We start from the raw sequence: 144,179 nt of genomic DNA on the forward strand, positions 1-144,179 counted from the left end.
AATGGAGATCGGCAAAAATTGTCTCTTCCACCTGGTGTGAATGGAATTCCCACAACCCAATGTGTGTGGAATGAATATACATAGACATCGTCATTTATGCACGTGGGCCCATATTTATTTATTTATTATTATTAAAACTTTTATACCGCCCTTCCAAAAGGCTCTGGGCGGTTTACATTAAAACAACATTAAAATCAATTAATTAAAACAAAAATTATAAAACAGCATAAAACAATAATTAACAATTAAAAACACCATAAAACAACAATTAAATAATCAGAACAATTTAAAAACAAGTTTTAAAAAGCTGAGAAAGCTTGGCTGAAGAGATGTGTTTTCAGAAGTTTTTAAAAAGTTGCCAGAGATGGGGAGGCTCGTATCCCAGCAGCACCTCACATCTATTCTCTCAGCAATCCTTTACAACCATCTGGTAAGTTTCCCAATAGCAGCTATGGGGGAGTGTGGCATCAGGGGTAGTCAACCCTTTCCTCCATGCCATTTTCTCACCACCACCCCCGCAAAAGCAGCTGGTAGTCCTCATGCTGGCGATTTGTAGTAGTGGTGTGCACGGAACCGGTCCGGGGCCATAGAAAAGGCCTCCGGACCGGTCTGGAATTCCGGCGGTCCGGCAGAGCGGGTGAATGTGTCTTTGGGGGGGGGTAGTACTTACACACACACCCCCGCCGCTCTTCCCCCTCCGGCGCTGGTGTTTCTAAAAACGTTCTTGGGGTGGCAGAGTTCCTCCCTGCCGCCCCTGCCCCCGTCGTTGTCTGAAAAGCGTAAAACTAGAAAGAGCTGGCGGCGCACATGTGCCCTTCGTGGCGCGCGCACTCGTCTTCGCCGCTGGTAAGCGCGCGTGCCACATGATGTATGTGGCACGCGCATGCCAGCGGCAAAGACAAGAACGCACCGCGAAGGGTGCATGCGCACCACCAGCTCTTCGTAGTTTAAGGCTTACAGAGACAACGACAGGGGCAGGGGCGGCAGGGAGGAACTCTGCCGCCTCAAGAACGTTTTTTTAAAAACACCAGCGCTGGAGGGGGAAGAGCGGCGGGGGGGTAAGTACTACCCCCCCTTAAAGACACACTCCCCCCAGTGCTGGACCATGCTTCTGTGGTTCCGTGCACATCCCTAATTTGTAGCTTGGTCCTAAGCTACTTAGTGCTTCAAGTAGGAGAAACCAGCAAGTGGGATGGCTTTGTTTCAAACTAGGCCAGACACATTTTAATCTTTTCAGCAGATGAAAACATAAACACTTTGCGTGATAAAACCACAAAACTACAGTAGCTCTTCAAGCACACAGAAACAAAACATATCATGCATAAATAGGCATGGCAGCAAAAGGTGTATGCATTCTAGCCATCATTTGTGCCCAGAAAGCCCAAGGTTTAGCTCAGAGTCAGTTAGACAAAATGTGGACATTCTTACTTTGCACAATTTATTCAGACCCAGACAGCAGTAGCTGATGATGCAGACAGCAGAACTGGACAAACAGTGAGGCACTGGAGAATACAGATTTGGCAATCATGAGGAAGATGAAAGAACCGGCTAGAGCTCGAATTATGGAGGGAAAGGTAGGGGTCCCTTAATGGAATCTACAAGCAAGGCCGGTTTCAGGTGTTGCGATTGCTGAGCAGCTGTCAAGAGCCCTCAGAGAGGCCACTGTTGATCCCTGAGATCACATCCATGCCTATGGGCTTTGTGTGGTTGTGGTAGTGTTGTGAGCCAAGCGTGATTTGTACACTAGATATGCTCTGGAGCTCGCATAAGAAATTAGGCTTGTTTCACCAGAGTCACAAAGTGACCAGTTCTTTATACAGTGACTATGTATGTTCTGGGCTCAAAGGTAGAAAGAAGACCAAATACTCTCACATAATTCAATGGGCTTTATTGAGTATACAAGATTGTCAGAGCAACGGCATCAATCTAACGCAGCAAGAAACAGAAGTAATCAATTATAGCTACTAGTAATAACAAAGCAGTGTTCTCAACTATCATGTGTGTGTGTATGCATGCACGGGTCAGTATTAAATCTTTCTAAAACCTAACACATATCAGAGATTGACGGAAAGAGGAAGGTAGGTAAGGCGAGTCAGGAGTTAGTGGAGGGAGGGGAGCGGGGAGCGAGGCTGTAGAAGCAGCATAATTACCAGATCCTGGCATGGAACAGCAAGTGTGCATAGCTTGGGAGCGGAGTTCAGGCAGGCGTCAGGCATTCATGCTGGATATTGCTCTGATCTCTAGCCCCGTGGTAGGATCACCAGTAATTTCTTCTCTAGGAAGAACTTTTGCTTCAGCCTCACGGTTTTAGCAACAAGTTCAGGAATGAGCAGCTCTGCTTTGTTGGACAAAGCTTACTGACTGGCCATGTCTGAGGTGGCTTCTCAAACCACCAAGAGTGGTGAAGGCCATATTTTTAGTTTTGTGATAGTTGATTTCCAGGCAGTCCTCCCTGCAGTGCAGCATCAGGGCCCTCAGTGCTCTTCTAAGGCCAATGGGGGTCCTTGAGAGGATGGCTGCATCATCCGCATATAACAGGATGGCAATGTGTCTCCCAGTGAGCTTTGGAGGGTGGAAATCTGGTTTGCTGAGCTGGCCCACCATAAAGTAGAAATTGAAGAGGAGTGGGGCCAAAATGCATCCTTGTTTGACGCCCTTCTGAATTGTAACAGCTCTTGTGAGGTGGCCTTGGGGTCTACATCTGATGTGTAGGTGTGAAGAAGGTATAGCAGGCGCCGGTCAATGGAGGAGGCTTCCAACTTCTCCCATAATTTGACACGTGAGATGGAATCGAATGCTGCTTTGAGATCATCTTGCCTGTCTCATATGATAGTTTAGTTCACTCAGAGTTCAGACATCAATTGATTTCTTAATAAAGTAGAATCAGACACACGCCTTGATTTAACATAATTTTGGATTGATAACTCTGGGTCCAATGTGGTAACCAGGGTGGCCACAACAGTAGAGTGACTGCCTCAGTCAACAAAGTTGCTTCATTGCTGCCTCCTTTCTCTCAAGCTAGGCCCCACTATGAGCCTGGGGACAGGGCCCCCGAGGTAGGAGGGGGCCCATGGAGGGAAGTTTGCTGAGGGGGCTTCCATCCCCTGACTCCCCCCATTTTTGTTCAAGCCATGGCTCCTATGTAACTAAGAGGCCTGGCTCAAAAGGTAAGGGGGCCAGGTCCCCTCTGCCCACCCACTGCAATTCAAGCTCTGAACCAGCACTCATCACCAACTCTGGTTTCAAAGATTTCACAGACATTATCTGAATACACACACATTCACAAACATGTTCAATACCATTGCATTTCCCCCCAAAAAAATTGGCAGGAGGGCCAAAAATAGGCAAAAGACAGAGTAGCCATCACTACTCCTGTTCTGCAGGTTGCTCTAGGCTGCCTATTCTTGCTCAGTGGTCAGGCTCACCTAATTCACAGTCACCACTAGTTGCTCATGCATCATTACCTTGCCAGATAGGAAGATGTAGTCAGCACAACATCTTCCCACATATCGAATAGTGGAATGGGCGATTCTTGATATAGGACATTCTCGTTCTAAAAACTCTCAGTTAATATAGTAGATGTATTATAGTGACAAATGCTGACATTTGTCCAATGGTGACAAATATAATTATTTGTTAGGTGACATGGAACCAGTTCGGAAGCCCTTTTACGTGCGCATGTGCAACGGACACTTCCGGTCCATGACATACCGGGGCGGAAAGGAGGTATACTGCCACCCCACGGGACCAATTTTAATGACAGCGCCGGTGGGGGAAATGAGCGGGAGTGAGAGAACCCTCCACGGTCCTTAAAGCTATCTCCCCTCCTTCGAACCAGCAGTCACCAGTTCAGTGCACACCACTAGTGACAAATGGTCTCAATTAGTCACTAAGCCATTGGTTTGTATTTGTATTTCTCTGGATTCCAGAAACACACACATGCACACACAACCAAGATCAGATAGGATGGGGCAGAACACAGCATCATTCACTGGCCATATTAAAAGAGACAACCTACAGTACATAGACATGCATGTGATCTTCCAGACAGTGTACATTTGTCACTTCATCTGCCTTCCTCAAATTGCCTTGGAATTATGAAGGGGTTAAATGTAAACAAACAAAAGAGCTATCACATGAAAACACCGTCCCTAATTCTCCAAAATTCACCAACACCCTTTGTTAATGCGTAGGCAGCACAGCGCATACATTCCTCTGGGGTAAACCCAACCAGGGCAGCCCCAACTGTGTTTATTCCATGGTCTCTGGCCAGCTTCTTGATAGAGGCTTCTATAATCTGAGGTGATACATAGTAGTACGTTTTCCCAAGAATGCAGTATGAAACGTATTCTGACCCTTCATATGTAGCCAAGGGGTTGCCGGGATCATCAAAGCTTTCCACGTTACATGCTATTTCAATTTGCCCGTTGTGTCGGAAAGCCATGGACTGCACACCTTTCAAGCCACCTGCGCTACTTCCCCGGATGGAACGGGCTATCTTCTTTGCTGTACCCAAGTCTTGAGTATCTACTGTCACGTTGCAATTCATCACATATGGACTGGCTCCAACACCTCCAAGAAATAGAAAAGAAAACAACCATCAGGGTGAGCAGAGATTACGTACATCACATTGACATGTTCTAGCATCTGCTTTTCAGAGCTTTAAGAGCAGTTTCTAGTCTGGCAATGGACTTTGACAAAACCCCTGTTGAAATGAGAACCTGAGTGGTGTTCTAGCCATACTAGCTGGTTCTGTGAAACCTGAGTCCACATTCTACCTCTGGCATAGACTCACTGTCTAGCTTGAGGACATTTATCTGTGAGCTTCACCCTCTCATCTCTAAAACTGGAGTAACTGTACCTGTTTCATAGGGCTGATTGGCAGAAGAGCAAAAGAAAGTTGTAATGCACTCCACCAGTTCAAAAGTGCTATACAAATTTTGAGCCAGTGATGATCATAAGTAGGGATGTGTTCGGAACCAGTTCTGTTGACCAGCATTCGAGGCAGTTCGGAGGGGGGCAGGTTGCTTTAAATGTCAGGGAAGGCGCTGTCTACCTGTCAGCTCCCGCCCTGCCGCTTTCCCCCCACCGGCGCTCTCCAGGAATGTGGGCATGCTGGGCTGGCCGGCCATGAGCATGGCGACACTGCTGGGGCTGCAAGCAGGAACGCTGCAGCCCAGCGCACCCACGTTTCTGGAGAGCACTGTCGGAGGAAAAGCAGTGGGGCATGGGCTGACAAGTAGGCAGTGCCTTCCCTGCCATTTAGAGGAAATCCTGCCCCCACCCCACCCTCCCGGGAGTGCACGGACCAGCTCCGTGCACATCCCTAATCATCAGCTCATTTTTCATCTTGTTTTGCTTGCTCACTCACATTCTGGGAACGTGCTGCCTGACCGCTGTGTGCAGGTTAAGCACACTGAAGCCCTCTGAAATCACGGAGAAAAATATGCCACTGCTGCCATTCTGCCCAAAGGCCCAGTGGTCGAGCACCTGCTCTGTATGCAGAAGGTCTCAGGTTCAAACCGGGGAAAGACCTCAAGGCTGTTCTCAGGTGCAGGCAAAAGCAGGCTAACGAAGCCAAGCCCAGTCTTGCCTGCGTGTGAGAACCATCGGGATTGGGCAAACCCGCCCCCCTCGTCAACAGGGTGAAGGGAGCTGGCACTCCCTTAGACCCGTTTTCTTGATTGTCTGCCAGCCCCGGCTGTGGGGCTCCTGGCTGGTGTCAGGGGAATCCCTATAATGCACCACACACTCGCATGGTCCATTCTGGGAGTTCCAGGGGTGGGGCAATGCATCCCGGCACCCCAACCCTCCGCACTGCCGGAGAAGGCAGCAACAATCATTGTCTGCAGCGAGGTAAGCTTTTCAAGGCTTCCTCCCCATTCTCCCTCGAGCCCGTTCTCATGGCGGAGAGGATATGGAAATTCTGCTCTGTGAGTGTGTGTTGGCCTAAGAGTCTGGCCTAAGAGTCATTGGCCTAAGAGTCTGACTTGATATAAGGCAGTCTCCACCAATGGCCTGACTTGATATAAGGCAGCTTCACGTGCTCATATGGCCAACTGTTGTGTTTATTCACAGATGCACACACACTCACAGAGCAGAATTTCCATATCCTCTCCATCTGCTCCCCTTGAAACTTGAGGCAACACACCAGAACATTGAAGAGCTGCTTTCAGGGCTGTGTAGTGAAAAGCCACACTATGCATATGCCTAAAAGGACTCTTGGGGTCATATTAAGCACTCCAAACCCCATAACATCAGATCAATCAGCAATTATCCATGATTTGATTGTGGGTGAGGGTGCTGATCTGGTATGCATTATGGAGACCTGGTTGGGGGAGGCTAGTGGCCCGGTCTTTTCCCAGCTTCTCTCCACATTCATGAGAGAATGTGGGCCAGGAGATGGAGTGGCTGTGGTCTATAAGAATGCTATTCCCTTATGAGGATCTCTGTCAGAGCACCTGCCTATATTGAGTGTGGGTCCTTAAGTCTTGAGACTAGAGATGGATTGGGACTTCTGTTGGCTTATTGATCAGCCCGCTGCCCAACAGCCTCCCTAACTAAGCTGACGGATTTGGTTGCGGAATTGGTGTTGGAATCTCCCAGGCTAACGGTGGTGGGCAACTTCAATGTTCACTTAGGGACTGAGTTGTTAGGGGTAGAGATGTGCCGGTTCCGTGCACATACCTAGTTAGGAAAAGCTCAGGAGTTAATAGCAGCCATGACAGCTATGTGCTTTCCCCAAATGAACTCAGGGCCAACACATGTTGCTGGTCACATGCCCAATTTAGTCTTTTGCTCTGATCAGGGAAGTGTTCCATGAATGGGGATTCCTATGGTTTCCCCTTTGTCATGGATGGACCACCATATGGTTAAGGTTCAATTCACAGCTACCAACCACCTTTGTAGGGGTGAAGGGCCTATTAGGATGGTCCGCCCAAGAAAGCTATTGGATCCAACAGATAAGGTTGGCTCTGCCACCGATTCTGTTCATACCCTGGTAGAGATTTGGAATAACTAACTCACTAGGGCAGTAGACAGAATCGCTCCTACGCATCCCCGCCAACCCACTTCTAAATTAGCTTCATAGTATACTGAAGAACTATGGGAGCTGCAGCAGCAAGGTAGATTACTGGAGTGCTAACAGAGAAGAACCCAACTTGAATCTGACAGATTACAACACATTGCACAACTGAAGGAGTATGCTTTTGCAATATGTGCAGCAAAGAAGTAGTTCTTTGTTGCACATATTGTGTTCACCAGCTCATGGCCAGTGGAATTGTCTAGGGTGGTGAGAGGGCTAACATAGGCCCAAATTTGTATCTGGAAACTTCAGCTAGCTGCTGTAATGCTCTTAGTGAGTTTTTCATGGACAAAATATCTTGTATTGGGCCCCCGGCCCCGCCCCCAGCTGACCTGGATACCATGATTGGGGCTGTCTTTTGTTGAGGCATCCAACAACTCCTTTTGTATGGTTAAATTGGATCAGTTTCAGTTTGTGACTCCTGAGGACATGAACAAGCTGTTCTCTTGACCCTTGCCCAACTCAGCTTATACTATCTAGTAGGGAGACAATTGGAGAAAGTCTGGTTGAGATTATAAATGCTTCTCTGAGGGAAGAGAGGATGCCTCCTTGTCTCAAGGAGGCAAATATTAGACTTCTTTTAAAGAAGCCAACATTGGATCCCCCAGAGTTATATGGGCCAATCTCCAACCTCCTGTGGTTGGCCAAGGTGACTGAGAGGGTGGTGGCCTTTCAGCTCCTGAGAGTCTTGGATGAAACAGATTATCTAGACCCATTTCAAATTTGCTTTCGGGTAGGCTGTGCCTGAGGCTGAAACTGCCTTGGTTGGCCTGATGTATGATCTCCAACTGCAAACTGACAGTGGGAGTGTGACACTGAGTCCCATTGGATCTCTTGGTGGCTTTTGATACCATCAATCATGGTATCCTTCTGAACCATCTGAGGGGTTTGGGTGTAGGAGGCACTGTTTTACATTGGTTCCATTCATATCTCTCAGATAGATTTCAGATGGTGCTGCTTGGAGACTATTGCTCATCAAAGTGAGAACTTTTATATGGTGTCCCTTAGGACTCCATTTTGTCGCCAATGCTTTTTAATATCAACATAAAACTGTTGGAGGAGATCATCCAGGGGATATGGTGTAGGGTGCTATCTACACTGATGACACCCAAATCTATTTCTCTGTGTCAACATCATCCAGAAATAAGAACTTCCCTAAATGCCTGCCTGCAGGCAGCAGTGGGCTAGATAAGGGATAACAAGCTGAGGCTGAATCCAAATAAGACAGAGGTGCTCATTGCAGGAAACCGTAATTGAGGAGCTGGGATAATCTGCCTGTTCTAGATGGGGTTACACTCCCCCAGAAGGATGAGGTACTGGGAGTATTTCTTGATCGAAACCTCTCTCTGATACCTCAAGTGGAGGCAGTGGCAAGGAGTGCTTTTTATCAGCTCTGGCTGAAACACCAACTGCACCCTTTCCTGGAAAAAAGTGACCTTAAAGCAGTGGTGCACAGTGGTGTACACCTCCAGGCTTGACTACAGTCATGTGCTCTACATTGGGCTGCCTTTATATGCAGTCCAGCAACTGCAATTGGTGCAGAATGCTGTTGCCAGGTTGGTCTCCGGGATGTCCCAAAGAGACCATATTACTTCTGAAAGGACTACACTGTTTGTCAATAGATTTCTGGGCAAAACATAAAGTGCTGGTTGTTACCTATAAAGCCCTTAATGGCTTGGGCCCGGGATATTTAAAAGAATGCCTGTTTGTTATGAACCCTGACACCTATTCAGGAGGTTTATCTGAGGGTGCCACCAGTTCGCTTGGTCTTCTCTGTAGTTGTCCCAGGGCTGTGGAACACACTCCCTGTTGAGAATTAGAGCTGCTCCATCGCTGATGGCTTTTAGCAAACAACTGAAGACTCATCGCTGCAGCAAGGCTTTTGGTTGAATTCTTTGCTTTAATTTGAATTTTATATATGTTTTAATGTTGTTTTTATTTTTTGTAAACTGCCTTGAGACAACTGTAATAGGTGATCTATAAATGTATTCAATAAATAAATAATAAACATCCAAGAAGATAATAAACAGTACACCTGCATGAATTTCATTCTATACTTACAGGTACATGTCAGGTAAACCCAAGAACAATGCTATCGACATGAATGTGGGGCTTATTTTGTCCTGTCCCTGTGTTTGACACAATGTGTGAAGAACTGTACCTGTGCACAGATCTATAATTGTGTACACTATACACTTGTGTACGAGTGCTGAGCATGTGTGAACAGGGCTAGAGAGGTATCCCAGCGGTGTTCTAAGAGGGCATCCCAGTCATAAGGGCTCTGAAGCAGGGTCGCAGTCCAAAAGTAGATTTCAGATTGAATGCTAACCTACTTTAGAGGAAAGACAAGCCAATCGGTGATAAGTCTACCTATAACCCAGAATTACAACACTGTTCCCATTAGCTCATGGCTTATCCATAAGACAACAGCATTTTTCATACAAGCTTCCTGTTCATGCAAGGTGAGAGAAATAGAGGAAGGGACCCACTTTGGAATAAATAACCATTATTTGTTTATTTTATTTATTACACTTCTATGCTGCCCAAAACTTGCGTCTCTGGGCATTACAAGTTGAACTACTTATTATAGGCCATGGAAAAGTGCAAAAGCATAATATTTCTCTGAGGCCTTTGCCTTGTTTTCCCCTTGAAATTCTGACTCATTATGATGCAGACCCTGGGAAGAACCAGTGACCTTTATAGCAAACAGAAAATAATGCAAACCCTCAAGGCCAGATTGCTGAGGTAGAGGAAAAATAAAAACAAATGCACTAATTAACATCTGGTGTGTGTTCTTTTTCCCCCTTCCCACAGCACTGGCAGTAATGACTGTGAAGTATACTATTAAAGTCTGGTTTAAGATTCTTGTGGCAGGATGACGTCTGAAGCAAGAGGAATTTTAAAAATGGATTCAGTCAACACAGTGGTGAAAAGCCTATTAGAAATATATAAAGCAGCAATCACTGAAGGAAAACATAGGACGTTTCTTCTTCCCAGTTTTATTCACATATCATTATTGCTCTTAAGCTGGATCCAATAAGCATTATCATCTCAATAAAATCAAAGGTGCCCAAAGTAGTTTTATTATATAAAAGCACACAAAGGGCTTTATGTTATGCAGAAATTAATTCACCCGCACTTTTGCTCCTATTATCTTGCCTTGTCAGGCAAGGCATGAGGTTTCCATCACTGAATGAAGAACTGTTCATTACCTACACAACATCTCTTGGATTCCCCCACCTGCTTTTTTCTGAGCTGCCCCTATCCAGCCACAGTGTAGGCAGCATCTCTCCAGTGGCTGATACTGGTGTTTCTTTAAACTGAGAGTCTTTTTGGGACAGGGAACCAGTGGTCCCTCTAATTTTTTTCATCTCTTTGCGGAATGAGTTGTTCTGGGCAGCAGTATCAAGGCAGTGTGTGCATTCAGTATCAAGGCAGTGCATTCAGAATGCACTGATTCAACCTGAGCAGGATCTAAAATGAACTGAGCAGACATCCAAAAACTTGTGAGCGTGCACACGTATGGACACCTTAGAGGGAACAGTGCTGGGCACCCTTTTCTCGTTCCTTTTGCTATGTAAACTGTTTTGGGAAATTTTCTGCTGAAAAGAAACATTGGTAGACTTTCTGTGAAGGGTTCTTTTTCTGGGTATGGGGAGGGCATCCTAACGTGACGAGTTATCAAGCTCTGCATGCTCCGAGACAGGACCAATCAAATTTCAGGTCTGTTATGCCTATCCAGGCAACTGTCACTCATCCCCAGTCCCAGGACTGTAAAGCATAGAAAACACAGAGAGCCAGGAGAGAGAAAATATATAGGCCACAAGGGATCAAATTGAACAGAAAAAACAAGTTACAGCAAAGAAAACTATAACCCTGGGAGTCACCCCACCTCCCTGAAATATCTGTCCTCAAACATTTGCGGGAGGGCTGGATGCCCTCCCCATACCCAGAAAAAGAACCCTTCATGGTAAGTCTACCAATGTTTCTTTTTCCTTGGTATGGGGAGGGCATCCTAACGTGACGGGATGTACCAAAGCAATCCCAAGGGCGGGAGCGGATGATTAGACAACCAGTTGCAATCCCATCCTTCCTATGCCTCTTGGGCAGCGTGAAAGGCCGTTATCTTATAATGTCTAATGAAAAGAGACACTGATGCCCAAGTCGCTGCCTTGCAAATTTCTTCTAAGGGGGCGCGAGCTGAAAAGGCCGCAGAAGTACTGGCACTTCGAGTGGAATGGGCAGTAATGTCATGAGGAACAGGTAGATGAAGGGACTCATAAGCCAACGTTATGGCAACTCTGATCCATCGACCCAGGGCAACCTCGGACACCTTGGCCCATAGGGAAGAGGGCTGAAAAGAAACAAAAAGGGAATCCGTCTTTCTAAAGGCTTTGGATCTTTTAATATACAATCTAAGTGGCCTACGCACATCTAGAGTATGCCATGCACGCTCCTTTGGGTGAGCAGGATTAGGACAGAAGGAAGGTAATACTAAATCTTGACTCCTATGAAAAATGGAATTAACCTTGGGTAAGAAGGCGGGATCCAACTTCAAAACGACACACTCCTTTTGAAAAATGCATAGCTCATCGCGCACAGAGAGGGCGGCTAATTCAGAAACCCTTCGAGCCGAAGTGATAGCCACAAGGAACAATACTTTAGAGGACAAAATTCTCAAAGGAGCTGAACGAAGAGGCTCGAACAGAGTCTTACTAAGAGCATTTAAAACTAAATTCAAATCCCAGGAGGGAAACCTATGTACGGGAGGTGGAACCAAGTTGCTCGCCCCCCTTAGTAAATGTCTAATATGAGGGTGCAAGGAAGATGAACCAGACACCGCTAAGTCCAACACTGAGGACAAGGCTGAAGTTTGTCTCCTCAATGTGCTGGGACGTAGACCTTTCTCAAGCCCTGCTTGAAGAAACCCCAGGACCTCTGCAACCCCCGCCAAAGACGGAACAAAGTCCTGCTTCCGTCCCCAGGAACAAAAAGCTGACCAGGTAACCTGATAAGTGTGCGAAGTGGATGACCCTCTCGAGGTTATGATAGTGTCTTGCACCTGACGGGAATATCCCTTGGATTCTAGGATAGTGCTCTCAACCTCCATGCATGAAGGTGCAGCCAGACCAGATCTGGATGACAGAGAGGCCCTTGAGACAGCAGGTCTCTCCTTAGAGGGAGAGACCACGGTGGTTGGACTGACAGACTCAGGAGGTCGGAAAACCAGGGTCTTCGTGGCCAATAAGGAGTTATCAAAACGACTTCTACTTCTTCTAATAGGAACTTCCTTAGAAAGGAGCTCAGGATTGGAGTTGGGGAAAATGCGTAAAGTAATCCCACGACCAGGGAGATGTGAGAGCATCAACTTCTTCCGCATGAGGAGATAGGTATCTTGCGAAAAACCTTGGCAGTATCGCGTTTCCCTGTGACGCGAATAGGTCTAGCTGTGGACGACCCCATCTGCGAACAATTTCCTCGAAGACTGCCGGATGTAGGGCCCACTCTGCTGGATCCACCGTTTGGCGGCTCAGCCAATCCGCTTGTAGATTCTCCATGCTGCTCAGATGCTCCACCATCACGGAGCGCAGGTGAATTTCCGCCCATGCGAATAGTAAGTCGGATTCCCGCATGAGGAGCCTTGACCTTGTGCCACCCTGGTGATTGACGTGAGCCTTGGTGGTCACATTGTCCGTCCTTATCAGAACATGTCTCCCTATCAACAGATCACGGAACTACAGCCTTTAACTCTAGCCAGTTGATATTGTTCTTCAAATCTCTCTGATCCCACAATCCTTGCGCATGAGGTGCAAGACAGTGGGCCCCCCAACCAGAGAGGCTGGCGTCCGTTGTCACCATGATCTTCTGGGGAGTTTCCAGGAGTATTCCCTTCCCTATCGCCGGTGACAGCCACCAAAGGAGAGAATTCCTGACCTTCCGTGGTAAGCGAAGTTTTATCTGCCTCTTTGCCATAATGGCTTCCTGATGAGGAAGCAAGAACCATTGTAGTGGTCTCGAATGCCACCTAGCCCAGGGCGTGCATTCTAGGCAGGCGATCATCGAGCCCATGAGTTGAGCCAGAGACATGAGAGAACCCCGTTTCCTGGCCAACCATGGCCTGATGTGTTCGGCAATCTTCTGTTGTCGATCCGTTGGGAGAGAAACTGTGCTTGATCTCGTGTCGAAAATGACTCCCAGATGCTAGAGTACACAAGATGGGTTGAGATAGCTCTTGGTACGGTTGATGACAAACCCGTGATCCTCTAGTATCTGGACGGCCAGGGCTGTGTCATTGGAGGCTTGATAGTAGGACAGAGATCTCACGAGCAGGTTGTCCAGATATGGGTAAACATGAATCCCCCATAGGTACATGTGAGCTATCACCGCCACCATGAGTCTGGTGAATACCCGAGGAGCTGAGGACAACCCGAAGGGTAGAGCCCTGTACTGGAATTGTCTCTGATTATAAGCAAACCGATTAGCGGGAGGCAGGATGAATCGGTACATGTAAGTACGCCTCTGAAAGGTCTATCGATGACAAGTAATTGCCCGGGTGTACGGCTGCCTTTATTGTCCTTAAAGACTCCATTCGAAACATGCATTTTCACACGAACAGATTCAATCTTTTCAAATCCAGAATCGCACACCAGGAGTCGTCCTTTTTTGGCACCAAAAAGAGAAGAGAAAAGAAGCCTGCACATAATTCCGTCAACGGAACTGGTTCTATCGCTTGGATGTCTAATAAGTGTTGGATGCTTTGGTCCATCAACAGTCTCTTGGACCTCACCTTGGAGACAGGTATTAAGAAAAGAAAATCGGGAGGAGTAGCCATAAGGTCTATAGCATAACCGTGCTTTACTGTTCTCAACACCCACTGATCCATGGTGCTGTGCATCCAGGCTTCTGCAAATTCCAAAAGCCTGCCCCCGACCGGTATCGCATCACTGCTTACACTTTTGTGCGATGGCATAACCTCCAGCACGTGCTCTATCTGATCCTCTGCCTCTGTTATCCCAAGGCTGACGCCAATTAGCCCGGAAGGAAGATCCACGATCATCTGTTCCTCTGTAGCTGTCTCTAAACCCTGCACTGGCAGGACTATTGAAGGTTCTAAAGGAATGAAAGGAATTCTGAAAGGTGTTAGTTCCCCTGAAATTCCTCCTTGGGTCACCACGCCCCACCGGCATGGCTTTCTTTTTATGCGTTGTGTCCACTAAAATAGGATCTAAGGATTCGCCAAATAACTTCCTCCCCAGAAAGGGAGTAGCCACCAAGGTGGACTTGGACTTGGCATCTGTCCGCCAATTCTTTAACCACAAACCTCTGCGGACTGCCACGCCAGCTGCCATGGCACGAGAAGCATACTGTATGCAGTCCAGACCAGAGTCTGCCATAAGGGCAGACGCTCTGGCTAACTTATTCAAACCCTGGCGGAGTTTTAGATTTTCTGGTGGTACCAGTTTAACAAGCTCCTTAGTCCACAAAATGGAGGCTCTGGTGAAAATATAATTAGTGGCAGCTGCCCTTATGATGGTAGCAGATGCTTCATGAGTCTTAAGTAGCAGATGATCTGCTTACTTTTCCTCTGGTGTTTTGAGAAAGTCATCTCCCTCCTTGTTCACCAGAGCACCAGTGACCAGCTGGGCCACAGGTCCATCCACCACGGGAACTGCCAAAAGAGCCATTATATCAGGGGGTAAGGGATACAATTTTCTTGGGAAAGATACGGCAGGTTTAGTGGGCCCCGGTACACTCCACTCTGCAAACATAACATCTTTAAATAATTATGGAAAGGGTGAAGTGGCTGCTGAAATAGAGGTAGATGGAAAAACTTCTTGATCCAAGCCAGAGACTGTAGGTGTGCCAGTCTCCTGTGAGACATCCTTGATGGCCCTTTTGGCCTTGGCTAGTAACACTTCAAAATCAGTTGCAGAGAAAAGGCAAGTGGTATTAGGTTTTTCGATGGGAGCCTGTTTGTCTGAAAGCTCCCCCTCCTCCTTTTCAGACTCTGAAGTCTGTGTATCATCAGAGAGGATCGCTGGATGTGGTAACACAGCCTGAGAACGCACCAGATTTCCCAGCGCTTCCTGGACAATCTGGGTTCCCTGTGATGTAATAATGGGAACAGTTGATTGAGTCTGCAAAGGAGCGGAGGAAATGTCAGTGACAACACGTTTAGGAGCCCTAGGTCCCTCCTCAGATGAAGAAGAAGGATAATGAACGTGCTTCCTCTTACTACATCTCCTTCTAGTGGGCTCTAATAAACTGAAGTGCTCTGCTAGTGGAACAGCCTGTCTAGCCAGGCTTGAGTCTGGCGAGGAAGAGTAGGAAGGACACCTCAACCTACGGGGGGGGCACATCTTGCAGAGACGGCGCCTGAATACTGGAAGGCAGCAAGAGGGGACCCATAGATCCAGAGGCCAAACCCAATTGGGAAGGAAATGCAGCTATTGCGTCTGAACCCGGCTGCCCTGAACTAACCATAAGGGGAGATACCACTTGCAGACAATGCCTCTTAACGAATTCCCCCAACCAGAGTAACTCACCCTCTGACAGTTGGTGATCACCTGGGAGGGGAGGCATATCGGGGTACACTTTCAAACCAGCCCGCTCGGTTGCAGCGGCAGGCATTGCAACAGCAGCAGGCATCAACGGACCCTGAGGAGGGTCAAGGGCATTCAGCGCTGCAGGCACACTTAACAGACCCTGAGGAGGGTCAAGAGCAGCATGTGCCATCGGCACGATGATCGGACCCTGAGGAGGGTCAAAAACGGAAGGTGCCGTAGGAGCGGTAATCGGACCCTGTGGGGGGTCATTAGTTGTTAAGGAACCTTGTGGAGGTTCAAAAATTATCGCCATGTGCCCAGGTTCTCCGTCATTCCTTGTGGAGATGGTGGAGTTAGACCTCGACAGGAGAGCTAAAATGGCCGCCGCGCTCTCAGCTGATAGATCGGGCGGAAGAGCGGAGGGTTGCTGCACCCTAGCTTCTTCCAGTTGCAGCCTTCCGCTCAATGGCGTGCTGTCAGGGGATTGTTTTGGCTTTGGCTTTTTCTTTTTTAACAAGCTCTTATCCTTCAAATGCTTTGTTTTCTTTTCGGATTTTCTGGGCGGCGGGACAAGCAAGGCAGAAGCCTCCTGGCTAACTATATCTTCCCTTTCAACCCCATTTATAATGGCCACTTGTTTTAAGCTCGCTGTTCCTTCGAATGAGGGAACAATCGCGGCATCCGTGAAGGGGCCCTCTGAAAGGGAACCCTTCAGCCTATCCCCCATATGGGCAGCCTCCATCTCCAGATGGCACTCACCTCTATTAGCGGAAATTATCAGGTAAATTCCGATGGAAATAAATAAAAAGTCTAAATGAACTAAAAAACGCAGTTGACAACTCCCTTCCCACCCTGGCACACAGAAGAAAGGAAGGGAGAAGAACTGGCCTGACAGTAGATTGACAGGTAGATAAAGTAGGTAAAGGCTGTGAATAATTCTTCACAGCGAGAATCAAGCTCTGTCTGCGGAGCGAGACAGGACTGGAACTGGGAATGAGTGACAGCTGCCTGGATAGGCATAACAGACCTGAAATTTGATTGGTCCTGTCTCGTAGCATGCAGAGCTTGATAACCTGTCACGTTAGGATGCCCTCCCCATACCAAGGAAAAAGCAGCTTATAAATATTATTAATATCAATAATAATTTATCCAGCCCTGTTTAATGATACTGTGTATAGATCTGGGTTTTTAAAAAGTGGATCCAATGAATTGTATCCTACACGTTCACTCAGAGGTGCTCCATGGATACAAGCTCATTCCATGGGTGACTTAGGAAATAGCACATCAGGCCATTGCTCAGTACAGTCAAGAGACTGATCAACAGCAATTTCAGAGGGATATTTCCCAGCCCTATCTGGAGATGTCAGATTGAACCAGGGACCTTCTGCATTCCAAGCAGATGCTCTTCCACTGAGCGACAGTCCTTCCATTCAGGAAGGAGAGATGCTCTCATGCAAAGCGCCCTCCCTCAAGAGAAAGAGAGACATGGAGTAACTCCAAGCAAAACATTAGAATACAACCTGATGTACTGAAGCAAAATCCAGGGTAAGATAAATCCACTTCAATCCCACTGAATTCAGTAGGAGTTAATTTTTTAAAAAAGGAAACAGAGTGAGTGGTGCCTAAGTGTTCCATTGCAGTAGGCCACATGGTGGCCAACTTTGAACTCTCCACATGGCAGCTGCAGCTACCCAGAGTCAGGTGATTTGGCAGTTATCTTCAACATGACCATTTTAAGACTATGAATGCCCATAAGCTCACAATACAGACAATTTGCTTATAGGCCAAGGAGCTTAATCCAAAAGACATTCCTCTAGCCACTACAAAAATTGTGGGAATGCCCCTTCCTTGCTTCTGTTTGGTAATGCTAGACCTGAAAGAGCATTTTTGCACAGGGACTTAAGACATGGGAAACTTGCAACATCTTACAAGAGATAATCATGTATAGGTTTATTTTTAAAAACAGTTTATATGAGAAGACAAACATTTCCATCAACCAAGATGGAAAGTTCAGGAGCTACCTGAATGGATACAACACAAAGATAACTTATTCTGGGAGAAAGTCGTTGACCTATAAAGGTCTACACCAGCTAAGTTCTGCCAGCAAGGAGGGCCAAAGAAGTCAATACACATATGGCACAATTGCACCAGTGTGCCTGATTTCTCTGATGTAAATTGCACGTTCAAGAGTGGCAAACTGGATTAGGGGGAAGGAGACCCTTTGTTTCCACTGGAGTCCCAATCTGAATCACAACCCCCTAGCTGCTATTTGCCCCAGAAGAAAAACTTGCAGTTATGCCAATAAAAGCTTTTTCCTCTGGGTAAGAGCAGCTGCTGGAGTGGTGGGATAGGATTCAGATCAGGACCTCAGTGGGGACCCCTCAAAACCCATCTCCCCCTGCTTTGGTCCCAAGTCCCGCTCACCATGTTCTTTATATTAGAAAAATCAAGCATGCAGGTCCAGATCATGCAACTGGTGCATTGTCTAGTTTGGTTCTCCTGTCAATCTCCTGCTTTCATTTTCAAAATCTGCCCATTTTCCACTGCTGCATGGCACTCCCTCTCTCATCACCCCATGGTGCCATCCAGGGGCAACCCTGTTATGAGGTAAGGTGTCACCTCAGGTGGCAGATTTTGGGGGGACCAACAGGGTAGTCCCCCATCCCCACCGGCTGCCACTGGAGCAACTCCTTGAGACCAGTCTGAGCCGTGCAAGCTTATTACCCTTCCTCCCTTTCCTCCCTCTGTTGGCTCTTCTACAATCCACACTTAGGTTCTAAGCTCTGTGGGAAGCAAACATCCTTTTGCTAAATTACTCTGTGAAGCATGCTATACACAAATGATGCTGTTTCAATCATGAACACTAAGAATGAACTGAGGATGTTTCAGACCTGTCAGGCCATATCTTGAGGTAGGTGCAGATCCCACATCAGCGACAACTCTGGCCGCACTGAGAACTCTACGGTTAAACCAGTTCAGCTGCTTTCTCCTTTGAACAAGACTCTGTCTGTTTGGGAGGTCAGCTTGCCCAAAAAGAAATATGCTGCATCCAGGAACACAAAGACTCAGGTGCTCTGCTATATCTGAAGAAGGCGAGAAACAGAAGGAAAATACAACAATGAGAAATATAACAGGAAGTACTAAAAACTGTCATGATGATGGGAGGGATCATGGCTGCAAAGCATTTGGCCTGCTAAAACAGAAGCTTTACTACTCCTTCTGGGGTATCATACTTTTTGACACCCCAGGTTTAACATGTCAGTTCAGGAAGTCGCTATTTTTCAGCAGGGCTGCAAATATCAGTGCAACACAGATTGTAAAAGCATATTCTGATTTATCAGGAAAGCTGCTTGCTTTGCAGGACAGATTTATAAAATAGTGGTAATACACTAGAAACATGAAGTGGTTGAGAGGGGATTCTTAAATACAATTGAGTGCTGTGAATATTTGTAATTTTCTGCTCCAGAGGTTGAAAACACATGCTTGTTACTGTGGAGAAGATTTGATAACATCATTATTTCAATATTGGGGGGGGGAGGAGTGACAACTGGTTGCACAAGTTGATGCACAATTAACACAAGTGCAATTGTGTGATAATCATTCTGATCTCTATTATATTGCCTAGAGAGATGTCTGTCTGTCTGCCTAGAGATATGTGAATGAGGGATAAAATGCACAACTAAACTTATTGCAGATACCAATATGCATGCACTGTGCAACAATAATTTGGAACTGCATTGCAAACACTGCATATCCCCTTTTCTGATGAAGAGTTCTGAACATGTGATATCAGGCATGTAAGAAAGATCCTCTGAATAAAAGCAACAGGTTTCACTCATTTCTACCCAGAGCCATCATATTCAAAGCAGTAAGCAGGCTTGGCTTAAACCAGGGGTTCATAACCTGAGGTCCATGGTGTTAGTCCAGGTGGTCAGCAGAAAGTCTTTGTTGCACTGAATTTGCTTCCCAGTGAGCTAGAATACAGTTCTTGAAAATAACTATTCTGAGTACATTTCTTCTTTCATTTTTACTGCAGCCTTGTAAAAAAATATTTAGATATTATATATAATGGGTTGAGGGCCCATGGGTGATACTTGAGAATCGGGGGGGAGTGTCTGTAGGGTTAAGAACCTGTGGCATAGAAAGTTCTTATGCATGAGGCAAAGACCCATCTGTAACCCACTCCAATTTGTTGTCTTCTGCCTCTGCCCGCAGAGATAGTGGCCCACTTCCTCACAGATTTACTGCAATCCTCTCCCCTGTCAATCATAATGACAGGCATTTTGCGTCTGACTGGTATGAGGAACCACTGTGTTAAACTGAAATGGAGCTTTTCGGAGTCTGCTTACTTCGAGCCACTGTTCCACACTCTTGCACACCAACATTTGACAACGGGTAAATGGGCACCAAGTCGACAGCACCGAGGCAAGGATGGATTCCAACATGTGCAGCCATATCAATGGACTGGAAAGCCTCTGTGCAGGCAGAAATGACACCATCTGCTAACAAAAGAGAGAGAAAATCCAAATATGTATTGCAAACTAAATGTGAAAGGGGAAGACAGAGCATAGTCCCTCTTGTTCAAAATACAATAATGGGAAATGTTAATTAAGGAAAACACAAAGAAAAGATGAAGCATAATATATATTCAGCCTCTCCTAGCAACAGTGAAAATGTGGCTCCCTTTCTTACTTACACTAAACATTAACTTTTGGAGAAATTTCAAGGTCTCAACAGTCTTACAAATATATCCACCTGGAGAAGGAGATATGAGTATATGCTACAAACATACTTTAAAAGCTTATAAAAAGCTGGCCCACTTGTTATTCTGCTTGCTTTGCTAGTGAATCCAACTCTATAAAGGTTTGTTTTTACTGAAGCACAACAATGCTAATATTTGCAGCCACTTGACATCCTCCCGTTAACTTTGCCTGGCAAACCTGCTTTTGACTAACATCACAAACAGCCCTACAGAATGTTCCTGGGGGAGGAGGACGACAAAAAGATGCCTTTATTTGATTCCCCCATGAAAAAGGATTTCAAAAGCAGGATTTCAAAAGTGCGTTTGTCCATTGTGATAACAGTGCTTGGTATACTAGAATTAAAGGAAAGCTCTTGAGAAGAGAATGACTGTTTAAGGACATAAAAATCTACATAAATGCATCCTGCATAAATTTGGCCAAATACATACTTTTCTTCAACTTTAATTCTGACTCATGGCTGTGAGTACATTTGAGATATTAATTTTGTTTCCTAAAAGAGCTCTGTAACTGTACCCTTCTCAAAAATACCAACCAACGTTAATTTGCAAGAGATCTGTTATAGATAGGACTGGTTCAAACAAAATCGTGGCACCTGAGGTTGCAACTGACCTGGAGGCATTCACTCCCCCTCATCCCCGTGTAAGCCTCTACTTGTGTTGTAGATTTTTGATATGCCAAGCTTGGTCATGTCATCCAAACTCACCAGTCTCAGCATATCCTACCCTACTTCCTTCAGGGAAACGGACATCTGGACAATTCCTAGGGTAATGGAATGAGGCATATTACCATGTCAGGAATGGAATCAGAATTTTTGGACATCATTTCTGATTCTGTTAATGATGTATTTGCATTTCCCAGACATTGAGGCAAGTCTCATGATCATTGAGACTCACCCAGAGCGGGTTTGAAGCAGATAAAACAACACAACATTATGAGGCTCTCCACACCAGCAGTGTGGAGAGCATTACCAGGCTTTGCGGGGAGAGCGGGCTTAGCCCACTCTCCCTGCAGACGAGCAAGGAGCTGTCCTTGGGTGGCCGGATCGGCTGCCCACACGACTACCAGCTCCGTCACGGAGCCGGTAGGAGCGGTGGGGATCAAGGGCCACTTGGTCACCATCCTGGAAGTCCCAGGATGCCCCACATGAGTGTGTGGGGCATTCTGGAGAGACCCTCAAGGCCAAGAGGTTGCTTGTAGCCTCCCGGTCAGGGGTCTACACGTGTGTCGCTGCGGTGTGGAGCCGCAGCTGCACACAGTTGCCAAAACAGGGTTAGTGGAGCCCTCGCTCTGCTAACCTCATTTGGAGGGGACCTTAAGCGGGCTAACTGCTGGGAGACACGAGGCTCCCAGCAGTTTCCATGACTGCAGGAAAACAGGCTAAGCTCCCTTAGCCCGCTTTCCTGCTGTCGTGAGAATAGTCTCTGTAACTTCTGTTTTTGATACTCAATGCAATGCCTATTCAGACCCTGAATTAATAAATCAGCAGTTTTTTGAGTTTTCCTCTAGTCTGTATAGTAGTAACAAATCTAATACTGATGCAGATAGCATATTACAAAAGGTGCATCTTCCACATTCAACACAAGATCAAGTCAATATTTTAGCTGCACCTCTTTCTCAAGAGGAAATAATGACCACAATTAAATCTATGGAATCCAGCAGGACGGACAGATTTCGTGGAGTTTTACAAGAAATATATCTGTTTCCTGGCTCCAATTTTACTGGAGGTCTACAGTGATGCTTTTTAAAATAAGCGCCTCCCTCCTTCTTTTAATGAAGCTTATTTAACTGTTCTCCTTAAGCCCAGTAAAGACTCTGGGTTATGCACTAACTATAAACCTATCTCCTTGTTAAACATGGATGCTAAGATTTTGACAGCCATGTTGACACACAGGGGGCAGACTGTGCTTCCTACTGTTATTCATCCTGTTCAAGGCAGATTTATATCTGGCCATCAATGATCAGCTAATGTTAGATTGTTGATTGATGTAATATCTCTGTCCTCAGAGAAGCAAGACCCAGCCACTATAATTTATTAAGATGCGGAAAAGGCATTTGATATGGTCCATCTGGGGTTCCTGAAATATGTTTAGGCTAGAACGGGGCACACATTAGGGATGTCCTCTATCTCCTCTTCTTTTCAACATGGTGTCAGAACCCCTGGCTTGTGCTATTAGAGACCTGGAAAAAATAAAAGGTATTACACTAGGTGGGACTGAGCACAAACTGATTTTATATACAGACAATATTTTACATTTTATTGATAAACCAGAGGTCTCAATTCCCAATCTTATTTCTTTGGTTTAAAGGTTTGGTAAAGTTATTCCAGTTATTCCATAAATTGGGGTAAATCAGAGTTGATACCTTTAGGCTCTGCAGATCTACCTGCTGACTGTAGGGTATGTGGTTTCAGGTGGTGTCCAGAGTCTTTTGTCTATTTAGGTATAGTAGTCTCTAAGAAACTTTCTCAATTAGTAAATTTAAATTTTTTCAAGTTTTTGGTTCAAATGAAAAAAAGACTTAGATCATTGGACTACAATTCTGGGTATCTAGGTTAAAATAAGTGTGGTTAAGATGAATCTAACACCAAGGGGTGTGTGTGTGTGTGTGTGTGTGTGTGTGTGTGTGTGTGTGTGTGTGTAGAGAGAGAGAGAGTGTTAGTTCTTCCACGTCTTATACCTTCATCCTATTTTAAGCAAATTTATAAATTAGTCAATGAATTCTTTTGGCAAGAACACCCACCCAGATTTTCATTTCATAAACTTCAACTATCTATTGAAGAAGGCGGATTTAATTTTCCGCATTTTGGGGCTTATTATTGGGCATTTATTTTATCTTCAGTATTAAGTTGGAACAATGAGCCACAAGTCTTGGCCACACCTTGGGCACAGCTCGAGAGTTATTATTTGACCCCACTGAAATCTTGGCAGGTGCTCATTATTTGTTTGTGGAGCTGGGTCAGTGGTCTAAAGCCATAAATGGTGGTTTAATTGGTGGTTAAAGCCGCAAGGCATATATGGAGAACCATGGGCTCCAGACATGGTTTTGATCTTTTCAAGCATGAAAAGCTTACGTTGTAGGTGAATTCTGGTTTGAAGATTGCTTGTAAGTCTTTTTATTGGGCTAACTGGAACTCCCACAACATCATTACATTAGATCAATTAATATCTTCTGAAACTGTTTATAAACCTTTTGACACTTTGAAAGCTGAGTTTGATATACCTCCAAATGCTAGCTGGCAGTTTATTGAACAAAAGCATTTATTGTAATGACTCTTTGGTCCTGATGCAATTGCAGTTTCTGGAATTCCATCTTTATTATTAGACTTGGAACATTTATTAGATGCATCTAAGCCTGTAACCTTGTTTTATCAGAAACCTAAAGATATCAATATGATTTTTATCAATTATATCTGAGATCTTTGGAATAATGACCATGAATACACTATTTTATTAAATCAATGGCAGGTCACTTTGAAGGCAATGAAATGTGCCTTCTGCGATCTCAAAATGTGGCTAATACAGCAGAAACTTTTACTAGTTTTTACAGAAAGTGTTAGGTTTTAGAGGTATAATCTGCATGAGTTATCGCACCATATTGGCCTGAAATTCATAAGGCAGTTAATATGACATTGCAGTTATCATTGCCTGTTAAGGACATTTATGTTTTGTTGGGGTATATCCCCAGCATATGAAATTTAGCAATACATCAAGAACTGTGGATTCTTTGTGCTTGGGGTGTTACCAAAAGGATTATAATACAACAGTGGAAAGACAAATTTACTCCTGAATTGCAACTTTGGATTGTTGAAATGTATTCCCTATCAGCATTTGAACTGGGGGGGCGGGTTTGCATCAGCAAGGTAAAGAAGAGGAATTCTCAGTGATCTGGTCAAACTTTAATGAATTGTTTATGCTTTGAAATACAAGACATATATCCTTGATGAAGGTTGTTCCTCCCATCCCCTCCACCCCATGTCAGTTGTATCTTATAATGAGTAAGTTGTGCTTAAAAGGGATTTAAATTTTTTTATTTCTCTCCCACCCGCCCGTCAGTTATATTCACATGTATTACTATTCTCCTTGATAAGAAAAAAAAATTAAATAAACTAAAAACATGTATTGGAAAACAAAAAGTAACCAAACCAGAAATCCTAAGGAGTACCTCTCTCACATGTTTAGCTTCCTCCGTTTCATCTGCTAGAGAAAACAGGAGCTTTTTGGGTCTGTGAGCCATTAAAGACCTTATTTAACTAGCAGCATGTCACATGGTCAGGCAGCCGTGTCCCATGTGAACCACCTCATGCTTTAAGATCTTCTGGCAAGGACATGCTCCAGGAGCCTTCTCTGATATCAGACTCACATCCACTGAGATGCCTTTTGAGTGTGGCATCTCTTTTTCATTTCAGAAAGTAAGATGATCTTTAGGAAGCAATCCAAGGATTCTAATGATCTTTGGGAAGATTTCCCGTATCAAGAGGGGTTAACTTCCTGCTGATTCTCTGCTCTTCACAGAACTGATTTAATGACAGTGGTTGACATGATGCGCAGCATACCATGGGCAGTTCTGCACTGCCTAACTTCTGTGGGTGTCTAAAACAATGCTGGCACTATTGCACAAGCATGCTCTTGTGCTAATACATAAAATTCTGCAATGGTGCTTGCGCAACACTGCAGCCATTGCTAAAAATGGCATAGTGTCACACAAGCATGATTGCTCAATTTTATATATTAGCAGAAGTGGGCTCTCGTGCAGTAGCTCTGCCCTTATTTTATTTTTCCGCAGCAGCACAAGTTGTGCAAAACTGCCCATGGGACGCTGCACATCATAGCAGCCAGTGAGTTTTAATGATTCAGTTAGTCTTTAGGTTTTGATCTGGGCAAGTTTTATTCTTGTAATATGTTTGACTGTTGTGAGCTGCCTTGCATATCTACATGGCTAAAAGGCAGAATAAAAATGGAAGGAAGGAATGTAGCTATTCACACACGTAGGCAAAACTGGGCTAAGGAAGCCCAACCCGGTTTTGCCTGCTTGTGTGCACTGCCGGGATTGGGCCCAATCCCAGCGGCACCTTGACAAACCCTCCTAGGTAGCCACTAGGCAAGGGCTCTCCTCACCCCATTTCTGTGATCGTCTGCCAGCTGTGGTTGCTTGCAGACAGTGGGGATCCCAGCCAGCTCCAGGGAGCGGGGGGTTTCCCATAATGCACCACACACTCATGCAGTGCATTATGGGCACTTTGGGGGGAGGGGCGGTGTAGGGTGACACGGCCGGCACCCCAAGCTACTGGCAGCACCAGTCATCGTCTGGGAGGGTGCTCGGCCTCTCTGGATTGTCTGTGGCAAGGTCAGCTTTTTAAGGCTTCTTCCCCGCTAATCCTCTTGCCAAGGAATGAATGAACAAACAGCAAGCAAATGAGGACCATCAACAGTTTGAGGGCTAACAGGTGCAGCGGTGCCCAACCCCACAGTGATAGATGTTCTTAACTGTAAACCTGTCTCCCATCCCATCCATGGATTAATCTGTAATCCATTTCCTTTCATCAGCAGATTAAACCCTCTCATTCTTTTTTAGTATATCAAAATATGTGCTTGTTAGTTGTATTGGAAAAGGAAAGCCAAGGAAAGAGTGTTTGTTTCTAACACTTCTGATTTCAGAGTTATTCAAAAAGCTAAAAAATGTAGCACGTGTCTCAAAATACAAGTTGCAGATGTGAGAAAACTAACATGTATCAGAATATTTGCTATACATATATTAAAATGGCCTTACCAAGCTTGTCAACCGGAGCTGCTATTGTTATGACAGACCTGTTATAGTCATAGTCTGAAAATACATTAAGCACGGTTATTTGCGGATGCTCCTGACCTATAGGGAGAAAAATGGAACGATCTGAAGAGGTCAAATGCCAAATAAGGGCTGCCAATTCATTTCCCCCCCCTTATACTTTTTATTCAATTTTCCAAACACAAAAGGACAAACACAAATGATACAAGCACTCACAAACACACACAATAAAGACTTCCATCTCATCATTGGAACAAGTGTTGTTAACAATAACCGGATCTTGCCTATAGATTAAACATTCTCTCCCCAATAGTTCATATAGAAAACAGCTTTGGGGTGTTTTTGAAGCATTTGTTGTTAGCCCTCAAAAGCCTGACAAAAATCCATTTTGTGATGTATTTTTAAATAGACAAGAAGAGGGTCCCATTCTTTTTTAAAATCTTCAAATTTATTTCTTAATAGTGATGTTAAGAAACCCCTGCTAACTGGGCAAAGAGGCACCTTTTAGTGTGGTGATTCTCTTTATTTAGCAGGGGGAGAGTAACTGGACCTATCCACCCCCAGCCCCAGCACAGTACTTCCAGTGACTGTTGCTGGTGTGTGTCTTATGTTTCTTTTTAGAATGTGAGCCCTTTGGGGACAGGGAGCCATCTTATTTGTTTGTTATTTCTCTTTGTAAACCGCCCTGAGCCATTTTTGGAAGGGCGGTATAGAAATCAAATTAATACTACTACTAATAATAATAATGATTATGTTAATTTTGCCATTTCTGCCAATTCTAGTACTTTAAGAATCCATTCCTCTTTATACGGGCATTGACTGTCTTTCCATTTGCGCACAAATATCAGTCTTGCTGCCGCTGTTAAGTACATGAAGAGGGTCCAATATTTCCTCGGGAGAGCAATGTTATCAATAGCTAATAGTATTGATTCTGGACTCTTGGGAAAAGTCATTTTGAATACTTTTTTAAGCTCGTTATATATTAAGTCCCAATAACCTCTCGATTTATTGCATGTCCACCATAAATGTAAATAGGAACCCTCTTCTTTCTTACATTTCCAACATTTATTTGACATATTCTTGTAGATTATGGCCAGCTTTTGGGGTGTAAGATGCCATCTGTACATCATTTTCAAAATATTTTCCTTTAAATTAGAGCAAGCAGTAAATTTTATATCTTTTACCCAAAGTTTTCCCCATTTTTCCAAATCAATGTTATAACCAAGGTCCTGGGCCCATTTAATCATTGAGGTTTTTACTACCTCCGTTCTTGTGTCTTCCAATAGTAATAGGCCATACATCCTGGATATGAGTTTTTCTTCCTTTTCGCACAACTGTAGTTCAAATTCTGACTTTAGTAGGTTGAAACCCTTTTTACAGTCTTGCTTAAATAAAGCATTGATTTGATGGTATTGGAACCAAGAGATATTCCAATCCTGCATATGTTCTAACTTTTTAAGTTCGTATTTTACACCTTGAGGGACGAGCAATTGTCGATACGTGGGCCAAGATTGTTGCATATTTTTCTGTTTTCTAGATATAACTTCCAATGGAGATACCCAAAGTGGGATTTTTGCTTCTAACAAAAATTTGTTTTTCGTCCATACCATATATAGACTTTTTCTAACATAATGATTTAAAAATTCTTTATTTACTTTTACCTTGTCATAAAATAAATATGCATGCCACCCAAATCTTAAATCAAATCCTTCCAAATCCAACAATCTTGGATTTTTTAATGTAATCCATTCTTTTATCCAGGTTAGGCATATCGCTTCGAAATATAACTTAAAAATTGGTAGTGTGAATCCTCCTCTCTTCCTATCATCTGTTAGGTTTTTAAAGTTTATCCTTGGTCTTTTTGCTTTGCCAGACAAAATTCCTTACATCTTTGTGCCATTGGACGAAAATTGACATTGAATTTATTATTGGTACTGTCTGGAAGAGATATAACATTTTAGGAAGAACATTCATTTTAATAATGGCAATTTTTCCACTTAATGATAAATTCAGTCTATTCCATCTGCTCAAGTCCGTCTTTATTTCTTTCCAAGTTTTGATATAATTATTTTGAAACAATAATGCATTGTTTGTGGTAAGCGTCACTCCTAAATAATTTACCTTTTTTCCCACTTTAAAACTGGATCTCAGAGCAAATCTTTCAATGTCTTCTTTGTTCATGTTTTTAGTTAATACCTTTGTCTTGTCTTTATTTATATAGAACCCTGCCAGGTTCCCATATGATTCTAATATCTCCAATAGTGTATCAATTGATTCTAAAGGATCTTGTAAAAATAACACTATATCATCTGCAAAGGCTCTTAATTTATATCTTTGTGTCCCTATTGTCAATCCTTGTATTTTAGTCTCTTCCCTTATCATCCTACACATAATTTCCAAAACCAATATAAACAATAATGGGGATAGGGGACAGCCTTGTCTAGTACCTTTTTGAATACTAAAATAATCTGTAAGTTCTCCATTAACCTTAATATTTGCAGGACTGCCAATTCATATTAAATACATGTTCCATTCTAAAAAATTACATGCTGATTTAGAAAAACACCAAACAGTCTGGCAGAACACAACTTACTGGTTGCACTCGTAGTGCACATCTACACTAAAGTGTGCTGTCAAGTCGATTTCGACTCCTGGCACTCACAGAGCCCTGTGTTTTGACTGTTTTAGCATCGTTTACAAATGTTTTAAAATTTTAAATTGTAATGTTTCAATTTTTACTATGCCATTTATTTTGTTTTAACTACTGTTTTAAGTTTTTTTGTTGTCATTTATTTTAACTAATGTTTTAGCTTTTTGTTTGTTGTAAACTGCCAAGAGACGTGAGTTTTGGGCGGTACTGAAGTGTGTTAAATAAACAAACAATAAATGGCTCCACTCTCAGAAGCTGTTTTCCCATATCTTCAAACCTGGTATAGTTAAGCCTTGTAGGCAACACCTAACATTCAGAAGACCTCCACTATAACATTCATTTCACTCACACAGTGTACAGCAATTTGGTACTGTTCAGTTTCAGGAATTTATTCTATCTTTGTTGTTGTTGTTAGAAATTGCTACTTAGCTACTTGCAGATCTATGGCCTTGTCTTGCGTTAGGGCTCATACAAACTGCATTCCAAAATGCTTTCAAAATCAATAGGCTGCAATTTGGTATGACTTCAGAAAAACATGGCACAAAACTGCTGACCAAAATACAGCTATCATAAAAACTCAGAGCTGGAAGGAACTCAGTGTATCATAATCATTTAGTCTCATCTCCTGCCCCAAGGCAGGACAATACCCACATCAGCTTCAATGGATAGTTTAATGGGGAAGAGAGCTGGTCTTGTGGTAGCAAGCATGACTTGTCCCCTTAAGCTAAGCAGGATCTGCCCTGGCTGCATACGAAAGGGAGACTAGAAGTGTGAGTGATGTAAGATATTCCCCTTAGGGGATGGAGCTGCTCTGGGGAGAGCATCTAGGCTTCAAGTTCCTTCCCTGGCATCTCCAAGATAGGGCTGAGAGGGCTTCCTGCCTGCAACCTTGGAGAAGCTGCTGCCAGTCTGTGAAGACAATATTGAGCAAGATGGACGTATGGTCTGACTCGGTATATGGCAGCTTCCTATGTTCCTATGTTCCTAAAATCTTCATGATCTTTAGCTTAAATATTTTGTTGGATGAGAATGGAATGCCTCCACTGTGCAGACCTGACAGACATTTTCCTGATCAGAGCTTCATTTGGGTCAGAGCTCACCCAGAATCTGTTTCTAGTATCAGGGCTGACAACAAAAATACCTGATGTATTAATACATAGAAATGTCTCTGAGCATGTACAGAATGCCATTCTCTTACCAATTCACCACAGGTTTCCCCACTTTAGAATTAAAGAGCAGAATTTCCAGGGCAGACTGAGACACCATGGTTTTAGAAGCTGACATATGTACAGCTGTGGGAGTCCAGGGGTTGGGCAAGAGGGATCACTCCCCCCCCCCCGGATTGAGCCAATTCCCACTGAATTCAGTGGAGGTATTCCCAGGAAGGGAGGTACAGGATTGCTGGCTTTGAGCCCCCACCCCCCACACATATCTTCAAACCTAGTGTAAATGAAGCACTGTAGACAGGCCCTGTTTGAGCCCTGGCACTACTCTTTTTAGAAATCAAGCACTGTCTTGAATTTATTGCTGTTTAGATTGGTAAAACTCAAGGTGACATACATGGGGGGCGGGTATGATCTGGCCTAATGATTTCTATAGGATTCTGTTAAACAAATGCTTAAGGTCCCAGTCCTATGCACACTTAGGAGTTAAGTATCATTGGGAACTAAAGAAGAATGCTTATTTCAAAGCAAACGTGTATTGTATTGAATTGAACTGAACTTTGGCGGGACTGAACCTGCTCTGAGAAGTCTAACTCAGTTCTTACCATTATCCTGACAAAGAGCAGCTTTTGCTACTTTCTCGACAACGTCCCTTTTTCTTCCTTCTGAAATATTTAGCAAGCAAGCGGCCAAACGCACCCCTATTCTGGGGGAAGCCATTTTCATTCCTGAAAGAAAAATTCCATGGGTTTGTTTGTTGGTGCAAGAACACACAGGATACAAATATTTTAAACAAATAAGCAAAAGATAGGAGAGACTGCCTTTTCAGGGTGGTTGTTCCACAGTATATAGAACCACTCTTGAAGATTTGTGGGAACCATGGAAGGAGGATTAATTTCCAGAAACAATGCAAAGACATTCCATGAGGGAATATTTTGTTTTTACATTTATATCCCGCTCTACCTCGAAGGAGCCCAAAGCAGTTTTATGTTTTAAAACATATTGTCACCTTTGCCCTGCATCAAATCTTCAGTACAGGGAAGAAAACAGACCGTTAGGGGCTTTTAAAAGTGATTCTATCTTATTTGAAGGAAATATATTGAACTGGCATCCTTCAGTATATACATTGAGTGCATACCCAGTGCTGGGAAGAAGAGCTTCCTTGTGGATCCTGGAACTAAAGGTGTCTAGAAGGGCACTGCATCCTCAAATCCAACAAGGGCAAACGAGCAGCTGCCTAACTGACGCCCCCTAAAGCGTAAGCCAACAAGAAGTTTGTTCACCTGTGTGCTTTATTCACCAGGAGCAAAGGCGCCTGCCTGGCTTTGCGTAACAGCTCCCAGCCGGATGCCGATCAGATGGGCAGAATGACACCAACTTTGCCAAATGGGGAGTCCAGACCAGTCGACACTTGTAGCGACTGCAGCCCCTGGCTGCTGCTGAGCGTTCTGTCTCCGCCCCCTCCGCCCTCGCTTGTGTTTTGCTCGTCGCCTCTTCCGGGAAACTGAAGTCAGGGCCATTTTTACGGTATGGTTGGCGGGGAATGAGCGCGACGTTTGTCCGGGGCAGTCATGGGCTCGGGGATTTATTTTGCGCGGCAGTTTGAGCGACGCTTTGGAGTCTTCCCTGGGAAAGCTTGTGAGCACGCTCGAAAAGAGTTCGGAGAGAGGGTCGCTCAGCGGGCAACTATCCGCCCCGCCCCGGGGAAACATTTGTGGCTTTCTGCTGGAAACTGGCATTCTAGCAATGTGGTGGGGTTGCCCATCTTAGTTACCAAGGGAATGGTAAGGTCGCAAGAAGAAGTAATAGTGGGGGACTTTCAACTCTCTGTTGAGACAAACTCGGTTAAGCATCCAAACCCCAACAATTTCTTGGCGTTTCTTAATGACGACTTGCTCGTTCAGAAGACAAAGAAATAAGGGGATTTGACTTGAGCCCAGACAAGTAGGGAAGAACTGGTCGCTGAGATTAAATTAGAGTGGTGCGGGAAGGAAACTTGGGGGTGGGGGGAAGTAACCATGTCTTGCTGTCATTCATGATCTCATAGAAAGCTGAAGGTTGGGGTAGTCAAGCAAGTACCTTCGATTTCAGAAAAACTGGTTTTAATGTGCGCAGAAAATCGCTATTGGCTAGATTAGGGTTGTCAACATTTCATTGCCAGAATGAAGGACACAGGTTTGTGGGGGCTGGCTGGGCTGGGAGGTGTGTGAAGTGGTAATCAGGAGCCTGAGTATCATCGACCTATATGTAATTGAATTATATGCTATTGAACAAATGAGGGTCAAATGCTGCCCCTATAGGGACCAGCATTTCATCCCTGAAGTGAGGGACATCCTGTGTGATGAGGGACAGTTGGCAACCCTAGGCTAGATGAGCTAATGGGGTAAGGATCTTAAGATGGGTGGGCATTCCTGAAGGCTCAGTCACAAACCCCAATGAGAAAGAAAAATGAGAGGTTTTTTTTGTTTTTTAAGTCCAATTGGCTGCACAAAAAGGATGGTGATTAGCAGAAAATTTAAAAAAGGACATCTGTGAGAAACTGAAGGAACTTTGCCCTTCCTTTAGAACAAATACACAGACTTGTAGGGACAATGTCAGGAAAGCTAAAGCTCGACAGGAGATGGCAAGGGATGCCAAAAGCAACAAAAAGGGCTTTTTCAGGGATGTTCAAGCGAAGAGGAAGGAAATGGCAGGGACACTAGCCAGTAAAGATGGTAAAATGTTAATGGATGACAAAAAGAAGGGGGCACTGCTCAACCTCTATTTTCCCTCCATATTCAAAAAGGGGAATGGTGTGCAACCAGTGTGGTCTAGTGGTTAGAGTGTCAGACTAGGACCAGGGAGGTCTGCATTCAAATCCCCATTCAGCCATGAAGCTCACTGGGTGACAGAGGTGCTCTTACTCCCGGACCTTGGGGCCCCATTCTGTGGCCTCCAAGGTCCAGGGGGACCTCCTGCCGCCAGCCCACCTCTCACCTGCCCTATGGCTGTCCCGCAGCGCCGAACTGTGGCCCCCAAAACGTCCATAATTCTAGCCGCCATGTGCGCAGCTGCTGGTGGGTGGGGAGTGTGGGGGGTGAGCTGAGCATGCTTCCCTCACCCCCATGGTGGTGGTGGTGGGTGGAGCGGGAGCGGCCGCTGGGCCTGACTGTTTGGCCCAGTGGCCCTTGAAAACTGCAAGGCACTCCAGCGCACCTGTGCAGTTAGAACAGAGTGTTGCAAGCCCGTGACATCAGGACTGGCAACTCTCTGTTTCAACTGCACAGGCACGTTGGAGCGCCTTGCAGTTCTCAAGGGCCACTGGGCCAAACAGTCAGGCCCAGCGGCCACTCCCGCTCCACCCACCACTGCCGCCGCCACCATGGGGGTGAGGGAGGCCTGCTCGGCTCACCCTGCGCACACCCCAGCCGCACACATGGAGGCTAGAATTATGGAAGTTTTTGGCGCCGTGGTTTGGCGCAGCAGGGCAGCAGCAGCAAGCTTCTGGGGAGGCCATCCACAGAAGGCCTTTGAAAAATGCAGGGCCCCCCCCTTTAACAAAAAAAAAAAGTTTCAACTTTTTAAAAACTCACGGAGGCGGATGGTCTCCGTAGCCCTTCAGGACCAGGCACCAAAATTACCTAGGTGCACCCCTACTGGGTGACTTTGAGCCAGGCACTTATATCTCAGCCTCACCAATCTCACAGGGTTGTTGTGAGAATAAAAGATAGCCATGAACATTGCCCTGAGCTTCTTAGAGGGATATTAAATGTAAAAGTAAAGTAAAACCTAATGAGAGCAGTGTGTGTGTGAGAGGGTGGGGACGGGGGCAGAACTGCAGTTCAAAGTTGATAAGGAGCTGATCAAGAAACCTCTTATCTATCTTAAATTTTCAAGTTTTCAAAACCAGATGCATTGCATGTTAGGATAGTAAAAGGACTTGCAAATCTCTATCTATCAACTTGGAGAAGTCCTGGGAAATGTGTGAGATGCTGCAAGCCTAAGGTGACCACCTCATTGAGGAGCTGGCCTTGGAGGAAGGTGCAGAGTAGAGGAGAGATCCAGAGGCAGCAGCAACCAGAGCAAACTTTTGCTTGCAGCCGGGACCAATGTGAAGCAAGCGGCTCACTTCTGTACACACCAAAAGATGGGCTGAAAACTCCCAGTCTCAAGTCAGCCTTGCTTTTTTGCTCCCTCCCTCTCCTGCAGCACATTTTTCTTATTTGGAGATGATTTAAAGTGTACCTCTAGAAAACTTGAAAAAGTAGCACAAACACAAGTGTTGCAAACAAACAAAAAAACGTTAAAGTTCTCCAACTGTACTTCCTAAATCAGTCTCACTATAAATGTCAGAAAGAAAAAAATTCTGGCTTATGCTATGATTAAATTCCTAATGGTTAAATTTTTAATAGCCAGATGGTAAAAGACATATGATATATTAATGATTCAAGTTAGAATGTGTAGCACCATCTTGTGGTGATCAGAGTTGATTCTCTGTTTAGACATTCCATTAGAGAGAGAGAGAGAGAGAGAGAGAGTGTGTGTGTGTGTGTGTGTGTGTGTGTGTGTGTGTATGTGTATGTGTATGTGTGTGTGTGTAAATAAAACTGTGATGCTGGATAAGGATGGATTTGCCAATCAATTCCCTTGCACCAGCAGAACAAAATGTTGCCTCTATGCTGAAGGAACAAGGGGCAAAAATGTTGTGGGTGTGTTAGGAGAGGAACGGAGCTTGGGAGGAATCCTATACTTGCTTACAGGATGGTCATACCCTCTCATAACAGTGTAATGCTATGTCTGGAAAAGAGGTGACATAGGCAAAGACACCACAGGTAAGCCAGGGGAGGACTGATTTTGGAGAGGAAGCTCATGCCTCAAGGCAGGTCTTCCAACGTCTCTCATCTCTCCCTCCCAAGAACATCAAGGTGAGCAGAGCACTCCAACACCCTGGTCACGGTGCATCTTCTCTTCTCCTATGGCCCTTGCAATATGGTGAAACATTATCTTGGCTTAACAGCTCACCTAACTGCATATGTGTGGTAGCAATCTCTTACGAACAGGACATAGAATGAATCTGCTGTTGGTTGCTTGAAGGAAGGTCCAGTTGGCCAGAGATCCCAAATGCAGGTATGTTCCCAGGGCCAGCTCCAAGTTTGAGGAGGTCCTTGGCAAGGTGACCTGCTGGTAGTGGACACAAGTTTATTTTAATGTCAGGGAGCCCAGAGCAGCAACAGCAGCATTCCAGTGGCTGCTACAACGCGACATAGGACAAAAACACGGTAGGCAGCAGGTGACAGCTAGAACACTGCTGCTGCTCCACCTAGAATGACGGAAACCCATGTAAGAGGAGGGGATGGGGAGGGGAGTCAACTCAGGCTGCAGATGTTGGCTATGGGCTGGACACAGTTCTCCCCAGAAGACCAGAACAGGCATCAGCACTAGGTCGGCCTTGGCCAGTGGGCCCTTGGCAAGCTGCCCAAAGATATCTTATGGTGATGCCAGCCTTGTGTGCTCCCCATTATGCTCTGGGGAAGGCACAGCCGCCCTTCACTGACGAACATCAAGCGCTCCACTTCACTCATTACTAGTATGAGGGAGACGTTCATTGTATTCCTCACAGGCTCAGACTCATGGAAGCCACATGGAAGAAGAAGAAACAGTAGCTAGAGACAGAGTTCCCAAGTGACTCTCTTTATTGAAAGGGTGGTAAATATTGTTTTAATGTCAACATTGTCTCCCTCCCACACCACAGGCATCCCCAAATGCAGACATCGGTGGGACACCAGGGCTGATGGGCGCCCAGCAGTAAAGTGGGAAGCCAAGCTCCTCTGTTTGCCATGCAGCTTCCAAGGAACGGGCCCTGCAAGACTAAAAAGGAAGCAACTCCTGTTCCTCTGTAATGTTGTCAGAACTTACTCTGTTGCTGATCTTGTTCAATAAAAGCAGTGATTGAGCCCTTCTCTGTCCTGGTGGTTAGCAGAATGGGAACCACCCCCTGGTTACACATGCCTTCATGACAGGGGCTACCCAGTGGGAGAAGGTTCTTCACCACAACACCCAATCAAGATAGCAGTCTGTCTGTATCTTGCCCTTAGCTTTGCTTCTAGAGCATCAGCAAGGGTGATAGGGCAGAATCCGATGGGTCAATGTCCTCCTGACTCCCCTCTCTCAATTACTGTTGGTGTGATAAACCAAGCACTGCTGCTGTCATGCCATGGAATCAGGTAGGGTGTGTGTGTGTGTGTGTGTGTGTAGATTGATAATAAGGTTGGCTAAGGAAACAGACATCAGACAATGGCAATCATCCAAATGTAAATGAAGGAGTTGTGGCTGAATGAAATAATAATGGGTGGGCAAAATGAAAGGCAGGAATGAGTAAACAATTACCAACATGAGGCTATTGGTCTGTGTGCCGGACACTTTGACTGGCTGCACTCTCTGGGGCAGTGTTCTTCATTGTAAGGCTTGAGGGCCAATGGTGGCCCCCATCAACCCTAAATGCATCATCCCCCTCATTGTTTACTGGGTCTGTGTGAAGTTTCCACTTCTCTGCACAGTCCCACTGGCACCATGTGGAGGTGGCCATCCTCACCATACTATGCTGCACTTTGTCCCGTGCCAGGGAGCTCCTTTAAGGGAAATGAAACCTTCTTGAGCCCCTGAATCCTCTTGGAAGGCATACACAGAGTGCTGGGTAGCTGTTCCCAGCACGTTCCTCACAGAGCTCTTAAGAGCATGGGCATCCACCTGACTTGGGGGGGGGGGGGCGGCGTCTGGGGAAAGCCTGCAATCCTATACTCACTTATCTGGGAGTATGCCTCATTGCATTCAATGAGACTGGCTCAATCCAGTGATGGCATCTGACCCCCTTTGCCCCCACCCCCCATGCTTAAGAGAAGGCTTTCTCTCTTAAAGGGCCCTCCAAGCACTGAGAAAAGCACAATGCTGTGTGGAGGGCAGCACAGTGGGAAATGGCTCTCACATTGAAGGTTTTTGGCCCAAGTGGCCCCTGCTTGAAAAACAGTGAAGATCATTACTCTGGGGCATAACAATAAAATAAAAATATAATATAATCCACAACTTTTTGTTAGTCACCCCATAACAAATTGTTCTCTGGACAGCTCACAATAACACCTTCCTGGATCTTGCTCTTGGGAGCCCATAGCAAAGTATCAACCCTCGCACCTCTCGTATGCTATATCTATGCTGGTTCAGCAGGTGACAGCTCCATCTTCAGTGCCAGCCTCTATTATTTTATTTTATTTTATTGTTAAATTTATTTACCGCCTTTCATTAAAACAATCCCAAGGCGGTTTACAGCAAAATTTAAAAACAAGATGGTAAAAAAGACACAATTAAAATATTAAGTGAAAAATATTAAACAAATCTGATTAAAAATTTAAAACAAAAGCATAAAAGCAATACAGAGTACAAAGAGCAGCAGCAGAGAATCAAATAAATGCCTGGGCAAAAAGCCAAGATTTTACACTCTTTCTAAAAGCTGTGATGGAGACCGAGGAGCGAATAGCCACCGGGAGAGCATTCCAGACTCTAGGGGCAACAACAGAGAAGGCCCTGGTCCCACGTGCACGACAACTGAGCCTCACTCATTGTCAGCACCCGGAGCAGAGCCCCCTCAGATGACCTCGTCAAGTAGGCAGTAACCCTTGGGAGCAGGCGGTCCCTCAGGTATCCCATGCCCAAACCATTAAGGGCTTTAAAGGTCAAAGCCAGCACCTTGAATTGGACCCAGAAACAAGCTGGTAGCCAGTGCAGCTCTTTCAAAATGGGTGTGATGTGCTCCCACCGGGCAGCTCTGGATAAAACCCTAGCTGCCGCATTGTGCACTAGCTGCAGTTTCTGAATATTCTTCAAGGGCAGCCCCACGTAGAGCGCGTTACAGTAATCCAGCTGTGATGTGACTAAGGCATGGGTAACTGGCCAGATCTGCCTTCTCGAGAAAGGGTCATAGCTGGCGCACTAGCCGAAGCCGTGCAAAGGCACCCCTGGCCACCGCCTCCACCTGAGCTTCCAAAAGCAGAGCCGGGTCCAGTAGTACCCCCAAGCTGTGTACTTGCTCCTTCAAGGGGAATGCAACCCCATCCAGAACCGGTAAAATCTCCTCATCCCGATTGGCTCTCCTACTGACCAACAGTACCTCCATCTTATCCGAATTCAATTTCAGTTTGTTAGCCCACATCCAACCCATCACGGCCTCCAGCCCCTGATTCAGCCTCCCTAGGATCAGATAACAAGGAGAGATAGAGCTGAGTGTCATCCGCATATTGCTGACAACTCAGTCCAAGTCCCCGGATGACCTCTCCCAGCGGCTTCATGTAAATGTTAAACAGCATGGGAGACAAGACCGATCCCTGCGGGACCCCACAGGGCCGAGCAGTAGTCCCCCAGCACCACCTTCTGGACCCTCCCCTCAAGAAAGAACTGGAACCACTGCAACGCAGTACTTCCAACTCCCATACTCAAGAGGCAGCCCAGAAGGATACCATGGTCAATGGTATTGAATGTCGCTGAGCGGTCCAGCAGAACCAACAGGGACACACTCCCCCTGTCTAGTTCCCGGCGTAGGTCATCCACTAGAGCGACCAAGGCAGTCTCAGTCCTATACCCGGGGCAGAAGCCGGATTGAAAAGGGTCCAGATAATCCGTATCATCCAAGACCCTCTGGAGCTGGGATGCCACCACACGCTCTATCACCTTGCCCAAAAAGGGAAGGTTAGAGACCGGTCTATAGTTGTCCAGGTTGGAGGAATCAAGGGAGGGCTTTTTTAATAATGGTCTTATCATCGCCTGCTTGAGGCACGATGGCATCCTGCCCTCCCTTAATGAGGCATTAATAATCACCTCCAACCATCTACCTGTCCCCTCCCTGGCAGCTTTTATTAGCCATGAAGGACACGGGTCAAGAGCACACGATGTCACCTACACACTGCCCAGGATCTTGTCCACATCCTAAGGCTGCACCAACTGAAAAAAATCCAACACAATAGGACCAGATGGTACCAGAGGCACGTCTGCCGAAACTGCCAAAACTCTGGAGTCCAAATCAGCATGGATGCGAGCGACTTTATCCGCAAAGTGACACGCAAACTGATCACAGTGGGCTGTGGATGATTCCTCCCCCATTACCTGGGGGGATGTGTGTAGCAATGTCTTAGCTCCACGAAACAGCTCCACAGGTCTGCACTGAGCAGATGCAATGGAGGAGGAGAAAAGGCATTTCTTTGCCACCCCCATGGAGTAGTCCCTAAAATGGGCTCTAGCCCGTGTTTGGTCGGATTCGTCATGACTCTTCCTCCAGCGTTGTTCCAGCCATCACCCAAGTTGTTTCATCGCCCTAAGCTCCAAGGAAAACCAAGGAGCCGAACGGGCTCCACCAAGTCAGAGAGGGCATTTAGGAGCAACCGTGTCAACAGCCCACGGTCAATGGCTCCTTGGTGTTCCCTTCTCTGTATGAGCAGGGAAGGGAGGGAGAGAAGGAGGGAGGGGTGAGATATGGGCCAGGCCCCATAACTACAAAGACACCACATATCTGATTATCCTGTCAGCTGCTATGGCTGTGTGATTAAGGTCTAGAGTGGGAGGCCTAGGCTCTACTCCCACTACCTTTCCCATCCAAAATGATTGTTGCTAGCACCCAAAAGTAGGCTCTTCCTTATGGAGGCCATATTTACACTTCCCAGTGGTGGTGTTCAGACCTCCACCTCCTGCTTTTCATGGCATTGCTCTTTCCCACTGAGCTACTAGTACCAATGGAGGGTGCTGTTGCCTGTGCTCTGCCTTTTGTCATGCCTATTGTTCCTGATCCACGTGCCCACCACATGTCTCTTTTATAAAAGCCTTTGTTTCTGTCACACAGACACCAATATAAATATATTATGTGCCCTGTTCTAAATATGGCATGTGTGGACTCTTCCATTAGGGTTCAACCTAAAGGGTTCCATTAGGGTAATTAGGTATAAGCCATATTTAACCTTTGTTTTTAAGGGTGTTGTCTTAAATTCAGAATCGTCTTCTATCTGGGTAAATACAATAATTCCTGGACCATGGAAAGGTTTGATTGAAGAGGCACTGTGGACTCCTCCTAGAAGCATGCTGATGTGTGTGATGGGTAGGGATGTGCACGAAGCGGTTCAGTGGTCCTTTCTGGACCGCCGGGCTGATTTGGCGTTCTGGAGTTTGAGCTGGTTTGGCTGCAGGGGGTGGAGTGTGTGTGTGTGTGTGTGTGTGTGTGTGTGTCCTTTAAGGAGCAGGGAGGGTGCTCTTTCCCCTGCTGGCGCTGTCTCCAAAACTGCTGGTGCAGGGCAGCAGTGTACCTCTTTGCCGCCCCGGTCAGTCTCAGACAGGAAGTGGTCAGTGCATGTCATGAGTGCCCACCAGCCATTTCCGGTCTGACGCTGACCGGGACGGCAAGGAGGTATGCTGCCGCCCTGCACCAGAGGTTTTGGAGACAGTGCTGGCGGGGGAAGTGTGTGTGTGTGGGGAGGGGCGGTGAGCATCCTCTTTGCTCCTTAAAGGTAACTCCCCAGCCGCCAAACCAGCCCAAACTCCGAACTCTGGACTGAACCCTGGACCGGTCCAGTGGTCCAGAAAGGAACACCAAACTGGTTCGTGCACATCCCCATCCATAGTAGCTCACACACATCAGCATGCTTCCGGAAGGAGTCCACAGTGTCTCTTCCATCAACCCTTTCCATGGTCCAGGAATTATTGCATTTATCCAAATAGACTATTCTGAATTTAAGCGGACACCCTTTAAAATAAAGGTTAACTACAGTTTATACCTCTTTACCCTAATGGAACTCCCTAATTTCTAACATTTAAAAAAAAGGCTTGGGGAAAACCTAGCCTTGGATTTAGATAAATACAGTAGAAGGTTTTTGGGCAGAACTCATAGGTGGTAGGTGGTAGTAAGCACAACTTGACCCTTTAGCTAAGCAGGGTCTGCCCTGGTTGCATATGAATGGGAGACTTGCTGTGTGAGCACTGTAAGATATTCCTAAGGGGATGAAGCCACTCCAGGAAGAGCAGAAGGTTCCAAGTTCCCTCCCTGGCATCTCCAAGATAGGGCTGAGGGAAATTCATGCCTGGAACCTTGGAGAAGCCGCTGCCAGTCTGTGTAGACAATACTGAGCTAGATGGACCTATGGTCTGACTATGTTCCTATGTCCAAGAGAAGTATTCAAATTCTGCTGTGTTACTAAAGAGTCCTCACATGACATATTTAGAACAGGGCATAGAATACATTTATATTTGTGTGACAGAAACAAAGTCTTTCAATCTCCAGACAGAAACATTTCATAACAGTCATCTTAAATGAAGCAACTGGTCATACTTGCTGATGCCAACGTTATTAAAAAGTGATTTCCCATGTACCTTTCCTTTCCTGGACCCCAGGGAAGGCTATGTTTTAATTAACATGTTCTCACTACAGAAGGCCCATTCACACATTATGCTCAACACTTGTACAATGAGAGTACAGTGTACAAAGGTACAGAACTGTACAAAGGTACAGTCATTCACATGTTATGCTGAACACAGGTACAGAAGTATGCTTCTTATCTGTACCATGTATTTGAATGGCCTGTATCCAGGTTCCCTTTATAAATGAACACAACTACAATTATTCACATAAACACATGTATGAATGTACACATATCTGTACACTCGTACAGCAGCATAAAGTCTGTATTGGGCTCTAGATCTACTCGTATATTCATGCCTGTGAACTGCACTGTATTGAATTTAAATGAATGCAGAGCGCAGAGGGCGCATGCGCTCAGAGACTTCTTCGAATCCCTCCCCTCCTCTCCGTCTCTTTGAGCTTCCCGCCATCCCTTTCACAACCAACCAATGGGAAGCAATCGCAAAATCCAGCGGTAGGAGAAGCCATCGCCTCCAACCCACCTTCACGTCCAGCCACGCCCCTCCTGGAAGAGTTCCACCCTCTCGGCACGCGCGCCTGCGCACTGTAAAGTGGGCCGCTTCAGAAGCGTGGGCGGGGCTGAGGCCGGGCTCGTTGGTTGGCTTGTTTGTTGTGGCTCCGGGTGCCGCTGGAGGGGCCGTGCAGTGCACACGCGAGAGGGGGGGGCGGCAGCAGCAGCACACGAGCAGAGCCTCCATGAGCAGGCGCTGTCCACCTGTCGCCTCCGTCTTGAGGGGACTCCTCGGCTCTGCTTTCCTCTGCCTGGCGCGCAATATGAGCCTGCGCGGAGCTTCGGCCCCCTGCCCTGCAGGGCCCTCGGGTGGCGGCGCTGGCAGCGGCGGTGGTACCTTCCTCGGCGCCGCCGCCGCCTCGTCCTGCTCCTCCTCCTCCTCCGCTCCCCGGCTGAGCCTGCCGTGGCTGCGGCTGCCGGGGGTGCCGGGGGCCGAGCCCTCCCAAGCCAATGACGTGCTGCTGCTCCTGCCCGCCTCTGGCCCGCTGCTGCTGGGGCCGCCTCAGCATCACGTCGTCTATTTCCCGGGCGACGTGCAGGTAAGGACGCGGGGAGGGCGGCTTTCTTCCTCAGGGGCCGGGAATAGCAGCTGCCTGGTGCTGCCGTCCTTTGCAAGCTTCCTCGGGAGTCGTCCGGCCCCTTTGCACTCGGGGCAAACGCCTAGGAGCGGGTCGGGCTCGGCTGCAGGGTCCCCGCGGACCTTCCCGGCGAAGGTCGCCGTTCTGTGCTGCTCACGTGTGTCTTGGGAGTCAGGTCCTTTGAGGCCCGTTGGGCTTGCTTCGGAGTAAACGGGTTGGATCCGGCTGCGACTTAAACGCCTTTCTAAGGAAGGAGAATTGAGTTTGCTTTCGTAGGCGACTGCTTGCTTTATTGGATGGTCGGGTGAGAGGCGTAAGTCGGAGAAATAGGTTAATAGCCTGTTCGTCTCCCCACCTTTATTTCTGAACAAGAGACTTTTGCTAGTACTATGGTATTTCGGTAATACCTCCTTGGGGGAAGCCAAGCATAAAAATAAATCAGGAGTGCTCTAGAATAAATAATCTATTTAAATCGTAATCGACCCAGTATAACTTTTGGAATAAATTATTTTTTACTACTACTTTGCTTCATATATTCACCAAAATTGATCCTCCTTAGGATAAGGTCTCTAATGGCGTGCCTGGGGATGTTAAATCTTCACATTGAGGCTTTGGGGTGGGGGGGCTTGCTTTTCAATTCATATTTATGTCTATAACCTCCGCTCCCCAAACATAGACTGTTGGCATATAGATCTTGTGGATAAATATTGTAAAGGAGGTGTGTATACACAACCCTTGTAGAAATGCTGAGTCAGACCAAGTTTCCTCCCTAGCTTATCCAAGATAGAACAAGATTTTTTTTAATAGGACAAGATTTTTTTATTGAACCAACACACTACCAAAGCATACAGTATGCCACCAAAGCACAGTTATATAAAAAGTGGTTGTTTGTACATCATATATCTACAAAGATTTACAAACAAGGATTTGGTAACCTACAGGGTTATAAAGTATATGCACGCTGTACTGTAACTTGGGGCGGGGGGGGGGGGGAGATTACAAGGCACATCAGGTAATGGAGGGGAGGGGTTTATGTCCAACGTCCATTTCCACAATTTGTTCCATTGCTGTTTAGAAGAGATACACTTGTCTTTTTGCATATAACCATACAAACTTTTCCAGAAGAAATTTATGGTCTCATCTACATGAACCTCTTGGTCACGTCTTCCCTCCCTATTCCTATGCAGGAGCATTGCATAAATGACATACAGGTTTACTAACCTGATTACGAGAAGGGGAACGTTCCAATTCTCTAGTATAAGGGCACCTGTTCTGTCCCATTTCCTTGAAGGTTTCTTTATGGGACCTCAAAAAAAGGTTCTATCGCTCAAACCCGGTTAGTTCTTCCCAAGTCTGTTTTTCCAAATCTGGCTACTCTAACAACTTGCTTACTCCCTGCCACACTCTTTTGGCTACCACACACTTTTAAGAAATGTGAGTGGGTTTTCCTGAATGTCTTGCCTAGCTCACTAGCTTTCTGTTTGCAGGTGATTTTAGGACACTCTTGCTTGTCCTCTGGGAGCCATGGCTTAGCCGCGTTAAGCAGCAGTACTTGGTGGTATAAACGCCACCTCATTTCCCATAAATGAAAAGGGACCTTTTTCTCTTTAAAGAGAGTGATCGGGTTGCAACAAGTACTGTGAAGTGTGGTGTTTGTAGCGTTTATGTTCTAAATCAGGTTTTAAAAAACCCACTTCTAGAATCTCTCCATAAATTGTTTTCCTTAGCTGCTTAACTGAAGAGGATCCTTTAAATAGATCTAGTTCAACCTTCCATTTTTTAAAATGTGAATAACAAATCTCTCAAGTAGTCCGGGTGGTCTCTTTTCTATACTTGTGTGATATTACCATTGAAAGAACTTTCCCCCACCACACTATGCCCCATGCTGACTTTCGCCAACGCAGAGTGAAAAGCGAAACCCAGGTTTTTTTGCAGGAGGTTGGACACAAAAATTCACAAAAATCCAGTTTCCAAAATTGTAGGACATGAATTCAGTTACAAAATAGGGTTGCAGAGCAGGTAGAGCTAGGCCTCCCCGCTCAACCGCCTTAAATGCTACCGCATGGGCCAAAGGAAAGGACTCCGTGTGCCATACTAGACGGAAGACCTGGCTTTCAACTCTCCAAAGGAGATCGAGCGGAGGAGGGTAGACTACCGCCAGGTTGTGCACCGGAGGTATCGGGTAAATCCGGATGTAAACCGCTTTCTGGTACATGGCAAGGCTCCATTTTTTCCACATGGTGATTTTAAGCATTACTTTTTCTTCTCAATCTGTCCAATTTCCCCCTCTCGTTTTTTTCCTTAATTCCGTATTCAATACCCAAAATATTTACTGTATCTACCCACTTCAGTTTGGACTCTGGGGCCCTTTTGCTTTTACATTCAGAGATGGGTAGGCACAAGAGTTGCTGGCGTTCAGGGTCCATTTTAACAAATACACTTTCGTCAGCATTTAATTCTGAGCCTGAGATCTTGCCATATTCCCAGAAGAGGTCCAGTATAACAGAGATTTCATTTTCATCCGATAACAGTAATGTAACATCATCGGCATGAGCTACAAATTTTACCCTAAACTCAGAATACAGTTCTTAGTGGACAGGTGGTTCAGCCATCCTATCACCCTCCTCTTCCCTCCTGGGAAGATCTCGCAGGGCAGAGGGATAGAGACCGAGAGTCCTCGCAAACGGGGTTCTCTCTGAATCCTGATCAGGATCGGATCCAGGGCAAAAACATAAAGTAATGGGCTCAGTGGGCATCCTTGGCGGACACCTGAATGCAAAGTGATCGGGTCACCCCGCCATCCATTAATTTGCGGTGTCACCTTTGCATTCGTCTAGAGCAGCTGTATCCAGGTAACAAAGAGGGGTGGTATACCTTTAGCTTTCAACAATATCCACAGGTAATTGTGGTTCACTTTGTCAAAGGCCTTAACTTGATCTAATAAGAGGAGGTGACCTTTCTAACTATCATTCTGTATAGAGTAAAAAAGTTATCTCAGCAGACACAATGAGTCTGTCATCTTTCTTCCCAAGATGGCGCTTGTAAGCAAGCTGTGGACCAATTTAGGGGCCACTTTCGCCAATCTATTATTTAGGATTTTGGCAAAGATTCTGTAATCGATATTTGTGAGGGTTATCGGCCTCCAATTTTGTGGTAAAGTGGTGTCGCCTTTCTTGGGGGGGGGGTTAAGAGGCCGTCCCCAAATGACTTATTTAAATGCCCATTGTCTAGGACAAAATTAAATAATTTTGCCAAGACTGGTAGTAGTTGGTTTGCGTAAACCTTATAGAAACACCATGTCAGACCATCAGGCCCAGGGGCCGATGTGTTCTTTCCTACTGAGATAACCGCTCTGACCGCGTCTATCGTTACAGGATGGGTCAAAGAGCCCTTTTCCTCTTCAGTGAGGGAATAGCCGAGACCATATTCATTCAGACTGCAGAACCTATCTAGATAAGATTGAATGTCCTTTACAGAAATATCTTTCAATGCATACAAGTTTGTATAAAACTGGGCCATCATCTTTAACATATCGTGGGGATCGGCCTTTAGTGGGCTACTTCCATCCAATCGCAGGCCTTGGAATGTCAAACTAGATACATGCATTTTGTCCTTTGCCCACTCCTCCTTTTCAACTACAGACCCTTTGAAGCGATACAACTTATTTTCCAAACGCCTGTGCCGCAGCTCATTTTGAAATGTCCTGATTGTCTCTTTGTAGTGGCGCCGTGATTCCACGTTGAAGGGTTCTCCCCTGTTCATCTTATTGATGATCCTCAGAAGTTGGGTGATCGCTTTCTGATAATTTTTGACCCCTATCTTATATGTCTGGCTGGTCACTGCCCTAGTACGGCAGCCCACCCTCTTTTTAAATGTCTCCCAGGCTCCCAAAAGTTCATCTTCTGCCTCTAATAGCCGAGGGATCTGTCGCTTCAGTTCTGATAAAAGGGCACCTTTGAGATATTCATCACTTAAAATTTTAGGGTGTAATTGCCACAAAGGTTTACCATGTGGAATAACCTCAGAGGGATTACAAATAAATCCCACAGCCGCATGGTCTGACCATGGGGTAAGTACTACTTTACACCTGTAGACTTCAAAAGAAGGGGGAGCCCAGAGCCTGGCTAGCTGATCTCGGGTGGTAATATGTAAATTTGACTCCAGATTTAAACTTATGTCTGTACTGTGATTTAAAAATCTCTTCGTGGTGGATTGGGAAAAAATAAAAATCATTATATACCCCTTATCATCTAAACCCAGAGTCTCACTCAGAAAACGCTGGAGAGCTTTTTCCTCACTTGTTAGAGAGGGATTTGAGGGGGAGACTGGGAGGCCACCCGAAAAGGCTTTCCTGTCGCTCAACTGGGCTCTGTTATTAAAATCCCCCGCAATCAGGAGGTGGCGCTTGGTGTTACATATATCTTTCAATTTAGCCCAAAGAGCCTTCCTAGGGTGTGATTGTACCAGGGCGTATATGGCGCAGAGTCTGAAGGCTCGGTCAAATCTCTGAGTGGCTGCCAAGCTTGGGTCACCCCGACAGTAAAATCTACATACATTAGTCTGCCCTGATCAATTTCCAATACCCTTTCGATTTTGAGATCAGGTCTGTCTTTAAACAATATCGCTACCCCCACATTGCCGCTCCCATCGTAGGACCAGAAGGATGGGTCCACTGTCCATTGCTGTTGCGCTGAAAAGCGGTGGCTCTCATTCTCAAAATGGGTCTCTTGAAGGACATAGATGTGATAGTTCCACTTTGTTAAAAAGTGTAGGATGTCTTGCTATCTTAGCTGGAAAGAGGGAGCTAAAATTCTAACCCATTGCTTTCTTTGAGTAATAGGGTTGGGATATCTTGAAAGGGGTAAGCTGACAAAAGTTTCATCTACTGTTATGGTGATACTTATTTAATGCATGTGTTTAACTCTTTTAAAAAGCTCTAATAATATAAGAAAAAAATCTGTTCATTATTTTAAGTGTACAAAGGATTGCAGCCTTGGTTGTCTCACCCCCACCCCTGCCCGCTGCAAACTGAAAAGCCTGAACTTCTTGATTATAATTCCTAACACACTTTCCCTTTTAGATAAAATCAGCATATTCTACTTCATGCTGTTCAAACTTGTTCTTCAGTTTCAGTTCGAGTATGTACCATGTTAGTTCTGCAATACAGCTTGCAAGCCATCAGTACTAACCACTTCTTTTAATTGCAAAAAAATTGTGGGAAACCTTATGCACTGCTAACAAATGTGTAATCATATTACATTTTTGTTAGCAGCAAACAAGCTTTCCCACCATAGTTGTGCAATTCAAAAAAAGGGGGTCAGTGCTTATGGCTTGTACCACAACACTTTACCCTAACATCGTATATATGTTTTCTTGTTTCAGAACTATCGTGAAGTTATGGTTTGCCATGCAGAAAATGTCCAGTGGGAACGCTGGTGCTTAGAAAACGTTGCTGCTCTTCTAGGTCGTCGTTTCCCAGGCAGTTATATTTGGGTTATAAAATGTTCCCGTATGCATTTGCACAAATTCAGCTGCTATGACAATTTTGTGGCAAGCAACATGTTTGGAGCACCTGAACACAGTCCTGATTTTGGAGCCTTTAAACACCTGCATGCGTTATTAGTTAATGCATTTAAGCTTGCCCAAAACATCCTGCTGCCTCAGAAGAGCACACATGAATTTGGCAAGGATGAAAAGGCAATACCTTGTAAATCAACTGCTGTCCCTACAACCAATGGATGTCCAGCAGCAGAAAAAGAACAAGATTGTGAACATTTCACCAATTGTTCCAAGAACTTCCTTGAGCCTTCTGTTAGTGGAGTGTCATTCACTTTAATAGGGTTCAGTAAAGGATGCGTTGTCTTGAACCAATTACTGTATGAACTTAAAGAGGCAAAAAAGGATAAGGATATAAATGCCTTCATAAAAAACATAAAAGCAATTCACTGGCTGGATGGTGGCCATTCTGGAGGGAGCAATACTTGGGTGACCTGCCCTGATGTGCTGAAATACTTCTCACAGACTGGGATTGCAGTCAGTGCTCACGTTACACCATACCAGGTATATGATACAATGAGGTCATGGATTGGAAAAGAGCACAAGAGATTTGTACAAATTCTTGAGGAGTTGGGTGTAACTGTAAATAGCCAGCTTCATTTTGCCAATGAAGCACCTTCCTTAGATAATCACTTCAGAGTTCATGAAGTATTCTGACACTGTGATTGTAAGAAAATACTGTATTAACTGCAAGAGCACACCTTAAGAGTCTGAGGTGCTTTCTTCTAAGTCCTGAAAGGGGGAAGTACAATAATATGTGCTAATGTTAATTTTTTAATGAAAGCCCTACCTTGTCTTTCTTTGGCAATTGAAGATCCACAAGAAAACTACAATTTAAAGAGAAGTACTTTTGTTCTGATCAAGGCTGTATCTCCCGAGGAAAAGCAACGACTGCATCTGAAAATATTTCTCTTAGCATCAGAGGGAGAGTTTATTTGCTATTTGCTTTACTTGTGTAGATTTCTGTAGGAAAAACTTTCAAATCAAGGCGCTAAAAAAGATTGCATTCTAAAATGCCTGTAATGACTCAAGACACTCTAGGTGTAGAATATTTCTGAAAGATCTATTCCTGTTGTTTGGAAGTCTTTACTCAATAACCATGGGCTAGAAACACCTGTTGCAATTAACAACACTTGGGGTTTTAACACTGTGGCATAGCACAAGCAATGCAGTAAGTTGGTTATACTGATAAGTCTTCCGTACAATTGAAATACAAATGACACTTTCCTCGGGAATGAGGAGCATGACTATTAGACTCCTGCATTGAAGGTGCCCTGCATTTTCTGATCATTGGTGAACATCTAGTGAATGGCTTTGGAGACTTAAGAATATTAAGCATCAGTTCGTCTTTAAGTGACCAAGAATGTATGATCTTACTCCCGATTCAACATTCCCTATTAATATTAAAGCTTGACTCAACTCTAAATACATTTTTGAATGTTTGTATCTTGAGACTGGTAAAACTGCTTGTGGCAAGCTAGCTTTTGCTGAAAACCAAGCCACAGATATACTGGATGCTAATATAGCTTATGGCAAGTCTTAGCAAAATGTTAGTTGCACAAGTGTTTGGAAAAGGTTATAACATAAATTCCATTTGCTAATCTAGAAAATAGCCTCTACTGAGAATGCAAAACTATTACAGTGTAAACCACCTTGAAATCTATGTGGTTAACAAAGAGCTATTACTAAAGCTAGTATTCAGTAATAACTGACTGAAGAGTAACTTTGATATACTGTCTGGAACTCTGTGAAAAATACTTTGAAATACTTCTAATGGACTAGAATTTATACAAAATCCTTCTCTTCCCATCCCCTCACACTGTCAGAAAATCATTTGTGTGGAAAATAACTGGTAACAAGTATGTAGATAGGAGATTCACTACTTTTGAGCATGAATAAACTACAAGTACTATAGTATTTGGTTAGAATACTTTTGAGAGTAAACGAATTTAAGACTTTGAAGAGAACATGCAATTAAACCCTTATCCATCCAAGATACTGTTGCCCTAATCCAGTAGTTCCTTCCTGGCATTCTGAATTCACACAGTTCAGAGGTGCATGTGAAGCGATGTGCACATGAAAGTAAACCAGGGAGCCAGTTCACGGACACCAAGGGCCAAACTACATGCTATATTAAGCATGTACTCTGGCACATGCTTGCCTGCTAAAATCTGTTGAGAAGAGGATATCTAGGAGGAGAGGATATCTAGGAGAAGAGGATATCCATGGCAGCAGAAAAGGATTGAAACTTCCTCTCATCGCACCCCTGCTGTGGCCCTAAATGTGTACCTGGGAGGCTCTAAGTATGCCTCCCAGGTACACCCACAGCTCTGAGTTGGGTTGCTTTTTGTATAGCCAAGACACCAATGTGCATTCTAGGATGTGGAGCATACTTTGTAGTTGCACATTCCATTTGGTGGTTCCTGTAGCACCTTGACTCTCATGGGAGAGATGGGCAGGATTCTTGCACTTCACTTTGTGGAGCTCACTTTTTAAACAAGTCATCCCTTTTGTTTGTGATGGTTTCATTATCAACCTTGTGACCAAAATATCCAAACTCTAGCAGTCAATCCCAGTATCCATTTGAAAGAAGTTGAACATTGATCAGACGACTGGATGAGATTTCTATTGTCTTTCGAGTTCTTAAGAAGAACTACTTCAGAGGATAAGGATGGTAAGTTAGTTTTCCATAGCACAGTGTGTTCAGCACAGCACATAGCAGCTGCTGCTGGCCTTTGAAAGTTTTGTGACCCTGCCATTCTGAATGAGCACTTTAGGGTTTTTTCATAGGTGTTGATGTATTTTGAAATGGTTTCTTATAAGATCTGTCTTGTCCATTGTGGAGGTAGCCTAGCTGCTGTTTGGTTTCTTAAGATAACTGGAGGACTCTTGGACTGTGCTTCTCTTCATTACAATGTTCGAGGGAAACATGCAGACAGTGTAAAATGGAAAATAGCTGTTAACAGTAGATAAATACTATGAATGTAAAAATGTTGAAAGGTTTTTAAACTTCTGATATTTTGCCACATTGGTAAAGTAGTATTTTGTACAAGTCCCACAAATGTAATGTTACATTTCAAAATCATTTAATACAGACATCTGCTTATAGTCTGTGTTTCAAATCTAAAAAATAAATCTTAACCATGAAATACATTACTAGCCTTCCTGTCTGATATAACCATATAAATTATTGCTTTTCAAATCAGCAAAAGTTAAGCAGATATTTCTAGTGCAGCATTAAGCATGGTGGAAATGTCACAGCAATTGATCCCACAGCAAGTGTGGGATCTAAAATGTACCATCAGAGTTCCATAATACAAGATTGAAGATCCCTGCTATGTTTAAAGGGGAAATATACTAATTTATGTGCTGACCTTGGAATACTATTCCCCACCCCAGGCAAGAAACTAATGGATATAAAGATTGCTTGTTTTCCATTTGTTTTGTTACCCACTCATGTGATAGGGTATGATTTTCTCTTAATTGCTGCTGATAAAAGAAGCAGCTTGCTGAATAAGCTCACCACTGTGTTGCAAGACCTAGTTTTCTCCTAACAACCCCCCCCCCACCCCTGGGCTTTTCTTTTCTTTTTTACTCTGGCAGCAGTGTGCATTCCCCATCAGATAAGTTCACAGCTCTTGACAAGCTTCATTCTTATGGACTTCACTGGAAGGCTGAAGAAAGTAGCAGTGAAATTCTGTAGCTAAGTTTTGTTTCTAGAATGCAATAAATTTACCATGGACAACTTAACAACAAAGAACAAGCTTTGCAGTAGGAATGTGTCGATGTTGCCCTGGCTGGATTTACAAACAACATGGCACCTCGGGTTTGTGTGAAGTGCTGCAGCCCCAAGAGTGTGCACCTCCCCTACTTCTGGTGTAGATTGTGATATACTGAGATTGGTTGTGTTGTACAAACTCCTCAATCTTGGCATATTGGAACCTCCCCCGGAAGAAGGAGCAGCATGTGTGAACCTGAGATGCCATGTTGTGTGTGTCTCAACACTACTGAATACTGAAGCATATTCAAGGGGCCTGTTGAAATTAGTCTACCTTGCCTAGGTAGATGAGTAACTTCTCAAGGGCAATGTTAAACTGTTTAACACTTCCCCATTGCATATTAGACTATGCTTTCAACTCTGTAGATTGTTTTACAGACTCTGAAGTTAAGCATTCAACATATATTCCTACACAATTGTTCATGGAGAGAGGTTAAGACTCTAAAACAGCAAGGAGGAGGTTTTAAGGGGCTGTTCTACACCTCCCACTAGTACTTTTGAGAGAAAGGTGAAACCAAATCCAAAGAGTTTTTCCAGGAGCATGATCATTTCTAGAGCAATTCTTACGCTTCCATAACTTGCCTGTTCTCACGTGTTGTGAACCTGTGTTTGCAAAAAAGTACTCGTGGCTAGTGTTCTGGATCCAGCCCAGTATGGTTATGATATTTCTGTATTCTCACTGTACAAAATCATTTTATACACAATCTGTGTATAAAATATTCCAGAATGCAGGACTGGACTGGAAGTTTATGAACAGCACTTTGTTTTATCAGGAGGGAGCAATAATGTTTGTGTCCACAAATCTGAGAAGATTGGACATGCTTTTTAATGATAGTTATTGCTATAGGTTTTTTCTTGGATACGTAAAACCATTCTCCGCCCATAGAAGTCTCTGTATTCCTCAGGCAGCTCTTCCAGTGTTTTCAAAGCCCTGTCCAAGATCTGTACTGCTCTTGAGGCTGCAGCAAGATCTTTGTTTCCATAAGTGTCTGTTTTATCATAGCATTCAGAAGGAAGGTGTCTCCAAAACACATTCACTCCAATTCCAAACTCCAGCGAAGTTACATTATGGAACCACAAAGCTGTAAGCCAGGAGGGAAAGATTGAAAAACTATGAACCCAATACTGTGTTCATTATCCACAATACTGCTGCGAGCTGTACCAAATCCAGAAGGTGGCTTAGCATTTTTGTTTTAAGCGAATGGCAATTCTTCTGCAAGAACATTTCAGGTTGGCAGAATGATTCCTACAGCCACCTTCAGTACTAGGGATGTGCACGAACCGCAGTTCGAGTACTTTTGGGGTAGGGGGACCGAGAACTTTAAGGATCGCTCTGAGCTATTTTTAGAAGGGCGGTATATAAATCAAATAAATAGGAGAGCAGGTCCTTTGCTCTCTGCCACCCCATGCAGTTTTCTGTTGGGGCAGCGCACATCCCTAGAAGCCCCATGCGTCAGCACAAACATGGCGGTCATACATGTACAGGTGCCATTTGCATGGCCACATCACGCTGACCACGCAAATGGCACCTGTGTATGCAGATGCTGCATGAGACAGTGGAGAACAGGTAAGGACCTGCTCTTTTTCTTAAAGTTCCTGGTGCCCAAAAGGTGCTCCAACTGTGGTTCATGCACATCCCTATTCAGTACTTATGTACATGTTACCCTTGGGGACATATTCCTGGTACCAAAAAGGGCTTTTGGAGGGAGGGGAGAAAAGCAAAAGCTGCTTCCCCTTCCCCTGGGCTGCAGAACAAGGCTGCAATACAGCTAGGCTCCAGCTGTTCTGCAAAGACAAAGCCCTTCTTCCGCCCTTCTAGCACTATGGGAGAGAAACACTTTTAAAACTTTTAAATAAAAAAAACCTGAGATGTTGAGTTTGTAATAGCCCAATCCGGCCATGTAGGATAAATCATGTAGGATAAATCAATCACATACACCATGTAGGATAAATCAATCACATACACAACAAATCCAGGGTTACTGTTTATCTTGCACTGTTGTGTTACAGGCCAAGGCAGAAGGCTGCATCATATTGGTGGATTGTAGGAGACCGCAGCCCAGTTATTACATCCACGTTTGAGTCAATGTTTTGTGTACTAAGTCAAACTGAAAAACCTCTGTTGACCAGATCAGATAAGAACTAGAGAGATCTAGGCCGAGCCTGTCGGGGCGGCAGCATACCTCCCTGCTGCCCCCGTGCCGTTTACCAGATGTACTCAGAAGTAGGAACGGCGACTGTGTGAGTTGCTTGCACGCACATCACACATGTCGCACGCATCCACTCAACTTGCACCCGCATGACGCGTGCAATCGCTGTTCCTACTTCCAGGTACATCTAGTAAACAGCACGGGGGGCTGCCACCCCGATAGGCTCTTAAGGACTTGCGCAGGGGGGGTGGGGTGTAAAGTGCACTCCCCCCCGCCCTTAAAGCTGCCACCCCCACTGTCGAACTGTGGCAGGAGTTCAAACTGGTTCGGAGGCCCATAAAAGGGCCTCCGAACCGGTTCATGCACATCCCTACTCAAGGCAACATTTTTTGCCCCCAGCCTATATTAAAAAAATAATCACCTTTTTCCAGGCCTGGTTTAGCAGTGTTGGCATTAATTTTATCTGGCTAGGACTTCTACCTAGTGTTATCCCAGCCAACCAGGGCTATAGTGAGCATACTGTCATCATGGTTCAACACAGCTAGCCACATTTGGCTACGCAGTGTCACAGAGCAATGTTTTTTGCATCAGGCACTCGGGCAATCTCCAGCAATCATACCACTTATTGTCTTTGCTCTGCATGGGCAAAGATTATTTATATACTGCTTTTCAACAAAGAAACCCTCAAAGCAGTTTCCGTATTTTTTAAAAAATAGTAGAACGACAATAGTTCCCTATCCCTAAAGAGCACACAACGTAGACACCAGCAATAGCTAAGGGAAGGACATTGTGCTGGGATTGAATAAGGCCAGTTGCTCTCTCCTGCTAAATATAAAAGAATCACCTCTTTGAAAAGTGCCTCTCTCTCCAGTTAACAGTTATCCTGAGATATTTCCCAAGATTTCTTTTCTCCAGAGAAAGGACATCTTCTTAGGAGCAAGGAATCCTTCCTCCAGAGGAAGAATGTCTTATCCTCTAAGGATGGTTGCCTAACACCCATCCACATTATCCTTCCCCACTTCCTGGAGGTGATGGGACAGTTTTGGCTGTACTAATAGAGTAATCCAAGCAAGAAAGGAAGAGAAAGGTGGGATGTCTTCTTACCTGGAATGAACAAGATATCTCCTGCTTCCAGATGGCATTGGTAACGTCTGGCTTTGGCAAAGAGAGGATATTTCTTCAAGTCTGGCTGATCCACATCTAGCACCTCTGACTTTGTGCCTAATGGAGATTTTGGCAAACAATGGACATTACTGCTTCTATTCAGTATTACAGTCAGCTATGCCAATGCAATAGTCTCGGCCTAATACACTGTTTGTATTCAGGCCTCCCACTGAGAGCAGATGGGAAGGAGAGGGAGCCTGTGTACGTGTGTAATTTTTTGTGTGTGTGTGCGTGTGCGTGTGTGTGCGTGTGCGTGCGCTGATGACAGCCCCTCTGAGCTCTGGACTGCCAACAGTAGTTTCATCCATATTGGCTGTGACTCTGGTTGGTATTTTCAGCTATCCACTATTACAAAATCAAATTCAACCGTGGTGCAATTTAAATGTAGTGTCCATCAGGATGAGTGTACATTCTTTTTTTAAGCTGCAGTCCTAGAAATCTTAATGCAAGCTTTCACTGATCCCAGTCCTAACACAACACCAGGTTCTCATCCAAGACTGTGTTAGGTTTCTCCAGTCAGTGTATGCGCATCACCACTTCTCTGCAACGCTCTGCCCCAGGGCTGCTGTGGATTCGTCAGCAGGCCCAAGGCTGTTCAGAAGCAGCAGGTGTGCAAGGAGAGCTACTGCAGTTTTGCTTATTCGCCCACTGCTGCTTCTCAACAGCGTCGGGGCTGCTTATGAGTCCGCAGCAGCTCGAGGGCAAAGATTTACAGAGATGTAAGTCAACATTTCCATTTTCTGAACAGCAATCTGCTACTCGAAGTCACTATTGTCTGGTCTCTAGCACTTTGTACACCTCACTAATGAATTGTCAGCTCTGGCTAATTGTCACAGTGTGGGAAAGCAGTGTTTCAAAAAAGAGAGAGAAAGCATGTAAAACAAGCGTAAGCAAGTATAAGGTTATGCACACTGGGGCAAAAAAACCCCAACTTCACTTATACACTGATGGGCTCTGAGCTGCCCGTGACTGACCAGGAGAGGGATCTTGGAGTCGTGGTGGACAACTCATTGAAAGTGTTGATTCAGCGTGCGGCAGCTGTGAAAAAGGCCAATTCCATGCTAGGGATCATTAGGAAGGGGATTGAAAATAAAAATGCTTATATTATAATGCCCTTATAAAAAAATCTATGGTGTGGCCACATCTGGAGTACTGTGTGCAGTTCTGGTCACCATATCTTAAGAAAGACATTGTAGCACTGGAAAAGGTGTAGAATTGGGCAACCAGGATGATCATGGGCCTGGAGCACCTTCCTTATGAGGCTAGACTACAGCATCTGGAGTTTTTTAATTTGGAAAAGAGGTGACTACAGGGAGACATGGTAGAGGTTTGTAAAATTATGCATGGAGTAGAGAGAGTGAATAGAGAGACTTCTCCCTCTCTCACAACACCAGAGCTCAACCCATGAAACTGAAGGCCAGGAAATGCAGGAACAAAAGGAAGTGCTTGTTCACACAGCACATAATTAATCTAGGAAATTCTCTGCCATGGGATGTGGTGATGGCCACCAGCTTGGATGGCTTTAAGAGGGGCTTAGACAAATTCATAGAGGACAGGTCTAGCTACTAGTCTAGTAGCTATAAGCTATCTCCAGCCTCAGAGGCCTCTGAATACCAGTTGCAGGGGAGCAACAGCAAGAGAGAGGGCAGGCCTTCACCTCTTGCCCGTGGGCTTCTCAAAGGAATCTGGTGGGCCACTCTGTGAAACAGGAAGCTGGACTAGATGGGCTTTGGGCCTGATCCAGCAGGGTCGTTCTTTTCTAGAGAATGCTAAGTAGTGACTCACAAGGTGTGGAGTTGTTTAGAAAGGGAGACCTATGTTCAAAGGAGTAGGTGGTCAACGAGCCATCACACACTTACAGCATAAGGAGAGGAGGATTAAATGCTCAGGAGCAAGGCCATTTAGGATGATGCAATGTCATACTGTAGTGATCAAATGTAATATAGAACAGTTTGCACCACAAGTGTGGGCTCACGATGCTCTATTAGCTATGTTAATCTGCAAAATAGAAGAAATCCAGTTCTAAGTAAGTTTCACTGAAACAGAACTCTCTCTCTTTTATGTGAATTCAGTCTCAGAGGACTCAATGAGTCCCCTATTTATATTGGGTTTCTAAAAGCAGACTCTTTAGTGCTGGAAATGTACACAGAAACATTCAATTCTGAACAACATGGCAGACACATACCCGATAAATACAAATAAGGTGCATCACGAGGACTAAACAGCACAACTTGCTTTTTGCCTGTCACCTGGATTAAGAAGTTATCCATTACCTACAAATATGAAAGTGATAAGTATACTTTAGCACGTGACCAGATAAATGTTAGAACAAAAATCATGATGGGATTTGAGAAGTTTTCTTCCTAAAGACTGTCCTGGCCTCTTTTGTCTGCTAGGGCCTTTGGATCAGGCAGGGAAACACAGAGTGGGAAGGGACAGAGAAGAAGCAAGCAGGCAAGCAGAAAGACTTTGGCCAAAGGCATGCAGCACCACCATCCCCCTCCACATGGTGCATTATTTGTCTAACTGGCTTTAACCCAGGCAGGGGCACACAGAGGGGGAGTGCAAGGCAGGCTGGAAGGCCAGTGCTACAGTATACTTCCTTTCAAGAAGAAAAGCTAGCTAGGTCAGGACATTCACATAGACCGCCCCCACCCCCACCAAATACCACCCCAAACCAAGTTAATGCCAAGAAACAGCAGGAGAACAGAAGACTGGAGGACAAGTGCATTTGCCAACCAAGAACAGAGATTGCCAACACAATGCCATCCCATGAGCAGGGAAACCGAGGACAGTAGGAGAAAGCTGCCCACACCCCTTTACCCACCTCTCTACCTGTCTAGCTCCCTTCCTATCCCATCCCCTGGCCACATACCACCAACTGCTTGCCACAACTCTCCCACTTACTCCAAAACCTTCCCACACAACACTGCTGGGCAATGCCTAGGCGAGGGGAAACACACCCACCCACCCCTTGCATCCTTTGCCATCAAGCTCCCTTTCCCCTATCCTTTCCCCTTCCTGTCAGCCAGAGCTGCTGCTCTCCGCAAGCCTTACCCTGCCGAAAGACCCCTTCCTAACCAGCTCACATTCTTCCCTGCAGCTCTACTTGCCCCTCAACGCCAGCCCTCCCCCCAACAACTGCTGCAGCCAGAGCCTCACTGTGGGTGGCATCCCCGGATTGTGTGGAGGGGAGATGAATGCAACTTCACAGAGGTCCTGACTTCCGTATGGGGCAACATGATGGGCAGCATTCCATTGTGGTAAAGGACCCCCTGGGGCTGCCAGGCAACTTCAGAGGCAGCCCCGATGGTGTAGCAACGAGGCTGCTGTGGAGAGACATATTCAGAGCTTCCAGGCAGCAGTGAGGCACTCCTTCCGCTCTTTCCCACTGAAGGAGTGCCACGCTGCTGCCCAGAAGTCCTTTTTACGTCTCTCGGCAGCAGCCTAGTCGCATATGTTGTGGTTGGTTTCACAGCCACAATCCATCCCTGCAGGGGTGGTGGACCTATTAGGATGGTCCCCTCAAAAAGGCTGCTGGATCCTGTAGGATTCCCCAAAGCCTCGGAGGATTCCAATGTTGGTGCTGCCAGTAATTCTGTTGATGCCCTGGTGGGAACCTGGAATAGGGAACTCACCAGGGTGGTAGACGATTGCTCCTAGGGGAAGCAATCCATTGAGGTCAGTCACCTACCCTTCTGACCTGCTTCAAAAATGGCCCCTTGGTATACAGAGGAGTTGTGGGGGCTGAAGCAGCAGGGTAGGCAACTGGAACGTAAGTGGAGGAGAACTGGGCTCGAATTTGACAGGACACAGCATAGGACCCATTTGAAGGCTTATGCGGCAGCAGAAAAATATTTCTTGGTCTGCACGCATTGTGTTTGCATGTTTGCGTTCAACAGAGCTATCTCAGGTTGTGAGGAGTTTAATTTCCGCTCCTTCTGTCTTAAATCAGTCCCCAGAAACACTGTTCTGCTGTGATGCTTTTAATGGGTTCTTTGCAGACAAAACCTCCTGTATTCGGACCAACTTGGACTCCACTATTTCTGCAAAGTCTATGAAGGGGGTGTCCAGCAATTCCTCTTGCAGTATTAAGATTGGATCAGTTTCAATCTATGATGCCTGAGGATATAGACAAGCTTCTTGGGGTAGTGCGGCCTACCACTTGTTCTCTGTATCCTTGCTCAACTTGGCTGCTTCTATCTAGCAGGGAGATTGTTGGAGATGGCCTAGTTAATATCATTAACGCATCACTGAGGGAGGGTAGGATGCCTCCTTGTTTGAAGGAGGCAATGGTTAGACCGCTTCTTAAGAAGCCCTCCCTAGATCCCTCAGGATCTATAGTTAGTTATAGGTCAGTCTCCAATCTCCCATGGTTGGGCAAGGTGATTGAGAGAGTGGTGGCTAACCTGCTCCAAGCAGTTTTGGAGGAAACTGATTATCTAGACCCATTTCATACAGGCTTTAGAGCTGGCTATGGGGTTGAGATAACCTTAGTCGTTCTCTTTACCGGGGAATCGACAGAGGGAGTGTGACTCAGTTGGTTCTTTTGGATCTCTCAGCGGCATTGTGTACCACCAACCTTAGTATCCTTCTGGATCACCTGGGGGAGTTGGGGATAGGGGCACTCCTTTGCAGTGGTTCCACTCCTATCTCTCGGGTAGATTCAAGATGGTGGAGCTTGGTGACAGTTGCTCCTCAAAACAGGAGCTGTTAAATGGAGTCCCCAAGGGCTCCATTCTGTCACCAATGCTTTTTATATCTACATGAAAACGCTGGGTGAGGTAATCAGATGTGGTGCTGGGTATTATCAGTATGCTGATGACACCCAAATGTACTTCTCCTTGTCATCCTCATAATCAGGAAATGGCATTCATTCCCTAAATGCCTGCCTATAGGCAGTAATGGGCTGGATGAGGGACAGCAAACGGAAACTAAATCCAAGCAAGACGAAGGCGCTCATTGTAGGGGCTCGGAATTTGAGGGATGAGTTAGATCTTCCTGTGCTGGACGGGGTTACACGCCCCCCCGGAAGGAACAGGTAGACAGTTTGGGGGAACTCCTGGACCCAGGCCTCACCCTAGGTTGAGGCTATGGCCAGGAGTGGTTTCTACTAGCTTTGGCTGATTCAACAGCTGAGTCCATTCCTTGAAGAGGATGACCTCAAAACAGTGGTGCATCAGCTGGTAACCTCCTCTGGTAACCTGCATGACTATCGCAATGCCCTCTATGTGGGGCTGCCTCTGTACATAGTTTGGAAACTTCAGTTAGTTCAAAATTTGGCAGCCAGATTGGTCTCTGGGGTAACCCAGAGAGACCATATTATGCCTGTTTTAAAACAGTTGCACTGGCTGCCGATATGTTTCTGGGCAAAATACAAAGTGCTGGTTATTACCTTTACATCCATGAATGGATTAGGTCTGGATTAGTTTAGAGAGTGCCGCCTTCTGTGTGATCCCACTGCATGTTAAGGTCATCTGAGGAGGTCCGTCTCCAGTTACCACTGGTAAGTCTGGTGGCGACTCAGAGGCGGGCCTTCTCTGTAGCTGTTCCTGGGCTGTGGAATGCACTCCCAGCAGAAATCCGTGATTTGAATTCTTTATTGGCCTTCAGGAGAGCCCACAAAACCTATTCGTTTAGCCTGACCTTCGAGGGTTTTTAAACGGTTTTAAATGTTTTAATTGTTAATGGTTTTATGTTGTTTTTAAATTGTTCTGTAATGATTGTTTTTAAAAGGTTTTTGTGGGTTTTATTTTTATTGTTGTGTACTTCCTAGAGCTGTTTGGATGGGGCTATATATAAATGAAATACATACATACATACATGCATGCAGACATACATTGCCTCTGAAGTTGCACAGCAGCCCTGGCAGATCCTTTACCTCAACAGAACATTCGCCATCATATCAGCCAATGATCTTTGCAATGACTTGCCACATGTCACAAGGAAGAAACACTGTTTGAAACTGCAGACCAGAGTGCCTTCCTGTGAACAGATTCAGAGCAATTTGGGGTGCTAAACTGGAGCACCAACAAGCCAATGGATCTGCTTCTCATTAAGCACCCTCAGCCTTTGCTTGAGGCAGATTACTTGTGTGCTTGCAAGTAATTTTTGCGCTGCTCTTTGTGTGTGGACTTTAAATGCACCAAGAGCATGGAAGGAGAGTCCTGAAACCTCTGAAGGGGCCAAATGCAATAAAAAGAAGGTAAGGCAGAACCTTTGGTATGGGTGTAGCAGAGTTCACACAATGCCAGTTTACATTAATCATAGTTGTTGCTACTCCACGCTGCAAGCATAAAGGGAATAGGGAAAGACTGAACACTCAAGCAGTGGTGATTGGCAAGCCAGCCCCTTCAACCAACTCCAGCCATTGGCCTCTTGGCCCTGAAAGTTGCTGAGCTGTGTGCAGAACAGATGTCACAAGCTACCATATATGGAGGAGACCTTCTAAAGGATCAAGTAAGCCCCAGGGACTAAGTCTTAAACTCCTAGCCTAACAGTAATACTTCTGGCCAAAGCTTGAGGGGAAACAACCTCTGCCCACACAGTGTATGATGAGCTTAGCATCATCCTGAATTAACTAATACTTAGAGACCTATTGCCTACATCATAATGTGTCCAAAGCTGTAGTCCTGCTGAGCTTATGCGGAAGACGGTGGAGAAGAATTGCTCCTTTTCAAAGTATTCTGGAATCCAGATATCATCTGCCAGCACAGGAAACTGCTTTCTGAGATCTGCAATCTCCTGAAACAAGAGGGCACCATATTTAAATTAAGTTCTATATTGTGCCAGATCTTTTGGGAGAGGGAAGAGTGAAGGAAACATTAGCACGCTACACACCAACCTCTTTCTCCAGTGGCTGCTAAGAATTAAAAAAAGGAGCAGACCCATCAGTGGGGATAGTCCTCCCAACCCAAACTACAAAACCTTGGGCCATTTGGCTGCTTATCTAGTTCCTACCAACTCCACTTGAAGCCACTAACTTCACTGGAAGTGTCAGTTGGCACTGGCAGCCAACAAGGTATTTTGGTAAGCCAAGAAAAATCAAGGTCAAGGCACAAAACCTGTTCGTAGTCTACATCTAGAGGGCTCAAATAAGACTAAGTACAAGGTGTCAGTCAAGGATAGTTGGGACATAGAAAGGAACACAGTAACATGCAGGAGAGCAAAGCAGGGCACAGAACCTGCCCAACCAATGGGGCTTTTGCAAAAACTGCCTGGAAATATCCCAGTGTTTCTCCAAAGTCATTGGAGTCAGGAAGGCTTATGGTGGGGAGAGTCTTCTTGCATTACGTCTAGCTGAGAGTCCCCCATCTCAGGAAAGAACACTATCATTATCCCTTCCAAACTACTGAAGAGGATCCAGCCAATGCTTCCCTCTCAACAGAACTGGGCTGCCCTGTTTCCTTCATATTAAATTCATGTTTTCAAAACCTGGAAGCTCAGGGCCATATTCAAACGATGCACATTTAGGATAGCAAAGAAACAGACTGGCACTCTTAAAAGGTCTCAGAAGAGGCCTTACATGAAGGTGATTACACAAAGTTGCTCACCTTTCGTGGGTCTTCTCCCAGTGATCGCAAATAGTACTTTTCATCCTTAAACACACAAAAAAGTCATTGTTCACTACAAACACAGAGATCCTATTTAATAAGGGGATTTCATACAGGTTTGCTGGTATTTTAAAAATATTATATCAACATAAGGAAAGCCCAGAAGTAAGTGACAGAAGACTGTTTATTCATTTAGATTTATTTTCCACTCAGTCCTGAAGTCTGGGGACAGATATTGAAAGCAGTGGGGTGGGGTCCAAACAAAACTACACGTCAGAATAAAATCCAGCCAAGTTCACTGATGTAGCTCAATGGTAGAGCATCTGCATTGCTTATAGAAGGTCCCAGGTTCAGATCCTGCCATCTCCAGGTAGGACTGGGAAAGACTCCTGCCTGAAACCTTGGAGAGCCGCTGCCAGTCAGTGTAGATGGATCAATGATCTGACTCAGTAAAAAGCAGCTTCCTATGAAGTTTCTTCACACTTTCCTGACTTGAGCCTCAAAGACCACCAGCTGAAACCTGCTATTTCAAAAAGTATCTTGAGCTGACTTACAATCTATCTACACTGTTAGATGATAGGGTGTGTTAAACAGAGGTGCAATTTGCTATGCAACTGTTCCTTGTTACAAGCCAACTGATTAAACCATTAATCTACTGCAGCATCTCAATATAGGCTGTGTAGACTTTTAGGAGAGATAATGGTTTTTCTTAGCTAATCAACAAGTATCATTTGGCAAACCAACTTATTGGACCATTTCAGACAAAACAACAAAACATGGCTCTGATTCTGGTTTGGTATTTAACTGTGGTCTGTTATCTATTGCAAGCAAAAGTTTTCGGTCTCCTCCCCTCATAGATAAAGGAAGGAAGGAAGAAGGGGAGGGGAAACATATGTGCCCAAAGCTTGCTGTGGTGCATTTCCATCATAACAGTTTGGGCTGCCACTGAAGAATGAAGGTCCTCTGCAAGCAGAGTCTTAAGGATTCCCTCCCACTTCCCAAGGATCTGGACTTCCAAGGTGTCTGAACCAAACCATAGGACCTCTATTCTAAGCCAGCCTTCCACATCTAGATCCAAATTTAAAGGGCCATACGACTAGTTCCATGCGCTAGAGGGCTTTGTGTTTTTCAAACAGCAGCCCCTCAAAGGCAGTTTCTAACATGTCTTGGCGTTCTACTGTTCAAAGAAATGTCAGAAATGTCACCATTTCTGGTGGATAAATAGCTAACATAACTTTTTGGATCTCAGAGACTGAAATGCTTTGGAGACTGAAATGTTCCTGAAACCATGCCGGAATGTAAATGCTGCTCAGAAACACAAAGAAAAAAGATACCACATAAGTCTATCTTAGTAAAATCTTACTTATGGTTGTCAATTATACCACGGACATAAATGGTAAATCTCCTGTGATGGCTGTTGTTCTGCCAAGATATATGCCTAACGAAGGTTAGTGCTCGGTCAGAGGGGAAGATAGGGGAAAGGTATATCTTGAGTGGTATCTCCACAAAAGGATGGCAAAAACTTGACAAAAGAGAAGCTCAATGGTCATGTGAGCCTCATGACCCACCTATTCTATAAGCCTCTTCCAGTGGCCTCAGAGCTGACTGCAGGGAGTGGGGAGATGTCTGTATCCTTTCCCACTATCTTCCCCTCTGACCGAGCACTAACCTTTGGTGCTTTTTCGCTGAACTCTCTGCCGTCAGCCCAGTTCTCCTGCTTGATTATCACCCTCCCCCAACAGACCTGGCAATCCTTGCAGTCTTGTCAGGAAGGAGGAATTATTCTGTGCTGATAATTCCTCCTCTCATGAGACAGCCTGCCCCAGAAACTCCCACAAGAAGCAGCCTTGTCACTTTGCCAATGGAGATGCTAGCAAAACTGCTCCCCACCAGGTCTCTTGCCAGCAGTTCAACTACTGCCAGCTCTTGCTCTGCTTCCAGATTGTTGGGGTGACTCCAGATCCTGCATAGGCAACGTGAGCATGGACACCCGATCTTGTGGGGCCACCCAGTCCCCAACAGTCCCCATGCCAGCAAAGCCCTATAAGGTTGCAATCCTATGCATACCTGTTGGGGATATGCCCTATTGAGCCCATTGAGATTAACTTTAGAGTAAAAGTAAAGTGTGCCATCGAGTGGGTGTCGACTCCTGGCAACCACAGAGCCCTGTGGTTTTCTTTGGTAGAATACAGGAGGGGTTTACCATTGCCTCCTCCCGTGCAGTATGAGATGATGCCTTTCAGCATCTTCCTATATTGCTGCTGCCCGATACAGGTACCAGCGGGGATTCGAACCGGCAACCTCTGGCTTGCTAATCAAGTCATTTCCCCACTGTGCCATTAGGTGGCAACTTCAGAGTACACATGCATAAAAACTTGCTGCACATTTATCTATCTATCTATCTACCTATTTATCTATCATATTTTTATACCGCCTGATATGTATATCTCTAGGCGGTATACAATATTTACCACCAAACAATATTTACAATATTTAGAAGTCACAAATTAAAATAAATGACAATAAGAACAATAGAATAAAATTATTAAAACAAGTTTTTAAGTTTATTAAACTTATTAAAATTATTTTTAATTAAAAGCCTGAGAGAACAGGAGGGACTTTAGGTTCTTCCTGAAAACAAACAGAGAAGGAGATGCTCTTATTTCAGCAGAAAGCTTATTCCAAAGCCCTGGGGCAGCCACAGAAAAAGCCCAGTCCTGGGTCACCACCAAACAAGCCAGTGGCAACCGTAACCAGAGAGGAGAGAGGAGAGCTGTAGCATGCATAACTTGTCCCCTTAGCTAAGCAGGGTCTGCCCTGGTTGCATTGGAAAGGGAGACTAGAGGTGTGAGCACTGTAAGATATTCCCCTCAAGGGATGGAGCCACTCTGGGAAGAGCATCTAGGCTCCAAGTTCCCTCCCTGGCTTCTCCAAGATCGGACTGAGAGAGATTCCTGCCTGCAACCTTGGAGAAGCCGCTGCCAGTCTGTGAAGACAATACTGAGCTAGATAGACCAATGGTCTGACTCAGTATATGGCAGCTTCCTATGTTCCTATGTTGAACCGGACCTCTCCAGAAGATTGTAGCAGGCAGCAGGGATTATGACAAAAGAGGCGCTCTCTCAAATAGCCTAGACCCAAGCCATTAAGGGCTTTATAGGTAATAACCAGCACTTTGTATTTCACCCAGCAACATATTGGCAGTCAGTGCAATTCTTTTAGAACCGGTGTTATGTGGTCCCTTCGTGTTGTCCCAGAGACCAGTCTGACTGCCGCATTCTGTACCAATTGTAGTTTCCGGACTACGTACAAAGACAGCCCCACATAGAGCACATTACAGTAGTCAAGCCTGGAGGTTACCAGCATATGTCCCACTGTTTTAAGGTCATTCACCTCTAGAAATGGACATAGCTGACATATCAACCGAAGCTGATAAAAAACGCTCCTGGTCACCGCCTCCATCTGAGAAACCCAGGAGAGCTTTGGGTCCAGGAGAACTCCCAAGCTACATACCTGATCTTTCAGGGGGAGTGTAACCCCATCCAGAACAGGCAGATCTAAACCATCTTGCGGGTCCTGTCCCCGCACAGTCAGTACCTCCGTCTTATTTGGATTCAACTTCAGTTTGTTAGCTAAGCCCTGGTTGCAACTGAATGGGAGACTAGAAGTGTGAGCAGAGCAAGATATTCCCCTCAGGGGATGGAACCGCTCTGGGAAGAGCAGAAGGTTCCAAGTTCCCTCCCTGGCTTCTCCAAGATAGGGCTGAGAGAGATTCCCGCCTGCAACCTTGGAGCAGCCGCTGCCAGCCTGGGTAGACAATACTGAGCTAAATGGACCAATGGTCCTACTCAGTATATGGCAGCTTCCTATGTTCCTCTTCCTCATCCAGCCCATTACTGCCTCCAGGCAGGCACTTAGGGGGGTCATGCCATTTCCTGATGAAGTTGGTATGGAAAAATAGATCTGGGTGTCATCAGCATATTGATAGCATCCCAGACCAAACTTCCTGACGATCTCTCCCGGCGGTTTCATGTAGACGTTAAAAAGCATTGGAGACAGTATGGAGCCTTGTGGGACTCCACACTTGAGTTGTCGCTTAGCGGAACAACAGTCTCCAAGTGACACAATCTGGAATCTGCCAGAGAGGTAGGAGCAGAACCACTGTAAGACAGTGTCACCCAGTCCCACCTCCCCCAAGAGGTTTAGAAGGATATCATGATTGATGGAATCAAAAGTCGCAGAGAGATCCAAAAGGACCAGCAGAGTCACATTCCCTCTGTTGAACGTCGGCCTGATGGATGATCTCCATCATCCATCAGGCTGACCAAGGCAGTCTCGACCCCATAGCCCACACGAAAGCCAGTTTGAAATTGGTCTAGATGATCAATATAATTTTATTTATTTATTTAGCGCAAAACTCAAGTTCATCCAAAACTGCTTGGACCTGAGAGGCCACCTTGCCCAATCATTTATCTTGTGCTTAGTGTTTTATAGGTTAATCTTTTGAATTGCAGTTTACATTTGTTTTCCCTTGAAAAAAGAACCACTTTCAATATAATCACAGTATTAGTAACTAAAATTATACAGTTACCTCTGCAATAAAGTATTCTGTATGTTTGGCTTCAGCTGCTCTCCTTACAAATACATCAAAAGGCAAAGTTCTGAAATAAAGACATTAAATACATAAGTTTTTATTTTTTAATGTCAGTGGGAAGCATTCAGATCTTTGGCACAGTGGCACATCATTTGTGGAAACACCTTCCGTTCACAGAAGGATCTTCTGCCAATAGCACAGCCTTCCACCAAAAGTCTGGATCCTACCTAATTTGTTTGATACAGAAGAGGATATTTAATACTTAGAAGGCACTGCAAAAAAAAAAATCATTCCAGACAACTTACTTCAGCACAATAAAATGACAGTTAAGTAAAAGTCTTTGGATTTAATCCTTTTAAGCCCACAATCCTAAACACAATTACTAGGAAGGAAATCCCATTGATATCAATGGGACTTACTTGCAAGTAAACATGCTTAGGACCAGAAACTTAACTGGTCTAACAAATATATTAACTCATTATTTAGTTATATTTTAAGAGTTAAAATTTCACAGAACCAGCATTTTTATGATCCTTTTCTTTATCATTTATGTTCTAAATCTCTCACCAACATTATGTTTCTTAAAACTGGTGAGAAAGAGCATCACACTGCACCACATGGGATGTACTTCCCAGTACACTCACACATAAAATAATTACAAGAAACCCAGCATAAGAAATCTGTGATTTTATTTTGTGTGTGTGGCTTTATACAGAAAATGCTTTTGTGCTCCCTTGATGTAAGTCAGTCAAGTGTGAGCAAAAGTACATTATGTATATCCACTGGTGTTCAAATTCATCAGTGACTGGCTTGTGAAGAAAGGAGCTGTAGAAGACAGTTTAAGAATGCGATGGACATGTGAGAAAAGACAATTAGATGACCTGAATTTTGCTGGAGACATCATCCTGCTTGGTTCAGTGGAAAATATGGCACAGTCACAACAAAATAAATAGGTTTGTGCATCCAGAGATGGGAAGAGATGCAACAATTAGGTTTTGGAAAAGAGTTCCAGCTAATTCAAGAAACACTGCAAGTATCACAATGTCACCAAACCCAATGCCAAAAAACTGATTTTAATAAACATGGATTTTTTAGTTAACTAGGACTGCCTCAGATCAGTATACTGCCTCAAATCAAGAAACTGGTGAGAAAACTGTTAGGAGCAATTAATTCTAAAACAAGAGATTAGTGGAATGAACTCCACGAACAGTAGTTAAAACAGTTTAAACAGACAGTAGTCAAGAGACTGTCACAAGACCTAGCCTTGCTGTGGGGGAAGAAATACGTACTGTTCATCCCTCTTTAATATAATAAAGCTAGCTAGTGTAGTATTCCTGCTCTAGGGAGTGTGTGTGCATGCGTGCACACACAAAATTTCCCCCAGAATTAAAATATTTTCATAAAAGAGGGACAAGGGTTTGAAAATGGGAGGGGGGGCATTTCTGTAAGGACATTGCTTTGCTGGTGTATTTGCCATATGCACTTGCATTTTTTTAGGGGGGAGGCTCCCCTCAAAGACTAGGAGTAAAACTAACTATACTAGAACAGGAGGCGGCAGTGAAATGGACTAGATTCCCTACTGCAAATAATGGGCTAACCTCCAGTGTTGATTTTTTTAAGGGGTTCGGTGCTAGATTGGTATGAGGGATGGGGTAAGATGAACAGCCTCTTAAACACTAACACCCAGCACAAAACAAATAGAGCATGATAAGAGAGTGTGCCTACCTAGAAATTAGAAGTTATTTTCTTCTGTAAATAACTTAGGAACTTTTTAAATAATTGGTATATAAGTAATAATAAGATTTGCTGAATATGAGGGCCAGCAGCTGAGTAAAGAGTTGGCAAGTGCTAAAATTCTAATCACTGTTTAATTAGGACAGTAATGGTATAACTAAAGTGATTTAATATTTGCATCAGGAAATACATTTCTGAGAATTAGCTGTACTTTTTAATAGCAATAGCAATAGCAATAGCACTTACATTTATATACCGCTCTATAGCCGAAGCTCTCTAAGCGGTTTACAATGATTTAGCATATTGCCCCCAACATTCTGGGTACTCATTTTACCGACCTCGGAAGGATGGAAGGCTGAGTCAACCTTGAGCCCCTGGTCAGGATTGAACTTGTAACCTTCTGGTTACAGGGCGGCAGTTTTACCACTGCGCCACCAGGGGCTAATGAAAAATTAATAACCAGAATACACTTACACCAACAGAAACTGATCAAATAAGGACATAATTTTACTTATTTTGTATTGCCCCATCTCTCTCTCTCTCTCTCTCTCTCTCTCTCTCTCTCTCTCTCTCACTACGGCGATGAGTGCCACGCGGGAGCTGCCTGGAGCACAGAGCCACACGGGTGCCAAGCCCAGTCAGAGGCGGCGACACCACTGCTGCTGCTCCAGCTGGGCAGGGGTGGCGCCGGAACTCCATTTGGGAGCTGCTCCAGCTCTGCGAGGAGGAGGAGGAGAAGCAGGAGCAGAGGAATCTGGGACTCAGGTGAGTAGGTTTCTGGGGTGAGGGGGCTGTGGTGGGGGGCAAGGAGAGCAATACAGTATTAGCATGCAGATGCTCTGTACCGGTCAAGCTAGTTTAATTAGAATTTTCTTGTGTTCCCATATACTGGATTTTAAATGCATACACCACAATAACCAAGGGAACTTCAAAGAGCTGCCACTATATTATACTAAACCAGGCTTGTACAATTTGTGGCCCATCAAGCTGCATATAGCTCACCAACTATGTAGATTATTCAGTACTTAAACAATCTCCCCTTTTTTGCAGTTGCCAAATGTCAGAAAGGTTTGTTTTTGCTTCGTTCAGCAAAAACAGAAGGTTTATTGAGTTCCTCATGGGCCACCATACTGAACATCCTGTGCTAAGCTGAAGAGAAGAGTTCACAGAAGAGTGACTGCAGTATGCAAAATGGAATGTTAGCTTTTTCGGAAGGAAGAAAATGTAAAACTTCTAGGGGAAAGCAAGACAGCACAGGAAATTTTGGTCCCCATTTCTAAATTAAGGGAAAAGCACTAATATTGTATAATAGTATAAAAACATTATAAAGTATCTAAAAATTAACAATATAGCTAAAACAGAATAAGGCTTGGAATGGAATACCTATATACAAAGTTCTTACTGAGGAAGTCCATCTGTGGCACAGTCGAAACATGAACCTTCACTTCTTTATTTCCTGCTGCTTGACTGAGATAATCCACGGTCCATTTGGTTGTGCAAGGGCCCAAGTCTATTCCTTTCAGCACTACTGGCTCTCTCTGAGAAGAGGAGGGAAAGTATTACTGTAATCATCTTGCCATTTTACTACCTTCTTCCATCACTGTACCCTTTGTTATGATAAATCCAAGAATAAACTGATGCAATATTACTTATCAATGGGTCGGTGGAAATAACTGTTTCCAAAGCAGGTACCCTCATCGTAAGATACTGTATTACGATTGTACTACATTAGTTTATTAGTATCATGTAGTACTATTAGGAATTTATCAACCTTCTATCATTCTTGTTAACAGCACCCCTGTGACATACATAATTATTATCCCCATCCCATTAGCAAAGAAACTGAGGCCAATACTGACCAGCCTGCACCATTTGGTGAATTCATGGCAGAGTTAACGGAGTTTTAGTCTAGATCGCCTATGTCCAAATTAATACTGTCTTCTAAACTAATACTGTCTACTGAATCTTAGATTTATATGTCTGGAGCAATGTCTGGAGCAAGCAAAAGTGCAGGAGGTGATAAGCAGGGTTTCCAACTGTCAGGGGTTTTGATAGAATTAACTCAACATTTCTTGAGTTAAACTGGTATACTTGGATTCAATCTGGTGCTCCCAATGCAGACAAAATCCTAACTGGATCTGGACACAAGGATCAGATAACAATGATTTTGAAAGAGTTGTACTGATTATCAAATAGTTTTAGGGCACTGTTCAAGGTGTGGGTTTCAAGAGACCTTTTATAGTGCAATCCTGTGCATATTTACCCAGGACAAAGCTCCACTGTGTTCAACAGGACTTATTCCTAGGTGTGTAGGATTTGAGCCTTTAAGACTCACACCGTCTAGGTCCTGTTTATCTAGAGCAGGACTGCACAACTTCAGCCCTCCTGCAGATGTTGGGCTACAACTCCCATCATCTGTAGGGGTCCATTCCCTGCTGGGGGGGCAAAGTCCTCTCCCATACACTGATTACATCAAAGAATCTTCTTTTCCAGGTGCCTCTGCCATCTGGGGTGTGGCAGGTTTCTTCAAGATCTCTTCTCCCTAGTTGTGCATCTGTTATGGAACTGGGGGTGCACTTCCTCCTCAAGGGGGAGCATCCTTTCACTTTCTTCCTGGTTTTCAGAAGGCACCTTCTCTTGTAGAGAAGCTATGTCTAACAAAAGAAATGGATTAACTGGGAGAACTGATTTTTAAAATATATTCTGTGTGCATACAGCCCTGTGACACCCCTCAAACAAGAGGCAGCCCATTATGTTCTATGAAGTGTTCACGTTCTGCATGAATGTTCTGGCAATTTAGGCACACAAGAAGAAGCTGCCTTATAGAGTCAGATGACCCATCTAGCTCACTACTACTGACTGGCAGCAACTCTCCAAAGTTTGAGGCAGGAGTCTTTCCCAGCCCTACCTGGAGATGGCAGGGTCTGAACCTGGGATCTTCTGCATGCAAAGTAGATATTCAACCGAGTTCCAGCTCCACCCCCTAAACTCTGGTTACAAGTGACCGTAGGAAATGAGGGACAAATCTTCTTCAATATCCACGGCGCAGGCTTTACCTACCAAAGGGTAGATGTTTTGCAGGAAGCGCTCTCGAGTGACTCCAGTGTGCTGAGATAAGGGGATGACTGGCTGCTTCTCCATACTAAGCATGCAGCTCGGTCTCACTCCCCAGTATACTATTGCCTCCGATGTGTCCCTCTCTCATTTCTTCCTCCCGGAAACCAAGGCACACACCCAGCAAAAGGGCCGCCTGTCTGGAGGCGAACAGACAGACACGCGCGCGCATACACAAAAGTGGGATAAACGGGTGGGGGCATAAGGCGCTCTGACTGTGCTGCACTCACATCAACAAACACAACCCTCTTGCCCTGATGCCACAGCACGGACATAAAACCGACGGATCAGGGACAGATGATGAAAGCAACCCGTTTCTTTCACGACTTGGGTCGTGATAAGTCGCCTATGCAAAGCAATCGCACCCGTGTTGGGTTTCCCGCTGGGCTCAGGCTCCAGAGGAGTACGCGTCCATCTGGGTGAAAGGTTGGCTTCCTTTTGCGGCTTTCCCCCAAACATTCCCGTGCTACTGAAACTGTTTGTAACAACAAGAAATCGGCACAGAGTCCGGGCAAACGCAATAATGCCCCCACTCCACTCTCCCCCTTGCTGGTGAGCTCACCCACCACCGACTCAACCTACTCCTAAAAGCGCAAGGAGGCTGGGGAAGCTACAACCCCTTCTTAGCCATTCAGGAGGAACCCTCCAGGCAACTCCACTCTATTTCCACCGGAGCTTCTTTTGCTGCCGGTACAGAATAATTTCCATCCGTTTTTCTTACTCTGGGCAACTGAGCAAGCTCACATGCAGTGGAGCATGCTCAGTATGATCAAAGGAAGCGGTTTTCTGCCCACACCACCTGTAAGATTTTCTTCCCTTCTTCAAAACAGGAAAACAAAAGCCAAATTCGGCAGGAAAGCGACAGATTTTGTTGCATGTATTATTTTGCAGTGAAATAGCTCTGAAATACAAAGAGGGAAGGACTACAATGGTGTTTATTAAAACAAATTTGAGTGCTGTGAAATGCCTAGAAAGCTGGCGAGAAAAGAGCATGCTTTGTATCTCCATTTGTAGCCAGTGCCCTTACCCTAAAGATAAATCTGTCGGAATATTTTACTGTTTTTATCTTGCACGGCACGATTTTGAATTCCAAGCTGCTTGTAAAATATATGTTATTTGCAGTTGTTTTGAATTCCAAGCTGCATAGACATAAGGAGACATTTTCCCTTCTGATTTCAATAATGTAATCTGATATTACAGTATTGATTTTTTTAAAAAAATAACAATAATTTATTGATTTGAAATTGTATTATTGAGTTTCTGTTGTCATCAGCAGAGCAGCATCCTTTTTATATGCTGCTAGATGTTTGTTTGAAGGATTCCTTTGACCTGACCACAAGCTTGTATGTGCTTAAGTTCACAGTTAACTCTAGAGCTAGTTACCTTCACAGTTGGTGAAGAGACTTGCCTACTCCACCAGTTTGCAAGTGACTGTCTGTGAGCCTAGCAAAACTATTGGGAAACAGCTTTGTCTGTTAGAGAATTGGTTAGAAAGAACAACTGGAAATTTTTAGTCTGGCAGAAACTTGGGCTCAGTTTATAAACATAGCAATTTATAGCAGCTCAACCATGGGTTGGGGGAAAATCTGCCCCACCCCAGCAGAATATTGCTAGTATGGAGGCCAAAACAAAACACAAAAGAACCCAAGTGTATATATCGAATGTATGGAAATATATTATTTTAAAATAGATTACCTGTAACATACTCATACCACCAGAAACTATATGAAATGATTTCAAGAATAAAACAGTATAAACAGAATGTTAAAAGTAGGAATATGTACATTCCACGGTTCCAACAATAACTAGTCCATATCTAGGACATATTCATATATCCTGGTATCAGTCCATTCCAGAGAAAATATAATTGTGCATTCCCCTTGTAAGCTCAGGAATAGAAGTCAGAATGCAAAATTAACTGTTCTCTTGATTAATTGCCAGAAATATTTCAGCCTAAAAGGTCTTCAGTGGCACTGCTCTAAAGTACAAACTATGTTGGTAATAATTCCATTTCATTCACAAAATCACTTTAAATATATGCATCCATAAGAACAGCCCTGTTTCAACATCCTGTTTCACACAGTGGCCCATCAGATGCCTCTGAGAAGCTCACAGGCAAGAGGTGAGGGCATGCCCTCTCTCTTGCTGTTGCTCCCCTGCAACTGGTATTTACAGGCATCTTGCCTCTGAGGATAGAGGTGGCTTATATAGCCACTAGACTAGTAGCCATTGATAGACCTATCCTCCATGACTTTGTCTAAGCTCCTTTTAAAGCCACCCAAGCTAATAGCCATCACCACATCCCATAGCAGATAATTCCATTATTTGATTTTTATACCACCCTTCCTAAAGTGGCTCAGAGTGTTTTAAAATATTTCCTTTTGTTGGTCCTAAATTTTCTGGCTAAATGTTTTAGGGGATGACTCCTGGTTCTAGTATTGTGAGAGGAGGAGAAAAAATTCACTCTCTCCACTCCATGCATAATTTTATACACCTCTATCATGTCTCCCCATAGTTGCCTCTTTTCCAAACTAAAAAGCCCCAGATGCTATAGACTTGCCTCCAGGCCCCTGATCATCTTGATTGCCCTCCTTTGCACCTTTTCCAGTTCTACAATGTCCTGCTTAAGATACGGTGACCAGCACTGTACACAGTACTCCAAACGTGACCACACTATAGATTTGTATAAGGGCATTATAATGTTAGCATTTTGTATTTTCAATTCCCTTCCTAATGATCCCTAGCATGGAATTGGCCTTTTTCACAGCTGCAGCACACTGAGTCAACACTTTGAATGAGCTGTCCACCACAACCCCAAGATCCCTTTCCTGGTCTGTCACTGACAACTCAGACCCCATCAGTATGGACTTGATGGCACACTTTACGTTTGAGGGATATACAAAACACACATCAAAGAAACAGAAAGTCTAGCGCCAAGTCTGACTAAACAAACTTTCCCCTAGATTAAACTTCCTGAAGCCATAGTCCTGGCTTCCTTTGTCTTGAACTCACCAAATCCTGGATGAGAATTCAAGCTTCCTACCCTCCTGGCTTTCCATGACCAGCAGAGACATTTTCCCACAACCAGTTCTCATGGCCACATGTCCTCCTCTCTGCACTCCCTGCCAGTTTCTTCTAACAAAGAACTCTTCCTCCCAACAGCGCTCTAGGTCCCACCCACCTGGTGTGTTGATTGGCTGAGCTCTGGAGTTCACCAGCCTATCAGTCAGGACAGGGTTCACTTCCGGTTAACTTTTTAGGAGAGGGGTGGCTGATCACTACGAGTTCACACACAGTTATGCAACCAATAATCAACCTACAATTAAAAAAATATGCCAACAAATAAGTAACAAGGTCAAACAGTAAAACAAAACAAAACAAAACTACTATACAGTATGAATAAACCAATTCACATCCTCATTCAAACCACTAGGCACCTCACTTTTGAAGGTATGAATCCAGAACAACACATTAGATATTAGCAAAGCCATATTCATGTCACCCCATTAGATTTTCGTTGGAATGGACTAAAACCAAGATATCTGAATATGTCCTAGGCATGGACTAGTTATTGGTGGACCTGTGAAATGTACATATTCCTACTTATAGAAAGGTCCCAGGTGTGATGGGAAGAGGACCACAGGCTCCTTGATCCTGTGAGACCCTGAGCCTTCCCTCCATCGGGGATTAGCTCTCATGAATGTGATAAGGGGATGCCAAAGAGGAAACCTGAAAGCATGGCATGCTGGGCTTCCATTCAAGCCCCAAGGAGAACCTCCAATGGCCAGGTAGATTTGAAATAGACTCTTCAGATCTTGGGTCTGGTTTGCCTTTCTGAAAGTCCAGGTGAAGGAGACTGGATGGCTGCCTGAAAAGGACAGGGAAGTGCTCGCTCGGGGCTCTCTGTAGCCCAGGCATGGGCGGGGGGAGTTTGCTTGGGGCTCTTCCGGAGCCCAAGCCACGCCCCCCCTGCAGACTTCAGCAGCCCCTACCATTAGCAGCCCCAGGTTCTTTGAACCTGTTTGCACAATGGTAGCTCCACCCCTGGTGGATATCTTGCTCTTTTCATCATCAGCTCTTGTAGATGTGAGTGTACCTGCTTTTGTGCAATTATTCAGTTATTATTCAATTATCTAGAGAAGTACTCATTGCTGCATTGGACATTTGCATTTGCTTGTGTGAAAGTCAAAGGAATTACAGCTTAATCCTTGAGTGAATGAATGAATCCAGCTTGATCAAGTTTAGATGTGAATGGAAGACTTTTCAGAGGAACTAGAAAAGCATTCATAAATGGAATCCTGTCATCCCAGGGGCCATACCTCGAAATATAGGTCAATAATAAAATATGCTTTATAATCTTGATATAATTGCTGGAGATCAGGATCACTCACCCACATCAAAGCAAGTATAATTTATTTTGCCTTTATTTACTGATCATTAGCTTCTGTAAATGCTAATACTGACCTACCTCACAGGGTTGTTGTAAGGGCTGGATAATATGGATACAGAATTTTGAGAATGCTAAGAAGAATCAAGGATGCTTGCAACACTTGTTCTTTTCACCACATTTAGCAATGAAAAGGCTTACTGGAAAAATCATTGGCAGAAATTGGATTATTACGCCCTAATAGAGAATTAGGAGATGTTTTCTGACAGCATTTTTTTTTAAACTGGAAAAATTTGACACCAGATAAAATACACTTAGCAATGCCTGTTAGTGAAGAAAGACCTGTTGTCATATGATTCTGCATTACGATAACTTCTCCTTAGAAAATAGCAGAGTCCTAATGGTTTGCCAGCTCAAATGCCACTGACTCTCCTGCCTAGGCATTTATATGAGCACCACTGTGGTTGTTAGCTAAACTTGAGCTATGATGGTTAAGTGGCTCTTCCCATGTTCTGTAAGTATATACCCCATGGACAGTTCGACCCACACCAGGTAATGGCCAAGAATTAAGGGCATTCTATAAAGTTATGGTAGGAAAGCAAGTAAGCTGCAGTCATTACCCTCCCGTTGCTACTATTTTATAATAAACTCAAAAGTGCCAATAATGGGCACATTTTTAAGGCAATATATCGTGCATTTCATAGTGCGTTTGTTAATAGTATAGCAGAAGGTGATGAGTTGTGTTAGCTGAAAATTATATACACCAAATAGTGTATAACATGAGCAGCTGTGCTCTCACAAGTGGGGCTGTTCACAAATCAAACTTTTTTTAGTTATTAATCATTTCCCTTTGAAATTTATTTCAATTATTCAAATAAAATTTCATATCTTCAATATCTGATCCCTTATGAGGATCTGAAGGAATTATAAGAGAGCTTACAATGTAATAAACAAAAGCTACTGATAGAAATTGGGGCTATTTTTCATATTTGAATTTTGTTTCCTATAAGAATACCACACTAGAGCTAAACTGGTATCAACAAATTAAGAAGTGTGCCACTGTATCACCCTTTGCTATTAAAATTAGTCTTGATCAATTAACATTTACTATTGTTTTAATTTTCCAGTGAAACTAATTTAGAGTATGGGAGCCTATTTGTAATCCTTCAGACCAATATTTATTATTCTTGTCATTCAGAAGCCATTGCCTACCAACTGAGGGACCAAGTTCAGGAAAAGTAATCAGGAAAGAGTAATCATGCTGGTCACTGACCGAAATAAAGAGATTTGACTGGAAAGAGTAAAGTCATTGATAGGGTTAACTAAACTGACAACTAGAAATGGATGGAAGAAGGATGCTACTCAAGGTGAAACTTCACAGCACTGGAGCTTGCTAGCAACTGAGAGTCCTCCGTTAAGCAAGTGAATACATAAAAAACCAAACAAACCTAAACCTCATAGTAGCTTGAGTTGTAACTCCTACTCTGTGTTTACAAACGTTCTGCTATGGTGCATATCATTTCTGGATTGATAGCTGAAGGAAAGGTCTTCTAAGTATTAAAAAAAAAATCCTACCTTTACAAATATAGGAGGTCCTTCTTATTCTAGCTTACTCTTCTTTCTTTGCACTTCTCTTTTGTAGACATTAGGTGGGAGTATTTTTCTATAGCTGGAACATTTGGTTACTCCCGATGAAGGACTGTCTTATGCTAGTCACTAAGGCTGACTATTCCAATAGGTTATTCTTCCTGCATGACAGAATACTGTACTCCTCTAGTGGAATCCAGTGTAACACTTTCTACCTGGAGAAGTTCTAACAACTCTAAAAGAGACAATTAAGACATCATGCTGCATGTTCTGTACTGTGAAAAAGATCTTACTCTAAGCCAAATTATTTGCCAATAAAAGTTAAAATTTGCTCTGTAAAAAATATGTTGCTAACTGAGCATATTTTCCTGTATTTACTTATTTGGCATTGTTTGTCCTGCTTCCACCAGTCATGAGGCAGGGCACAATGCCCCACCCTCTAATCATTGGAAGCCCTTCTCCCCCAACTCAAGGCACTTTCAAGTCAATCCTTGCAGTCATAAGGACTAGAAATATTTTTTTAAAAACCTAAGGTCCCTTTCAGACATAATGCAGAACCGTGGGTCCAATGTACCCACGGTTCCATGCCCCTCCCTGCATTATCTGGCCCACATTTGGGAGAGCTGCCTCTCTGCAATCAGCGAGACTTCAGAGAGGTGGGGGAGCTGGCTGTGCGGGCTTCCTTCTTGATAGAAAGACAGCCTGCACAGCCAATTGGGCCAGAGTGAGGGAGGAGCTTCCTCCCTCAACTCTGGATTTCCGTGGGACCAAAACTGCGGTGCCAGCATTCAGTTGTAACGCTAGCGCCACAAAAATGGAGTTTGTGGTGGCAAACCTCCACTCTGACTGAAGGTTCAGAGTGTAGTTTGGGAAGGGAAACCATGGATCCCTTTCTGCACAAATTCCATTTCCCCAAATTCAGATGTGTGAAGGGACCTCTGGTTTCCTGTTATGTCTGAATTCTACCAAAGTGAGATTACATACACACACACACACCCCTACCTATATCTCATTTTTACATGGGGCTTCTCAAGGAACTGACCAGGTCCATACCCACTTTACCTTCAACAATAACTAGCATTGTGTAACCTTAGAGTCCCAGACCATTTACTGGATCCAATCCAGTGTTTACCACACTTGTAGTGGAAGCACAGAAAACACAAAGCAGCCTTGATTATAAAGCTCTGCCATAGGGCTAAATATGACTGGCAGAACATAACAGGAAGCCTGTCAACAGATAGTATTTCCAATCGCCTTGAATGGTGCAACTTTTGTTTAATAACTACACGGAAGAGAGGATTGTGCTACTTCTCCTATAAGCGTCATGGTGATGGAAGAATAACCATAACCGATTTCCCCAGAATTGTAACTAAAAGATGACAGAAAGCCCCATTTGGGCTAGAAGCTGGCAACCCTATTTGCAGTTTCCAGATAGAGATGCTTTGTGTTAATGCTGCCGTCATCCTGAGCTTGTGCAGCCTGATGCATCTATAATTGTCACTCAAAAGAAACCTACTGCCACGCACTGCTGCTTCTCTGGACCCTGGACCCACACAGCAGAGAGTAGTTGACATTTCCACACTGGCACAGCACTTGCATGGAGGAGCTGAAAAAAAACAGGTGAGTCAGGAAAAAACAGGTGTCAAGGTTTTAATAGCATTTCCCTGCCACATTATGTAAAGTTGTGCTGTCAAGTCGGTGTCGACTCCTGGTGGCCACAGAGCCCACAGAGTGGTTTATCTTTGGTAGAATACAGGAGGAGTTTGTCATTGCCATCTCCCACGCAGTATGAGATGATGCCTTTCAGCACCTTCCTATATCACTGCTGCCTGATGTAGGTGTTTCCCATAGTCTGGGAAACATACCAGTGGGGATTCAAACGAGCAGCCTCTCGCTCCCTAGACAAGTTACTTCCCCTCTGCGCCATTAAGTGGCTTGCCACATTATGTAGCGCCCTGCAAACACCCTTTCACAAACAAATAGTGCTTTTAAGAGTATGGCTGATAAATGGGAGAGAGACACCGTTTCTTCTAAGGCGTGTGCATGTGCGCACAGTGTTCTAGGTTTGCCAGAGGTTGCCAGATTTGGCTTATTTTAAGCCAAATTCTGGGTTATGGACCATTTGACCCACGGGTAGACCCACGAGTATACCCCTTAGGTTCTGAGCCGCCGCCGCCTGCTCAGTTAATTTTAGATCCCGCTCAGGTTGAAATAGGAAGGCCCCACTCTGAATGCATGTGTGCACACAGTCTGCTGCCCAGAACAAAACTCATTCCGCACAGAGATGAAAGAAATTAGAGGGACCAAGAGTCTGGAGAGAGAGTCTGCTACTGAACTCCAATGTAAATGCAGCTCCACCCCCACCTCCCCCAGCAGGCTTTTGCAGGTTAAGATATGGGCTTTTTGTGTGTTAAGGACTATTTGATCCATGTCACACAGTTTCCCCATCAGGCTATGGATATTGCCAAGCATGGAGGAGGACAATCAGATGGTTATGGTACTGCATGAAGTGCCAAAAGGATTTATTTATTTATTTATTTATATTCATCACATTTATATACCACCCAAACTTTCGTCTCTGGGCGGTTAACATTAAACAATTAAAACACATATAAAAAGTTAAAACAATTCAACAATGTAAAATCAATCACAAAATTAAAACCAACAAATTTTAAAAGGCTGAGAAAGCTTGCTTTAAAAGATGGGTTTTTAGATTTTTTAAAAAATTGCCAGAGATGGGGAGAATCGTCTCTTAGTGCAGAGTGCATTCCACAATCTCGGGGCAGCAACCGAAAAGGCCCATCTCTGTGTAGCCATCAGACGAGTTGGCGGTAACTGGAGATGGACCTCCTCAGATGAACTCAATGGGCAGTGGGGCTCATAGTGAAGAAGATGCTCTCTTAGATACCCAGGGCCTAAGTCATTTAGGGCTTTATAAGTTATAACTAGCACTTTGTATTTTGCCCGGAAACCTATTGGCAGCCAGTGTAACTCCATCAGCAAAGGAGTAATGTGGTCTCTCCGAGATGACCCAGAGACCAACCTGGCTGCCGCATTCTGAACCAACTGAAGTTTCCAGACTATGTACAAAGGCAACCCCACATAGAGCGCATTACAAAAGTCAAGTCTGGAGGTCACCAACAGATGAACCACTGTTTCAAGGTCATTGATCTTGAGAAATGGACGCAGCTGGCGTATCAGCCAAAGCTGATAGAAAGCACCCCTAGCCACTGCCTCAACCTGAGAAACTAGGGAGAGGTGTGGATCCAGAAGTATTCCCAGACTGCGAACGTGTTCCTTTTGGGGAAGTGTGACCCCATCTAGAATAGGTAGATCAAAATCGTCTCTGGAGTTCTGACCTCGCACAATAAGTACCTCCGTCTTATCTGGATTCAGCTTCAGTTTATTCTCCCTCATCCAGCCCATTACCACTTCCAGGCAGGCATTTAGGGAGGATATGCCAGCTTCTGAAGAAGTTGACATGGAGCAGTAGATCTGGGTGTCATCAGCATACTGGTAACACCCAGCTCCAGTTGGCTTTTCAGCAGATCGAAGCATCCAGCTCAGCTAATCATCAGGCAGGGGTGGGGGCCAGGGTGAGGATGAGACTGAATGAAGTTGAACCTGACCGAGGAAGTTGAAGGAAGGCTGACACCTGATGCTGGCTGCATCTTGCATGGTGTGGTGGTTGATTAACAACAAGCTGTGCAAACGGTGGGGCATGGATCTCTTCTTGTTTGGGACACACACCCTATAGAGTTTGCACCAGTATTACCACTCAGTCAGAACTGCTAGTTAACCTGGGTATAAAATCCTTGTCTAACCAGATCCCACAAAGGGAACATGTTCACCCTGAGGTGCATTCGGCTTACTTGTTTTTTAAAGTGGCATAGCTTGCATGCTTCTCACCAGCGCTAGGTCACACTAAAAAAACAAGCAAACCAAGCTGTCTTCAAAGTTAATGTGTGAACTATGCAATTCAGTGGGAGAGAAGGTTGTTCTCCCCCAGCACGATGTTCTCCCTCCCTCACTGGTAATAGGCTGCGTGAGGGAAAAAGTGGTGCCCTTCAACAGCCCACAACCACCACAGTACAACGGAGGTTGTGAGGTTAGCTGTCGTCGTCCCCACTTTGGGACCCAGGAAGGAAACATTCTGCTTCCAGAACTCAAAAACCTTAATGTGTGGTCAAAGACATAAATGAATAATCTTACTTTGCAAAATATGATACCTTATGATTACATCAGAGCTCATTATTTCCTCCCGTCCTAATCCAGCCACACACCACTTTAAATTTGGAAGCAAATCACCCCCTCTGACTGTCTGCTGGGCTACACATGCAGCAGCATGTGACAATCGATCGCTAAGGTGGCAGAATGGACTGTACCACTTTTGACTGCAGGTGAGGGATGCCACATATAAAAGTTCCTTTGAATAAAAATGCCCTGCATGTGGAAAGCCAGAACATCAGAAAAAATGTTCCCCTTGCTATGCTTTGTTGTTTTTTACATGCAGGGAATTTTTTAGGCTAGGGAACATGAAAAAGTGGCATCTCTCACCTGCAGTCTGAATGGTACTGTCCATTCTCCTTGAGAAATCTTACTCATTCTGCTGCACATGTAAATCTAATAGCAACTGTACTGGATCAAGAACTTAGGGAGTGCATTCTTCTGACAGTTTCTGCCCTCACTGCTCAAGCAATCACTTTTGCCTGAAGGACTCAGCTTCTGCCTCTCTAAGTAGCCTTTCTATTCCCTTCATTCATTTCTACTAGAGAAACTGTTTTATAGCAGCTTCCCTTGTAATCCAAAGCAATCTTATATTTGTTTAACTAAGATTTTATTCCAGAAAAAACTCCATTTTCTCCTTCTCCTTTCCCTCCCTTTTCTTTCTGACTCCACCCCCACTTGAGGAGGAGAGCTGGTCTTGTGGTAGCAAGCATGACTTGTCCTCTTAGCTAAGCAGGGTCCACCCTGGGTACATATGAATGGGAGACTAGAAGTGTGAGCACTGGAAGATATTCCCCTCAGGGGATGGAGCCGCTCTGGGAAGAGCAGAAGGTTCCAAGTTCCTTCCCTGGAGGCATCTCCAAGTTAGGGTTGAGAGAGTCTCCTGCCTGCAGCCTTGGAGAAGCGGCTGCCAGTCTGTGTAGACCAGTGTTTCTCAAACTTTTTGGAGTCAAGGACCGCTAAATTCTTCGTGCAGAGTTTCAAGGACCGCTACATTCTTCATGCGCAGTTTCCCGGACCAGCAGTTAGTAAAGGGGTTTCAAGTCTGTCTATCTATCTATCTGACTTCTATACTGCCCAAAACTTGCATCTCTGGGCAGTTTAGAATGAAAATAATATAAGCATTAAAATAATTAAATTTGGAATCTTTTGCAAACATGGAATATTAGGGGTTCTTAACCTTGGGTCCCTCAGTTAAACTCCCATAACCCCCAACAACAATGGCATTTGGCCATTATGGCTGGGGATTATGGGAGTAGAAGTCCACCAACGTCTGGGTACCCAAGGTTGAGAACCCCTGAATCTAAAAGCCTGGGTGAACAAATTTGTCTCCAGTATGTCTTCAGTATGTGCGGGGTGGTGGTGGAGGTGCTTCTGATTACTCAGTGGAGAGGGGATGTTGGGCCATTAGAAAAATTCAAAAGCTACATGGGGCCAATGAAAACAACATACAAGCAAGCCCCACTGATGCAAGAGGGAAACAGCGTTCCCTCTCAAGGCGCCTCGACCACAACAGGCAGCTGGGTTTCAATCAACCAACCTTTGGCTGCAAACAATGAGCATGCAAGAACCAGCAGCCCTTCAAGTGGCGCCCACTGCCATACCTTTTCCTCCATGCCCCTGCACCGCATACAGTTTGAAGCTGTAAAGATAGGGAATAAGATAGCTGTAGGAAGATCTCAGCAGCACGTGGAGGCAAGGCACAAGAAGGGTCTCACGCCTCCGTGATACTCTTCCTCTTCCGTGCCATGTGCAAAATTGAGGAAGTGAGTGCCTTGATTTCAGTTGGGGGGGGTTGACTCCCAGTCAGGGACCGGCACTCAACCCTTTGGGGACCGGCAGTGGTCCAGGGACCGGTGGTTGAGAAACACTGGTGTAGACAATAGATCTTACTCAGACCAATGCTAGATAGACCAATGGTCTGATGCAGTATTTGGCAGCTTCCTATGTTCCTACACCCTCTACAGGATCCCCACAGGAACAAACTTCTAATCAACAGAACAAAAAGGCCTGCTGGACAGAAGACAACAGAAATGTAAATAGGATCTGCCGTGGTTGTGGCTGGCTCCCACACTGTTGCTCCATCTCTTGTGGTTTTAGGACTTACTAATATTATTTCCTTCTTTAAACAAATTTTTCATTCACAATAGCATGTCTGTTTCAACAATTTGCTTTCCTGTTTCTTTATGTGAGGCACTCTGTGTAATTGTTTTTACAGCCTGAGTCTGCTCTGAATACTTTGCTTAGCTGTTGTCAAGGTATTTCTCAAGCACACATACACACACCTACACTGTGTTCACCAGTTACACTCAAGCACAGCCTTTTAATACAACCTGGTCTTACACATCCCCCGTTAATATCTATATTGCTATTACATCCATTTCAAGCTCAGTGCACTCAGTTGATCATGACTTGCTCCTAACATGTCAGGCACTGATTTACTCTATGATAATTTGCCATGTGTCATAACTCTAATGGATCATCTTGAGATTTATTAAGCTATATCTATACAGATTGCTTGTTGTTGGAGCTACAGATTAAGATTAGGTACAAATGCATAGTTCCAAATGGTTGTCGACACCCTGTCTTATAAAGTGTTCATTGATTAATGCTTTGATTAGCAGCTTGCTATGTCACCAGAAACCCCTGTGTTTTCAACAAATCTGCAGGCCTGCAGTGTTTTGAAGAGTGATACCTCCTAAGATCCATCAGGGCACTGAAGAGTCTGGGACATTTCCTGCTTTGTGTGCAGAATAGGGGTGTGCATGAACGGTTCAGCGCTAAACTGGTTCGCCTCGAACTGGGTCTGTTCGGAGGCTCAATCGCGGAGCAAACCAGGGTGGTTCAGTCCGCAATCGAACAGAACCCAGCCCGGTTTGATACTGAACAGGCGGGGTGTGGTATGGCAAGTGAAGTAGTGAAAGGGTCTGCTTACGTGCCCAGCATGTTGCCCATACCGCCGCCCCCTGCCCCCCCCCCCCGCGTAGCCCATAGCGAAAGCAGACTGCTTGGTAAAGGAGAGAGAAGTGTGCGCGTTTTCGCTATGGGCTGGGGGTGGGCAAGCAGTGGCACAGGTAGCATGCTTGGCAGGTATGCGGACCCCTTCACTACCTCTCTCACCGCCACCCCAACCCCTTCTGGAGCCAGGGTCCCCCACCCCATACTTGAATCCTCACCGGATCAGATTCTCCTTTACAGGTATTAGCTGCCAAACCACCAAACCGGTTTGGTCAAATGGACCAGGCTGGCCAGTTGGAACTAGTTTGATAGCATGTGGTTCATCTTGAATTCTATTCAAATTCAAGCGAAACCGCGATTTTTGGTTCATGCACACCCCAGTGCACAATGAGAAGTCAAGACATAATTCAAACTTTAATGTTTAAAAGACATTGCTTTGTGGGTTCATTTTTTACACACATTTTCTTGTTATAAAACTCTCTAGCATGTTTCAAGAATACCCCCTTTAGCAGTGTGCAGCTTGACCTACTATGGGTTTACTCTGGAGTAAGTCCCACTATGTTCAATGGGATTTACTTTCCCAATAAGTGTACACAGGATTGCAGTCATAGGCTGTAATCCTCAGCATACTTATTAGGGAGTAAGTCTCATTGAACTCAGGAAGACTTACTTCTGAGTAAATGTGCTTAGGATCAGGCCATGAGTCTTGTTAAAGCTCATCCTAGACTGATTCCTACCAAAAACACAGATACTCTTTGCTTCCTCTTTTTATCCAGTATCCTCCTATCCATTTGGATTTTTGAATGGGTCACACCTCAGTGAACATACAGTAAGCAACATTTAAGTATATTACAGACCTCTACAGTCATTCATCATGAGCCTGAGTAAAGCAACGGAGTTTCTATAATAACAGCATTTGGAAAGAAAGAGCTGCCCGAGTCTGCTATAATTGATACATTGCAACGTATTTGGCCCATTGTACCTCTCATCTGCCAGGGCTCAAGAAGGGTGTGTGTGGTAAGTCTGAAATATACAAAATGAATGAGTTACCAAGGCAGCTAAAAGGGCTATGCAATTTGTTCTCTGGCAGGCTTTTGTGTGATGCTCAGCTTCAGTAGTGACTCTGGTTGTGAAATGGCAGTTCAGACTCCAGAGTCCCTTTGAGAACTGGTCCAATTCTGAGGAATGGTAATGGCCACTAGTGGGGAAAGTAAGAACTTATCTAGAATTATATGGCGGTGGGGGCGAGGGGGATAGTGATTGTGATTAATATCAGCAATATTTCCATTACTTGTAAAAAGGTTCCTGCTTCACTCTCTGACATCTCGAATTAAAAAGGTCACAAGAGCCAGGACTGGGAAAGAGAACAATGAAACAATAGCTAATGCCACTTTGATGAGGTTTAGAGTGTTTTCTGGTTGCAACAATGAATCAAGAACAGCAACAATAATTTGGGATGACAGGGGGGAGGGGGAAGCTGAGAAGGGGGAGGGGGAGAATGCTTCTAAAAAAGGTATAATTTTAAAAAAAAGGAGCTAATACACTAGGAAGAGTGCCGACTCAGGGTTCCCAGACCCTGATTGTGCCAAATATGCCTTTCCTGCCACAAATGCACCCCCTCACTCAGGGTCACTACATCTTCCTCAGCCCCGTGTTCCACAGAAAACCTGCTGATGCCCCACCCCACCCCAATGAGCTGCCAAATGCATAAGGAGACTTATCAGGATAACCAACAGAGGTGGGAACAGTCCAGTAAGTAATTCAGAGTAATTCAAAGAGCATGAGTGGAATGAGAATTTGCACGGAGGCTACAGAGTAATAGGGAAGTGTATTGGGGGAAGGCACAGATGAGGCTGAGGAGGAGCAAAGAAGTGAGCTGGAGGCTGTGGAGGGGAGCCCAATGCTGGCTAAAAGAGACAGCCCTGCAGGGTGGCAAGAGGAACTGGGTGATTGTTGAACCCTCTCCCTTTTATACCGAGGCCTCATGGGAAGAGAAAAGCCTTGACAAGCACAGTTGTGAAAAACCATCCATAGCAATTGTAAATAGGTAAAAGTGGGTTCGAATTTGAACCGGTATGAATTCAGACTGGGTCGGTTTGATGGTTCAAATTCAAACCAAACCAGCCATCAGGTTCGAGCTGCAGGTTCGAATTCGACAAACTGGGGGGGGGGGTTCAATTTGAACCGGTTCAAACAGGTTCAAACCAGTTTGAACCAGTTAAAACAGATTCAAACCAGTTTGAACCTCCAAAAGTGGGTGGGGTGGTATCTGGCACCCATGGGTACCTACCACCCAAACCCCAAAGCAATCGGACGCTCGTACAATTTTTTAATGAATTTTTGAAATTTATTTTTATTTTTCCCCCATAGGGTATAATGGGACTCGAACCAACCCATTATTCTCTATTGTGAAGCACCCATGGGTGCCAACAACCACCCAAACCCCGAAGCAACCAGACACTCCTATGACCGTTTATGAATATTGGAAATATTTTTAATTATTTTTCTCATAGGGTATAATGGGACCTGAACCAGCCCATTATCCCCTATTGTGGAGCACCTAGGGGCACCAACCTAGAGTGGATGATAGGCACCCAGGGGTACCTACCACCCACAAAACCTCAAGGCAATCAGACACTCCTCCAATTATTGGTGAATTTTAAAATAATTTTTTTATTCCTCATAGGGAATAATGAGGATTGATGCAAATGTATAGCTTCATGTTGGGCGGGGGAGGGTAGGGGTGGCCTAGAGCAGAGTGTGGTGGATGGTAGTTCCCAAGGGGGGCAAGGAAGCTACCAGAATTATTTGAAAGGAATTAGGCAAAGGGCTGATTTTTAAATGATTTTTGAAGTTTACTTTTCTTTAAGGTTAGCAAATGAGAGTGGATTCATGGTTTGTCATTGAAAATCTCATATGCTACCAGAGAATCTACACAAGTCATAGGAGTGTCCAATTGCTTCGGGGTTTGGGTGGTTGTTGGCACCCATGGGTGCTTCACAATAGGGAATAATGGGCTGGTTCGAGTCCCATTATACCCTTTGGGGGGGAATAAAAATAAATTTCAAAAATTCATTAAAAAATCGTACCGGTGTCCGATTGCTTTGGGGTTTGGGTGGTAGGAACCCATGGGTGCCAAATACCTCAGAAACAACAAAACCCAGTACCCCATGGGTTAGCAACCCATGGGGGTGGTTGGCACCCTCTGTGCACTACACCACCACTCACTCTGGGCCACCCCAGCACCCCCCAAGTGCAGTTTTGGGGCTGCTGAACCCTCCATTCTTCCCTATGGAGAAAAACCTTAAAGACACTTGTGGGGTGCTGGAGAAAGAATTGGTGAGCAGGCAGGCAAGAGAGACAGCGGCCGCCTGAGTAAAGATTATTTCTGTGGAAAAGGCATTGTCCGTGTTAAAAAAAGAAACATAACTGAATATTTGCCCATGAGGAAGAGGGGTTACCTCAAAACTGGCTCAGAACCCGGGTGCCTGTTGGCATTGGCACTTCCATTGATTGCTTTCTGCTATTTCACTTGAGGACACTTGCACCGGTGAAGTGAACATTTCGACACAATACATTGAGATCTGTATTTGAAGATATCCATCTTTCTAGTATGTGATGAATCTTCAGAGTTCCTCTACAGTGGTTTACACCAGCAAGCTTAGACACTGGTAGACATTATTCTTAGCAGTAACTTCATTTGCCATTTCCTGATGCATGCCCATTGTTTATTGTTTATTTTCACTTATGGTTTATCGTTACCTTTTATAGTGTTGTGATCTTTTCACAATTTAGTTTTTGATTTATGCATTAAAATGTTTTAGTTCATATTATGTTCTTTGGCATCTTCAGGGGAGGCAATTTTTTCATCAATAGTTCTAATATGTTCTTTTTAGAGAGTCCTACAGATTTACTACATAGGTAGTTGTATTCTTCAGGCTTTTCACCATTAGCCTGATACGGGGGATTTCTTTGTTCCAGATTCCAGATGGTGTCACTTGGAGACTGTTGTTCTGCAAATCAAGAATTACTTTATGGAGTTCCACAAGGAATGCAGCTGGAGTATCAGCCAAAGCTGATAAAAGGCACTTCTGGCCACTGCCTCAATCTGGGACACCAGGGAAAATCTTGGAACCAGAAGCACCCCAAAACTGTGTACCTGTTCCTTCCAGGGAAGTGTAACCCCATCCAGAACAGGCAGATCGAACTCATCTCCCGGGTTTCGACCCCACACAATGAGTACCTCCATCTTATCTGGATTCAGTCTGTTTGTTATCCCTCATCCAGCCAATCACTGCCTCCAGACAGGCATTTAGAGAGGTTATGCCCTCTCCCAATGATGTTGACATGGAGAAATAGGTTTGGGTATCGTCAGCATACTGATAGCACCCTGCATCAAATCTCCTGATGAGCTCTCCCCGTGGTTTCATGTAGATGTTAAACAACATCAGAGACAATATGGAGCTCTGAGGGACACTATACAAAAGTTCAGATTTTGAAGAACAATGGTCTCCAAGAGACACCATCTGGAACCTGCCCAAGAGGTAGAAGCGGAACCACTGCAAAGCAGTGCCTCCCACCCCCAATCCCCTCAGACACTCCAGAAGGATACTATGGTCAATAGTATTGAAAGCCACCAACAGGTCCAAAAGGACCAACAGAGTCACACTTCCTCTGTCAATTCCCAATTGGAGATCATCCATCAGGTCAACCAAGGCAGTCTCCACCCCATGGCCCACCCAAAAAACAGTCTGAAACGGGTCTAGATAATCAGTTTCATCCAAGACTGCCTGGAGTTGGGAGGCTACCACACTCTCAATTACCTTGCCCAACCACGGAATGTTGGAGACAGGCCTATAGTTGCTTAACTCTGAGAGATCCAATGCAGGCTTCTTCAAAAGAGGTCTAATAATTGTCTCCTTAAGGCAAGGAGGCATCCTGCCCTCCCTCAGAGAAGCATTTATAATCTCTACCAGGCCTTCTACAATAACCCCCCTGCCAAGTAGTATAAGCCATGTTGGGCAAGGGTTAAGAGAACAGTTGGTAGGCTGCACCGTTTCAAGCAGCTCATCTACATCCTCAGGAGTCACAAACTGGAACTGATCCAACCTAACCACACAAGAGGAATCGCTGGACTCCTCCACTTCAGACACTGAAGTAGTTGCCCCCAGACTTTGGAATGCTCTCCCAGTGAGTCCCTGCTCCCCAGCTTCTATCACAGTTTTTAGAAAGCAAGTAAAATCTTGGCTTTTTACCCAGGCTTTTAAATGCTTTGTTTGCTGCTGCTTTGTATCTTATGGTTATATTGTACACATTTTTTAAACGTCTTATTAGTGTATTTTTATCTTTTATTTTAATTCTTATTGTGTAGATTTAATGGTTTTATATTGTTGAATGTTTTGTAAACCACCTTGAGATTATTTTAATGAAAAGCAGTATAGAAATTTTAAAACCAACCAACCAACCAACCAATAAATAAATAATACATCTTAACATAGAAGGTCTCTTTCTATATAGACATATAATTAAACTATTGTTGTGCATAAAGTAAATAATGTTTTTAAATGCACAATACACTTAATTTGAAATAAATTAAAATGCATTTCTTACTGTTTAATGTGATTCAGCATAATTCACTGGTATGCTTCAATTGTGTCTCTGTGTTATGTCTAGCAGTAGTTTACAATCCTCTCTAATAAAACGCTTGGTGTCCGTCCGTGGACGGACACCAAGCGTGCGTTCGTGCCTGGCCTGTTCTGGGCATGCCCAGAACAGGGCAAGGGAGGCACGAACGGCAGGACCTGGCGGCCATGTTGGGGCCGGGAGAAGGAGAAGTGGCCGCCGCCTACGCCAGGAGGAGAGTGCGGGAGAGGCGGCGGCGCAGCCGTGGCCACGGCCAGAGGTGGCGGTGGCCGCGACGGGGCAACTGGCGGTGGGAGTGCGGGTGAGGCGGCGGTGGGGCCAGAAGCGGCCGCCGCAAATAAAGGAGAGAGGCGCCGGGGGAAGAGGCGGCGGGGAAGCTGGCCGAGGTGGTGGCGGAGCCGCCGCCGAGGCCTGGCGCCGCCAGTAAAGCCGGGCGGGGGGGAACCTTGGGGCCCGATCCCACCATTCCCGTCCCCCCGCCAAATTACTAAGGGCCAAATTGGCCCTGAAAAATGCCGCCGCCGAACCACCCTCCCAGCTGCCCGATCCCACAATTTGTACAGGAAAGAGGAGCTCGCTAGCAGAGCTCCTCTTTCTGCAAAGGCTCTTCTCAAACTGGCGCTTTGAGCGGAAAGGGCGTCCTTTCCGCTCAAAGCGCCAGTTTGAGAAGAGCCTTTGCAGAAAGAGGAGCTCTGCTGGCGAGCTCCTCTTTCCTGTACAAATGGTGGGATCGGGCAGCTGGGAGGTTCGGTGGCGGGGGCCGAAAGCATTACTAGCGCCCGTTTTTCACCAGCTAAAATTCACTTGTTTTAAAATAAAATAAAATAAATGCCCACCTAGTTTAAGCTTTGTTCCTGGACAAGCAGAATTCTGAGACACTCCCACTAATAAAGTCCATCCCTGCATACAGATGTGGAGAAACCCGAGTATCTCCCCCTCCCCAGGGGCGTATCTATGGTGGGGCAGGCAGGGCACGTGCCCCGGTGCCACTTGAAGGCGGTGCCATTTTTTTAAATTAAAAAAATTTAAAAATGGCCACCAAAAACAAAATGGCCACCATGCATGCTCAAATGGCCACTGTGAGTCCCTAGGCCATGCCAGGCCTCGCAGAGGCCATCTGAGCATGCATGGAGGCCATTTTGTTTTCAGCCATTTTTTTTTACATTTTTTTAATGGCTGCGGCACATGCTCAAATGGTCCCTGCGAGGCCCTAGAGGCCAGAGGGGAACCTTTGCAGACCCCATCATGGCCTTTAGGAAGCCCCTCGAAGGGGCTACCGGTGAATTGTTTTTTTAAAAAAATTAATATAATATAAGTCACTGTACACATATTCAGATTGGCACTATGTACAGAGAATCAGGGCTTGTGAATACTGAGCTGAAGCTTATGAACTAGGATTGTATTCATTTGCTCTTACTTTGCTTCTTGTGATAAGTGAGATAAATATGATGTCTTAATAATATGGCTATTAATGGTGAGTTTGTCTTTGAATCAGTGTGAAATCCTTAGTTTTAAGGCCCATTGGGAGTTTCTTGCTCTCTTTCTCTCATTTTAACTGTCTTTCTGAAAGACTAGAATATATTCCAAGCAGTGACGCAGTTTACTCTGCATATCCTTTAATTATTTTCAGAGTATCTGGGAAAAGTCAAATTCTCCATTTATTTTTAAAACTTATGTAATAGTGATGCTACAGTGCATAGTAGAGAATTAGATAGGCACTTCTGTTTAGTTTTCCAAGTATACCTCCACATAGTGTTTGGGTATTTCATGAGCTCCAGCATACTGAAATTTGTAGTTTTCCAGCATTTTTTGGTCTGGCTATGTCCACTGCCATATAGTTTTTGAAATATTAAAAGATTAACAAGCTTGACTTGTATTTTTGAGCTGATATTATGGTAAAGGTATCTGAAAGATGGGTGTCAGATGTTTGGACAGGGGGCGCAGTTTTCAAGAGCCACTGGGCTGAATAGACAAGCCCAGCGGTCACTTCGGACAACACCGGGGGAGCAGGTAGGCAAGTCTTGCTAAGCTCACTCCCCAGCTGCCACTCCTCGCTTAAATTATACAAAACAAACACACCGGAGGTACGCTGTGGCAAGGCGGGCACAGCTGGTTGCAGGAGGCCCCCCCCCCGACTATTTGGAGTCTGTCCCTGGAGGCCATGGACCAGGGCCCCAATGTCCGGGGGTAAGAGCGCCTCTGCCCCCCCCCTAACAACCAGACAATCCTCAAGGAAAAACATTCTGAGCAAAAAACACTCTGAGCAAAGTGACTTTCAACAGCAACTGAGTGCTTCCGTATTTCTATGTGACACCTTTTTGCTTCCTGATACAATAATATACTGGAGAGTAATTGCAGAGTTGTTGGTGGCGGCAGCAGCCAGAGGGGCAGGAAGTGAGGGATACATACCAGCTGACAGAATGTCAACAAAACATTAAGCAAAAGCACTTCCAACAACAACATATGGTTTAACTATAGTGGCAGAAATAATAGCTGTAAGGAGGCAATCGCTAGAATGCCTAAAAATGTAAGAGTAGCATCTTTAGCGGGATTCATCCATCCCCTGTAGGGCCATGAGCTACCATGGTGGGTCTTTTGAGAGGACAGAGAGGAGGTCCCTTTGTCCAATGTTCATTTTAATGCGCAGTACATCAAACTATATGCAGCAGAAACTAAGATTTTGTACAGTTGGGCTTACTGAGTTTAATAAGGATGTGGGTTGTTTCCTAAGAAGAAACAGAGGGGGCAGGGACAATTGTTTGCTTTCCATTGTCATAACCTTATACAAAAAGTACATTACAGCCTTCTGTTGCGCCCTCTCATTCTTTGTGGGCCATCTTCATTTTTTGTGCTTCCCCTCTTTCTTTGTCCTTCTTATTTCCCCTCCCTCCCACTCGGTCACTTTCGATTCATTTGCCTTTTTCCTTCTGTAAGCAAATTCTGAAGGAAGGGGATGCTTGTGGGTAGGGGTGGACTGCATGTCCCCAGCATCTGGGATTCTGCCTGTGCACCTGGAGGTTCTCTATAGTCATCATGACTAATAGCCACAGAGGGATCTCTCCTCCTCCATGAATGTTTCTAACCCCCTTTCAAGCCCATCTAAGCCAGTGGTCATCACCGCATCTAGAGGTGGTGAGTTCCACAAGTTAATTGGCTTTCTTTTTGTGTATTCTGAATAGAGATGGGTGTCAGTGCTGAATGTGATTTAGAGGAATTTCCTAGCTAAAGGACTTCAGCAAGTGATTAGGTGGAAATCTAATCTAAGTGATTAGGTGGGAAATTAGCTGGGGACATGCAATGGATGTGGCATTTGCCTTTGCCCTCTTACATGTTACAGAGGACTCATGCAAGGCTCATTATAAACTTTGTGTCCAACTGCACAAGCAGCGGCTGCAGCCCACCCCTATCCACAAGCATCCCCTTCCTTCAGAATTTGTTAACAGAAGGGGAAAGTCAAATGAATAGAAAGTGACATGTGGGGAGCAGGGAGGTCAGGACTGGGATGACTCGCCCCTGGTGCTCTGACACTTTGAGCTGCACCCCCAAGACAGTGTTTGGATTCAAACCAGAGCCAGCATGACCAGTAACAGTAACTTGTGACTTCACAGTCAGCCACAGAATTCTGCCATCATGGTTCCCCTTGGAAACCTGCGAAGATTCTGCAGCAGGTTCACTTGGCAGCGTTTTAGATTAGCTGAAGCATCTTCGATAAATTGGCTGTCTTCGGCTGTCAGTTTATTAGCAGCTTATCAGCTTAGTTGTCAAGATGGGTGGCTATTGGTCATATGTGGCCTGCAGGTAAGTCTCTGGCATGGTGGGTGAAGCAAAATCTAATGGCGGTGTGGACCTGGTTTTTAAAGATGCCCTTCCGTTGTTTTAGCCTGCTGTGTTCACACATATTTGTGCTCCCTGTGGGAACTTCAGTGGTCACAAATTCACCACCACTATTCACACCACACAGCTTCTCCTTGAAATGCAGGCGGCCCTCGAAGGTCACCTGCTTGGCTGACTTCCACTGTGTTTCTTAAGCTTGGAGGTCCTAGACCGGTGAAGCTGTATCACTCAGGAGCTACTGGCTGGCTCCTGTGGGCCCACTTGGGGGGTTGTGGGGAAATCCTGCCCACCAGTTGAAGCTGACTTCAAAAGCTGCCCCCCAGCACCCCTATGTTATTTCCAAGAACATGCCTAACCTTTTCTTCTTTCATGTTCCCATAGGTCTCACCCAGAGGCAGAACCAAAGTGAGTTGCTCTCTCCTCTACCCTTGACTCCTCTTAATGCTTTTGGCTCTGGTGTGGCCAGCTGAAGGGATGGGGGTGGGGAGTGATGAGGGGGAGGTGTTCAGACATAGCCCAAACCCAGGTGTGGCATATATTGCCTCATCCAGGTGAGCCCATCTCCTTTCCATGTTCAGAATGCCAGTAATTGGCTGCTGAATCAAATGCCAATTTCATCCACTGTCCCCTTGATACCTTTGGCAGGCTGCCTCCCTCCTATTTAAAACACAAAAAAGCATGTATGTGTCCCTTGGCGGGGGGGGCTTTTTAAAAAGTGGGGAAACTACACTGGAGAGGGGTGGGAAAGCTGGCCTCATGACTGTGAACTACGAGAGCAGGCCCACCCCCCGCCCAGCCACAACCAGTCAATCCTCAATGAAAAATACTCTGAGCAAAATGCAGTGAGTGACATTCAACGGCAATTACATTCACTGCTCCCAACTATGGAATCATCCAAAATTAGCAGGGCCACCTATAAGGATTAGGGGAGAGGACATACTTGGCTGCATGTGAATTAAAATTAGAGGGAGGGCACATACTAGTAATACCCCTAATAATACTAGTAATACCCCTAGTATTACTGGGGGAGGAGACCCTCTCTTTCCTGTGATTTGCTACGAAGAATATTTCTCCTTATCTCTGCAGGGATGAAGATGAAGAGGGGCCACTGACAGGTAAGTGGATGATGAGAGTGCCTGCTTCTCCTCAGGGCTCCCCAGCCCCCCAGGGAAAGCCTCCTTGGAGAACTGTTTCTCTTAGACAATGGAGAGAGATGTGCAGACATCCATCCGATGGATGGATAGCAGGAGGGCAGGTTCAGCCACCTCTATGCTTTGCTGTTGATGCAGCCGAAAGTGTTAGAGGAGACGGGGGGGGGGCTCTGTGAGTCACATCTAGCTATCCTCCATTCGAAGAGGAGATGGGGAAAGGGCTGTGGCAGCAGGCAGGTAGGTTTGGTCATTCTCCTTTAGAGGTTGTGCACTTTTGAAAAAATCCTGCGAGAACCCTTTGCCCACACCCAGCCCCAAAACATCCTCTGGGTCTTTTTCTCCCTGCCTTCAAGAAGAGGAAGCTAATTATTTCTAAAGTATCTCATTTTTTGACAATTACATGGGTCAAAATGGAATTGGAGGATCACCTGAAAACAAGGGCATCATTTCCTGGCCAATGTGCTCTGAGCTTGGTCCAAAGAGACTCTTTATTTCTCCGAACACAGTTTACTACCTCTAGGAGCCAGGCCCGCATTCCTGATGGCATCCAGGCAGATTATCAAGACACACACACCCCAGGCCAAGAGGCTGTAACTGGGGGTTGGTTTGTGAACCAGAGATAGTCCATGTCAACCATCAGCTCCCATTCTGATCAAAGGAGAAGCTTCTTTCCTCACACAGAAGGGAAAGCCCATAGCCCAGTAGTGGAATAATTGCTTTGCATGCACAAGGTCTCCTGTTGAGACTTCATCATCTTCTGTTAAAGGATGTTAGCTAGCTAGGAAAAGACCTCTGCCCAAGAGTGGCTGCCAGCCAGAGTAGGGCAAAGAGAGCCAAGAGTATGACTTGGTAGAAGGCAGCTGCACTTGTATGTACAGCAGACAGAGCCTGGCCATTGCACTCCCTTCTGAAGTGTACTTGGTGAGGGCTGTCTTGCCAGTCAGTGTTATGCAATGTACTCCTCTTCATTCCTTGCTTGTTTCCTTGGGTGGCCCACCTCACCCACAATCCCAGGCTACTTCCCAGCTGGCTAACCTAGGCAGAAAAGGGAGGCCATTTCTATCAGGCCTACAAGTTACGATCGTTTCCTGATTCCTGCTTTATTTCCTCTCTTTCAGGTCATCCCAGAAACCCAACCCATGTTGCACCATTTTCTGGGCGACTCCCCAATGTTTTGGAGGACACTCTGGGGAAATTGCTCACTGAGGAACCCTCCGTACCAGAACCTCTTCCAGCACCTTGCATCACCAACAACATCCTAGGGGAAGAGGTCACTGAGGAACCCTCCAAGGAGAACCCCTTCCAGCACCTCGTATCACCAACAACATCCTGGGGGAAGAGCTCACTGAGGAACCCTCCGTACCAGAACCCCTTCCAGTACCTCACATGACCAATGTCATCCTGGGGGAAGAGCTCCCTGAGGAACCCTCCATGCCAGAACCACTTCCAGCACCTCGTATCACCAACAACACCCTGGGGGAAGAGCTCACTTCTTCCAGCACCTCGTATCACCAACAACATTCTGGGGGAAGAGCTCACTGAGGAACACTTCGTGCCAGAACCTCTTCCAGCACCTCGTATCACCAACAACATCCTTGGCGAAGAGCTCACTGAGGAACCCTCTGTGACAGAACCCCTTCCAGCACCTTGTATCACCAATGACATTCTGGGGGAAGAGCTCATTGAGGAACCCTCTGTGACAGAACCCCTTCCAGGACCTCGTATCACCAACAACATCCTGGGGGAAGAGATCACTGAGGAACCCTCCATGCCAGAACCTCTTCCAGCACCTCATATCACCAACAACATCCTGGGGGAAGAGCTCACTGAGGAACCCTCCATGCCAGAACCTCTTTCAGCACCTCGTATCACCAACAACATCCTGGGGGAAGAGCTCACTGAGGAACACTACGTGCCAGAACACCTTCCAGCACCTCGTATCACCAACGACATCCTTGGCGAAGAGCTCATTGAGGAACCCTCTGTGACAGAACCCCTTCCAGCACCTCACATCACCAACAACAATGACATCCTGGGGGAAGAGCTCACTGAGGAACCCTCCATGCCAGAACCTCTTCCAGCACCTCGTATCACCAACGACATCCTTGGCGCTCACTGAGGAACCATCCATGCCAGAACTTCTTCCAGCACCTCGTATCACCAACAACATCCTGGGGGAAGAGCTCACTTCTTCCAGCACCTCGCATGACCAACAACATCCTGGGGGAAGAGCTCACTGAGGAACCCTCCATGCCAGAACCTCTTTCAGCACCTCGCATCACCAACAACATCCTGGGGGAAGAGCTCACTGAGGAACACTTCGTGCCAGAACACCGTCCAGCACCTCGTATCACCAACGACATCCTTGGCGAAGAGCTCATTGAGGAACCCTCTGTGACAGAACCCCTTCCAGCAACTCACATCACCAATGACATCCTGGGGGAAGCACTCATTGAGGAACCCTCCATGCCAGAACCTCTTCCAGCACCTCGTACCACCAACGACATCCTTGGCGCTCACTGAGGAACCATCCATGCCAGAACTTCTTCCAGCACCTCGTATCACCAACAACATCCTGGGGAAAGAGCTCACTTCTTCCAGCACCTCGTATCACCAACAACATCCTGGGGGAAGAGCTCATTGAGGAACACTTTGTGCCAGAACCTCTTCCAGCACCTCGTATCACCAACAACATCCTTGGCGAAGAGCTCACTGAGGAACCCTCTGTGACAGAACCCCTTCCAGCACCTCGTATCACCAATGACATTCTGGGGGAAGAGCTCATTGAGGAACCCTCTGTGACAGAACCCCTTCCAGAAACTCACATCACTAATGACATCCTGGGGGAAGCGCTCATTGAGGAACCCTCCATGCCAGAACCACTTCCAGCACCTCGTGTCACCAATGACATTCTGGGGGAAGAGCTCATTGAGGAACCCTCTGTGACAGAACCCCTTCCAGCACTTCACATCACCAACAACATCCTGGGGGAAGTGCTCATTGAGGAACCCTCCATGCCAGAACCCCTTCCAGCAACTCACATCACCAAGGACATCCTGGGGGAAGCACTCATTGAGGAACACTTCATGCCAGAACCTCTTCCAGCACCTCGTATCACCAATGACATTCTGGGGGAAGAGCTCATTGAGGAATCCTCTGTGACAGAACCCCTTCCAGCACCTCGTATCACCAACAACATCCTGGGGGAAGAGCTCACTGAGGAACACTTCATGCCGGAACCCCTTCCAGCACCTAGCATCACCAAAAACATCCTGGGGGAAGAGCTCACTGAGGAACCCTCTGTGACAGAACCTCTTTCAGCACCTTGTATCACCAACAACATCCTGGGGGAAGAGCTCACTGAGGAACACTTCGTGCCAGAACCCCTTCCAGCACCTCGTATCACCAACGACATCCTTGGCGAAGAGCTCACTGAGGAACCCTCTGTGATAGAACACCTTCCAGCACCTAGCATCACCAAAAACATCCTGGGAGAAGCACTCACTGAGGAAACCTCCATGCCAGAACCTCTTCCAGCACCTCGTATCACCAACAACATCCTGGGGGAAGAGCTCACTGAGGAACCCTCCATGCCAGAACCTCTTCCAGCACCTCGTATCACCAACAACATCCTGGGGGAAGAGCTCACTGAGGAACCCTCCATGCCAGAACCTCTTCCAGCACCTCGTATCACCAACAACATCCTGGGGGAAGAGCTCACTGAGGAACACTTCATGCCAGAACCCCTTCCAGCACCTCGAATCACCAGCGACATCCTTGGCGAAGAGCTCATTGAGGAACCCTCTGTGACAGAACCCCTTCCAGCACCTCGTATCACCAACAACATCCTGGGGGAAGCGCTCATTGAGGAACCCTCCGTGCCAGAACCTCTTCCAGCACCTCGTATCACCAACGACATCCTTGGCGCTCACTGAGGAACCATCCATGCCAGAACTTCTTCCAGCACCTCGTATCACCAACAAAATCCTGGGGGAAGAGCTCACTTCTTCAAGCACCTCGCATGACCAACAACATCCTGGGGGAAGAGCTCACTGAGGAACCGTCCATGCCAGAACCTCTTCCAACACCTCGTATCACCAACAACATCCTGGGGGAAGAGCTCACTGAGGAACCCTCCATGCCAGAACCTCTTTCAGCACCTCGTATCACCAACAACATCCTGGGGGAAGAGCTCACTGAGGAACACTACGTGCCAGAACACCTTCCAGCACCTCGTATCACCAACGACATCCTTGGCGAAGAGCTCATTGAGGAACCCTCTGTGACAGAACCCCTTCCAGCACCTCACATCACCAACAACAATGACATCCTGGGGGAAGAGCTCACTGAGGAACCCTCCATGCCAGAACCTCTTCCAGCACCTCGTATCACCAACGACATCCTTGGCGCTCACTGAGGAACCATCCATGCCAGAACTTCTTCCAGCACCTCGTATCACCAACAACATCCTGGGGGAAGAGCTCACTTCTTCCAGCACCTCGCATGACCAACAACATCCTGGGGGAAGAGCTCACTGAGGAACCCTCCATGCCAGAACCTCTTTCAGCACCTCGCATCACCAACAACATCCTGGGGGAAGAGCTCACTGAGGAACACTTCGTGCCAGAACACCGTCCAGCACCTCGTATCACCAACGACATCCTTGGCGAAGAGCTCATTGAGGAACCCTCTGTGACAGAACCCCTTCCAGCAACTCACATCACCAATGACATCCTGGGGGAAGCACTCATTGAGGAACCCTCCATGCCAGAACCTCTTCCAGCACCTCGTACCACCAACGACATCCTTGGCGCTCACTGAGGAACCATCCATGCCAGAACTTCTTCCAGCACCTCGTATCACCAACAACATCCTGGGGAAAGAGCTCACTTCTTCCAGCACCTCGTATCACCAACAACATCCTGGGGGAAGAGCTCATTGAGGAACACTTTGTGCCAGAACCTCTTCCAGCACCTCGTATCACCAACAACATCCTTGGCGAAGAGCTCACTGAGGAACCCTCTGTGACAGAACCCCTTCCAGCACCTCGTATCACCAATGACATTCTGGGGGAAGAGCTCATTGAGGAACCCTCTGTGACAGAACCCCTTCCAGAAACTCACATCACTAATGACATCCTGGGGGAAGCGCTCATTGAGGAACCCTCCATGCCAGAACCACTTCCAGCACCTCGTGTCACCAATGACATTCTGGGGGAAGAGCTCATTGAGGAACCCTCTGTGACAGAACCCCTTCCAGCACTTCACATCACCAACAACATCCTGGGGGAAGTGCTCATTGAGGAACCCTCCATGCCAGAACCCCTTCCAGCAACTCACATCACCAAGGACATCCTGGGGGAAGCACTCATTGAGGAACACTTCATGCCAGAACCTCTTCCAGCACCTCGTATCACCAATGACATTCTGGGGGAAGAGCTCATTGAGGAATCCTCTGTGACAGAACCCCTTCCAGCACCTCGTATCACCAACAACATCCTGGGGGAAGAGCTCACTGAGGAACACTTCATGCCGGAACCCCTTCCAGCACCTAGCATCACCAAAAACATCCTGGGGGAAGAGCTCACTGAGGAACCCTCTGTGACAGAACCTCTTTCAGCACCTTGTATCACCAACAACATCCTGGGGGAAGAGCTCACTGAGGAACACTTCGTGCCAGAACCCCTTCCAGCACCTCGTATCACCAACGACATCCTTGGCGAAGAGCTCACTGAGGAACCCTCTGTGATAGAACACCTTCCAGCACCTAGCATCACCAAAAACATCCTGGGAGAAGCACTCACTGGGGAAACCTCCATGCCAGAACCTCTTCCAGCACCTCGTATCACCAACAACATCCTGGGGGAAGAGCTCACTGAGGAACCCTCCATGCCAGAACCTCTTCCAGCACCTCGTATCACCAACAACATCCTGGGGGAAGAGCTCACTGAGGAACCCTCCATGCCAGAACCTCTTCCAGCACCTCGTATCACCAACAACATCCTGGGGGAAGAGCTCACTGAGGAACACTTCATGCCAGAACCCCTTCCAGCACCTCGAATCACCAGCGACATCCTTGGCGAAGAGCTCATTGAGGAACCCTCTGTGACAGAACCCCTTCCAGCACCTCGTATCACCAACAACATCCTGGGGGAAGCGCTCATTGAGGAACCCTCCGTGCCAGAACCTCTTCCAGCACCTCGTATCACCAACGACATCCTTGGCGCTCACTGAGGAACCATCCATGCCAGAACTTCTTCCAGCACCTCGTATCACCAACAAAATCCTGGGGGAAGAGCTCACTTCTTCAAGCACCTCGCATGACCAACAACATCCTGGGGGAAGAGCTCACTGAGGAACCGTCCATGCCAGAACCTCTTCCAACACCTCGTATCACCAACAACATCCTGGGGGAAGAGCTCACTGAGGAACCCTCCATGCCAGAACCTCTTCCAGCACCTCATATCACCAACAACATCCTGGGGGAAGAGCTCACTGAGGAACCCTCCATGCCAGAACCTCTTTCAGCACCTCGTATCACCAAAGACATCCTGGGGGAAGAGCTCACTGAGGAACACTTCGTGCCAGAACACCTTCCAGCACCTCGTATCACCAACGACATCCTTGGCGAAGAGCTCATTGAGGAACCCTCTGTGACAGAACCCCTTCCAGCACCTCACATCACCAACAACATCCTGGGGGAAGCGCTCATTGAGGAACCCTCCATGCCAGAACCTCTTCCAGCACCTCGTATCCCCAATGACATCCTTGGCGCTCACTGAGGAACCATCCATGCCAGACCTTCGTCCAGCACCTCGTATCACCAACAACATCCTGGGGGAAGAGCTCACTTCTTCCAGCACCTCGCATGACCAACAACATCCTGGGGGAAGAGCTCACTGAGGAACCCTCCATGCCAGAACCTCTTTCAGCACCTCGCATCACCAACAACATCCTGGGGGAAGAGCTCACTGAGGAACACTTCATGCCAGAACACCGTCCAGCACCTCGTATCACCAACGACATCCTTGGAGAAGAGCTCATTGAGGAACCCTCTGTGACAGAACCCCTTCCAGCAACTCACATCACCAATGAGATCCTGGGGGAAGCACTCATTGAGGAACCCTCCATGCCAGAACCTCTTCCAGCATCTCGTATCACCAATGACATTCTGGGGGAAGAGCTCATTGAGGAACCCTCTGTGACAGAACCCCTTCCAGCACCTCGTATCACCAACAACATCCTGGGGGAAGAGCTCACTGAGGAACACTTCATGCCAGAACCCCTTCCAGCACCTCGCATCACCAACGACATCCTTGGCGAAGAGCTCATTGAGGAACCCTCTGTGACAGAACCCCTTCCAGCACCTCACATCACCAACAACATCCTGGGGGAAGCGCTCATTGAGGAACCCTCCGTGCCAGAACCTCTTCCAGCACCTCGTATCACCAACGACATCCTTGGCGCTCACTGAGGAACCATCCATGCCAGAACTTCTTCCAGCACCTCGTATCACCAACAACATCCTGGGGGAAGAGCTCACTTCTTCAAGCACCTCTCATGACCAACAACATCCTGGGGGAAGAGCTCACTGAGGAACCGTCCATGCCAGAACCTCTTCCAACACCTCGTATCACCAACAACATCCTGGGGGAAGAGCTCACTGAGGAACCCTCCATGCTAGAACCTCTTCCAGCACCTCGTATCACCAACAACATCCTGGGGGAAGAGCTCACTGAGGAACCCTCCATGCCAGAACCTCTTTCAGCACCTCGTATCACCAAAAACATCCTGGGGGAAGAGCTCACTGAGGAACACTTCGTGCCAGAACACCTTCCAGCACCTCGTATCACCAACGACATCCTTGGCGAAGAGCTCATTGAGGAACCCTCTGTGACAGAACCCCTTCCAGCACCTCACATCACCAACAACATCCTGGGGGAAGCGCTCATTGAGGAACCCTCCATGCCAGAACCTCTTCCAGCACCTCGTATCACCAATGACATCCTTGGCGCTCACTGAGGAACCATCCATGCCAGAACTTCGTCCAGCACCTCGTATCACCAACAACATCCTGGGGGAAGAGCTCACTTCTTCCAGCACCTCGCATGACCAACAACATCCTGGGGGAAGAGCTCACTGAGGAACCCTCCATGCCAGAACCTCTTTCAGCACCTCGCATCACCAACAACATCCTGGGGGAAGAGCTCACTGAGGAACACTTCATGCCAGAACACCGTCCAGCACCTCGTATTACCAACGACATCCTTGGAGAAGAGCTCATTGAGGAACCCTCTGTGACAGAACCCCTTCCCGAAACTCACATCACCAATGACATCCTGGGGGAAGCACTCATTGAGGAACCCTCCATGCCAGAACCTCTTCCAGCACCTAGTATCACCAACGACATCCTTGGCGCTCACTGAGGAACCATCCATGCCAGAACTTCTTCCAGCACCTCGTATCACCAACAACATCCTGGGGGAAGAGCTCACTGAGGAACCCTCCATGCCAGAACCTCTTCCAGCACCTCGTATCACCAACAACATCCTGGGGGAAGAGCTCACTGAGGAACACTTCATGCCAGAACCCCTTCCAGCACCTCGCATCACCAACGACATCCTTGGCGAAGAGCTCATTGAGGAACCCTCTGTGACAGAACCCCTTCCAGCACCTCGTATCACCAACAACATCCTGGGGGAAGCGCTCATTGAGGAATCCTCCGTGCCAGAACCTCTTCCAGCACCTCGTATCACCAACGACATCCTTGGCGCTCACTGAGGAACCATCCATGCCAGAACTTCTTCCAGCACCTCGTATCACCAACAAAATCCTGGGGGAAGAGCTCACTTCTTCAAGCACCTCGCATGACCAACAACATCCTGGGGGAAGAGCTCACTGAGGAACCGTCCATGCCAGAACCTCTTCCAACACCTCGTATCACCAACAACATCCTGGGGGAAGAGCTCACTGAGGAACCCTCCATGCCAGAACCTCTTCCAGCACCTCATATCACCAACAACATCCTGGGGGAAGAGCTCACTGAGGAACCCTCCATGCCAGAACCTCTTTCAGCACCTCGTATCACCAAAAACATCCTGGGGGAAGAGCTCACTGAGGAACACTTCCTGCCAGAACACCTTCCAGCACCTCGTATCACCAACGACATCCTTGGCGAAGAGCTCATTGAGGAACCCTCTGTGACAGAACCCCTTCCAGCACCTCACATCACCAACAACATCCTGGGGGAAGCGCTCATTGAGGAACCCTCCATGCCAGAACCTCTTCCAGCACCTCGTATCCCCAATGACATCCTTGGCGCTCACTGAGGAACCATCCATGCCAGACCTTCGTCCAGCACCTCGTATCACCAACAACATCCTGGGGGAAGAGCTCACTTCTTCCAGCACCTCGCATGACCAACAACATCCTGGGGGAAGAGCTCACTGAGGAACCCTCCATGCCAGAACCTCTTTCAGCACCTCGCATCACCAACAAAATCCTGGGGGAAGAGCTCACTGAGGAACACTTCATGCCAGAACACCGTCCAGCACCTCGTATCACCAACGACATCCTTGGAGAAGAGCTCATTGAGGAACCCTCTGTGACAGAACCCCTTCCAGCAACTCACATCACCAATGACATCCTGGGGGAAGCACTCATTGAGGAACCCTCCATGCCAGAACCTCTTCCAGCATCTCGTATCACCAATGACATTCTGGGGGAAGAGCTCATTGAGGAACCCTCTGTGACAGAACCCCTTCCAGCACCTCGTATCACCAACAACATCCTGGGGGAAGAGCTCACTGAGGAACACTTCATGCCAGAACCCCTTCCAGCACCTCGCATCACCAACGACATCCTTGGCGAAGAGCTCATTGAGGAACCCTCTGTGACAGAACCCCTTCCAGCACCTCACATCACCAACAACATCCTGGGGGAAGCGCTCATTGAGGAACCCTCCGTGCCAGAACCTCTTCCAGCACGTCGTATCACCAACGACATCCTTGGCGCTCACTGAGGAACCATCCATGCCAGAACTTCTTCCAGCACCTCGTATCACCAACAACATCCTGGGGGAAGAGCTCACTTCTTCAAGCACCTCGCATGACCAACAACATCCTGGGGGAAGAGCTCACTGAGGAACCGTCCATGCTAGAACCTCTTCCAGCACCTCGTATCACCAAAAACATCCTGGGGGAAGAGCTCACTGAGGAACACTTCGTGCCAGAACACCTTCCAGCACCTCGTATCACCAACGACATCCTTGGCGAAGAGCTCATTGAGGAACCCTCTGTGACAGAACCCCTTCCAGAAACTCACATCACCAATGACATCCTGGGGGAAGCACTCATTGAGGAACCCTCCATGCCAGAACCTCTTCCAGCACCTAGTATCACCAACGACATCCTTGGCGCTCACTGAGGAACCATCCATGCCAGAACTTCTTCCAGCACCTCGTATCACCAACAACATTCTGGGGGAAGAGCTCACTGAGGAACACTTCGTGCCAGAACCTCTTCCAGCACCTCGTATCACCAACAACATCCTGGGGGAAGAGCTCACTGAGGAACCGTCTGTGACAGAACCCCTTCCAGCACCTCGTATCACCAATGACATTCTGGGGCAAGAGCTCATTGAGGAATCCTCTGTGACAGAACCCCTTCCAGCACCTCGTATCACCAACAACATCCTGGGGGAAGAGCTCACTGAGGAACACTTCGTGCCAGAACACCGTCCAGCACCTCGTATCACCAACGACATCCTTGGCGAAGAGCTCACTGAGGAACCCTCTGTGATAGAACCCCTTCCAGCACCTCGCATGACCAATGACATCCTGGGGGAAGCACTCACTGAGGAAACCTCCATGCCAGAACCTCTTCCAGCACCTCGTATCACCAACAACATCCTGGGGGAAGAGCTCACTGAGGAACCCTCCATGCCAGAACCTCTTCCAGCACCTCGTATCACCAACAACATCCTGGGGGAAGAGCTCACTGAGGAACCCTCCATGCCAGAACCTCTTCCAGCACCTCGTATCACCAACAACATCCTGGGGGAAGAGCTCACTGAGGAACACTTCATGCCAGAACCCCTTCCAGCACCTCGCATCACCAACGACATCCTTGGCGAAGAGCTCATTGAGGAACCCTCTGTGACAGAACCCCTTCCAGCACCTCACATCACCAACAACATCCTGGGGGAAGCGCTCATTGAGGAACCCTCCGTGCCAGAACCTCTTCCAGCACCTCGTATCACCAACGACATCCTTGGCGCTCACTGAGGAACCATCCATGCCAGAACTTCTTCCAGCACCTCGTATCACCAACAACATCCTGGGGGAAGAGCTCACTTCTTCCAGCACCTCGCATGACCAACAACATCCTGGGGGAAGAGCTCACTGAGGAACCCTCCATGCCAGAACCTCTTCCAACACCTCGTATCACCAACAACATCCTGGGGGAAGAGCTCACTGAGGAACCCTCCATGCCAGAACCTCTTCCAGCACCTCATATCACCAACAACATCCTGGGGGAAGAGCTCACTGAGGAACCCTCCATGCCAGAACCTCTTTCAGCACCTCGTATCACCAAAAACATCCTGGGGGAAGAGCTCACTGAGGAACACTTCGTGCCAGAACACCTTCCAGCACCTCGTATTACCAACGACATCCTTGGCGAAGAGCTCATTGAGGAACCCTCTGTGACAGAAACCCTTCCAGAACCTCACATCACCAACAACATCCTGGGGGAAGCGTTCATTGAGGAACCCTCCATGCCAGAACCTCTATCAGCACCTTGTATCACCAATGACAACCTTGGCGCTCACTGAGGAACCATCCATGCCAGACCTTCGTCCAGCACTTCGTATCACCAACAACATCCTGGGGGAAGAGCTCACTTCTTCCAGCACCTCGCATGACCAACAACATCCTGGGGGAAGAGCTCACTGAGGAACCCTCCATGCCAGAACCTCTTTCAGCACCTCGCATCACCAACAACATCCTGGGGGAAGAGCTCACTGAGGAAGACTTCATGCCAGAACACCGTCCAGCACCTCGTATCACCAACGACATCCTTGGAGAAGAGCTCATTGAGGAACCCTCTGTGACAGAACCCCTTCCAGCAACTCACATCACCAATGACATCCTGGGGGAAGCACTCATTGAGGAACCCTCCATGCCAGAACCTCTTCCAGCATCTCGTATCACCAACTACATCCTTGGCGCTCACTGAGGAACCATCCATGCCAGAACTTCTTCCAGCACCTCGTATCACCAACAAAATCCTGGGGGAAGAGCTCACTTCTTCAAGCACCTCGCATGACCAACAACATCCTGGGGGAAGAGCTCACTGAGGAACCGTCCATGCCAGAACTTCTTCCAGCACCTCGTATCACCAACAAAATCCTGGGGGAAGAGCTCACTTCTTCAAGCACCTCGCATGACCAACAACATCCTGGGGGAAGAGCTCACTGAGGAACCCTCCATGCCAGAACCTCTTCCAACACTTCGTATCACCAACAACATCCTGGGGGAAGAGCTCACTGAGGAACCCTCCATGCCAGAACCTCTTCCAGCACCTCATATCACCAACAACATCCTGGGGGAAGAGCTCACTGAGGAACCCTCCATGCCAGAACCTCTTTCAGCACCTCGTATCACCAAAAACATCCTGGGGGAAGAGCTCACTGAGGAACACTTCGTGCTAGAACACCTTCCAGCACCTCGTATCACCAACGACATCCTTGGCGAAGAGCTCATTGAGGAACCCTCTGTGACAGAACCCCTTCCAGCACCTCACATCACCAACAACATCCTGGGGGAAGCGCTCATTGAGGAACCCTCCATGCCAGAACCTCTTCCAGCATCTCGTATCACCAATGACATTCTGGGGAAAGAGCTCATTGAGGAACCCTCTGTGACAGAACCCCTTCCAACACCTCGTATCACCAACAACATTCTGGGGGAAGAGCTCACTGAGGAACACTTCATGCCAGAACCCCTTCCAGCACCTCGCATCACCAACGACATCCTTGGCGAAGAGCTCATTGAGGAACCCTCTGTGACAGAACCCCTTCCAGCACCTCACATCACCAACAACATCCTGGGGGAAGCGCTCATTGAGGAACCCTCCGTGCCAGAACCTCTTCCAGCACCTCGTATCACCAACGACATCCTTGGCGCTCACTGAGGAACCATCCATGCCAGAACTTCTTCCAGCACCTCGTATCACCAACAACATCCTGGGGGAAGAGCTCACTTCTTCAAGCACCTCGCATGACCAACAACATCCTGGGGGAAGAGCTCACTGAGGAACCGTCCATGCCAGAACCTCTTCCAACACCTCGTATCACCAACAACATCCAGGGGGAAGAGCTCACTGAGGAACCCTCCATGCCACAACCTCTTCCAGCACCTCGTATCAACAACAACATCCTGGGGGAAGAGCTCACTGAGGAACCCTCCATGCCAGAACCTCTTTCAGCACCTCGTATCACCAAAAACATCCTGGGGGAAGAGCTCACTGAGGAACACTTCGTGCCAGAACACCTTCCAGCACCTCGTATCACCAACGACATCCTTGGCGAAGAGCTCATTGAGGAACCCTCTGTGACAGAACCCCTTCCAGCACCTCACATCACCAACAACATCCTGGGGGAAGCGCTCATTGAGGAACCCTCCATGCCAGAACCTCTTCCAGCACCTCGTATCACCAATGACATCCTTGGCGCTCACTGAGGAACCATCCATGCCAGAACTTCGTCCAGCACCTCGTATCACCAACAACATCCTGGGGGAAGAGCTCACTTCTTCCAGCACCTCGCATGACCAACAACATCCTGGGGGAAGAGCTCACTGAGGAACCCTCCATGCCAGAACCTCTTTCAGCACCTCGCATCACCAACAACATCCTGGGGGAAGAGCTCACTGAGGAACACTTCATGCCAGAACACCGTCCAGCACCTCGTATCACCAACGACATCCTTGGAGAAGAGCTCATTGAGGAACCCTCTGTGACAGAACCCCTTCCAGCAACTCACATCACCAATGACATCCTGGGGGAAGCACTCATTGAGGAACCCTCCATGCCAGAACCTCTTCCAGCACCTAGTATCACCAACGACATCCTTGGCGCTCACTGAGGAACCCTCCATGCCAGAACCTCTTTCAGCACCTCGCATCACCAACAACATCCTGGGGGAAGAGCTCACTGAGGAACACTTCATGCCAGAACACCGTCCAGCACCTCGTATCACCAACAACATCCTTGGAGAAGAGCTCATTGAGGAACCCTCTGTGACAGAACCCCTTCCAGCAACTCACATCACCAATGACATCCTGGGGGAAGCACTCATTGAGGAACCCTCCATGCCAGAACCTCTTCCAGCACCTCGTATCACCAACTACATCCTTGGCGCTCACTGAGGAACCATCCATGCCAGAACTTCTTCCAGCACCTCGTATCACCAACAAAATCCTGGGGGAAGAGCTCACTTCTTCAAGCACCTCGCATGACCAACAACATCCTGGGGGAAGAGCTCACTGAGGAACCGTCCATGCCAGAACCTCTTCCAACACTTCGTATCACCAACAACATCCTGGGGGAAGAGCTCACTGAGGAACCCTCCATGCCAGAACCTCTTCCAGCACCTCATATCACCAACAACATCCTGGGGGAAGAGCTCACTGAGGAACCCTCCATGCCAGAACCTCTTTCAGCACCTCGTATCACCAAAAACATCCTGGGGGAAGAGCTCACTGAGGAACACTTCGTGCTAGAACACCTTCCAGCACCTCGTATCACCAACGACATCCTTGGCGAAGAGCTCATTGAGGAACCCTCTGTGACAGAACCCCTTCCAGCACCTCACATCACCAACAACATCCTGGGGGAAGCGCTCATTGAGGAACCCTCCATGCCAGAACCTCTTCCAGCACCTCGTATCACCAATGACATCCTTGGCGCTCACTGAGGAACCATCCATGCCAGACCTTCGTCCAGCACCTCGTATCACCAACAACATCCTGGGGGAAGAGCTCACTTCTTCCAGCACCTCGCATGACCAACAACATCCTGGGGGAAGAGCTCACTGAGGAACCCTCCATGCCAGAACCTCTTTCAGCACCTCGCATCACCAACAACATCCTGGGGGAAGAGCTCACTGAGGAACACTTCATGCCAGAACACCGTCCAGCACCTCGTATCACCAACGACATCCTTGGAGAAGAGCTCATTGAGGAACCCTCTGTGACAGAACCCCTTCCAGCAACTCACATCACCAATGACATCCTGGGGGAAGCACTCATTGAGGAACCCTCCATGCCAGAACCTCTTCCAGCACCTCGTATCACCAATGACATTCTGGGGGAAGAGCTCATTGAGGAACCCTCTGTGACAGAACCCCTTCCAGCACCTCGTATCACCAACAACATCCTGGGGGAAGAGCTCACTGAGGAACACTTCGTGCCAGAACCCCTTCCAGCACCTCGCATCACCAACGACATCCTTGGCGAAGAGCTCATTGAGGAACCCTCTGTGACAGAACCCCTTCCAGCACCTCACATCACCAACAACATCCTGGGGGAAGCGCTCATTGAGGAACCCTCCGTGCCAGAACCTCTTCCAGCACCTCGTATCACCAACGACATCCTTGGCGCTCACTGAGGAACCATCCATGCCAGAACTTCTTCCAGCACCTCGTATCAACAACAACATCCTGGGGGAAGAGCTCACTGAGGAACCGTCCATGCCAGAACCTCTTCCAACACCTCGTATCACCAACAACATCCTGGGGGAAGAGCTCACTGAGGAACCCTCCATGCCAGAACCTCTTCCAGCACCTCGTATCACCAACAACATCCTGGGGGAAGAGCTCACTGAGGAACCCTCCATGCCAGAACCTCTTTCAGCACCTCGTATCACCAAAAACATCCTGGGGGAAGAGCTCACTGAGGAACACTTCGTGCCAGAACACCTTCCAGCACCTCGTATCACCAACGACATCCTTGGCGAAGAGCTCATTGAGGAACCCTCTGTGACAGAACCCCTTCCAGCACCTCACATCACCAACAACATCCTGGGGGAAGCGCTCATTGAGGAACCCTCCATGCCAGAACCTCTTCCAACACCTCGTATCACCAATGACATCCTTGGCGCTCACTGAGGAACCATCCATGCCAGAACTTCGTCCAGCACCTCGTATCACCAACAACATCCTGGGGGAAGAGCTCACTTCTTCCAGCACCTCGCATGACCAACAACATCCTGGGGGAAGAGCTCACTGAGGAACCCTCCATGCCAGAACCTCTTTCAGCACCTCGCATCACCAACAACATCCTGGGGGAAGAGCTCACTGAGGAACACTTCATGCCAGAACACCGTCCAGCACCTCGTATCACCAACGACATCCTTGGAGAAGAGCTCATTGAGGAACCCTCTGTGACAGAACCCCTTCCAGCAACTCACATCACCAATGACATCCTGGGGGAAGCACTCATTGAGGAACCCTCCATGCCAGAACCTCTTCCAACACCTAGTATCACCAACGACATCCTTGGCGCTCACTGAGGAACCATCCATGCCAGAACTTCTTCCAGCACCTCGTATCACCAACAACATTCTGGGGGAAGAGCTCACTGAGGAACACTTCGTGCCAGAACCTCTTCCAGCACCTCGTATCACCAACAACATCCTGGGGGAAGAGCTCACTGAGGAACCGTCTGTGACAGAACCCCTTCCAGCACCTCGTATCGCCAATGACATTCTGGGGGAAGAGCTCATTGAGGAATCCTCTGTGACAGAACCCCTTCCAGCACCTCGTATCACCAACAACATCCTGGGGGAAGAGCTCACTGAGGAACACTTCGTGCCAGAACACCGTCCAGCACCTCGTATCACCAACGACATCCTTGGCGAAGAGCTCATTGAGGAACCCTCCATGCCAGAACCCCTTCCAGCAACTCAGATCACCAAGGACATCCTGGGGGAAGCACTCATTGAGGAACCCTCCATGCCAGAACCTCTTCCAGCACCTCGTATCACCAATGACATTCTGGGGGAAGAGCTCATTGAGGAATCCTCTGTGACAGAACCCCTTCCAGCACCTCGTATCACCAACAACATCCTGGGGGATGAGCTCACTGAGGAACACTTCATGCCAGAACCCCTTCCAGCACCTAGCATCACCAACAACATCCTGGGGGAAGAGATCACTGAGGAACCCTCCATGCCAGAACCTCTTCCAGCACCTCATATCACCAACAACATCCTGGGGGAAGAGCTCACTGAGGAACCCTCCATGCCAGAACCTCTTTCAGCACCTCGTATCACCAACATCATCCTGGGGGAAGAGCTCACTGAGAAACACTTCGTGCCAGAACACCTTCCAGCACCTCATATCACCAACGACATCCTTGGCGAAGAGCTCATTGAGGAACCCTCTATGACAGAACCCCTTCCAGCACCTCACATCACCAACAACATCCTGGAGGAAGCGCTCATTGAGGAACCCTCCATGCCAGAACCTCTTCCAGCACCTCGTATCACCAACGACATACTTGGCGCTCACTGAGGAACCATCCATGCCAGAACTTCTTCCAGCACCTCGTATCACCAACAACATCCTGGGGGAAGAGCTCACTTCTTCCAGCACCTCGCATGACCAACAACATCCTGGGGGAAGAGCTCACTGAGGAACCCTCCATGCCAGAACCTATTTCAGGACCTCGCATCACCAACAACATCCTGGGGGAAGAGCTCACTGAGGAACACTTCGTGCCAGAACACCGTCCAGCACCTCGTATCACCAACGACATCCTTGGCGAAGAGCTCATTGAGGAACCCTCTGTGACAGAACCCCTTCCAGCAACTCACATCACCAATGACATCCTGGGGGAAGCACTCATTGAGGAACCCTCCATGCCAGAACCTCTTCCAACACCTAGTATCACCAACGACATCCTTGGCGCTCACTGAGGAACCATCCATGCCAGAACTTCTTCCAGCACCTCGTATCACCAACAACATTCTGGGGGAAGAGCTCACTGAGGAACACTTCGTGCCAGAACCTCTTCCAGCACCTCGTATCACCAACAACATCCTGGGGGAAGAGCTCACTGAGGAACCGTCTGTGACAGAACCCCTTCCAGCACCTCGTATCACCAATGACATTCTGGGGGAAGAGCTCATTGAGGAATCCTCTGTGACAGAACCCCTTCCAGCACCTCGTATCACCAACAACATCCTGGGGGAAGAGCTCACTGAGGAACACTTCGTGCCAGAACACCGTCCAGCACCTCGTATCACCAACGACATCCTTGGCGAAGAGCTCATTGAGGAACCCTCCATGCCAGAACCCCTTCCAGCAACTCAGATCACCAAGGACATCCTGGGGGAACCACTCATTGAGGAACCCTCCATGCCAGAACCTCTTCCAGCACCTCGTATTACCAATGACATTCTGGGGGAAGAGCTCATTGAGGAATCCTCTGTGACAGAACCCCTTCCAGCACCTCGTATCACCAGCAACATCCTGGGGGATGAGCTCACTGAGGAACACTTCATGCCAGAACCCCTTCCAGCACCTAGCATCACCAACAACATCCTGGGGGAAGAGATCACTGAGGTACCCTCCATGCCAGAACCTCTTCAAGCACCTCATATCACCAACAACATCCTGGGGGAAGAGCTCACTGAGGAACCCTCCATGCCAGAACCTCTTTCAGCACCTCGTATCACCAACAACATCCTGGGGGAAGAGCTCACTGAGAAACACTTCGTGCCAGAACACCTTCCAGCACCTCATATCACCAACGACATCCTTGGCGAAGAGCTCATTGAGGAACCCTCTGTGACAGAACCCCTTCCAGCACCTCACATCACCAACAACATCCTGGGGGAAGCGCTCATTGAGGAACCCTCCATGCCAGAACCTCTTCCAGCACCTCGTATCACCAACGACATCCTTGGCGCTCACTGAGGAACCATCCATGCCAGAACTTCTTCCAGCACCTCGTATCACCAACAACATCCTGGGGGAAGAGCTCACTTCTTCCAGCACCTCGCATGACCAACAACATCCTGGGGGAAGAGCTCACTGAGGAACCCTCCATGCCAGAACCTCTTTCAGCACCTCGCATCACCAACAACATCCTGGGGGAAGAGCTCACTGAGGAACACTTCATGCCAGAACACCATCCAGCACCTCGTATCACCAACGACATCCTTGGAGAAGAGCTCATTGAGGAACCCTCTGTGACAGAACCCCTTCCAGCAACTCACATCACCAATGACATCCTGGGGGAAGCACTCATTGAGGAACCCTCCATGCCAGAACCTCTTCCAGCACCTAGTATCACCAACGACATCCTTGGCGCTCACTGAGGAACCCTCCATGCCAGAACCTCTTTCAGCACCTCGCATCACCAACAACATCCTGGGGGAAGAGCTCACTGAGGAACACTTCATGCCAGAACACCGTCCAGCACCTCGTATCACCAACGACATCCTTGGAGAAGAGCTCATTGAGGAACCCTCTGTGACAGAACCCCTTCCAGCAACTCACATCACCAATGACATCCTGGGGGAAGCACTCATTGAGGAACCCTCCATGCCAGAACCTCTTCCAGCACCTCGTATCACCAACGAAATCCTTGGCGCTCACTGAGGAACCATCCATGCCAGAACTTCTTCCAGCACCTCGTATCACCAACAAAATCCTGGGGGAGAGCTCACTTCTTCAAGCACCTCGCATGACCAACAACATCCTGGGGGAAGAGCTCACTGAGGAACCGTCCATGCCAGAACCTCTTCCAACACCTCGTATCACCAACAACATCCTGGGGGAAGAGCTCACTGAGGAACCCTCCATGCCAGAACCTCTTCCAGCACCTCATATCACCAACAACATCCTGGGGGAAGAGCTCACTGAGGAACCCTCCATGCCAGAACCTCTTTCAGCACCTCGTAACACCAAAAACATCCTGGGGGAAGAGCTCACTGAGGAACACTTCGTGCTAGAACACCTTCCAGCACCTCGTATCACCAACGACATCATTGGCGAAGAGCTCATTGAGGAACCCTCTGTGACAGAACCCCTTCCAGCACCTCACATCACCAACAACATCCTGGGGGAAGCGCTCATTGAGGAACCCTCCATGCCAGAACCTCTTCCAGCACCTCGTATCACCAATGACATCCTTGGCGCTCACTGAGGAACCATCCATGCCAGACCTTCGTCCAGCACCTCGTATCACCAACAACATCCTTGGGGAAGAGCTCATTTCTTCCAGCAACTCGCATGACCAACAACATCCTGGGGGAAGAGCTCACTGAGGAACCCTCCATGCCAGAACCTCTTTCAACACCTCGCATCACCAACAACATCCTGGGGGAAGAGCTCACTGAGGAACACTTCATGCCAGAACACCGTCCAGCACCTCGTATCACCAACGACATCCTTGGAGAAGAGCTCATTGAGGAACCCTCTGTGACAGAACCCCTTCCAGCAACTCACATCACCAATGACATCCTTGGGGAAGCACTCATTGAGGAACCCTCCATGCCAGAACCTCTTCCAGCATCTCGTATCACCAATGACATTCTGGGGGAAGAGCTCATTGAGGAACCCTCTGTGACAGAACCCCTTCCAGCACCTCGTATCACCAACAACATCCTGGGGGATGAGCTCACTGAGGAACACTTCATGCCAGAACCCCTTCCAGCACCTAGCATCACCAACAACATCCTGGGGGAAGAGATCACTGAGGAACCCTCCATGCCGGAACCTCTTCCAGCACCTCATATCACCAACAACATCCTGGGGGAAGAGCTCACTGAGGAACCCTCCATGCCAGAACCTCTTTCAGCACCTCGTATCACCAACAACATCCTGGGGGAAGAGCTCACTGAGAAACACTTCATGCCAGAACACCTTCCAGCACCTCATATCACCAACGACATCCTTGGCGAAGAGCTCATTGAGGAACCCTCTGTGACAGAACCCCTTCCAGCACCTCACATCACCAACAACATCCTGGGGGAAGCGCTCATTGAGGAACCCTCCATGCCAGAACCTCTTCCAGCACCTCGTATCACCAACGACATCCTTGACGCTCACTGAGGAACCATCCATGCCAGAACTTCTTCCAGCACCTCGTATCACCAACAACATCCTGGGGGAAGAGCTCACTTCTTCCAGCACCTCGCATGACCAACAACATCCTGGGGGAAGATCTCACTGAGGAACCCTCCATGCCAGAACCTCTTTCAGCACCTCGCATCACCAACAACATCCTGGGGGAAGAGCTCACTGAGGAACACTTCGTGCCAGAACACCGTCCAGCACCTCGTATCACCAACGACATCCTTGGCGAATAGCTCATTGAGGAACCCTCTGTGACAGAACCCCTTCCAGCAACTCACATCACCAATGACATCCTGGGGGAAGCACTCATTGAGGAACCCTCCATGCCAGAACCTCTTCCAGCACCTAGTATCACCAAATACATCCTTGGCGCTCACTGAGGAACCATCCATGCCAGAACTTCTTCCAGCACCTCGTATCACCAACAACATCCTGGGGGAAGAGCTCACTTCTTCCAGCACCTCGTATCACCAACAACATCCTGGGGGAAGAGCTCACTGAGGAACACTTTGTGCCAGAACCTCTTCCAGCACCTCGTATCACCAACAACATCCTTGGCGAAGAGCTCACTGAGGAACCCTCTGTGACAGAACCCCTTCCAGCACCTCGTATCACCAATGACATCCTGGGGGAAGAGCTCATTGAGGAACCCTCTGTGACAGAACCCCTTCCAGCAACTAACATCACCAATGACATCCTGGGGGAAGCACTCATTGAGGAACCCTCCATGCCAGAACCTCTTCCAGCACCTCGTATCACCAATGACATTCTGGGGGAAGAGCTCATTGAGGAATCCTCTGTGACAGAACCCCTTCCAGCAACTCACATCACCAATGACATCCTGGGGGAAGAGCTCACTGAGGAACACTTCATGCCAGAACCCCTTCCAGCACCTCGCATCACCAACGACATCCTTGGCGAAGAGCTCATTGAGGAACCCTCTGTGACAGAACCCCTTCCAGCACCTCACATCACCAACAACATCCTGGGGGAAGCGCTCATTGAGGAACCCTCCATGCCAGAACCTCTTCCAGCACCTCGTATCACCAACGACATCCTTGGCGCTCACTGAGGAACCATCCATGCCAGAACTTCTTCCAGCACCTCGTATCACCAACAACATCCTGGGGGAAGAGCTCACTTCTTCAAGCACCTCGCATGACCAACAACATCCTGGGGGAAGAGCTCACTGAGGAACCCTCCATGCCAGAACCTCTTCCAACACCTCGTATCACCAACAACATCCTGGGGGAAGAGCTCACTGAGGAACCCTCCATGCCAGAACCTCTTCCAGCACCTCGTATCACCAACAACATCCTGGGGGAAGAGCTCACTGAGGAACACTTCATGCCAGAACACCTTCCAGCACCTCGTATCACCAACAACATCCTGGGGGAAGCGCTCATTGAGGAACCCTCCATGCCAGAACCACTTCCAGCACCTCACATCACCAACAACATCCTGGGGGAAGCGCTCATTGAGGAACCCTCCATGCCAGAACCTCTTCCAGCACCTCGTATCACCAACAACATCCTGGGGGAAGAGCTCACTTCTTCCAGCACCTCGCATGACCAACAACATCCTGGGGGAAGAGCTCACTGAGGAACCCTCCATGCCAGAACCTCTTTCAGCACCTCGCATCACCAACAACATCCTGGGGGAAGAGCTCACTGAGGAACACTTCGTGCCAGAACACCGTCCAGCACCTCGTATCACCAACGACATCCTTGGCGAAGAGCTCATTGAGGAACCCTCTGTGACAGAACCCCTTTCAGCAACTCACATCACCAATGACATCCTGGGGGAAGCACTCATTGAGGAACCCTCCATGCCAGAACCTCTTCCAGCACCTTGTATCACCAATGACATTCTGGGGGAAGAGCTCATTGAGGAATCCTCTGTGACAGACCCTCTTCCAGCACTTCACATCACCAACAACATCCTGGGGGAAGCGCTCATTGAGGAACCCTCCATGCCAGAACCCCTTCCAGCAACTCACATCACCAAGGACATCCTGGGGGAAGCACTCATTGAGGAACCCTCCATGCCAGAACCTCTTCCAGCACCTCGTATCACCAATGACATTCTGGGGGAAGAGCTCATTGAGGAATCCTCTGTGACAGAACCCCTTCCAGAACCTCGTATCACCAACAACATCCTGGGGGATGAGCTCTCTGAGGAACACTTCATGCCAGAACCCCTTCCAGCACCTAGCATCACCAACAACATCCTGGGGGAAGAGCTCACTGAGGAACCCTCTGTGACAGAACCTCTTTCAGCACCTTGTATCACCAACAATATCCTGGGGGAAGAGATCACTGAGGAGCCCTCCATGCCAGAACCTCTTCCAGCACCTCATATCACCAACAACATCCTGGGGGAAGAGCTCACTGAGGAACCCTCCATGCCAGAACCTCTTTCAGCACCTCGTATCACCAACAACATCCTGGGGGAAGAGCTCACTGAGAAACACTTCGTGCCAGAACACCTTCCAGCACCTCATATCACCAACGACATCCTTGGCGAAGAGCTCATTGAGGAACCCTCTGTGACAGAACCCCTTCCAGCACCTCACATCACCAACAACATCCTGGGGGAAGCGCTCATTGAGGAACCCTCCATGCCAGAACCTCTTCCAGCACCTCGTATCACCAACGACATCCTTGGCGCTCACTGAGGAACCATCCATGCCAGAACTTCTTCCAGCACCTCGTATCACCAACAACATCCTGGGGGAAGAGCTCACTTCTTCCAGCACCTCGCATGACCAACAACATCCTGGGGGAAGAGCTCACTGTGGAACCCTCCATGCCAGAACCTCTTTCAGCACCTCGCATCACCAACAACATCCTGGGGGAAGAGCTCACTGAGGAACACTTCGTGCCAGAACACCGTCCAGCACCTCGTATCACCAACGACATCCTTGGCGAAGAGCTCATTGAGGAACCCTCTGTGACAGAACCCCTTCCAGCAACTGACATCACCAATGACATCCTGGGGGAAGCACTCATTGAGGAACCCTCCATGCCAGAACCTCTTCCAGCACCTCGTATCACCAACGACATCCTTGGCGCTCACTGAGGAACCATCCATGCCAGAACTTCTTCCAGCACCTCGTATCACCAACAACATCCAGGGGGAAGAGCTCACTTCTTCCAGCACCTCGTATCACCAACAACATCCTGGGGGAAGAGCTCACTGAGGAACACTTTGTGCCAGAAGCTCTTCCAGCACCTCGTATCACCAACAACATCCTTGGCGAAGAGCTCACTGAGGAACCCTCTGTGACAGAACCCCTTCCAGCACCTCGTATCACCAATGACATTCTGGGGGAAGAGCTCATTGAGGAACCCTCTGTGACAGAACCCCTTCCAGAAACTCACATCACCAATGACATCCTGGGGGAAGCACTCATTGAGGAACCCTCCATGCCAGAACCCTTTCCAGCACCTCGTGTCACCAATGACATTCTGGGGGAAGAGCTCATTGAGGAATCCTCTGTGACAGAACCCCTTCCAGCACCTCGTATCACCAACAACATCCTGGGGGAAGAGCTCACTGAGGAACACTTCGTGCCAGAACACCGTCCAGCACCTCGTATCACCAACGACATCCTTGGCGAAGAGCTCATTGAGGAACCCTCCATGCCAGAACCCCTTCCAGCAGCTCAGATCACCAAGGACATCCTGGGTGAAGCACTCATTGAGGAACCCTCCATGCCAGAACCTCTTCCAGCACCTCGTATCACCAATGACATTCTGGGGGAAGAGCTCATTGAGGAATCCTCTGTGACAGACCCCCTTCCAGCACTTCATATCACCAACAACATCCTGGGGAAGCGCTCATTGAGGAACCCTCCATGCCAGAACCCCTTCCAGCAACTCACATCACCAAGGACATCCTGGGGGAAGCACTCATTGAGGAACCCTCCATGCCAGAACCTCTTCCAGCACCTCGTATCACCAATGACATTCTGGGGGAAGTGCTCATTGAGGATTCCTCTGTGACAGAACCCCTTCCAGCACCTCGTATCACCAACAACATCCTGGGGGAAGAGCTCACTGAGGAACACTTCATGCCAGAACCCCTTCCAGCACCTCGCATCACCAACGACATCCTTGGCGAAGAGCTCATTGAGGAACCCTCTGTGACAGAACCCCTTCCAGCACCTCACATCACCAACAACATCCTGGGGGAAGCGCTCATTGAGGAACCCTCCATGCCAGAACCTCTTCCAGCACCTCGTATCACCAACGACATGCTTGGCGCTCACTGAGGAACCATCCATGCCAGAACTTCTTCCAGCACCTCGTATCACCAACAACATCCTGGGGGAAGAGCTCACTTCTTCAAGCACCTCGCATGACTAACAACATCCTGGGGGAAGAGCTCACTGAGGAACCCTCCATGCTAGAACCTCTTCCAACACCTCGTATCACCAACAACATCCTGGGGGAAGAGCTCACTGAGGAACCCTCCATGCCAGAACCTCTTCCAGCACCTCGTATCACCAACAACATCCTGGGGGAAGAGCTCACTGAGGAACCCTCCATGCCAGAACCTCTTTCAGCACCTCGTATCACCAACAACATCCTGGGGGAAGAGCTCACTTCTTCAAGCACCTCGCATGACTAACAACATCCTGGGGGAAGAGCTCACTGAGGAACCCTCCATGCTAGAACCTCTTCCAACACCTCGTATCACCAACAACATCCTGGGGGAAGAGCTCACTGAGGAACCCTCCATGCCAGAACCTCTTCCAGCACCTCGTATCACCAACAACATCCTGGGGGAAGAGCTCACTGAGGAACACTTCATGCCAGAACACCTTCCAGCACCTCGTATCACCAACAACATCCTGGGGGAAGCGCTCATTGAGGAACCCTCTGTGACAGAACCCCTTCCAGCACCTCACATCACCAACAACATCCTGGGGGAAGCGCTCATTGAGGAACCCTCCATGACAGAACCTCTTCCAGCACCTCGTATCACCAACAACATCCTGGGGGAAGAGCTCACTTCTTCCAGCACCTTGCATGACCAACAACATCCTGGGGGAAGAGCTCACTGAGGAACCCTCCATGCCAGAACCTCTTTCAGCACCTCGCATCACCAACAACATCCTGGGGGAAGAGCTCACTGAGGAACACTTCGTGCCAGAACACCGTCCAGCACCTCGTATCACCAACGACATCCTTGGCAAAGAGCTCATTGGGGAACCCTCTGTGACAGAACCCCTTTCAGCAACTCACATCACCAATGACATCCTGGGGGAAGCACTCGTTGAGGAACCCTCCATGCCAGAACCTCTTCCAGCACCTCGTATCACCAACGACATCCTTGGCGCTCACTGAGGAACCATCCATGCCAGAACTTCTTCCAGCACCTCGTATCACCAACAACATCCTGGGGGAAGAGCTCACTTCTTCCAGCACCTCGTATCACCAACAACATTCTGGGGGAAGAGCTCACTGAGGAACACTTTGTGCCAGAACCTCTTCCAGCACCTCGTATCACCAACAACATCCTGGGGGAAGAGCTCACTGAGGAACCCTCTGTGACAGAACCCCTTCCAGCACCTCATATCACCAATGACATTCTGGGGGAAGAGCTCATTGAGGAACCCTCTGTGACAGAACCCCTTCCAGAAACTCACATCACCAATGACATCCTGGTGGAAGCACTCATTGAGGAACCCTCCATGCCAGAACCCTTTCCAGCACCTCGTGTCACCAATGACATTCTTGGGGAAGAGCTCATTGAGGAACCCTCTGTGACAGAACCCCTTCCAGCACTTCACATCACCAACAACATCCTGGGGGAAGCGCTCATTGAGGAACCCTCCATGCCAGAACCTCTTCCAGCAACTCAGATCACCAAGGACATCCTGGGGGAAGTACTCATTGAGGAACCCTCCATGCCAGAACCTCTTCCAGCACCTCGTATCACCAATGACATTCTGGGGGAAGAGCTCATTGAGGAATCCTCTGTGACAGAACCCCTTCCAGCACCTCGTATCACCAACAACATCCTGGGGGAAGAGCTCACTGAGGAACACTTCATGCCAGAACCCCTTCCAGCACCTAGCATCACCAAAAACATCCTGGGGGAAGAGCTCACTGAGGAACCCTCTGTGACAGAACCTCTTTCAGCACCTCGTATCACCAACAATATCCTGGGGGAAGAGCTCACTGAGGAACACTTCGTGCCAGAACCCCTTCCAGCACCTCGTATCACCAACGACATCCTTGGCGAAGAGCTCATTGAGGAACCCTCTGTGACAGAACCCCTTCCAGCACCTCGCATGACCAATGACATCCTGGGGGAAGCACTCACTGAGGAACCCTCCATGCCAGAACCTCTTCCAGCACCTCGTATCACCAACAACATCCTGGGGGAAGAGCTCACTGAGGAACCCTCCATGCCAGAACCCCTTCCAGCACCTCGCATCACCAACAACATCCTGGGGGAAGAGCTCACTGAGGAACACTTCGTGCCAGAACCTCTTTCAGTACCTCGTATCACCAACAACATCCTGGGGGAAGAGCTAATTGAGGAACACTTCGTGCCAGAACCCCTTCCAGCACCTTGTATCACCGACATCCTTGGCGAAGAGCTCATTGAGGAACCCTCTGTGACAGAACACCTTCTAGCAACTCACATCACCAATGACATCCTGGGGGAAGCACTCATTGAGGAACCCTCCATGCCAGAACCTCTTCCAGCACCTCGTATCACCAACAACATCCTGGGGGAAGAGCTCACTGAGGAACCCTCCATGCCAGAACCTCTTCCAGCACCTCGTATCACCAACAACATCCTTGGCAAAGAGCTCACTGAGGAACCCTCTGTGACAGAACCACTTCAAGCACCTCACATCACCAATGACTTCCTGGGGGAAGCTATCATTGAGGAATCCTCCATGCCAGAACCCCTTCCAGCACCTCACATTACCAACAACATCCTGGGGGAAGCGCTCGCTGAGGAACCCTCCGTGCCAGAACCCCTTCCAGCACCTCGCATCACCAACAACATCCTGGGCGAAGTGCTCATTGAGGTAACCTCGATGCCAGGGCCCCTTCCAAAACCTTGCATCACCAATGACCTACTGGGGAAAGTGCTCATTGAGGATACCTCAGTGCCAGGTCCTTCCATCCTCACAGACACTCCAAAGGAAGCAGCTTCTGTGTCGGAGTCCTTACTAGAGCCTTCCATTGCTGATAATTATCTTCAGCAAGAAGTAGAACTCCTCAAAGGATTACAGCATGACTATGTCCAGCAGCGTAAGTATTGCGACACCTCAGAAACCTTTTGCATATACACCCAGCACAAAGATCAGCTGCAGTTTTGATACCCAGCCCAGATGATGGGACTAAGCCCTAACACTGCCCTTTTTGCAAGTCACCAGTACTCAGCCTGGTCAGCACATACAACATTTGTTCCTTTTTGTTCTCTTTGTTGCAGAACTGAGGGTTCGCCGCATTTCCCAACAGTTCCCTCGTTCTCTCCGAGCCATCAACCTGCAAATTGGACACATGCAGACAAGGCTCATCCACAGTGAAGTTCGGCTGCAGCAGTGGGAAAGGGAAGGTATGTTCACAGCATGCCCATGAAATTGCTGCTGGGCTAAGAACGGCTCTTTTGTTTATTTCATGTTGAAATGCTTGATTTGAGTCTGCATCTAAGGTTTCAGGGGGGGAGGCCTGTGAGTGGGTTGTCAGTGCTTGCTGAAGTGTTCCTTCATTTTCTGTCTTTCATGTGTCCAAACTCCAGTGCCTGTAATCCAAGCAGCTTCTCAGAGTGAGCAGTGAGGGCAAGTGATGGTGGGTGTGGTAGGGTGTCAGCCTTTGCAGCTGACCTCCTGCTTCTTCTTCTCTCTTGCAGATGTTCCTGCAGGCCCTGCTGCACTTCTCCAGCCCTCTGGGTCTGATTCATCATTGTCCTCTGCCTCCCTTGAGGTTGCCTCCATCCCACCCTCCACCTCTTCCCTCCTCCTGCATCCCTCTCCACCTCGTCCTCCTTCCCCACCTCCTCTGGAGCTGGACCTCAGCAATGTGAAAGAAACTCTGCAGTTTGGTAGAGATGCAGGTCCATCAGCTGCATGACCGTAAGTCTCACAGAGGCAGCACTCCATAACCTCTACCTTTTCCATCCTCATTGTGATTTTACAATCTAAAAAACTTATAGTCTAAAAACAGAGGCAGGGATACAATAGAAGAAGTAGAGGGAACCTGAGGTGGGGGCAAGTGGGGGAAAGATGTGTATGTATTTCAGCTGTACCTCCTTAGGACCAGGGAGACCCAGGTTTGAATTCTCATCCAGTCATGAAACTCTCTGGGTGACTTTGGGCCAGTCACTTGTCCCACAGCCTAACTTACCTCTTAGGGTTATTGTGAGGAAAAAATAACCATGTATAAACCTCCCTGAGCTGCTTGAGGGAGAGCAGAATATGAATGCTAAAAGGAAAACAAATATCAGCCCTTTTGAGTTTAAGCTGAGATGAAACAGGAAACCAAGGAGGATGATATACAATTGTGCATATTGCAAATCCTCCTTATAGTGTCATCAATGTACATAGGCAAAAGTTCCCTGCCACCAGGAGCATACAGTCTAAAGCAGAGGCGTACCTAGGGAAAATAGCGCCTAGGGCAAACACTGAAATTGCGCCCCCTGTCCAAGCATCTGACACCCATCTTTCAGATAACTTTACCATATTAGCTCAAAAATAAAAGTCAGGCTCATTAATCTTTTAATATTTCAAAAACTATTTAACAGTGGACGTAGCCAAACCAAAAAATGCTGGAAAACTACAAATTTCAGTATGCTGGGGCTCATGAAATACCCAAATACTATGTGGAGGTGTACTTGGAAAACTAAACAGAAGTGCCTGTCTAATTCTCTACTATGCATTGTAGCATCACCATTATATAAGTTTTAAAAATCAATGGAGAATTTGACTTTTCCCAGATACTCTGTAAATAATTAAAGGATATGCAGAGTAAACTGTGTCACTGCTTGGTATATATTCTAGTATTTCAGACAATTAAAATGAGAGAAAGAGATCAAGAAACTCCCAGTGGCCTTAATACTAAGGATTTCACACTGATTCAAAGAAAAACTCACCATTAATAGCCATATTATTAAGACATCACATTTAACTCACTCATCACAAGAAGCAAAGTAAGAGCAAATGAATACAATCTAGCTCATAAGCTTCGGCTCAGTATTCACAAGCCCTGGTTCTCTGTACATAGTGCCAATCTGAATATGTGTACAGTGTCTTATATTATATTAATTGTTTTAATTTTTTTTTAACCTGTAGCTCCTTTTGGGGGCTTCCTAAAGGCTGTGGGGGGGGGACTGCAAAGGTTCCCCTTCCCTCCGCTGGCCTCTAGGGCCTCGCAGGGACCATCTGAGCATATGAAGTGGCTATTTTTAAAAATAATCTTTCTTTAAAAAAAAAAAAAGGCCACTTGAAACAAAATGGCCACAGCACATGCTCAAATGGCTTCTGCAAGGCCTGGCATGCCCTAGGGCCTCACAGAGGCCATTTGAGCATGCACGGTGGCCATTTTGTTTTTGGGAGCCAATTTTTTTTAATTTTACAAAATGGCGCCCCCCTGCAAGTGGTGCCCGGGGCACGTGCCCTGCCTGCCCCACCCTAGATACGCCCCTGTGTCAGCGACTGGAGGATATTGAGTTGCAGAATGAGCTGGCTTCTCTGCCTGCATTCTACAGACAACTAAAGATCAGGTTGGGTTTTTCTTCTGCACCAAATCTGACATCTATTTCTTTTTCTAAATTCCGCCGAGCCTTCTCGAGAGCCTGTTTTAATGCTTTCCTTTCAGGCTTGCTTACTGGAGGTTTTGACATCTACCCATGGAGGCTCGGCTTTGTCCTTGCAGCTCTGGTGAAATCGAAACTATTGCTCATATTTTATTGTATTGTAATTTCTATCGGGAGTTGAGGCACTGTCTCTACCCTTATTGACCAGATTCTTTGGTTACATTCTGATGACTTTTTCGTTAAATTTTTACTTGTGGATAATGATTCCCTTATTTCTTATGCCATGGTAAAATGTTGTTATATAGCCATTAGGGTGCGTAGCTCCTTGACTGATTCAAAGAGGAGCGCGGACTGTTCACGAGACTGCTGTGATGATGATTGTTATCGCTCTAATTGCTACTGTGATATTGTTTATTTGTCTGATACTTGTTTTTTTGCTATTGCAACCTTTGTAATTTTTGGTTTTGTTCTTGGTTAATGATCGTAAATAAATAAATTAAACTAAACAAGCTTAATTGAAGAAGGCATAAAAGGTAGAGACTAAGCAGCATGGAGCTGATATATAGTGAAACGATCACAAACAGGAGAGCTTCATGACCACGGGTGTAGCTGTAATTGAGCGGATAGGTTCTCAGAACCCGGGCCCCCAACTCCATAGGAGCCCCCATCTTCACCCCTCTCTATCGAGGGACCACCAGGGAGAGGGGCAAACCCTGTTCATGATGGTCTTCTACATGAGACTAGTTTGCCCCTGGGAGGCACACACAGACAGTATTCTGAGTTCACACCACACACAGCTTCAGGGCCAGCTGTTCATTAAGACTTTCTGGGCCTTTTTAAAGTCATGGCCATGATGTGATGGTGGTACCCTGTAGCAGAAAACACCTCCTTCTTGACATTCCCCCTCTTCCTCTTTTCACACTGAATAACCTCATTCTTTTCTCAACCTGCAAGTATTTCTCCCAGCTTCCTCCCCATAGCCAGGCCTCATATTCCCTCTTCCTGTGCATGACAACTTCCAGCTGAAAGGAACAGTAGCTGTGGGAGGGACAGATGATCAGGTTCTCCTTGCGTGATCAGATATTCCTCCATCATAGGCCTTTTCAGAAGACTAAGGCATAGACTGATAGCAGAACCTCAAATCCAACAATTCATTTTCCTAATATAAACACTAAAACAACAACTTATAGATACTATTTATTTATTTATTTATTTATTTATTTATTTATTTATTTATTTTGCTTTCTTCCAGAAATTGGATAGACTGGGATAGGATTTATAAATTATTTGCTGGAAAGATTATTCACTTTCCTTGGGATATGAGGCATCTGCTGCTTGGTCATGGAGCCTCCCACTTTCCTGATTATTTTGGTGGCATCTTCCCAGATTTGGAGTTTCTTGCCTGGCATGGGACAACTTCTGAGAGGCCATTGTGGCAGTCTCTGCATCATTGTGAATTAAAACTGCTATTTGCTTGGTAGTCCCGAAAGATTTGGGGGCACTAGGTGATGCTTTGGTGAAGGAGGTCCCAGATCCTCTGGGAGCTACTCTCTCTCTAGACACAAACTGGAGACTATCTTTGGGAGACATGTGTTTGGAAGGCCTCGGGGGAAGATTAAGGAGATAGTGGTCAATGTTTCCTAGGGTTTGAGGCCTAGCTCCTAGAATGGGGGGAACCCCTAATTTTCCTTCAGCTGTGTGGAATGCTTGCTTTGTGGGGTCAGCTCCCAACTTTAGGCGGCATCCAGAAGCTGAATACTGGGAAGAGGGAAATATTTGGGAGGAGGAAGTCATGTTTGCTGCATTCCCTAATTTTCGAGGAAGAGGAGCTGAAGCCTGCTTCTTAGGGAGCTTGACAGTTTTTGTTCTTCTCCCTCGGATCCAGTCCCAGACTTGCTTGAAGGCAGAAGGAATCTTTTGCTTTTTTTGTCATAGGCCTTTCTTCAGAGCTGTGGAAGTCCTGGTCTTTCTTTCTTGCTGGGGCATGCTAGGCCTGGTGGGGCACTTCTCTGGGGCTGCCCTTTTCTTTTTAAACCACCTCATAAGAGGGCAGCAAGCCTAGTTTGTGGTATTCTTCAGACGTTGATACTTAATTTGGCTTGAAGACTCATGAGGGTCCTCCTGGTCCTCCTCCTGATCAGATTTGAGGTGGTATTTCCTGATGCTACGGTCTTGCCCCCGAAGAGGCTCCTGAAATGCATTCACCTCCGTGTCCTCCAATGGCCCCCTTTTCCTGGCATGGCTCCTCTTGAGCCTTAAGTCCAAGTCATGTCCACATGACCTAATATGCGCACGACCCATATACACATGGCCACCATTCATGGTCAGTTGTGGGCCACTTGGCAGGTAAGGATCTTGCTGAGTATGGGGGTGGGAACAAGAGGATCTGCAGTGGCCATAGACAGGGCACACAGGGTGTTCCATGTCTGGTTGGTTGTGGCCCATCTCCAGCTCGTGGCCACCATTCATTGTCGGTTGTGGCCCACTTGGCAGGTCTTGCTGAGTATGGCGGTGGGAACAAGAGGATCTGCAGTGGCCACAGCCTGGGCACACAGGGTGCTTCATGTGTGAAGGGGTTTCAGGAGGTCCCTGGAAGTCTGGGGCCAGTCCTACCATGACAGGCCTCTCTTCGTCTCTCTGCTCTGGATGGGGCATTGAAGGGATGGTTGTGGGCAGGAGTGGTTTGGCTGGCATATCACAGGCTCTCTGCATTTGCTGCCCCTCTCTCAAAGCATGATTACCCTGGTGGTTAAGAAGCGTGGCTGGAGTCTTTTGCTGGAGAGCACACTTCACACCACTCCCTGGCTGCCACCCCTGTGGCAAAGGGCCATCACCCTGGCCAACAAGAGGCATGGGTATAGTCTTCTCTTTGGACATTTTGTCTATGTCATTTTCTGGTTGGGGCACCAGTTGCGAAGCATCATGGCTCTCGCAAATCATGGGCGTGGTTGTCGGTATCTGGCTGGCAGCTCTCTGGGGTCCATTCCCTGGTTGCGACACCTCTGGCCGAAGTTTATCACTCTGGAAAGCAAGGGGCAAGGCTGCGGGCAACGGTGTGGTTGCTTTCTCTGTGCCATGCTCTGCTTGTGGCTCTTGTCCCACAGTGCCATGGCTCTGGACAAGAAGAGGCAGGGGGGTCGTCGTCAGTTCCGTAGCTCCCTTCATGATACCCTGCTGTTGCTTCACCTTTTGCTGAGAATCTTGGCTTGGCGTCACAGCAGGTGTGGCTCCCAGCATCTGCTTGGCACTGCCAGCCTTAGCTAGGGCAGGAGGTTGGCTGGGGAGGGTATCTGACCAGCTTACTCTGTGAACCATCCGCCTGGACTGGGGTTTCCCGGCTGCCTGGTTTTCCGCTTTTTTCATGAGAGAACTCTCAGTTGGGCTCACCACACCTCCAGGAGTGTCCTCCTCTCCAGCTTTTAGGGAGCTGGATATCCCCAGAGTGCCATGGCTCCTTTGTTTGCTGGTTTGGGGGGTACCACATTTATCCCCTTTGGCAAATCTTCTCCAAAAACTTTCAGGAATTTTTGGGAGGGGGCTAGCCAGCACCCTCTCAGGCATGGTAGCTTTTCTGCTGCGCCATGGTGTGCCCTTTGGCACTTCTCCTTCTTTCTTGGAGGTGATGGGTGTGGGCTGAGGGGGCTCCTCCTCCAGGGCTCGGGACACAAATCACCATGAGGGGGCCTTCATTGCCTCAGAGAGCTCTGTTATCTTATTTGCTGCATCTTTTGTGTTATTCCTGCCATATGTAACTTTCTGGAGGTTAGTCTGGGTGGGTATAACAGAGGGCAAGGGAGAAGGCTGGGATGTCTGTTTGGCAGGGAACTGGGTCTTGGGTGTCGGCTCCTCCAAAATACTTTGCAACTGGTTACCTTTACCAGGCTGTGCAGCCTCTGACCCAACTGCTGGACGTGCACCATGCCGGTGCTGTTGAACACTCTGGGTAGGACCTTTAGGCAACCTGGGTTGGCCTCCTGGGCAGGTGTCTCCCTTCAAGATGACCTCCAGAAGCTGGACCCTGGCTCTCACACTAGCTGGGCTGGTTTTCACTGAAGCTGGGGATCGCGGCAAGAGGCAGGAGGCTTTAGCATGAGGTAAGGGACAAACACAATGATCCCGTGTCTCTGGAAGTCTGTACATTGGACCAGAGGAAAGGGAGGAGAAGGACTCAGACAGCTTCACTTTCACTGGCTTCCCAAAGAGGTCCTTTGGGCCAGTGCCACCTCACTATCCAATAAATGGTTGAGATGTTTTCAATTAAGCAGGGCCTTGGGAGGGTGAGGGAATTTGTTGGTTTAATTGATCTCTGTTATCACTTTACTATGATGATTCTTTAAAATCCTCCCAACCCCAGTATGTCAATCCCAAGGGGAATTTAATACAAGCAACCGCCTGTCCACTTCAGGCCCAGAATCCATTGTGCTACAGATATAACACAATGACTTGGAGGGTGAAGTACAGGCGGCAATGTCCTCGGGTCAGCTCTTGCCTCTAGGTGGCTTTAGGCAAGCCAGTATTCCCTCAGACTGCAGATGGGAATAATTCACACCATTGAATGGTCCACCTTTGAAAACAATTCCTCACATTCAGGAAACTACAGTGTCAGGAACGTTCTCCTTGACATGCTAGCTTTTTATGTGGAAAGACTTTAACATTCAGGCATGTCAATGATCCTCCCCGCCCCGCAGTCTGAAGTGGTGCAGTCCAGACACAGGTTGACTAGCTTGAAAAATTAGGCCTAATACTCACAGCTAGCTGTCCTGGTATAGAGCATGGAGGTCACTGCTCCCTGAGGGATGCTGCCATGAGCTTCTTCTGAAGCGCTTTGATGCTGCTGGCTCTTCCTCTCAGGAGCATTCATTTCTGATTCTTGCTTCAGTATTTTTGTCTTGATGGAGGTTCCAGATGGTGTCACCTGGTCCCTTGTCATTTTCTGGGTGTCAGAGAAGCAGCTATTCAGCACGTCAGAGGAGACCTTGGACTCCTGGATCTTCCTTGACAATGGCTTGTCTACCAAGCCTCCAGGCATGCCATCCTGTGGCCCAAACTTTGGGCCAGTCTTGGGCACCAAGGGTGGGAATGGAGTCTCTGCTCTATTTTCCCAGGTGCGCCTTGGAGACCATTTTCCCTCAGAGCTTCTGCTACTGAAGGAGGTGGTGTTAGATGCTCTCTGTAGTCTGGGCACAACAGAGAGCTGATTCTACTAAGGAGAATGGGAATCATTTTAATACAGAAAGATATTCCAACAGAAACCATTTCAACAAGAGCTATAATGTTAATCTAACACAAGGCAGTGAGAAGTTTATTTTAGATTCTGGGTCATCTGTACATATCTCTAAAAATCTAAATTTCTATACTGAACTGTTTGATATTCCTGAAGAGACTGTTTATTTGGGCAATAATACTACAATTAAAGCCAAGAAGAAAGGCGAAGGAGTTTTGTATTGCAAATTGCTGGATGGATCTGTTAAACCATTTTTTCTCAAAGATGTTTTGTATATCCTTGACTTCTCAAGCTCCTTGATTTCAATATCCAAGCTAGAGCAACAAGGCTATGAACTGTATATTAAAGGTGGACAATGTGTTGTTACCCAGAATGGAGAAGTTTGCCTTGTAAGCTCTAATTTCAAAGGTCTTTATCATGTGGAAGAGCAGTCAAATACAGACAGAGAAAGACCAGCCCAGTACAAACCTGGGGCATACCAGCCTAATGAAGTGAATCTTGCTAAGTTATGCGTGCATGGAAACTGCTTGCAATTATGGCACAGGCGGTTGGCACACAGAAGTTTTGAATCAATCCAGAACATGAAGGAAAAAGGATTAGCCAATGGCATTGATTTTGTACCATGTGACATTGTAACTAACTGTGTTTCTTGTCTTGAGTTCAAAGCAGTAAACCAGCCATTTCCAAAGCAGAGTGAAAGGAAAAGTGAAAAACCCCTGGATCTGATCCACAGCGATATTTCTGGACCACTACCAGCAACCATAGGTAATCAAAAATATTTTCTAACTATAACAGATGATTTCTCACGATACACGTGCGTTTATTTACTAAAGGAAAAATCAGAGATGCTCAAGAAATTGAAAGGATATGTGGCAATGGTAAGCAACAAATTTGGCTGGAAGCCAAAGATCCTACGCACAGACAATGGAGGAGAATATATGTCCAACGCCACACAGCAGTTCCTGAGAGAACATGGAATCGTGCATCAAACTACGGTGCCTTACTGCCCGCCCCAAAATAGAATCGCAGAAAGAAAGAACAGAACTCTGCTGGACATGGTAAGATGCATGCTCACAGACGCACACCTCCCAGAGAAATTCTGGGGAGAAGGCATCATGACTGCCACATACATACAAAACAGAATGCACACAAAGCCTATAGAAACAACACCTTATGAACTTTGGCATGGTCATAAGCTGTCAGTGACGCACCTGCGTGTCTTTGGAAGCACGGCTTACTCATACATCCCAAAGGAAAAAAGGACTAAGTTAGGGGCTAGGGCCACAAAAGGGATTTTTGTAGGCTACGCAGCACAATCCAAAGCCTACAGAATTCTGGATCCTGACACTAACAGGATAACCATAAGCAGAGTGGTGTGTTTTGAAGAGAATGAAAGAGGGGGCCTATACTGAAGCAAGCAACCAGACCAAGCACCCTGATGACTGGATCATGCTTCCTGATCTCAGAGGAATTGAGGAGGAGATAGCAGATCCAGATCCAACCACACTCGAGACCCCCAGCAATCCACCAGACGCACCCGAGGTAATGGAAGAGACCACAGAGGGTGAGGTGAGGCGATCAATGCGCTCAAACAGAGGTGTTCCAGCTCCGAGGCTGTCCTACCTCACAAGAACAGCGGAACAACCAGAACCTTCATCATGGGAGGAAATATCCCAGCTACCACAACCAGAAAATTATGATGAAACCTTTGCACCAGTGGTTAAGCATACCACAGTAAAGACTCTGTTAAGTATTGCTGCTAGCAAAGGAATGTATGTTGAACACCTAGACGTGAAAACTGCATTCTTGCATGCTGCCAGAGCATGGAACATAAAACTGAATGATATGCTGCTTCAAGCAAACTTCAAAAGAAGCAACGCGGATCCCTGTCTATACACGAGATGCATAGGTGGCAAGTGGACTTATATTTTGGCGTATGTTGATGATTTGATTCTTGCCTATGAAAATCCAGATGACAGCAAGGAAATAATGCATCATCTGAACAAAGAAGTGGAAGTCAAGCAACTTGGCAACATTGCACTCTACTTGGGCATTCAAGTACAAATAGAGAAAGATGGAAGTTTCCTCATCAAACAAGAACAGAACATTAAAGACTTGATAAACTTGCTCAGACTGGAAAATGCAAATCCTGCACCAACTCCAATGGAAGTGAACTACATAAAGCAAGAAGATCAAACTGAGCCACTATCTGACAACCATAGATATCGTGAAGATTTGGGTAAGCGTTTATACATTAGTACACTCACTAGGCCAGATATTAGCACAGCAGTTGGCTTGCTTTGTAGAAAGACTGCATCACCAACAGTCAAGGACTGGAATGCAATGAAAAGACTTGTTAGGTACCTAAAGGGTACTGCACACTTTAAGCTCAAGCTGCCAGCTAACAGTCAACCAAAACTAGAAGCACATGTAGATGCAGACTGGGGTGGAGATATAACAGACAGGAAATCCACCAGTGGTTGCATAATTTTCTATGGAGATGGAGCGATAAGCTGGTCAAGCAGAAAGCAAGACATTGTAGCATCATCAACCACTGAAGCGGAATATGTATCAGCTGCACAAGGGCTGTCACGAGATACAATGGCTGTGTCAACTACTGAAGGACCTAGGTACAGAGGTACCACAGCCCATACCAGTGTATGAAGACAACCAAAGCTGCATTCAACTCTCCAAACAAGAAGATGTAAAGAGGAGTACCAGACATATTGATGTGAAGTACCATGTAGTGAGAAGTCTGCAGAAGGATGGACTAATCAAGCTGATCTACTGCCCGACAAATGAAATGCTTGCAGACACACTCACTAAGCCACTACCAATACCCTGCTTTGAAAAGCTGAGAGAGAAAATGAATCTTGTGAGCTGAGTCACGAGACATCGAGAGGGGGTGTTGGAAAGTTAAAGGACTTTGCGCTGTCTCTTGTCTCAGACAGTGGAGGACAGACTAGTGAGTTAGAGGGCCAGAGGGTCAAGACATTTGTCATCCCTTCTCCACTGCTCTGATGCTATCCCTTTTATGTGTAGATTGCTAATCTCAGGGGATTCAAACTTCCTTCCTTCTCTCTCACTTGCTACCTGCCCGCCTACCTTGCAACATGGCAAGTTCTCTCCCTGCACCATTTGTGCAGAGAGGATGCAGAATCCATCTGCATACACCTAGATAGATAGATTAGAGATCCTAAATCCTCACTTTCCTATCTAGAATGGAGTTCCTTAATAAATGCCTTTTATATTGATTTGAAACTATGAATTGGCTCCAAGTTATTTTACTCACAGCACACACGCATGCCTAACTAATCTACCGCTGTGTTGTGCCTCTGTGCACTCTGCTATATTGAGAAAGGAATTCTCTCACCACAGAGAATTTCCAACATGAAGTGCTTCTCTAGCAGGCCCGCAGCTAGAGAAAACCAGGTCACAGTCCTCTCTGCGGTCTGGGCTGCACCACTTCAGGCTACAGATGGGGGCTCACATGCAGAGGCGTATCTAGGGAAAATAGCGCCTAGGGCAAACACTGAAATTGGGCCCCCTGTCCAAGCATCTGACACCCATCTTTCAGATAACTTTACCATAATATCAGCTGAAAAATACAAGTCAAGCTCGTTACTCTTTTAATATTTCAAAAACTATTTAGCAGTGGACTTAGCCAGACCAAAAAATGCTGGAAAACTACAAATTTCAGTATGTGGGGGCTCATGAAATACCGAAATACTATGTGGAGGTGTACTTGGAAAACTAAACAGAAGTGCCTGTCTAATTCTCTACTATGCATTGTAGCATCACCATTACATAAGTTTTAAAAATAAATGGAGAATTTGACTTTTCCCAGATACTCTGTAAATAATTAAAGGATATGCAGAGTAAACTGTGTCACTGCTTGGAATATATTCTAGTCTTTCAGAAAGACAGTTAAAATGAGAGAAAGAGAGCAAGAAACTCCCAGTGCGCCTTAATATTAAGGATTTCACACTGATTCAAAGACAAACTCACCATTAATAGCCATATTAGCAAGACATCACATTTAACTCACTTATCACAAGAAGCAAAGTAAGAGCAAATGAATACAATCCTAGCTCATAAGCATCAGCTCTGTATTCACAAGCCCTGATTCTCTGTACATAGTGCCAATCTGAATATGTGTACAGTGTCTTATATTATATTTTTATTATTATTTTTACCCGTAGCCCCTTTGGGGGGCTTCCTAAAGGCTGGGGGGGTTGAAAAGGTCCCCCTTCACCCCGCTGGCCTCTAGGGCCTCGCAGGGACCATTTGAGCATGTGCAGTGGCTGTTTTAAAAAATAATCTTTTTTCAAAAAAAAAAGGCTACTGAAAACAAAATGGCCACCGTGCATGTTCAAATGGCTTCTGCAAAGCCTGGCATTACCTAGGGCCTCACAAAGGCCATTTGAGCATGCACGGTGGCCATTTTGTTTTTGGCAGCCTTTTTTAAAAAAAAGATTAATTTTACAAAATGGCGCCCCCCTTCAAGTGGCGCCCGGGGCACATGCCCTGCCTGCCCTACCCTAGACACACCCCTGGTCTAAAGTTTGGCTTTGGAGAGAGAAGTGAGGAAGAGGAGGAATGGGAGAGGAAAGCATAAGGGGCATTCAATTCAAGCCAATGGAGCTGCCTCTACTGAGGCATTACGCCAAAGTCTGCGCAGTGGAGGTGGGTTTTCAGGTATCATTGGAGGGATAGGAGAGAGACGAGGGGCCACATCTGAGTGGCTGTTCCAGACCCAAGGGTCAGCGAGAGAGAAGAGAAAGAGTTGTTTTAGAGAGCAGGAGACCTTCAGGTGGCTCCTGAAGACAGAGAAGCTGGAAGAGCAAAAATCAACCTGACGAGGTGCAAGTTCACCGGGGGTGGGGGTACATAGCCATGGAGGGTTTTCAAGACAGAGAGGAGGAGTCTGTGCTGAGCATGGAAGGGGACTAGAAGTCCATGCAGGGACTGACATGGTGGAGGACAGGCCCCTTCACCCTGTTTGTTTTCTCTCCTTCAAGGCCAAAGAGACCTCCGCATCTGCCAGGAATGCTTACAAAGCTTCAAGGCACTGAGGGGACAATTGAGGCGGCTAAGGGGCAGACTGGCCAGGGTGGAAGCCACTATGGGGATCGTGGTTCCTCCAAGGGAGCTGGACGTTGCTGAGGAAGAAGGGGAAGGCAAATTAAAAGAGACAACTGTGCTACTATTTACATAAGTAGCAATAAAATGCTGTGTATATATTTTTTAAAAATTAAATATTTGTTTTCATAGGATGTAGAGACAGAACAGCAATAGAACTAGCATATTTATTGTTTAAAAAATAAAATGTTTTATTTTAAAGAAAATACATTTGTCTTGCTTTGAATATTCTTTGGGTAGAGTTGGGTAAAAAGGTCTTTGGGTCAAACTCAGCTACAGAAAAGACTCTCTTGGCCAGTCCACTCAGGGCCAAGAGATGTTTGAGAGGTTCAAGATGTAGCTCAAGATAGACAGTTCCTTGCCAGGAGGCTCATACAGAGCTTGTCTGCCCCAACATGTATGGCTAGGAGGCTGGATTTTGGCCCTGAAGAGGGATCTGCCCCGTGTGGAAGAGGATGGAATGGTGATGCAGAAGAGGAAGCTTGATTTAGGGCAGGGCTGCACAACTCCAGCCCTCCAGCTGCTGTTTGGCTACAGTTCCCATCAACCCTGACTATTGGCTACTGCGACTACTGGGGACTATGGGAGCTGTAATCAAACAACAGCTGGAAGGCCCAAGTTCGAGGCCAAATGTTATTCTCCAGCCCTCTTATTTTCCACCAAGAGCCAAAGCAGCAGCTGGAGGCTTAGATCCAGGCGGAGTCAAACTGAGTGACTGATTTGGCCCTGGGGGAACAGCTAGGAGGTGGCACCTCCATTTCCTTTGCAGGAAGAAAAGCCGTGGGGGTGGCTCTCTGTAGAGCATGACAGGAAAGAACCAAAAAAGGCAGCCTCCATATCAGGCCACCTCCCAGGACCTTCCAGCCTTGCTTGTACTCTGGCAGAAGAACCCAAGGAGACCACCTTTATATCATGAGAGCTCTGTATCAGACCTCCACCCAGGGCAATCCATCCCTGCTGATACTTCAGGGAAAGAGAATGAAGAGGCCCCCTACATAGCAGGCCTCCTCCCAAATGCAGGATCAGCAATGAGTTTAGACCGTTAGCCTCCAGGCTGTTTTTCTGCCGGAGAAGAAGGAAAGCCTGAAAGAGAGCACTTGTCACTGCAGATGTTAGATTTGATATGACAATGAAATAAGACAGCAATGCAGGGAACACTGCATTAGCTACACAACTCAGTGGTCGAATGCCTGTCCTTGACCATCTCTAACAGCCCTTAAAGATGGTCAAGTGTAAGGACAAGAATATGTTTGCTCTTGAGGCTCATTGTGCATGCACTGAGAAGAATCATTAGAATCAACAGAAGATGCCTTCTTAATGGGATACATTGGGCTGAGTGTTTGCACCTAGAACAACACATCACCATGGGAGTGCTGTGCCCATGAATGCAGTAATGCAAAGAAGTGATGTTTCAGACAAATGGTGCACCTGATTCAGACAGCTCTAGGCAACAAGCTTGATACTCTGGCAATGATTCAGGAATATCATCCAATCTTCCAGGTCAGTTTTCTTTTAAAAGCGAAAGAGTTTCTGTAATCCTGACACCATTATTACATTTTATTAACATTATGCTAAATGGATGGTCATACATTGATTTTCTTAAAAGGATTCAATTTCCTGGCCAGAGTGACCAACATTTAGTCTACTAATTGTTTTAACTTAAGAGAAATAAACAGCTCCAGGAGATATGACTGTTTTGGATGCCCCTTAATAAAAATGGAACTACTTTTATAGAATTTCCTTATTTTGCCAAGACCAGATGGCTGAATTTTGAAAGCACATTTAGCAAATAGTTTCTCTCTCTCTCTCTCTTTTCTTCTGATAGAGAATAGTTCATATCTGTATCAATATATGCCAGCCCAGGGCCAACTCCAAAAGTAAATGGGATATTTGGCCCAGGGGTCGGGGAGCCAACAAAACAGCAGCTGAAAGTCCCTTGCTGTTGCCTAGCAACTAATACACATCCCTTTGCCTTGGCTCAGCAAAATTGCCAAATCAGATCTCAACATGGATATCACAAGCCACTGCACACCTAACCATGACAGTGCCTGCAAGGAGGCAAGAAAGGATGCATCTTGTCAAGAGAAAGGCACACCCCCTGCATTCAAGGGTGGAACTTGGTGAAGGGGGCAGCCAGGGCACGTGCCCTAGGCGCCACTGAGGAGGGGGCACCACACCAGTTCCTGCCACCCCCACCCCATTGCCCACCGGCCCAGCCCCAGGGCCCCTCAGCCACTTGCCATCCTGCTTGCCTTGCCTAGGATCCGAGCGGCCTGCAAACTGCAGAGAGCTCTTCTTCTCTCCCCGCCTCTCAGCTGATTGGCAGGTGGGCGGGGCTTCCAGGGAGGCCTCTGTGTAGGCCTCCCTGAAGCCTGGACTTGGCATTCTGGCTTTTTACTATCTAAAAAGGCCTGTTGCTTGTTTCATGGCAGAAAATTACAAAAACCTCTGGAACAAACAATATTATATTCATTCATTCATGTATAAATGCACTTATGTTCAAGTTGTTTTGCAACCCAGAGGGTCTGAGTGAGAACTGTGAAGCATGTGTTGTGCTTTTATTGTATTTTATTTTTCTTGTGTGTGAACTGCTCTCCAATAACTCACAGGATTTCAGGGTACATCTGGCCAACATGTGAATGCAGAACCTCCATTCCAGAGGAGATGTGTGTTAAAGGGCTTTAAAAGCCTCATGTGAAAAACCTCCTGGAATCAAACTTTACTGAATTTGTTCAAGAATTCTGAGAAAACAAACATAGGCTCACCCTGCATGGTTGAAAGTCTCCTTTGCTAATCTGCAGCGAGGGGGCCATTTTAATAATTAGTGTTTCTGGTGTGTTCTAGGCATTAAAAGTAGCACAAATATATAGTACTCGATGTATATCACTATATATTGTGAAGTGTCCGTGTGTGTATTCAGTGAAATGTATTTCCAGGCAGCATACTTATTTTGAAATATCAGACATAAATCTTTGGGGGCCTGGGGTGCGTGGAGGCCCTAGACTTTGAGGGGCTGGGGGCCCATTTTAAAATCTCATCTTGGCCCATTCCAACCTTGCTATGCCCCTGGCGGTCACTACACATGGGTTTCTGCACAACACCTGCAAAGAAGAAACTTCCATGTAGAAAATGTGTCTCTTGTAAACTGACCTTGAATTTTCCATCCATGACTGGGATATCTGAGATTTAGAATCAATAATAAAAGAACAGCACACTGCTTGTGATGGGAAGGGGCAAATTACAATGATTTCTTAGTCTGGCAAGGGCTTGTTTTGGCCCTGGCAGAACTTGGCTGTCTGCTCCTGTTGAAAATTTCTCTATCTAGTGTAGCAAACTAATGTATCCTCCTCCCTCCTGGTGTCAAAGTAAGCACTAGTGTGGTGAATGCACATACACCCCATCATGAGCCAACAGTCATCATAAGACAAAGGCTGGCAGGAATCATTCACTGGTTTACACACACACACACACACACACACACACACACACCACCTTCTTCTTCCCCTATTTTGCTAGTGGCCATTTGGGCCAGTGATCCTCTAGTCTAGGACAAAGTTATGTTTTTTAAAAAGCATGATATGAGACAGAGAAAATGACACTTGGAATCCTCACATAACTCCTGACTGTTGTTCTAAGTCTTTTACAGAGATGGCTCATGTTTTCAGGTTTTGATCAACAACCATGCCTAGATGGTACAGTGTTCCTTTTAACAGGGATTTCCAGATATTGTTGACTACAAGTCCCATCATTCCTGTTTGGACAAGGGCGCAATTTCAGTGCTTGCCCTAGGCGCTATTTTCCCTAGATACGCCTCTGCCCCTCCCCCTTTTTTTAGACACAGGGGAAAAAGTTATCTTGTAAAAGAAGAACAGAAGAACTGGCTCCTGCCAAATTCAGTGTTGCAGTATCCTCTCTGGAGTCAGTGTGAGTGCCACTAAAAATAATTTTGCATGCCACTTTAGACACCCACAACATAGGCTGCCTATTCCTGTTTTAAGGCAAAATCAGTGATATATCGGATTCGAAACCCTTTCACAGCACTCTGGTAACCAACTCGCAGCAATATGAGCCTTCCCTTCTTCACATGCCTGCATTTGGGGAAATTCCATTTGGCAAACGGAGAGTGGGAGGGGACCATAGGGTGGACAACGATCTCACTCTGTACAATTGTGTATAGCTGCAGCTTGATTGTTCCTTAAGAATTACATGAATACAGCATGATGAGGGAACATCTGCAGTATGAATGGGGCAGGATGCTGGGCCAGCACTAAAGCCACACCTCTGCTCTGAATCTGAAACTTGCTGGGTTTGGTTTGTTGTTGTTGAGAAAACAATGCTGTACAAATGTAATGGTTTTGTTTCAGTTATTATTTTTAGCTAATAACATAACTGGGCTTTCAAAAAAAAGTTGCTTAGAGTTAAGCATGTGTGATATTTGAATTTTAGGGAACAGTTCCTGAGATGCTGGGCGATGTAACTAGTCATGATGGCTATGTGGTATCTCCATGTTCAGAGGCAGCACACCTCTGGGTGCCAGTTTCTGGGGAGCAATTGCAAGAGACGGCTATTGCCTTCTTGCTCTGCTTGTGAGCCTCCCCATGGCATCTGACCAGCCAATGTAAGGAACAGAATGCTGAATTTGACACGCCTTTGGTCTGAGCCAGCAGGGCTTTTCTTATTTCACCTTGCAAGATGCACTTCCCAGCCCGTTGAGATAACCAGCATTTTTGTTTTGCTAACTCCCAGTACCCAGACTTACAACAAACATCTTAAAGCATCTCCTTTCATAATACACAGATGCACCATTTTTTAAAACTATAAACAATGATCTCTTGAGATCATTATGAGAGCCAGCGTGGTGTAGTGGTTAGAGTGCTGGACTAGGACCGGGGAGACCCGAGTTCAAATCCCCATTCAGCCATGAAACTAGCTGGGTGACTCTGGGCCAGTCACTTCTCTCTCAGCCTAACCTACTTCACAAAGTTGTTGTGAAAGAGAAACTCAAGTATGTAGTACACCGCTCTGGGCTCTTTGGAGGAAGAGCGGGATATAAATGTAATAATAATAATAATAATAATTCACTGAATGAATGAATGAAGGAGGATTCACAAAACCTGCTTTGTTGGGAAGCATGGCCATTCATTGATCATAAACCAACTATATTCATTCAATATACACTGTGCAATATTAAGCCAGCCCAGTTGTCCAATTGGAGTGATGTCTTAGTTATGAGCAACCATGCAAGTTGCTTCTATGTGACATTCCAGGAGTATAAAGATACAAACAAAGCCAAGAATCCCTGTAGCTTGTAAGTCAGCTGTCTTCTTCTGGAAATGCTGAAAGCTCCAAAGATCAAGCAGTTTACTTCTTAAAGATGGACCACAGCTTGCATCTATTTTCTCAAATGCAGCCAGTGAAGAAAAAGTATTTTTTAAAATCTCATCACTGATCTCCAAAACCTGAAGTCAAACTTTATGTCTATAAACTGACAAAATGTACGATGCAAAATCAAAACACAGGAAACAATACACATCTCTCCGAAAGTGCACACATTAAACACACAATTAGTATGTGTGCAACAGAGATGCCACAAGAAGACCGGAACTTAAACATGGTCACTAACAGCTGGGGAGCCAAACCAAAACACAGAGCAGAACTCCTTTGTTCTTATCCCTAGGCTTTCAAGAATCTTATTAAGAGCTTGGCTAGCTACAAAGGAAATACATGAATCTGAAAACTGACAGCAAAGCAAATCATTATGAGGCCCAGTGCAATCCATGTTCCTTTAAAATCACTGGCTCTCCATTAATTTTCTTATTTAAAAAATAAGCAGATCAGGAGATGAATCTAGTCGGTCTGTGCCAGGGAGCAAGGAAGTTGTGGAACATGGACAGTGCTTAAGCTGCTTTCATTTTATAACCTGCAGAGGTCCCATTTCTCAGTCAGCCCAGCCAGCAGCCAAAAAAAGACTTCCACAAAAGTAAGGTAGCCTTTGTTCTTCAGCTCATTGACTAGGGTTACTGGTGACTTGTGTGCAAGTCCAACCTGCAAGTGAATGCACCAGAGTTCCTCAGCACCAGCAAGAGGAGCAACAGGCACACAGAAGAATGAATAATATTAAAGGCTAAGAGTCTATGTTGTTATACCAGGTATACATGTTTGTGGAATTGCTATGAGGGTACTGAAGAAACTGTAAATTCTTAAAATTGCTATCCTCATAGTAACATGCTGCATTTACAAATATTCACATTACAAGTTATTTACTTCTATAATTTTGATAAAGTACGCCTGGCTTTACTGTGGGTTTACCACAAGGCTTTACTGCAAATTCAGGTCAAAAGGGATTGATTGATTAGTGCCATTAAGTTGGTGTTGACTTAGCAACCACATAAGATAGATTCTCTCCAGGATGATCTGTCTTCAACTTGGCCTTTAAGGTTTCTCAATGGTGCATTCATTGCTGTCATAGTCGAGTCCATCCACCTTTCTGCTGGTCGTCCTCTTCTTTTCTTTCCTTCAGCTTTCCCTAACATTATGGACTTTCACTTTCTCAAATGAAAATTCTGGATTGATTTGTTCTATGATCCATTTGCTTGTTTTCCTGGTTGTCCACAGTATCTTCAAAAGTCTTCTCCAGCACCAAAGTTCAAAAGCAGCAATGCTTTTTCTATCTTGCTTCTTCAAAATCCAACTTTCACATCCATAGACAGTCACAGAAAAAACCATTGTCCGAACAATTCTAATCTTTGTAGGTGTAGACACGTCACATCATTTAAATATCCTTTCCAAGGCCTTCATTGGAACCCTGCCAAGTGCTAGTCTGCGGCATATTTCTTGACTGCTGGATCCTTTACTGTTGAAGGTCGATCCTAAAAGGCAGAAGCTATCCACCACTTCAGTGTCTTCATTATCAATTCTGAGGCTGGTTGCTGTGCCCGTTGTCATTAGTTTAG

At 46.6% G+C, this 144,179-nt stretch overlaps 4 protein-coding genes and 1 long non-coding RNA gene across 20 annotated transcripts; 3 read left to right on the forward strand and 2 right to left on the reverse strand.

Annotated features, from left to right (window-relative positions):
• Positions 1-1,873: 1,873 nt before the first annotated feature.
• FTCDNL1 (formiminotransferase cyclodeaminase N-terminal like) lies at positions 1,874-42,010 on the reverse strand. 7 transcript variants are annotated; one of them, XM_053278577.1, is made up of 6 exons: positions 41,892-42,010; positions 30,593-30,715; positions 26,160-26,255; positions 19,980-20,132; positions 18,522-18,713; positions 1,874-4,572 (listed from the first exon to the last, which is right to left on the reverse strand). In XM_053278577.1, exons 2-6 carry the CDS (start codon positions 30,711-30,713, stop codon positions 4,133-4,135), a joined length of 1,002 nt encoding a protein of 333 aa, XP_053134552.1. In that variant the 5' UTR covers positions 30,714-30,715; positions 41,892-42,010; the 3' UTR covers positions 1,874-4,132. The 7 variants fall into 7 exon arrangements, with proteins under 7 accessions (XP_053134552.1, XP_053134571.1, XP_053134561.1 ...); XM_053278596.1 differs by lacking the exon at positions 41,892-42,010 and adding an exon at positions 34,989-35,095 and having other exon boundaries at positions 19,980-20,129; positions 26,160-26,213; XM_053278586.1 differs by lacking the exon at positions 41,892-42,010 and adding an exon at positions 34,989-35,095 and having other exon boundaries at positions 26,160-26,213.
• On the forward strand, positions 31,522-35,926 carry LOC128337563 (uncharacterized). The gene is made up of 2 exons (XR_008312313.1): positions 31,522-31,771; positions 35,719-35,926. It is a non-coding gene; the product is annotated as an uncharacterized LOC128337563 (long non-coding RNA).
• Positions 42,011-42,105: 95 nt separating the features above from the next.
• On the forward strand, positions 42,106-51,207 carry C1H2orf69 (chromosome 1 C2orf69 homolog). The gene is made up of 2 exons (XM_053278532.1): positions 42,106-42,459; positions 47,881-51,207. Exons 1-2 carry the CDS (start codon positions 42,106-42,108, stop codon positions 48,709-48,711), a joined length of 1,185 nt encoding a protein of 394 aa, XP_053134507.1. The 3' UTR covers positions 48,712-51,207.
• A 1,432-nt stretch (positions 51,208-52,639) lies between these two features.
• TYW5 (tRNA-yW synthesizing protein 5) lies at positions 52,640-79,646 on the reverse strand. Of its 10 annotated transcripts, none has more exons than XM_053278652.1 (9): positions 79,632-79,646; positions 78,104-78,350; positions 70,411-70,565; positions 67,291-67,360; positions 62,700-62,744; positions 61,753-61,890; positions 57,332-57,419; positions 55,087-55,203; positions 52,640-52,914 (listed from the first exon to the last, which is right to left on the reverse strand). In XM_053278652.1, exons 3-9 carry the CDS (start codon positions 70,440-70,442, stop codon positions 52,658-52,660), a joined length of 747 nt encoding a protein of 248 aa, XP_053134627.1. In that variant the 5' UTR covers positions 70,443-70,565; positions 78,104-78,350; positions 79,632-79,646; the 3' UTR covers positions 52,640-52,657. The 10 variants fall into 10 exon arrangements, with proteins under 10 accessions (XP_053134627.1, XP_053134618.1, XP_053134611.1 ...); XM_053278643.1 differs by lacking the exon at positions 79,632-79,646 and adding an exon at positions 75,323-75,457 and having other exon boundaries at positions 78,104-78,756; XM_053278636.1 differs by lacking the exon at positions 79,632-79,646 and having other exon boundaries at positions 78,104-78,756.
• A 44,247-nt stretch (positions 79,647-123,893) lies between these two features.
• LOC128341118 (uncharacterized) lies at positions 123,894-125,200 on the forward strand. Its single transcript, XM_053287226.1, has 3 exons — positions 123,894-124,357; positions 124,539-124,664; positions 124,959-125,200. The coding sequence occupies exons 1-3, from the start codon at positions 123,997-123,999 to the stop codon at positions 125,177-125,179; spliced, it is 708 nt and encodes a 235-aa protein (XP_053143201.1). The 5' UTR covers positions 123,894-123,996; the 3' UTR covers positions 125,180-125,200.
• Positions 125,201-144,179: the final 18,979 nt, after the last annotated feature.

This window comes from Hemicordylus capensis, chromosome 1 (assembly GCF_027244095.1).
Source record: "Hemicordylus capensis ecotype Gifberg chromosome 1, rHemCap1.1.pri, whole genome shotgun sequence".
Lineage (NCBI taxonomy): Eukaryota > Metazoa > Chordata > Lepidosauria > Squamata > Cordylidae > Hemicordylus > Hemicordylus capensis.

Coding starts and splice junctions, on each gene's coding strand:
- C1H2orf69 (XM_053278532.1), top strand. CDS start 42,106: ATGAGCAGGCGCTGTCCACCTGTCGCCTCCGTCTTGAGGGGACTCCTC. Junction 42,460..47,880: donor ATTTCCCGGGCGACGTGCAG/GTAAGGACGCGG, acceptor TTCTTGTTTCAG/AACTATCGTGAAGTTATGGT.
- LOC128341118 (XM_053287226.1), top strand. CDS start 123,997: ATGCCAGAACCCCTTCCAGCACCTCACATTACCAACAACATCCTGGGG. Junction 124,358..124,538: donor GCATGACTATGTCCAGCAGC/GTAAGTATTGCG, acceptor TCTTTGTTGCAG/AACTGAGGGTTCGCCGCATT. Junction 124,665..124,958: donor GCAGCAGTGGGAAAGGGAAG/GTATGTTCACAG, acceptor TCTCTCTTGCAG/ATGTTCCTGCAGGCCCTGCT.
- TYW5 (XM_053278608.1), bottom strand. CDS start 72,177: ATGCTTAGTATGGAGAAGCAGCCAGTCATCCCCTTATCTCAGCACACT. Junction 67,361..70,410: donor AGTAAGAACTTTGTATATAG/GTATTCCATTCC, acceptor TCTTTATTTCAG/AACTTTGCCTTTTGATGTAT. Junction 55,204..57,331: donor ACCTTATTTGTATTTATCGG/GTATGTGTCTGC, acceptor AATCTCCATTAG/GCACAAAGTCAGAGGTGCTA.
- FTCDNL1 (XM_053278543.1), bottom strand. Junction 18,714..19,979: donor GTGTGGAACAGTGGCTCGAA/GTAAGCAGACTC, acceptor CGCCTTCTTCAG/ATATAGCAGAGCACCTGAGT. Junction 4,573..18,521: donor CTCAAGATATGGCCTGACAG/GTCTGAAACATC, acceptor TATTTCTTGGAG/GTGTTGGAGCCAGTCCATAT.